The 144,179-nt window shown below is 43.1% G+C and overlaps 3 protein-coding genes across 5 annotated transcripts in view; all 3 read right to left on the bottom strand.

The window, feature by feature from the left end:
• The window catches only part of LOC120945761 (dimethylaniline monooxygenase [N-oxide-forming] 2-like), a 34,797-nt gene extending 29,546 nt beyond the window's left edge, over window positions 1-5,251 (bottom strand). Inside the window, exon 1 of the mRNA XM_040360141.1 lies at window positions 5,157-5,251. The gene's annotated coding sequence lies outside the window, so the exon portion shown is untranslated. The remainder of the gene's footprint in view (window positions 1-5,156) is intronic.
• Window positions 5,252-14,662: 9,411 nt separating this feature from the next.
• Window positions 14,663-41,074, bottom strand: LOC120945760 (dimethylaniline monooxygenase [N-oxide-forming] 2-like). 2 transcript variants are annotated; one of them, XM_040360139.1, is made up of 9 exons: window positions 40,981-41,074; window positions 37,447-37,583; window positions 35,253-35,441; window positions 28,971-29,145; window positions 24,911-25,053; window positions 22,897-23,096; window positions 19,787-20,133; window positions 17,462-17,534; window positions 14,663-15,632 (listed from the first exon to the last, which is right to left on the bottom strand). In XM_040360139.1, the coding sequence occupies exons 2-9, from the start codon at window positions 37,576-37,578 to the stop codon at window positions 15,200-15,202; spliced, it is 1,692 nt and encodes a 563-aa protein (XP_040216073.1). In that variant the 5' UTR covers window positions 37,579-37,583; window positions 40,981-41,074; the 3' UTR covers window positions 14,663-15,199. The 2 variants fall into 2 exon arrangements, with proteins under 2 accessions (XP_040216073.1, XP_040216074.1); XM_040360140.1 differs by lacking the exon at window positions 37,447-37,583 and having other exon boundaries at window positions 40,981-41,067.
• A 27,413-nt stretch (window positions 41,075-68,487) lies between these two features.
• Window positions 68,488-131,599, bottom strand: LOC120945759 (dimethylaniline monooxygenase [N-oxide-forming] 2-like). 2 transcript variants are annotated; one of them, XM_040360137.1, is made up of 10 exons: window positions 131,486-131,594; window positions 131,198-131,376; window positions 114,190-114,329; window positions 113,919-114,107; window positions 94,625-94,787; window positions 92,066-92,208; window positions 78,704-78,900; window positions 77,433-77,788; window positions 76,263-76,335; window positions 68,488-69,367 (listed from the first exon to the last, which is right to left on the bottom strand). In XM_040360137.1, the coding sequence occupies exons 3-10, from the start codon at window positions 114,319-114,321 to the stop codon at window positions 69,022-69,024; spliced, it is 1,599 nt and encodes a 532-aa protein (XP_040216071.1). In that variant the 5' UTR covers window positions 114,322-114,329; window positions 131,198-131,376; window positions 131,486-131,594; the 3' UTR covers window positions 68,488-69,021. The 2 variants fall into 2 exon arrangements, with proteins under 2 accessions (XP_040216071.1, XP_040216072.1); XM_040360138.1 differs by lacking the exons at window positions 68,488-69,367; window positions 76,263-76,335 and having other exon boundaries at window positions 77,566-77,672; window positions 131,486-131,599.
• Window positions 131,600-144,179: the final 12,580 nt, after the last annotated feature.

The following is a 144,179-nucleotide window of genomic DNA, read 5'->3' as shown; positions in this document are numbered from 1 at the left end:
AGACCAAAAGTTTGGACACACCTTCTCATTCAAAGAGTTTTCTTTATTTTCATGACTATGAACATTGTAGATTCACACTGAAGGCATCAAAACTATGAATTAACACATGTGGAATTATACATAACAAAAAAGTGTGAAACAACTGAAAATATATTTCATATTCTAGGTTCTTCAAAGTAGCCACCTTTTGCTTTGATTACTGCTTGGCACACTCTTGGCACACTCTTGATGAGCTTCAAGAGGTAGTCACCTGGTGCAGCACCCCATCACTCTCCTTCTTGGTCAAATAGCCCTTACACAGCCTGGAGGTGTGTTTGGGGTCATTGTCCTGTTGAAAAATAAATGATGGTCCAACTAAACGCAAACCGGATGGAATAGCATGCCGCTGCAAGATGCTGTGGTAGCCATGCTGGTTCAGTATGCCTTCAATTTTGATTAAATCCCCAACAGTGTCACCATCAAAGCACCCCCACACCATCACACCTCCTCCTCCATGCTTCACGGTGGGAACCAGGCATGTAGAGTCCATCCGTTCACCTTTTCTGCGTCACACAAAGACACGAGGGTTGGAACCAAAGATCTCAAGTTTGGACTCATCAGACCAAAGCACAGATTTCCACTGGTCTAATGTCCATTCCTTGTGTTCTTTAGCCCAAACAAGTCTCTTCTGCTTGTTGCCTTTCTTTAGCAGTGGTTTCCTAGCAGATATTCTACCATGAAGGCCTGATTCACACAGTCTCCTCTTAACAGTTCTAGAGATGTGTCTGCTGCAAAAGGTGGCTACTTTGAAGAACCTAGAATCTGAAATATATTTCCAGTTGTTTCACACTTTTTTGTTACGTATAATTCCACATGTGTTAATTCATAGTTTTGATGCCTTCAGTGTGAATCTACAATTTTCATAGTCATGAAAATAAAGAAAACTCTTTGAATGAGAAGGTGTGTCCAAACTTTTGGTTTGTACTGTGTATATATATATATATATATATATATATATATATATATATAGATAGATAGATAGATAGATAGATAGATAGATAGATAGATAGATAGATAGATAGATAGATGTATATGTATGTTAAACGACTTGTGTTGAACCAATTCAATATAGCAATATTTGTTAAGTGCTATAGCATAATACAAACTTAAGTGCCATATTCTCAGGGGCCAGGATGCTGAGGATATCGCAATTGCGAGTTCACACTCACGGTCTATGACAAGTCTGGAGGTGAATGGCTATACATAGCTGAGCATGCCCCCGATGATTTGATCTTCCATGAAACGCGTAGGGTGGAGTCCATGCTTGTGACGTTACCATACCCACGGACTCCATGCGGCTATCAGCTTGAATCCTGGGACAGATATACATTGCATATATGCTTGTTTTTAACTGCCTCTATGTATGTAGTTGGTATCTTTTACCTTTAATAAATTTTATACGGTTTCACACTATGGGAGTTTCTTTGATTCATCCTACATGCACGATTTGCTGGCGAACCATTGATTATTCCCTAAGCAAATGTTTCCATTGGACACCAAAGAAAAGCTACAGAGGTCTCCCCTTTTGCTGCAAAGGAAAGTGGGCTGATGACTCTTGTCTTAAAGCGGGAGTTCACCCATTTATTTATTTTTTGCCCTTTTCCCCTTAGATTCCTGCTTGTTTTGTCTAGGGGAATCGGCTAGTTGTTTTAAAACATGTGCAGTACTTACCCGTTTTCGAGATGCATCCTCTCCGTCGCTTCCATGGGTATGGGTCTTCAGGAGCGGGCGTTCCTTCTTGATTGACAGTCTTCCGAGAGGCTTCCGACGGTCGCATCCATCGCGTCACTAGTAGCCGAAAGAAGCCGAACGTCGGTGCGGCTCTATACTGCGCCTGCGCACCGACGTTCGGCTTCTTTCGGAAAATTGTGACACGATGGATGCGACCGTCGGAAGCCTCTCGGAAGACTGTCAATCAAGAAGGAACGCCCAGTCCCGCAGCCCATATCCGGAAGCGGCGGAGAAGATGCATCTCGTAAACGGTAAGTACGGATCATATTTTAAAACAACTAGCCGATTCCCCTAGACAAAACGAGCATTAATCTAAGGGGAAAATGTGTTCTCTATGGGTGAACCTCCGCTTTAAGGATATTCTATCATACTGCTCTCATGACTCTTATAATCTAGAGTCCATTTCCTCTGGAATGATCTCATATTACCGTATATACTCGAGTATAAGCCGAGTTTTTCAGCCCATTTTTTAGGCCGAAAAACTCCCCCTCGGCTTATACTCGAGAGAGCCGTAAAAACAGTGTGTGTCTGTTCAGCCGTCCATTGTAAGAAAGCCCCGCCTCCTCCTCATCTGTGATAGGCGGAACATTGATAGTTTCCCAGCATTGTATCAGTGTTCCTCTATCACGGACGGGCGAGGAGGAGGTGGGGCTTTGTTTCAATGGATGGCCGAACAGACTTCATTTCACAGTGGGAGACACGCGCTGTGGCCGCCCGGGAGACAGTACACTGGTCATTTATGGGAGTCTCTGCCCGCACTCGCGGGAACACTGCAGCCCCCGCCCGCTCCGCCCATCCTCTCTGCTCGTTCCGCCCATCCTCTCCTCCCGCACTTATGGGCACAGACCGCGCATGCTCTGCCTATCCTCTCTGTGCGCTATGACCAACCTTTGCCGTCCGCACTCACGGGGCACAGTCCCCGCCCGCTCCACCCATCTTCTACTACTCCGCCTGTACTACTCATAGGCCCTGCCAATTCTCTCTGCTCGCCCAAGCAAAACTTGGCAAGAAGGAGGAACCAAGTGATCTGCAAGTAAGTGGCACCCATCCCTCAATATCAGGGCCGTTTGAAGGAATTTGGGGGCCCCAAGCAAAATGTCTGCTTTATAAATTTTTGCAAAAAGCTTTAATACATATTACCTGATTCAAAAATGAAGCAATAAGATGGAAATGGGATGGTAAAGAAAGAAAATGGAAAGAAAGTTATGGTAATTGTTTATGATACATATCATCCAGCCAGGTAGGGTTATGGTCAGCAAGCTACCATATTTTTCAGACAAAATGGGTGATGACTGCCTCCCCCCTTACCCCCCATGTTCTTTTTACCCCCCCTCTCTACCGTGTACCGTGCGGCATGAGACTCAGTTTGTGGTTCCCGGCCGCGGACTGAAAGGAAGTGAGCACTCAGTGTGTGCACTTCCTGTCAGTCCACCTGGGAACAGGAAACTGAATCTCCTGTACTGCGCGGTACCCGGCCAGACTGCAGGAGGAGGGATTCAGGAAGAGGAGATCGGCCACGCTACAGGCTGCAGCATTTATAGGAAGCGGCGGCGCGGCAAGGGCCCAGTGAGAGAATACAAATGGGCACAGTGAGAGACTACAAATGGGCACACTGAGAGACTACAAATGGGCACAGTGAGAGACTGCATATGGGCACAGCGAGAGACTGCATATGGGCACAGTGAGAGACTGCATATGGGCACAGTAAGAGACTGCATATGGGCTCAGTGAGGCTGCAGATGGGCATTGTTTACCCAGTAGCTGCTGCATTTTCCTACCCTAGGCTTATACTCGAGTCAATATGTTTTCCCAATTTTTTGTGGTAAAATTAGGTGCCTTGGCTTATATTCGGGTCGGCTTATACTCGAGTATATACGATATATGGTGACGGTACACCTAGGTGTTTCACCTTTTTATACAATATTCACTTTCAAGGTGTTTCGTGATTTTACTGTATCACTTCTATATGGACTGTAATATTCATGGGACATTATTTCTTTGTCATTTTAGCACGACAATTCTCTGTTTTGTATATGCTGTTTACAATCTTATCCATGTTGTTTTTGCCAGTGGCTTTCTAATTTGGGTTTATCTGCGCAATAATTTTGAAATGTTACTACATTTTTATATTAAAGTGGAGGTTCACTCAAAAACTTAATTTTTAACATTAGATTGAGGCTCATTTTGTCAAGGGGAATCGGGTGTTTTTTTTTTTAAATCGAAGCAGGACTTACCGTTTTAGAGATAGATCTTCTCCGCCGCTTCCGGGTATGGTCTGCGGGACTGGGCGTTCCTATTTGATTGACAGGCTTCCAACAGGCTTCCGACGGTCGCATACATGGCGTCACGATTTTTCGAAAGTAGCCGAACGTCGGTGCGACGTTCGGCTTCTTTCGGCTACTCGTGACGCGATGTATGCGACCGTCGGAAGCCTGTCAGAAGCCTGTCAATCAAATAGGAACGCCCAGTCCCGAAGACCATACCCAGAGGCGGCGGAGAAGATCTATCTCTAAAACGATAAGTACTGCTTCGATTTAAAAAAAAACATCCGATTGCCCTTGACAAAATGAGCCTCAATCTAATGTTAAAAATGTTTTTTCGGGTGAACTCCCGCTTTAACAAGCGTGTAAGAAGGGAGAAGACACAAGGCTCAGTGACACAGCCATACAGCAAGAGGTGAGCAGCAACCACTGTCTGTGATAATCCCATTGGGCCCAATTGATTTTTTATGTATCCAAACAATATGCAATCGAATCTGCAAAAAATTGAATAGGCGATCAACTAGGGTGGAAGATTATTGATTGTTTTGCATCAATCGGCATCAATCGGCGGCACAGAGATATTTTGTTTGTGAAATAGAGATGTGATCCATGCTTTACAATTGTTAGTTATGATCTCATCTTACTGATAGAAATAAATTTCCTTGTGTGTTGCACATCGCTCGAATGGGTTGTCGACTATAGATTGATTATTCCAATCACAAGAAATTGTTTAGAAAAAAAGTTGTTCATTTATCGAAGTGTGTATGGCTACCATTATACCATACATTTTTGTTACATAACTACATATTGTACATTGTGTTCACTAATAAACTCATTTAAATGTTTTTAACATATTGTTGGCTGCTACTACAGAAGTCTTGTATCAGATTTAGCATAGACAATCGGTTCACAGGATCTTGTTTGCTTCTAGTAATTGTGCTGTTTGTTACTATGATCTGCCAGCACTGAATGAAGGCTATAGTCTAGCAAAAATCACAGCAAAAGTTATAATCCTTTTTAAAACACACTCCATAAAAGGCTGAACATTGTACTAATGGATAAATCACTAATTAGAAACGGAATGATTGTAAAACAAACAATATTTTTGGTAAGACAATAGCTTACCTCTGTTTCCACCTTGTTTGAGCTGTGCTGATCACACAATGACCTCCTTTTACCTTGAGCAAAGTAACACTTTCATTGTTAATTGGGGGCTCTCTTGCACCATCTATGGCACAAAGTGTGAAATTCAACTTAGATTGTTGAACATTACTCCAGCTCAATTGCAAAAAAATAAATCACAAATGACACTAAAAGTGATATTAAAGTTTTGTTTTTTTTAGTTAAAAATAACAAACACTTATCTGCTCTGTGCAGTGGATTTTCACAGAGCAGCCCAGATCCTCCTCCTCGGGTCGCCTGCCTCTCCCTCCTGCTGAGTGCCCCCACAGCAAGCAGCTTGCTATGGGGGCACCTGAGCGAGCCACAGCTCCGTGTGTCCATTCAGATACGAAGCCGCATCCCGGCCCTGCCCCTTTTCTGCCCTCATTGGCTGACTGACTTTGGTTGATAGCAGCCGAGCCAATGGCACTGTGCTGCTGTCTCGGCCAATGACGAGGGAGTGCTGGGCAGCCAATACACTGCTGCAACATCGCTGGATCTAGATGGGGCTCAGGATAGTATTAGGGGCTGAAGGAGGCTGCTGCCCACAGAAGGTTTTTTATCTCACTGCATAGAATTCAGTAAGATAAAAACTCTTCTGCTTTTAAAACCCCTTTCCTTGCTGTGGCGGCACCTGGCAGAAGGGAGGGGCCAGAAGTGCCGGCGAGAGACCCAAGAAGAGGAGGATCTGGGCTGCTCTGTGCAAAACCACTGTACAGAGCAGATAAGTATATAAAAAAGGGCTTTAGTTTATTTTTAATAACTACTGCTAAGCGTTGTGCTTTGTGATGTCTCTATTTGTTTGGTACTGCACAAATATAGAGGCTGCCATTGCTGACCTCTCCAAAAAATTATAGTTGCCTGGCTGTCATGTCAATTCATTTGCTTCAGCACTTCTGAGTCAATGCCCTTGGAACAAGTGGAGAAATTGGTAGTTTTGTTTAAAAACCCAATTTAACCCTTACATAATGAAAAATGCAGTCCTCTCTGCAAAAATACATAGGGACCTTTTAACCTTTATGTTTTCTGCTTTTTCTAGGTCTGTGCCCCAAAGTGTTAAAGCCAGACACACCCAGGAAACTGGTATTTTTAGAAGGAAGCCAGCAGTGGCCGTCTAATTTTTCTTTTATGACAGATATACTTTACCAAGCTGTGAATGTTGGGCATACCACACACACACGCGTGTGGCATCATCTTTCATTTTCCCCTACTGGCACCCCCTGTATTTGCCAGGCAATTATTGTATAATAAAAACCTTCTGTTACTAGATACTTTTCAGACTCAACTAAGAGATGCAAGCAATTGTACTTTTGTATTTGCTCTGTTCCATTCAACTTCAGATCAAAGGAATGCCCTTTAATTTGCGTATGATGTCCATTAAACCAACCTGACAAATAAACACAAATATTTCGTTTAGGGCTGGTTTCACACTGCTGTGCAGAGCAGATCATAGCAGGGGTCCGGTGCGTTCCTTTTCTCTGTTTCAGGGACGAATCAGGCTCAAATTTGTGTCTGGATTCGGACCTGAAACGGACCAGAAGATGCACAGGACTCTTCTGCAAACCGCTCCGTAGCCGCCCCAGAGCTGTGTAAACTGGCTTCATTGAGAGCCGGTCACAGGTCTGCTAACATGCAAATTCGATGCGGCGAAATCCACATTCAATTCGCACTAGTGTGAACCCAGCCTCAAAAATGTTCCTATAACCCCTTATTAACCGCTAATTTATGCTAAAAATTAACTCCTTCTTACCCTTCTGCCCTTACCTTTTCCTGATATTTTTTAAATGTATTCCTATTTTTTTGCCCATTAATATTTAAAGGTTTGTTTTTATTTATTTATTTTCTGTTTATTGATAGTGTGGCATTGCTGACCCCATCCAGGTCAGGTTTCACAAAAACATTTTGGAAATTAAATTGAATTATTTGCAGAATTGAATCCCATTCCTTAGGATGTGATGGGGTTTTGGAGAAATAGAGTAGGCATATTTCACCCAGAAATACTAAGCAAAACTTTATTTTCCACAGACAATATATACTGTAAGCATTGTACACATCTGAGGCACATAATATCACCCTGTTTAATAGATGGGGGCAAAGAGTATGCATTTATCAGGCAAAAATATGAAATGAAAATGTAATTCCTCAAATATATAAAAATTGCACATACGATGCACAGACGCGTCTTTTTAGTCCAAGGAAATCAAAAGAAGAGAGAAGTCATATTTTTGGCAGAAATAAGCAATGTTATTTTATTTATTTTTTTCAAAGACACTATTGTATATTAAAATTGTACTGATGTGCTACACAGAATCTCTTTTTTTTATTGAAATATTTCTAATACAGCTCTCTGACTGTGTGGAGAGAAAATGTGTACATGTTAGCTGCCAAAATGTAAAGTATATATTTTTTGGCCACAAAATTCAGAGTTAGGAAATGAGAACATATGGTTTCACTGTTAGTCCATGCTACTTTAAAGAGTGTGGGCCAGATTCAGATACAATGGCGTATCTTTTGGCCGGCGTAGCGCATCCCATTTGCACTACGCCGACAAAACATAGTGAGGCAAGTACAGTATTCACAAAGCACTTGCTCCGTAAGTTACGTCGGCGTAGCGCAAATGGGCCGGTTTAACCCTGCCTAATTCAAAGTAGGCATGTAGTGGGCGGGCTACATTTAAATAAACCGTGACCCCCATGTCATCAGAATCACGCCGCAAATACTCCCACGTAACAACGTCGGCTCAATGCTTTCGACATGAACGTAACCTACGCCCAGTCCCATTCACGTACGCTTACGCAAACAACGTAAAATACGACGGCTGTTCCGTCGTCCATACCTTGCATGGGCTGCGCCATTTTTTTGGTGGTTTATCTTTATGCCGGCATATGTCTTACGTAAACGGCATATCTTACTGCGACGGGCGTACGTACGTTCGTGAATCGGCGTATCTTGCTCATTTAGATATTTGACGCGTAAATCCACGTACACACCCCTAGTGGCCAGCGTAAATATGCACATAAGATACGACGGCGTAGGAGACTTACGCCGGTCGTATCTTGGCCAAATTTAAGCGTATCTGGTTTCCAGAATGCGCTTAAATATACAACGGCGCTCATTCGGACTTACGACGGCGTATCTACTGATACGCCGTCGTAAGTCTCTCTGAATCCGGCCCTGTGTGTCCCAAATCATTTTAAACTGTGACAGTATACTCAAGTAGGGTCAAAAGATCAGCACAAACAGCAAAATTAGCCTGCATAATACAAACTTTAATATGCAACACAATAGGTACCCAGACAAAAAATATTTTAAAACATTTATCTGTAGGTGCCAGCACACCCTAAAGAAACATAAATACTCTTGAAGTGCAAAGGATGTTGCCTTTCCAAAAATGAAAATTATTTGCCATGGTAAAAAAAAATGGGTTAGTGGAGCAAAACAACCATAACCCTAAATTAATATTTGTGCATAGAGCAGGATATTATATATACAGTATAGTAAGATGGTAATGGTAGAACAGCATTGACAGTAGATTTAAACAGTGCCAGGGTAATTATATTGTATTGATTTTTTACCGTATGTTCATTTGTTTTATATTTAAAATATTGATTTATTGATTATTATACACAGTTGGATAACCACCTTGTAGATTTTCTCTAAGCTTCATTTCTTTCATTGTAATGTTTGTAGTGTCTTATTCTGTTGACATAGCAGACGTCTATTTTCTTTTACGTTGTTGATCACTTACTTACCTGCAGTATATACAGACGTTCTGTCTAATCATCATATATACATGGTTATTGACTCTACAGGGAAGTTTTATAATTTCTGTGTCATTTATAAAGTATAGCACTGCCATTAGCAGGTGTTTCAATACATGTTCTTGATTTTATGTAACATTTGTTTCTGTCAACCAATATATATATACAATCTCACAAAGTGAGTACACCCCTCACATTTTTGTAAATATTTAATTATATCTTTTCATGTGACAACACTGAAGAAATTACACTTTGCTACAATGTAAAGTAGTGAGAGTACAGCTTGTATAACAGTGTAAATTTGCTGTCCCCTCAACATAACTTAACACATATCCATTAATGTCTAAACAGTTGGCAACAAAAGTGAGTACACCCCTAAGTGAAAATGTCCAAATTGGGTCCAAAGTGTTAATATTTTGTGTGGTCACTATTTTTTTCCAGCACTGCCTTAACCCTCTTAGGCCCCGTACACACGACCAAACATGTATGCTGAAACTGGTCCGCGGACCAGTTTCAGCATACATGTTCGGTCGTGTGTAGGCGCGAGCGGGCCGAATTCCAGCAAACATTTGCCCGTCGGGCCTTTTCCCAGCAGACAAATATTCCTGGACGTGTTTTAAAACCGTCCGCTGGAATCCTGCCCGCTCGGACATGTACGGTCGTCAGTACAGACCTACCGTACATGTCCGAGCGCCCGCCGTCCCTCGCATGCGTCGAATGACTTCGACGCATGCGTGGAAGCCTTTAAATGGCAGGCCCGCCCACGTCGCCGCGTCATCGTTGCGGCGACGACGCGGACACGCCCCGCGTATTGTTTACGCGCGGACTTCTGTACGATGGTTAGTACAGCCATCGTACAGAAGCCCTCTGGCAGACATGTACGGTGAAAACGGTCCGACGGACTGGTTTCATCGTACATGTTTGCCCGTGTGTACCGGGCCTTAGACATGGAGTTCACCAGAGCTTCACAGGTTTCCACTGGAGTCCTCTTCCATTCCTCCATGATGACATCACGGAGCTGGTGGATGTTAGAAACCTTGCGCTCCTCCACCTTCCATTTGAGGATTCCCCACACATGCTCAATTGGGTTTAGGTCTGGAGACATGCAGCTGCTTCTACTGGGGCTCTGGCGTTGCTCTGTGGAAGAGGAAGTAATGCCGCGTACACATGATCATTTTTCGGCATGTAAAAAACATTGGGCCAGATTCAGGTACCTGCGCCGCGGCGTAACGTATCCCGTTTACGTTACACCGCCGCAAGTTTTCAGCATAAGTGCCTGATTCACAAAGCACTTACCTGTAAACTTGCGGCGGTGTATCGTAAAGACGTCCGGCGCAAGCCCGCCTAATTCAAATGGGGCGTGTACCATTTAAATTAGGCGCGCTCCCGCGCCGAACGTTCTGCGCATGCTCCGTTCGCAATTGTCCCGACGTGCTTTGCGCGAAATTACGGCGCCCCGACGTGTTTGTGAATGGCGACGTGCGGAACGTACTTACGCCGTACTTACGCCGAAAAAAAAAAATTGAAGCGGGAACGACGGCCATACTTTAACATGGCTGGTGTAAAGTTAAGCAATGAAAAAGATTGCTTAACTTTGCGACGGGAAATAACGACGTTACGCACGCGAGTAGGTTCGTGGATCGCCGTAAATGCTAATTTGCATACCCGACGCTGGAAAACGACGCAGACTCCACCCAGCAGTGGCCGAAGTATTGCAGCCTAAGATCTGAAGGCGTACGAAGCCGTAAGCCTGTCGGATCTTAGCCAAAAGCCGTCGTATCTTGTTTGTGAATCACAAATTAAGATACGAGGCGGCAAATTTGAAAATACGCTGGAGTATCAGTAGATACTCCGGCGTATTTTTTCTGTGAATCTGGCCCAAAGTTTTTAAATAATGTCATTTAAAATGATCGTGTGTGGGCTTCACATATTCCAGCTGCAGCGAAGGCCATCCTCACCACCAGAGGCTCTGGTAAACACCAAGCTGGGTCTTATGCCGCGTACACACGGTCATTTTTCGGCATGAAAAAAAACAAAGTTTTTCAGCATGTCCAAACAACAAAGTTTTTCCAACTTCATCATTAAAAACGATGTTTCCCACACACTATCGTTTTAAAAAAATGATGAACAAAGCGCGGTGACGTACAACACGTACGACGGCACTCTGAAGGAGAAGTTCTATCGCCTTTGGGCTGCTTTTAGCTGATTCCCTGTTCGTAAAAGACGATTTGCGCTTTTTTGTCTGTTACAGCGTGATGAATGTGCTTACTCCATTATGAATGGTAGTTTTACCAGAACGAGCGCTCCTGTCTCATAACTCACTTCTGGGCGATCATTTTTTACAACCCGAAAAACGACATTTAAAAAAACGACGTTAAAAAATGCAGCATGTTCGACAGTGTGTACTGCCTTTGTCCTCTGCAGTTTGCACCTAAAGCTACTTGGTGGGTACTGCCCATGTCCTCTGTAGTTTGCACCTAAAGATACGTAGTGTGTGTACTGCCTTTGTCCTCTGCAGTTTGCACCTAAACCTAAAGCTATGAGGTGTGTGTACTGCCTTTGTCCTCTGCAGGCCATTAGTATGTCTGGAAGGACAACAAGGAGAGGCTCTGCGTCTAGAGGCAACAGTGCTGGTCGTGGACATGGTGCATCCTCATCAGCACGTGGCCGCTGGACACGCTCGTCCTTGTTTTCGGCAGCTGGCCATGTTGAGCCGCAACATGCCGAAGACTTGGTAGAGTGGATGACCAAGCCGTCTTTATCCTCCTCATCCTCTCTCACCCAGGCTCAGGGTACTTTTTCTGGCAAAGCAGCTGCCAAGGCGTCCTCTTCCCTCTGCTTAATGGCATCAGTCACTCCTTCCCTAGCCCCACCATGTCCTCCTGGGGAGTCCCCCGAACTGTTTGACCACAGTGTTGGGTACATGCTGCATGAGGATGCGCAGCATTTTGAAGGCTCCGATGATGGTACACAGCTGGAGGAAGGCAGTAACGTAAACCCAGAGAGAGGGGGTGCCCAAGAAGGACAGCAATCTGGTAGTCATGTTCCCCCAGCTGCAGTATACTGCCAGGTTTTCTACAGTGATGAGGAGTAAGGGGATGATGAGGTCACTGACTCTACATGGGTGCCTGATAGGAGAGAGGAGGAGGAGGCACAGGCACATCTCCAAAGAGGCAGGATGCCCTCCAGGGGCCAGCTTAAGGGCAGCACACCGACTGCATCACAACACAGAGCTACGCATGTGCAGCATTATTCCAAAAGTTCTTTGGTGTGGGCCTATTTTGAGACGAGTGCATCAGATCGCACCGCTGCTATTTGCAACATATGTCTCAAGCGTATCTCGTTTGGCCAAAACATCACCCGCTTGGGCACTACATGCTTGACCAGACATATGTTGACCTGCCATGCAGTTCGTTGGCAAACGTACCTCAAAGACCTACACCAAAGAACAAAGCGGACACCTCCTTGCCTCTCATCAGCTGGGATCTCCAACCCCACTATACCCTCAGTCCTCTCTGAAGCCTGCACTGATAGGACTGAAGGTGTAGAATTAGGTGTGTCACAGCCTAGTACATGCGGGCAATCTACTATCGGTACACCGATGGCAGATTGGACCAGGCAAATTTCCCTGCCCCCAGCTGCTGCAGTGCCGAAAGAAGTTCTCTGCCAGCCATCCACATGCCCAGCGGTTGAATGCTAGCTTAGCTAAATTGCTAGCACTTCAACTGCTGCCTTTTCAGTTGGTAGATTCTGCCCCTTTCCGTGGGTTTGTGGAATGTGCGTTACCTCAGTGGCAAGTTCCCAAACGCCACTTTTTCTCATGGAAGGCGATTCCGGCTCTCTACCGCCATGTGGAAGGCAATGTCCATGCCCCGCTGTTAAAGGATCACTAAAGGATTTTTTTTTTTTTAGCTAAATAGCTTCCTTTACCTTACTGCAGTACTGGTTATTGTTTGTTTTTGCTTTGAAGTAGCTGTAATTCTGCTGTGATCTCCACACTTCCTGCTTGTCTGGCTCCTTATAACCACAGTACTGGGAGCTTTTCACGGTGGTCTAAGCTGTCATTACCAGATTCATTTTAAAAACAAAACACTGCCCTGGATTTGTTTGTTTTTGTTCTGTGTGTCTCTTTACTTCACAGAAACATGAAACCAGTTTAAAACCGAAAGTGAAACTAGAGGCACATTATATGATTGAATTTAATACATTTTTAATCATTTTTAAAAGGAATCAGTTAACTTTTATGTCTCTATACCCTGTAAACAGACATTTCAGCAAAAATTTTTTTTTCCTTTAGTGACCCTTTAATCTGGAGAGATCCAGGTGCTGAATCCTGTGCTACGATGATTTTGGACCGAAAGTGTCTCCATCTGTGGGAAGGTCTGTGGCAGAGACTGTACCATATTCCGTGCGCCTTTCTGGCTGCTAGGTTAGTGAGAAAAACCTATCCGGGTGCGCAATACCCTGGATAGAGTGGCGACGAGTGGCGATGAAAGCTGTGTTGCTGGAAGCAGGAGTGTTTCCCAATTGGAATATTGCACCTGAACCTATTACCTGTTACCCTTCCACCTCTTCAATCACTTATTTTATTTCTTTACCAAGTTTAGCAAATAAACCTTAGAAAAGGAAGTGTAAAGTGTGGACATTGAACATATGAACTTTTTGAACTCTCATCCATTACCCTGGACGGCGAGGAAATAGAGGTAACATGCCGCCCGAAAATATCCAGCACCTCCTTCGGGGGTAGTGCTACAGATAGATCAATATTTAGCCAGTTCAGCAGGAGCCAAGGACCAGCCAAATGTTGTTCCATGAGTATCAATTCCCGCTTGACAGAAGTTAATCTAACAATCGACTTTTGATGGAAAAAATGTCTTGATCAGCAGCTGCAGCCACAGAACAGTGTACACCTTGCTTGTGTGGATGGAGGAATCCATTCATTTTTTGAGCCTGTTGGTTGATAAAAAACAAGTGATCTACGGCCAGCTTAAATGCAAGTGACAAAGACAATTATGGAAATTCATAAAGAGTGTCTTAGACACTCTTTAGAATTCTGACGACTTCCGCAAAAACAAATGTTGATGCGAGTGAAAGATTCATGCTCTTGTAGACAGTAGAATTTGGGGCACGTACCATGTTTGGAGGCGCACTAAGACCGGACTGTCACACAGACAGCTCAGTGGTAGTGAGTTTTGTAGCTGGGCAGGCAGAGCTCGATGAGAAATTACAGACACTAGTTCCCTATCAGGTCCACTCCCTTTTTGATTGACAGCAGGAAGTGGGCAGGTCCTTAGTCAATGAGATAGATTCCAACCACTGCCTGCTGTCAATTATAGGGAAATAGCAGGTCTGATGGGGAACTAGTGTCTCAGCTTCTCCATCAGGCATCACCCACTGGTTGTTACCTACCTAGCCTACAACATCCTTAACGAGTGACAGGTGGAAAGATGAGTAGTGGCAGCAAACATACTGCTCTGCTACGCAACATACAGATACAGGCACTCTGCCTGTCCCTGTATGTCAACTTACATTCGGTCTTAATTTCCTCCAGTTTCAATATATATATGAACTGGATGTGATTAATTTTATCAAGATTTTGAATTTTAAAGGGCCATAGCGCCAGAGAAGTTTTGTTAGGGATTTATTGAATTTCTCCAATTATAGCCCTCTATTATGTAACATTTGGAAAAGAAAGCTAAAGCTGTTTGGTCACGTAGACAATTTATATTTACTTATTAGACGCTCATCTTATCAAGACAAACCATTACACATAAACTTTATTACCAAATGCCAGCCTTGAGTTCAACACAATTAAACTTTCCTATAAACACATGGTTAACCATTACATTTTTATAGGTTAGAAAATTTTGCAGAATATGCTATAAGTGTGTTAAAATATTCTTTATCAGATACAACCAGCATATACCATATAAAGAACAAACATACAGTATCTGTGCTTATTCACCCATATAAAATGATAAACAGATAACATTTAAAGAAACATTAACCATAATTATAAGGACTGTTTACAGTACATTAAACTGACCACATTCACTTACAACACTAAAAAAACTTTGAAAAAAACTTGGCTTTGGGTACAGAATGTTGCAAACATTCACTATTTACTTGATACCATCGAACAGAATCCTATGAAACATCACTTTATAATATTTTTAATTAAAGATGTTCATATTTTGTCATATTGCACAATTTTATTTTTGATGGTTTATTGTGTATGAGCAATGTTCACTTAATCCAGGAGCAATTTCTAGTCCACAAGTTATCCCTGAAATCATGTAACCATGTAAAATTCCTGCTTTGTTCGCTTTGTGAAAAAGCCTTTGTTCCAAACCACAGGGCTGTCACTACAGCACAGATCATTAACATTCTGTTAAATCTTGTCCAGGATTGTGGTTCTTTATTCAAAATACGGGTCTTAGTTGGTTGAAATGTTCTTTTCCACTGGTTAAGGATTGCATTTCTTGCTCCAGACCACTTTCCAGGCCCAGTGAGCCTCATCTGGTAAGGTGTGCATGGTCCAAAGAATACTTGCCATGCCAGTTTTGGGTCTGTGAGAAAAAGATATAGCATATTGGGGTGGACCCCAATCTCCTTAGAGATTGCATCAATATAATCAATATAGTGTATCTGCAGAACTTGTGTTCTTCCTCCACCAAACCTACAAAACAATACATATGGTTACCGCTAAAGAAAACCTAAAGTGCTCAATAAATTATTTACTTCACTTTTGAGTTAAGGGTCAGTGTAAAAAGCAGCGACTGTGGCTTCCACCAAATAGTCACTGCAGGTGAATCCATGTGATTTAACAATGTGCAAGGAGGATTCAACTGCAGTGAATGGTTTGTAAATACCCTCTTAGGTTTGTTTTGGTATTGGTTTTCTTTGGAGCTGTTCTTTTTTTTTTTTTTACTTCTATTTAATGTCCTGCTTTTAAACCTGCAATTTGAAGAATCTTTTTTTTTATGCTTCTCCTTTTATGAGCAACTGGTAGCTTTTGTATGTGTAGCACACTCTAGTGTGTGCTACTAGAATTGAAAGTAGTTAAAATATAGTCTGGCCCAGGGATAAACCTGAGTCAATGAATCTGGGTCAAGGTTATTAGAAGCCAGGGCTGGATGACTTATCCTGGCAGCTCTCTGGTACCTCCCCCATTTCTATAATGTTGGAGAACGTTCTAGAAGATAGTGGGCAGAAGCTAGGAGGGGTTGCCTTGAATATTTAGGGCCCCTGGCCAATCCCAGGGTTAGGGCCTGGCAGAGAACTAAGGAGCCCTTAAATAGACATGAGCCATGCCAGTAGGAGAGTTGGGTGGAAGATGGAGAAGCAGTGCTGGCCTTGAAGAGTCTCACCACAGGAGGCATTTGGAGGGACCCTAACCGGAGAGCCAGCAGAGATAGCAAGGGGAGACAGTGAGTAGATCAGCACTGTGCAGGAACAGACAAGGGGAGAGACTGCCAGCTGTAACAGTGCTCTTTTGAAGACAGTGGTGTGTCAAGTCTTCATCCAACCTTGTCCTGGGGAGTCTCCACATGTGTGTCAGTCACGAGGACCGGGAAGCAGCCAGGTGGGCTAGCATTTCTGCAGTAGAACTGGGATCAGTGTCTACGAAGAGGCAGAAGATTTATGTGAGCTATGGGACAGCAAGTTCCTAACCTGTAATAGGCTGTTCCTGAACTAAAGACTGTTAGTTCCCTAGGAGTGAACCAGCAGGAGAAGTGCAAGGGAGCCAAGCCAAGTTTGTGCAGGTGGAAGGAAGAAGAGAAATCTGTAAATAGGGAAGAAGTTGTCCCTGGTTTTGTTTGACCCTGACATCAGCAACTCCTACGGGGGGTAGTGCTACATGTGTATAAACATATAATACTAACAAATACATGTAAATGAATGTATCCTATTTAAAGCCCAGTGCAAACCAAGATTGTGTAACTAGTTTTTAAGTGGGGGAGGGTTAACTCTTCTCTCTGACTTTGCCCTGGTTCACACTGATGCTACTTTGAAATTGTGCTACTTTACTTGAAGTAGCAAGATTTCAAAGTAGCAAGGTCAGCGCGATTTCAGGTGCTACTTGATAGACATTTGTGTGGCTTCATATACAGATGTCTATAGAAATCACACCTGAAATCGGCAAAAGTAGTGCAGGAACTACTTTTGCAAATCGGTGCGGCGCCACAAAATCGGTGTCGCACCGATTGAAACAATGCCATTGCCGCCAATAGGCTGCGACTTGTCATGCGATTTGATCTCTCAAATCGCATGACAAATCGCTCCAATGTGAACCTAGGCCTTGTTGCTGTCTATGAAATTGGGCAATGTCTTCTCACTTCTGTCACTGTCTCTGTTCACATAATTTTCTATCCACTGATCCCCTGGCAAGCACACATAGAAAAAATTAATAAAAATAACAGTGGTTCTAACTATTACTTAGTGAAAGGCAAAAGGGGGTTTTGGCTGTAATTTTAAGGTAAGACTAATCTTAAATGAATCTATTACCATTTAGTCTTTTTGTCCTTCCATTTAAAATCACAATTTTCCATCATTCTCGCCGTTGGCAGAAGGACAGCCCCTGTTTAAAAAAAATAAAAAAATTGAGTGGAAAGATACAATAAAGACAGCAAGAAGCTGAAGAAAACTATGTACAACTTCAGTTCAGTACAATATATATTCTTAGTATGTGCAATCATTAAACAGTGAACATGAAACTAGGACAGCATACTTTGAACAATGACCTTCTATAATATGACATTTTTTTTTCCCAACAGCAACTTAGCGATAAAGCAAACTGCAAAATCCCATAGCAAAATCTAGTGATGTCTGCTAGAACTACAAAGGGTGGGTGGTAACAAGAGAAAGAGCAATGGCTGGTTACTAGATTATGCTGCTCTTCGGGACCATGTAGCACAGGTTAACCCACTTCAGGCCTTACACTTTATACCCTCTATGGACAACAGTTTTAACGTTTCCACTATAAGGCCCCGTACACACGACCAGTTTCCTCGGCAGAATTCAGCTTCCGACCGAGTTTCTGGCTGAATTCTGCCGAGAAACCCGGCCGTGTGTACAATTTCGCCGAGGAAGCCGACGAGGACCTCGGCGAGGAAATAGAGAACATGTTCTCTATTTCCTCGTTGTTCTATGGGAGCTCTCGGCCCGCCGAGCTCCTCGGCGGCTTCAGGGCTGAACTGGCCGAGGAACTCGATGTGTTTGGCACGTCGAGTTCCTCGGCCGTGTGTACGGGGCCTCAGCCTGTATCTATATACAAAACATATTTTTTTTATTTATATGGAATGTGGAAAGTTTAGAACCACTGTCAGGTTTCACAGTTATCTAGGACCAGTGGCGGCCCGTCCACAAGGGGCACAAGGGCGTCACACCCCAACCCCAGTCCGCACCATCTGTGTGGTCGTGCACTGGGCACCGGATCAACAGGTCTCTACCAGGTCTGTCACCCCCTCACAAGCACGTGACCACATCCCGAGGCCCCAATTGGCCACTTTCAGATTGTCCTTGGGGCGCAGAGCATTGCGCCATGAACCCTCCTACCTTGCGATACCAGCAAATCGGCATCAGCTTCTGGCTTCCTTGCCAAACAGGACAGGAAGACCCAGAACCCTAAAGGAAGACTGGGCCAAGATCTGTGTTCCCCCAGTCAGTCCATCCCCCACACAGTTAGCAAGCACCTCTTAGGGACACACTTAACCCTTTGATCGCCCCTGATGTTAACCCCTTCCCAGCCAGTGTGATTAGTACAGTAACAGTGCATATTTTTAGCACTGATCACTGTAATAATGTCACTGATCCCCAAAAAAGTGTCCAAAGTGTCAAAGTGTCAGTTAACCCTCGTCAGTTAAGCCTCATCGGATGTCCTTCCATCCGATGAAAACGATCTGAAGGACAGTTGTCCTAGGTTAACCGATAAAGCTGACTGATGGTCCGTCGCGCCTACACACCATCGGTTAAATAACCAATCGTGTCAGAACGCGGTGACGTAAAACACAACAACGTGCTGAAAAAAACGAAGTTCAATGCCGCCCAAGCATGCACCGACTTGATTCTGAGCATGCGCAGGTTTTTAACCAATGGTTTTGCATACTAACGATCGGTTTTGACCTATCGGTTAGCAATCCATCGGTTAAATTTTAAAGCAAGTTTGCTTTTTTTTAACCGAAGGTTAAATAACCTATGGCGCCCACACACGATCAGTTTGGACCGTGAACTTGGTATGCATACACAAGGCAGGACTTTTTCAGCCAACATTCACCAAATCACGTGTTTTTTCAGTTCTTTACCACCACCCTTTGGGCAACTTCTGCTATTGTTGGCTGATCTTTAGCATTGGTTCTGAGCATGTGTGCTTGTACTTTGGACTTATGTCCGATGCACTTGTGTACACACGATCGGATTATCCTCCATCGGACATTTGTTGCTGGAACGTTTGTCTGTTTTCACAGCGAACATTTGTCCGATGAAAAAGCGAAAACATTTGTCCGATGGAGCGTACACACGGTCAGGTTGTCCAATCAAACAGGTCCGTCGGACATTTGTTGTCAAAAAGTGCGATCGTGTGTATGGGCCTATAGCTATACCGTGACCTGGATTCATGAAAACCTTCACAGTCATGCCAAATACATATCTTTTGCTCTTAATATTTATTTAAAAAATAGTTTATGCAGGCACCGGCAAAACAGCTTTAATACAATTTACTGCTAATCCTGTTTTTTTTTAATCTGACTGAATCTCATTTGAGGTAGACAAAGACATGTAGTATGTTCTTTTATATGCCATGCTGTAAATCCCCACAGTATCTTGAACACATACCTTTAAACACTCTGGCCACCCATCGAGCCTGTAGTTCAACTGTCGGCATAATTGGTCCAAGGGGTTGTACTAATCCTAAGAAAGCAATGGTTTGTTTTTCCAAATGAATTGGGAAAACATATTTATACAAGGATACATCATTGTCATTAAGTTTGATGAGTTTTATATCAAGAAAGGGAAATTTAGAGCTATATCCTGTAGCAAAAATAACTTCATCCACTTCAGCCTTGGTGCCATCTTCAAAGGTGACAGATGTTTCAGAGAATGATGTAATGCCGGGTTTTACCTTGATTGATCCTTGCAAAATTTGACTTGGGAGATAATCATTCACCACTGGATGTTTTAACCTTTTCAGAAAAAAAAAAACACATTGTGAACTAGAGGAAAGGCAACATCCTAAAGTTTGCCAATTTGAAAATCAGTGATTTTCTTGATCTGCTAACTTAACCCCTTCACGCCAACAGTACACGAATATGCAGCCCCATTGGACTGGGCTTTTTTTCATGGGGCCGCCTATTTGCGGATCTCCTTTTGTGCTGGGAGCAGTTTATGTGGAGTAAGGAACTTGCTTTTCAAAATGTAGTGCAGACTGTCCTAGTAAACTGGTAAATGGTCCAAAGGTGTTACATAAGTGCATTAATTTGTCCATGAAGTGCAAGAAGATAATTATTATACAGGATTTGTATAGTGCCAATAGTTTGCGCAGTCCTTTAGATACCACCATTGGTATACTTTGAAAGTGTGACCCTTTGCGAAGAATCTTCTCTTTATAAGATTCTGGACTGCAAACTTAGTCAGTTCAGGCCAATGGTCAACTTTTTATACACAGCAAACAGGTAAATGGTCCAAAGGAGCCAAAAAGAAAAAAAATCTGCAGTTTACAGATGAGTGGTGACACACACACTCTCGATAGACAATGGAAGTGACGTCACAACGGCTCAACCCCTTTTTTCTTTTTTGATGTAAGCAGATTTTTAAAAAAACTTGTTAAACTTTTACTGGCAATACTGCACTATGGATGTCTTTGTTCTCTTTGAGTGACGGCAATATAAGAAGCAACTTTACTGGAGTAAGCCTGCTTAGATCAGTGGGAAGATCCATTGGTGAGCGCATGATGTTCTGATCCCAGGACCATATCTGGAGTCACGTCTTGGCTTGGTACTGGAGTGTGTCTTTGCAGAGGCATCAGTATGATTCCCCATCTGTGATGCCGCATACACACGATAATTTTTCGGCATGAAAAAAATCGTTTTACAAAAATGCTCTAGCAAAGCGCGGTGACGTACAACACTTACGACGGCACTATAAAGGGGAAATTCCATGCAAATGACGCCACCATTGGGGCTGCTTTAGCTGATTTTGTGTTAGTAAAAGACGATTCGCGCTTTTCTGTCTGTTACAGCGTGATGAATGTGCTTACTCCATTACGAACGGTAGTTTTACCAGAACGAGCGCTCCCGTTTTATAACTTGCTTCTGAGCATGCGCAGGTTTTTAACGTCATTTTAGCCCACACACGATCATTTTTTACAACCTGAAAAACGACATAGTTTAAAACGTCGTTAAAAAATGCAGCATGTTCGGGAATTTTTTTTTTCGTTTTTCAGAACCCGAAAAATAATGTAAAGCCCACACACGATCATTTTAAATGACATTTTTTAAAAACAACGCTTTTTTAATGCCGAAAAATGATTGTGTGTACGCGGCATTACTTGTTGAGCCCTGTTTGACCTTTTGGTCATTCCGTGAGGTGAGCAGCCAATCTATAACTATTTTCCTTGGATTGATGTTTGGTCTTCTTCGATCAAGTTATAGACTTATCAGTCACTTTGTTTACAAACTGCAATTTATTTTTATTTAAGTTTTCACTTCGACTATTTTTTTGCACCTTGTTTTGTTAGCATTTGCATTTGGTCTTTAGAAGTAGTATATTCACTTTGAACAAGCATACCATTATTTTCTGTTTTTCTACTTGCATATCTAGAGTTTTGAGTACACTTTAGGTGGTTGCAGCTGTTCATAATCAGCATTGTTCTGAGTCACTTCACTAAGACCCCATACAGATGATTAGATTTTCTGCAGATTTTTTGTCTTCAGATTTACCAAAACCATGTAGTGCAAAGGCCTGTCTGATTGCATACCAATTGAAACTCTAAGGCCGGGTACTAACGAGCAAACATGTACGATGAAACCGGTCCGTCGGACCGTTTTCACCGTACATGTCTGCCAGAGGGCTTCTGTACGATGGATGTACTAACCATCGTACAGAAGTCCGCGCGTAAACAATACGCGCGGCGTGTCCGCGTCGTCGCCGCGACGATGACGCGGCGACGTGGGCGGGCCTGCCATTTAAAGGCTTCCACGCATGCGTCGAAGTCATTCGACGCATGCGAGGGACGGCGGGAGCGCTCGGACATGTACGGTAGGCCTGTACTGACGACCGTACATGTCCGAGCGGGCAGGATTCCAGAGGACGGTTTTAAAACACGTCCAGGAATATTTGTCTGCTGGGAAAAGGCCCGGCGGGCAAATGTTTGCTGGAATTCGGCCTGCTCGCGCTTACACACGACCAAACATGTATGCTGAAACTGGTCCGCGGACCAGTTTCAGCATACATGTTTGGTCGTGTGTACGGGGCCTTAAGGTTTGACCTCATATTATATGGTTGGGTAAATCTGAAGACAATCTAATAGTGTGTATGGAGTCTAACACTCCCTTTTATTGATGGTTTGTTGATGTTTAATGTTTAGCTTTTTACATAGCAACACGCAAGTTTTTCCCATATACATACCCCCCGTATGGACTGCTGATAAACTTGGATCCCCCACTCCTGCACAGCCAGGCACACCAAATTTTCACAGGCACTCCAGGGAACAGTCAGGGAACAGTCCATGACTTTGTTTTTTGTTATTTATTAGGGGTTATGTACTTACCGTAAATGGAGAAGTCTAACTTTTTATTATATTATTGAACACATGTAGTATATACTGTATGATGTGACTCATGAAAATCAATGAAGTGCACAATGTAATTGTAATCTTATACTGAAGATAAAATAATTCAGCTACTGCATTTCTTGCCTTATACATGGGAATGTATTCTTAAATCTACCTGAATTTAGGTTCCAGGCCCAAGTTTGAATGGTCAAACCACCCACTCATAATTTTCTCACTTATCTTGGCAGCAAGTATATTTGGCAGTATGTTTTTGATCCACATAGTGCAGCGTCTTGACATTGTCATGTCAATGGGAAAACCACCACGAGAAATACGGCTGACCACCCAGGATCCATGTCTGGTACTTAGATAAACCTAAGGAATATAATATTAAATAGGCCATTTCGGATCATCATTTATAAATAAAAATTTTACTGCTTTTTGCATTAGAATTTTCATTAGAGGACCAGTACCAACAAACCTAAAATTCACAAATGGGTAAATCATATGTAATAGAAATAGACTACAATTAGGGATGAGATCTAATTTCAATCAGAACACAGGGTGGGGTCGCGGGACAAATGGCCCTAGTATAATTCAGGAGGGGAGACACATGAAAGCCCCCCTTCCCTGGCCTTCCGGGCTGCATGCTTAGATAAGGGTCTGATATAGGTTTGGGGGGGGGGGGGGGGCTCACACTATTTATTCTTGTTTATTTTAAGGTTCATCCTTAAAACTGACCCAAATGATGTGGTATGGAATTTAGGGGACCCTACATCATTTTTTTTGTGTGTACGGCAGTCCCATTTTAAATCCATGTCAGATCATTATCATGAACATAAGGTTTTGGTATAAAAGAAGGGAAGCCAGTTCTGCTTTATTTACAAACAAAGATAAGTGGCAGAAGCTGCCATTTACCAGCAATTTAAACTGCATTTTGTTCTTTGTAAATATCAGTAGTTGAAGGTTGTATACATCGTACAGATACACTGCATCACAGCCAAGTTAAGGACATCCTCCAGGCATGACATTTAACCTCTTCAATACAGGGCACTTAAACCCCCTTCCTGTCCAAGCCATTTTTCAGCTTTCGGCGCTGTCGCACTTTGAACGACCATTGTGCGGTCATTCAACACTGTACCCAAATTATTTTTTTCCCCCACAAATAGAGCTTTCTTTTGGTGGTATTTGATCACCTCTGCGGTTTTTTATTTTTTGCGCTATAAACAAAAGAAAAGTGACAAGTTTGAAAAAAAAAACAATATTTTTAACTTTTTGCTATAATAAATATCCAATTATTTAAAAAAAAAATCCTCAGTTTAGGCCGATATGTATTCTTCTACATATTTTTGGTAAAAAAAATGCAACAAGCGTATATTGATTGGTTTGCGCAAAAGTTATAGCATCTACAAAATAGGGGATAGAATTATGGCATTTTTATTATTTTTAAGTTTGGCGTCGATCTGCGATTTTTATCATGACTGCGATATTGCGGTGGACCTATCGGACACTTTTGACTTTAGATTTTTGGGACCATTCACACTTATACAGTGATCAGTGCTATAAAATGCACTGATTACTGTGTAAATGTGACTGGCAGGGAAGGGATTAACACTAGGGGGCGGTCAAGGGGTTAAATGTGTGTCCTAGGGAGTGATTCTAACTGTAGGGGGAGGCTCACAAGGGGAGTAGACCGATCGGTATTCCTCTGTACATGGAACACACCATTGGTCTCCTCTCCTTTGACAGGACGTGGATCTGTGTGGCTGTGTCACCGGCGGACATCGCAGCTGCCAGGCACGAGTGACGCTGGCGGGTGCACGTGCCCTCTAGAGGCCGAGTAGCCGAGGACGTCATATGACGCCCGGCCAGAACAAGAGCCGCACTGCCCAGCCGTCATTTGACAGCCGGCGGTCGGCAAGTGGTTAAAGGAATTTGGCTTTCATTGACTTCAATTAGGTTCAGATTTTGTAACCAAATGCAATATAAGAGCATGTATTCCTGTAAACTTTGAATGCAGGTAATAAGCTACAATAAAAAAAACAATGTCTAGCTGATCCTTGCACCATCATAAGCACGGATCTGTAGTGTCATGGTAACTTAAAATCCAATATTTGCCTAAAGGTAGGCCGTAAAACATATTACCATAAAACCTGTTTAAGATGAGTAGGGTAAGCAAAATGGATAACCTGTTTTGCAGAGTAACTAAGCTCCACTGATATATCTCCAGCTGAATTTCCAGTGCCTACAACTAAAACTGTCTTCCCATGATATTTATCACTTGTTTTATAGAAACGACTGTGAATGTAGTTGCCTTTGAAATGTTCTATACCTGCAGAGAAAGGAAAAAACATGTGCTGACAATAGAATGGCTTGTTAATACACAACTCTAGCCAAAAGCTTTTTTGTCCTAAATAAAGCATTTTTTTTTTTTTGCTGTGTGTATATATTATTTTTAGAACAAGCTGGGCTAGAATGACAAATAACAGCTAAAATGTGCTCTTTAAAAAAACTTTATAGCTTCCCTTTAAATTAAAATTACATTTTTTACTTCCCTTATCAGTACCGACTAATACTACGGTTCATTAATGTCAGGACCTCTTCTCTTATATGACTCCTTTGACACAACTATGCTCTAATTGTAACTTATTGTCACTGGGGTAGATTCAGGTAGATTTGCCCATTTATTACACATGCGCAGCGCAGCTCAATTGCTCTGCGCCGGCGCAATTGGGCGAGATTGCCACCTGATTCAGGAAGCCTTTTGTGTGTAAATTTGCGCCTGCCTAAGCTAAAATTGAGGGCGCAAGCCTGCGCAAGTGAAAGTGGGTGTGCCCCTATGCAAATGAAGGTCTGTCCGTTCAGCAGTGGCTTGCGCCCGGCGCATCTTCGACGGAGCATGCTCAGATCGAGCGCTCCCATGTGCGCATGCGTGCAACTGCGTCTGTCCTACTTCCTGGGCTACGCCGGCCCACCAGCTTGCACTGAGCAAATAAATAGGGGCAGACCTGCGCAGGTCCTGTGCAAAATTACATCCTGCTTTTTCCACCCCCCCCTGAGCAAGGTAATTTTGCCCTTTATTTGCGATGGCACCTCCTCAGAGGGTAAAAAAAAGGAAAAATAATTTAAATTCCTCTGAGATGGAGATTATGCTGGCGGCACTCACTCGACATACTGCTGCCCTGTATGGTGCCCAGCGCAAAAACACCACCATTGCCCAAAGGAGGGCTATCTATGATGCCATCACTTTGGACGTCAATGCGCTGGGCAATGAGGAGAGGACCTGGGACGAGATCCAAAAAAAGTTAAATGATATGCGGCGTAGGGTCCGGGATAAACTGGTGATAATCCGGAAACATACCAGGGGCACGGGAGGAGGACCAGCCTGCCCATTACGTTTAAATGCGGAGGAGGAGGTGATCGCCCAAAGTTTCTCGCTGGAGCAGATGGAGGGAGTCCCAGGATATGATTCCACTGTTGGGAACTTGGGGACAGGTAAGTGTGTTTTATCTCATATTTGCTGTGTATCATGGGAGGGGGTAGAAGGGAACATGTGCCAAGTGTGTGGGTCCAGCAACATGTGTTTTTTTGTGTCATCCACAGATGTTGAGGATGAAGCTGGGCCGTCGTCGGCTGCAGGGCGACCCACGCCATCCCCACATCATCATGGGGTCCAGTCAACCCCCATGCAAGTACTGGGCATGTTGGTGGAGGAGGAGAGCACCCATAGGCCATCTATGGAGGAGGAAGTGGTGGAGGAGTCTATTGACCTCCACCAGGAGGACTCTATCTACCTCCAGGAGGATCCCACCATCCCTGACCTCCCCACTACCCCCCGACCATAACGTCATTCCCCTCCAGTGTCCCTCCCACCATTGTCCCTCCCACCATTGTCGCCCCCTCCAGTGTCCCTCCCTCCTGTGTGGCCCCCTCCAGTGTCCCTCCCTCCTGTGTGGCCCCCTCCAGTGTCCCTCCCACCAGTGTCGCCCCCTCCAGTGTCCCTCCCACCAGTGTTGCCCCCTCCAGGCCAGCCCCCTCCCCTTCTTCTCCCTCAGTCCGTGCCCCAGCCTCTCCTCCCAGTAAGGCTCTCTACAAAACGAGGGGTGCACCCTCCGGCCTCCGAGAAGGGCTGCAGGAGGAACAGGGCCGGCAGACCCGCCATATAGGGGCCCTGGTGGGTGATTTGAGGCGGGTGGCGGACAGCCTGGCCTCCTCCTCCTCCTCAGTGCAGCAGGCCCTCACCCTGCATGCTGACCTGGGGAAAAGAGACACCGAGAGCCTGGAGGAAGTCAGCGCGAACTGTCTAGCCATGGTCACCTGCATGGTAGAGCAGCAGGGCGCCACCGCTTTGCTGACAGCGGAGGTGAGCACGCGTGCATTCTACTTGTGACATGATTAATGTGTGTGTTTAACGTTCAAAGATACGTTCCACGAGACCACTCCTGACTGCTCTTCCCTCAGTAGACCGGGTAGAGTTTCTTGGGGGGGGATTGTGTGGTTGGGGGGTCAGGTCATCACGTAGGTCAATCTGCAGGCCCTTTCTCTCGGCAAAGTTGTGCAGAATGCAACATGCCCCGATGATCTGGCACACAAAGTCAGGGTGCCCCCAGACTTATCCAGGCATCGGAAACGTGACTTCAGGGGGCCAAAGGTGCGTTCCACCACTGCACGGGTACGTGCGTGTGCTTCGTTGTATCTTTGCTCTCCTGGGGTTTGGGGGTTCCGGAATGGGGTCATAAGATGGGGTCCCAGTGCATATGCCGCGTCACCTGGAAGGGAAAAGACAGGAGGATGTTAGTCATGCATGTGCCCCTTGTGATGTCTGCATCATGGGGGGGACAGTCATACCTGACACCCATGTCACTCACCAACCAGCCAGCTGTCCCCATACATGTTCTGTTCAAATTCTGTTGGGATGCTGCTCTGACGGAATATGAAGCTGTCATGGCAGGACCCGGGGTGTTTGGCACGGACGAGCCATATGAGGCCATGGGCATCCACTATCACCTGGACATTGATTGAATGCCAATGCTTCCGATTGCAGTATATGTGCTCGGTCTCACGGGGGGGCTGTAGTGCCACATGGGTGCAATCAATGGCCCCCACGGTGCGTGGGAATCTGGCAATTTGATAGAAATCTGTCACTGCCCTCTGCCGCTGGACCTCCTGGGTGGGTTTGATGAATTGATTGGCCATGCGTCTCAGGATTGCAGGAATAACCTGGTGCACACATCTGCTCATGGAGGATTGTGACATCCCAGCCACAATTCCACCTGTGCGCTGAAAAGATCCACTTGCCAGGAAATGCAGTGTTGCCACTACTGTACCTTGACCAGTGGCTCCACTGCATGTCCACAATGTGTCTGGCTGGTGATGTCATCATGCAGGATTGTGGCTAATTCCAGGATGACTTCAGGGCTGAATCTAAACATGCGAAACACCTCCGAATCCCCCATGTCAAAGATGTTCCTGCGCACTCGGTATATCCTCTCCCGTGCCCTCCTACGAGACGGTTCACTCAGTAGTATTGCTAGAACCATGGCTGCCCCTGGCATGTTGGCACACAGATGTGAGGTCAAGAAAGTGTGGGTGCTCTGCTTGCTCAGCTCGTCCGTAACGGTGCTGCTGTAGTTGCTCTCCAGCTGACCTGTGGACGTCTGTTGCCAAGTTGCTCCTGCTTTTATGAGGAGCAATTTTGCCCGGGCCGAACAGCTTGCGCGCTTTGTGCGCAAACTGCGCCTCACACGCGCAGGTTTTTGAATCAGCGTTAGTTCCTCACTTGCATATTAACTGAGGGAAAACAATGAGAGCGCAAGTTGCACCCAGCGCAAAAATGCACATTAAATGCGCCGGGGCAGAGAAACTGCGTCCGTAGAAAAATGCCTAATTTCAGGCTTAGCTTTTTTTCTGGGTCATCCGCATATTTGCCTGGGCGCAAATCCGTACTTGCGCGGCGCATATCGAGATTGCGCACGCGCAAGTCGTACCTGAATCCGGGCCAGTGTATACTTCTACATGTGAAAGTATATTTGGAAACTGCCTTTTTTTACTTTCTTAAATAAAAACAATTCAATTGCATTCTTGTTCGCTTTGGTGTCAATGCCATTCATTGACAAGTAGTAAAATACATCAGTTCTTACAAAACCCAAGTTTCACCTTGTTTTTGCAATGCTTTTCTGATAATGCAGTTTTCAGATTACTCTATACCTTGTGTAATTCATAATTTTATGTGTATTTTTAAAAACTCACCGGGAAAGCCGTTTAGTGGCATGTAGGGGTCATTATAATGTCCATTGCAGACAATTACAGCATTAAAAATCATTACTTTCCTTTCCACATTTTCTTTGTCATGCGTTTCAATTTCAACATTCCATTGTCCGCTAGTGGTAAAATCCTCAGTTTGCTTCACACTACAAACTTCAGTCTGCATGGAATCGGGAAACATAAAGAAATATAATTAACTCACTGATGCTGGTTAAAGTAGTGCACCCCCTAGAGAGCCACTGGTAGTTTGGGCCTATTTCCTCCTCTAAGCGCACACACAGCCAAGGCACATAGTATTTTCTATCATTTTTTCTGGCTCAAGAATCAGTCTAGGAGTTTTTTTGTGTTTTTTCATTGGCGAACAATGAACTTGGATAGGGAGCATGGGATACCCCCAGAATTGAGGACTACTAATTTTCTGGCTGCACTTGTCCGGCTCTTGATAAAAGTCTTAAAAACCTTCTGGGAACACCTTCCCAGGAGTTGGTGGAAGCAGTGGCGTATCTAGGGTGTGGCAGCCATGGCAAGTGCCATAGGCGCCATGGGGGAGGGGTGGCAAAAAGCCCCCCCCCTGCACGAAAAACTCCCACCCATCCTACTGCGGCTGCCTCCCGCATTAAAATAGCCCCCGGCGCCGCAGCTGGCCTACTGGAGTGCGGCGCTGACACAGCAATTGCTAATATTGCTACTTGGCCTGGGGAGAGGATTGACAGGCGCCCCCATGATAGCCGATGACTGGCCAGACCGGGTACACATAGGGTAGGGTAACAGTGGCAGAGGCGGGGCCAAAGGTTCTGCCTACCCTTCTCTGCGTGGCATCATCTTCTCCCCGGAGCTGGGAATGTGACATGAGGTGAGGAGGAGAAGAGAGGATGGGAAAAGGAATGGATGGCGACCCGACGGGGAACCCCCAGCAGCAGTGCCCCCCCTCCTTGCATCCCCCTGTGTCCCCTGTCTGCACTGCATCCCTCTCTGTGCTCATAACACTGCGTCTCTCTGTCTGTCCTTAGCGTCCCTCTCTGTCCTTGTCACACTGTGTCCCTCCCTGTCCCTGTCTTCCCTCTCTGTCCCCAGTGTCCCTCCCTGTCCCTCTCTTCCCTCTCTGTCCCCAGTTATCCTCCCTGTCCCTGGCTTCCCTCTCTGTCCCCAGTGTCCCTCCCTGTCCCTGTCTTCCCTTTCTGCCCCCAGTGTCCCTCCCTGTCCCTGGCTTCCCTCTCTGTCCCCAGTGTCCCTCCCTGTCCCTGGCTTCCCTCTCTGTCCCCAGTGTCCCTCCCTGTCCCTGGTTATCTGAAAGATGGGTTTCAAATGTTTTGACAGGGGCACAGTTTGAGTGCTTGCCATAGGCACCATTTTCACTAGATACGCCTCTGGGTGGAAGTCCCAAAAATATTCAGACAGCAGCCTCTGCTATATTCCCGAAATTTCTAGAATATAGGGGGAAGTAGAAGAGCAGAAGCCTGTGATACCCTGATTGGCCCTAACCAATCAACCCCTACTCTGCCGGTTACAGTGCAACCAAACTAAGTTTACTTTACAGCCTTTCCTAAAACCAGGAGGGTGCTACATTTAAAAAACTGCCATTTTTTTATATTTTCAGCCAAGCATGTCTCCAGACCTAAAACCTATTGAGCATCTGTGGGGCATCTTCAAACGGAAGGTGGAAGGTCTCTAACATCCACCAGCTCCGCGATGTCATCATGGAGGAGGGGAAGAGGACTCCAGTGGCAACCTGTGAAGCTCTGGTGAACGCCATGCCCAAGAGGGTTATGGCAGTGCTGGAAAATAATGGTGGCTACACAAATAAAATTGCTACTTTGGGCCCAATTTGGACATTTTCGCTTAGGGGTGTACTCACTTTTGTTGCCAGTGGTTTAGACATTAATGGCTGTGTTTTGAGTTATTTGGAGGGGGTAGAAAATGTACACTGTTATACAAGCTGTACACTCGCTACTTTACATTGTAGCAAAGTGTCATTTCTTCAGTGTTGTCACATGAAAAGATATAATAAAATATTTACAAAAATATCAGGAGTGTACTCACTTTTGTGAGATACTGTATACTTGATTGTGGCCCCCTGTGACATCATGCCTTGCTACTCATTCCATATAAATCCTCCTGGGCTGAGACAGTCTGAGTGACCAGGGTAAAGACTGGGTATGGTGCAAAAACACAAAGCAGGGTTTCTTTGTATTTGTAAATTCTGCTGTAAGCACTGTGTGTGATCTGCATATCTGCAGATGAATGCCACCATGTTCATGCTCCCTCTGTTTGTGACCTATACATTAACCCCTTTACCTCCTGATCCTTCTGTTTATAACCTATACATTTATTGTCTAGTGCAGCCTTTTTCAACCAGGGTGCCCAGGCATCTTGGGGTGCCTTGAGGTTTCTTCAGGGGTGCCTTAGCAAAATGACTAAAAATGTATAAAAAAATTGTATACAAGCCAGCATTTGGATCAAACTTGCCTTTTAGTTACACTAAGCCTTTCTAGACACTGGCATCCTAACAACAAATGACATCAGTTGAAGGGGTTGTAAAGGTAAATGTTCTTTCACCTTAATGCATCCTATGCATTAAGGTGAAAAAACATCCGATGGTACCGCCCCCCCCCCCCCCCTGAACCCCAGTTTTAACTACCTGACCCCTCGAAAGTCCCGCGTGCATCCACGTGATCCTCTCCGGTTCCCAGCCTGGCCGTTGATTGGCAAGGCTGGACGGATTGATAGCAGCGCAGCCATTGGCTGGAGCTGCTGTCAATCACAGCGGATGACGTGGTGCGCTGGGGGGCGGGGCCGAGCGATACAGTCGGCGGCTATGCCCGCCGCTGTATCACGGGAGCGCTTTTGCAAAAGCTTTCCACCATGTGAGCTTGCATGAAGGTGGAAAGCTTTTGCGAGGAGGAGCCTAGACAGCCGCCGAGGGACCCCAGAAGACAGGGTTAGGGGACACTCTGTGCAAAACGAGCTGCACAGTGGAGGTAAGTATAACATGTTTGTTATTTAAAAAAAAAAAAACTTAGCCTTTAGTGTTCCTTTAATAAGGACAATGTCTGTTGCCTCCACAGCATCCTTGTTTGACCCTCCCCTGCCCCTCTCGCTCGGCACTGGAGTGACATTAGCTGACTGATGGAGAGAAACTGAGAGGGAAGAGAAACATAGGCATACTAGTCAGTACCAGTGTGCAAAAGTATATTTGCTTTGGAAAAAATAACTTCTAATGTTGGGTGTCCTACGTGTATTGATGTTGCTGCATTATGTGTATCTATTAGAATCGTTTTTTTACATTTTAGAATGGGGTGCCTTAAGACTGTCCATAATTTTATAGGGTGCCTTAAGATTGTCAATCATTTTAAAGGGTGCCTCGACTAAAAAAAGGTTTAATACGTTCTGTGTTTAACCACTTCCATACCAGGCACTTACGCAGCTTCCCGCCCAAGCCAATTTTCAGCTTTCAGCACTGTCGCACTTTGAATGGCAATTGCGCGGTCATGCTACACTGTACCCAAACAAAATTGGCGTCCTTTTTTCCCCACAAATAGAGCTTTCTTTTGGTGGTATTTGATCACCTCTGCGTTTTTTTTTTTTTTTTGCGCAACAACTAAAAAAAGGCTGAACATTTGGAAAAAAAATTACGTTTTTATTTTTTTCTGTTAATTTTTTTGTAAATAAGTTTTCTCTTTCAATTACGGGCACTGATATGGCGGCACTAATGGGCACCGATGAGATGGCACTGATGGACATCGATGAGGTAGTACTGACGGGCACAGATGAGGTGGCACTGATTGGCGGCGCTGGTATGCGACACTGATGGGCACTCATAGGCGGCACTGATGGGCACACATAGGTGGAACTGATGGGCACACATAGGCAGCACTGATGGGCACACATAGGCGGCACTGATGGGCACTCATGGGCGGCACTGGGCACTCATAGGCGGCACAGATGGGCACTCATGGGCGGCACTTATGGGTGGCACTGATGGATACTTATGGGTGGCACAGATGGGCACTGATAGGTGGGCACTGGGCATGGATGGGCACTGTGGTGGCACTGATGGACACTGTGGGGTGGCACTGATGGACACTGTGGGGTGGCACTGATGGACACTGTGGTGCAGCACTGATTTTGCCAGGTTGCCAGTCAGTGCCCATTTGTGGGCACTGATTGGCATCTTTTTTCGAATGCTTTTTTTTTTTTTTTAGACTTTTTTTTTTTTTTTTTGCAGGCTTTTTTTTTTTTTTTGCCCACCCTGGTGGTCCAGGTTGGGCATCCCTGGTGGTCCAGTGTGGCGATCCGAGGGGGGGCTGCGCTGATAAACAATCAGTGCGAATCCCCCCTGTCAGGAGAGCCGCTGATCGGCTCTCCTCTACTCGCGTCTGTCAGACGCGAGTGAGGAAGAGCCATCAACGGCTCTTCCTGTTTACATCGTGATCAGCCGTGATTGGACACGGCTGATCATGTGGTAAAGAGTCTCCGCCGGAGGCTCTTTACCGAGATCGGAGATGCAGGGTGTCAGACTGACACCCCGCATCACCGATCGCCGGGATGCGCGCCCCCACGGGCGCGCGGCATGAAATCCTGCAGGACGTTCTGGAACGTCCTGTCAGGATTTCATAACCACTTCCCGGACGTAAATCGGCTATAGGCCGGGCGGGAAGTGGTTAATCGTCTAAAAAAAAAACACACAAATCACTTTAAGGTTATTTCACTGGTTTTCATACTGTCCTGCCATTTTTATTTGATATGTTTCAAAACAGAAACTGTTTTTATTTTTTGAAAGATAAAGAAAGAAAGGGCCCTTTCACACGTACGGATCCCGTGAGGATCCGTACCTTTAACACCCGCTTGCTCAGTGGAGATCGCTCCATTGATCCCTGCTGAGCCGGCAGATGACAGGGCGGTCCCCGCACACTGTGCAGGCACTGCCCTGTCAGATCTCCGCTCTCCTCTATGGGGGGATCGGATGAACACGGACCGTCTGTCTGTGTGTTAATCTGATCCGCAGATGGAGGAAAAAATAGGATTATCCTCCGTCTGCAGAATCGGAGCATAGCAGACACCGATGAGATGTCAGTAGACATGTGCACAACAAAAATTTTCGTATTTTTTTGTTCCGTTTTGTCTCGTTCCGTAGATTCGTAAAGATTCGTAATTTTGTAAGACTCAAGTTTTCCTATTCGGACCCGGTCGTATTTCGTAAGACGCAAGTTTTCCTATTTGGACCCATTCGTATTTTCATAACAGTTTTATTTTCGTTTATTTTCGTTTATACTGAATGATTCGTAATTCCGTCTAATTTATTTTCGTTGATTCGAAATTCGTAATTTTGTTAGATAATAATTTTCATTTAATGGATTCGTAATTTTGTACTTACGTAAATACATAGCAACACGCAGATAATCCATATTAATATATACTTTCTCTTAAGCCCCGTACACACGATCTGACTTTTTGCCAACAAACGTCAAAATTAGCGTTTTCCAAAAAATCCGACCGTGTGTACGCTCTATCGGACAAACTTTTTCGGTTTCAAAAGTCCGGCCAACTCCCTTCAGACAAAAATCCACGGAAAAGTTTGTTTGAAGTCCGATCGTGTGTACGAGGCTTTAAACTGTCCAATGTGACTCACCACAAAAGAGATAAGCTGATTGGCTAAGATATTTAGTAATCACTCACTAACTACACTGCCCAGTGCCCATTCGAAAGAACGATACAAGTACACAAATTTACGAACAGATAAAGAAACGGATTTACAAAACACACAAATGAAAATACGAACATACGAATGAAAATACGAACAGACAAAGGATTTAAAATACGGAATGCAAATCGTTCGTTATAGATGTCGTTTTCGTTATTTTGATTTTTCGGTGTTTCGTATTTTAGTAAGATTGTCCAATCGTAACTTTCGTATTTTCGCTTGTTCGTTATTTTGCTTATTCGTAATTCCGTAATTTTCGTATTTTGGTTCTTTCAGCTTTTCGGATGTTCGAATTGATACAAATGTACGAAAACTAACACATTTGTACGAAATCCATTCGTTACGAACTGGAACGCACATGTCTAGATGTCAGCGGATGTTCATCCGCTGACATCCGCAATCCAATATCGATTCATGTATGTCCGTTTTTCATCCGAAAGCGGATGGATGAAAAATGGACATACGATCCGCAGGTGTGAAAGGGACCAAAGAAAGAAAGAAAGAAAAATAATTTTATTTGTGGAAACATTACAATCATAATGCATTTTATGTAATGATAAACTTACCTGCAACTGAATATATTTCAGTAGATTAAAGTGTTCTGCATACAAGTGAAGGTATTCTAAGATCTTTGAATGATGAAGATATACAGGGAAGTCCTCTGGCATTGGAAAATCACTGTAGCACATCATCTCTTTGGAGGTATTCGTAAACACAGACTGGTAGATACTGGCTCTTCCTTCTTCTACTGTTTCCTATTAAGCATATAGAATTGTATAAATCAGAATATCATTAATAGCAACTGCCTGCATTACCCCATGACCACCAACCAGATTCACTATGCAGGATTGGAAATGTTATTTTACTGAAATGGTTTAATTTGATTGGTTGGTTGCAACATGAACATTTCTTATTTTAAAGTGATTTTAATAGTTCTGTTTTGTTTTAATTTTTTATAACAAATATGCCATACTTCCCTTCTCTGTGCAATGGTTTTGCACAGAGCAACCCTAACCTCCTTTTCTGGGGTCCCCCGTTGGCTCTTCTGGCGCCTCCTATTCTATGCGTGCCCCCATAGAAAGTCGTTTCCATGGGGGCACTTGTGTGGGCTTGCTCCCAAGCCAGGCTATGTGGTCCATTGACACGCAATGCCACTCGACCCACCCCTGCTTCCTCCTTGTAGAATTTGAATGACAGCAGCATGCCCCTATGTCCAGTATGGAGAGAGTGTTTAAAGGCACAGCGCTGGATCAATTTCAGGCTCAGGTAAGTATTTAGGGGGGCTGGGGGGAAACTGATCACAAAAGGTTTTTTATCTTAACCTTTTGAGTACCGGCTCACGCAGATATAATTCTGCAGAATGGCATGGCTGGGCACAAGGGCGTACATGTAGGTCCCCCTTAAAGAGCCCAGCCGTGGGTTGCGCAGCGCGTCGCTGGCGGCGCGCTCGCGACCCGGTCCTCAGCTCCGTGACCGTCCCAGCGGGATAGGCAAACCCGATCGCCGCCGGTGTCCCGCAATCGGGTCACAGAGAGGAAGAACGGGGAGAGGTAAGTGCAAACAAACCACTCCAGTGCTTCCTAGTAGGCCTGTGACTGATCGTCTGTTCCCTGTCATAGGGAACGACGATCAGTGACGTCACACGCGCAGCCACGCCCCCCCACAGTAAGGATCACTCCCTTAGGGCACACTTAACCCTACTGCGCCCCCTCCTGGTTAACCCCTTCACTGCCATTGTCATTTTTACAGTAACCAGTGCATTTTTATAGCACTGTTCGCTGTTAAAATGACAATGGTCCCAAAATAGTATCAAAAGTGTCCGATGTGTCCGCCATAATGTCGCAGTCACGATAAAAATCGCTGATCGACGCTATTTCTATTTGGTAGATACTATAAATTTTGCGCAAACCAATCAATAAACGCTTATTGCGATTTTTTTTTATCAAACATATGTAGAAGAATACGTATCGGCCTAAACTGAGGGAAAAAGTTTTTTTTATATATATTTTGGGGATATTTATTATAGCAAAAGTAAAAAATATTGAATTGTTTTCAAAATTGTCGCTCAATTTTTGTTTATAGCGCAACAAATAAAAACCGCAGAGGTAATCAAATACCACCAAAAGAAAGCTCTATTTATGGGAAAAAAAGGACGCCAATTTTGTTTGGGAGCCACGTCGCACGACCGCGCAATTGTCAGTTAAAGCGACGCAGTTCATCCACCGAATACCAAAGATGAGACACTATTTACTCCCACTGATGCCAGCAACATATTCCCGCTGGCCACTGTCTGGCCCCCCTAAAGCATGAAGGACAGCTTCTGCTCTCACTATTTACAAATGCAAAAAAGTGACAGTACAATACACCTGTGTTCAAAAAAATATTTGCATACAAACCATGAGCACTTCATTTAATATGGCAATCAAAGACTGGGCCTCACAAGCTGCCAAATAATACAAATTACTCACCAATTAGTTGCTGCAAGTTGCTCAAAACTAACATGTCTGTAGTATGCAACTAATGAACATTTGACACGTAGAAACATGTCAATGTTGTAAATATTAACAAATAATAATAAAGAATAAATTATTATTATCGCTTTTGTTGAAACAAGAGTGCGCAGGTGTAGAAAGTAACCTAGCAATGATCTAAAAAAACATACTTGATTTAATTAGAACATTCCAAAACAGATTAATACAAGTGAGATAGTCATTAGACACATGTTGCCTTATAATCATACAGAATATTATAATAACTTACAGAGTATTTCCAGAGTCCTCCAATATCATCACTTTTTTCAAAACATATAGGATCCAGGCCTTCTTCCAGACAACATTTGATGGCTGCAAGTCCGCTGCAACCTGCACCAATTATAGCCACTTTCACAGCCATTGTTACTGAAACATCAAAAATCACAGTTGTTATATTCAGTACATATTATAGCTAGTCAGAATATGAAATCTTTTAGCGCCTCTTCATACCTATACAATCTATTGCAATGTTCTATTTTTTATTTTATTTTTTTGGGCAGTATTGTGTTGCATTAAAGGGGTTGTAAAGGTACAAGTGAGGCCTCGTACATACGACCGGTTTCCTCGGCAGAATCCATCTGGGGTGCTGGAAAGAGGGAAGGAGCAAGATTCATCTCTCTTCTTGGATCGTTCTTTAACCACTTGACCACTGGGCACGTAAACCCCCTTAATAACCAGACCAATTTTCAGCTTTCGGTGCTCTCACAATTTGAATGACAATTACTCAGTCATACAACATTGTACCCAAATGAAATTTTCGTCCTTTTTTTCACACAAATAGAGCTTTCTTTTGGTGGTATTTAATCACCGTTGTTTTTTTTTATTTTTTGCGCTATAAGAGAAAAAAGACTGAAAATTCTGTAAATAAAATGAATTTTTCTTTGTTTCTGTTATAAAATTTAGAAAATTTAGTATTTTTTCTTCATTCTTTTGCATAAATGTGAAAGATGAAGTTACGCCGAGTAAATAGATACCCAACATGTCACCCTTCAAAATTGCACACGCTCGTGGAATGGCGCCAAACTTCGCTACTTAAAGATCCCCATAGGTGACGTTGCAGAGTATTTTGGGGTATTGCAGAGTATTTTGGGGTATTGCAGAGTATGGGGGGTATTGCAGAGTATGGTGTTATTGCAGAGTATGGAGGGTATTGCAGAGTATTGGTGTTATTGCAGAGTATTGGTGGGATGGATGGCTGGATCTGTGACTGCATTTGTCACAGATCCAGCCCACAGCAGCTGCTGCTGCTTCCGCTCTCCCCCTCTCACACTGTACCGTTCGGTACAGAGAGGGGAGGGAAGAACCGGCATCATCACATGATGCCGGTTTGTTTACAAGTGATCGCTCCGTCATTGGACGGAGCGATCACGTGGTAAACCGCCGCTATCACGGACATTCCTGTGTGCGCGCCCCAGAGGGCGCGCGGGAGCGCGATTCTGGGAGGACGTCCATGGACGTCCTCCCAGAGTTAAGCAACCGCCTTGTAGACGTATTTCGTCTATAGGGCGGTTGTTAACTGGTTAAACATAACTACTCACAAAAGTGTGTCCATTAACTCAGCTAATCTCTGTTACATTGATAGTCAGGGAGAAGAATGGCCTTTTCGTTGGTAGTCAGTGGCGTGCCTACTTCCATTAGTGGGAGAAGACCCCTCCTAGGGCTTGTGTAGACTAGGGCTTTGTCTCTCTTTTGAGTTGTTTTAGTTGGCTTTTCATTTGTTCAGTGATTTGCTTCAAGCTGTTTTTGAGTTGCATCAAACTTCTTTGTAGTTGCAAGGCACTGCTTATTTTTTTGATTTTGCAGTCACATCAACTTGTATGTGGAAAAAACATTTCTCAAACAAAAGCAATGTATACATGTATACATGAGCCCTTATGTTGGTGGTCAGTAAGAGAATGCCCCCCTTACATGGATAGAGAGAAGAACGGCCTTTACATTGGTAGTCAGAGGAAGAATGGTCCTAACATTGGTAGTCAGTGGGGAGAATGACCTATAAAATGATGGTTAGTGAGAAGAATTCCACCTTTCAATAATTATTGGTGTCAGTGGTTACTGACTGTTACTGACTAAGAAGGGGTGGTACAGTGAATCCCCTTTGGCTCTGATAGGTCACAAAAAATGATCAATTATCATGAGCTGTTGAAGTACCTCTGGAGATCTCTCTCAGGGTGAGAAAGCCATATACTTGCAAACCATTATAGTAATCCCTCCAAATTTACAAAGGTTTTCACCCCCATAATTCTCAACTCTATTATTAGTTCAATACACACTAGGCAGCTAGAGTCTGGTGTTGTGGATTTTGTGATATTCTAGTATGACTGCTGATGAGAGTGTATGTGCTAATTGAGGGGTCCCCAAACCCTGATCCGTGGACCAGTGCCAGTCTGTGGCCTGTTGATGACGAGGCCGCACAGCAGGAAATGAGCAGTGACCACAGTCCGCACAGAGCTATCACAGACAGCGGTTGACACTTACCTTCTGCTGTAAAACCATGCCTGTGTTTCCTCTCCCAGCTCCACTGCCCACACGACCGACTATGCCATCCAATCAGCAGGGAAGGGGGCAGGAGGAGCTGCAGATTGGAATGGAGAGCACCTACCACCACCTGCCCTGCTGATAGAATGACATCGTTGGGCGGGGGGGGGGGGGGAGCCGGGAGAGAATACACAGACTGGTGACAGCATCTGCCCTGCCAAAAGTAGGAGACCTGTGCAGGGGAGGCAGAGATTAGAATAAGGAAGAGTGGTGTTAGAAGAGGGGGGGGGGGGCAGACTGCAGGGGCACTGTGCTAATTCATATAAAGAACATGCTTATGTTAGTGCAATATGTGTAAAATGTTTGCTACCGTCTTGCCAGGTGACACTGGGGGTTATTTACGAAAGCCATATCCACTTTGCACTACAAGCGCAAACTACAATTGCAAAGGGCACTTGAAGGTGTACTGAAAGTGTACTTGGAAGTGCAGTCGCTGTAGATCTGAGGGGGACATGCAAGGAAAATAAAAAACAGCATTTTAGCTTTCACATGATTGGATAATAAAATCAGCAGAGCTTCCCCTCATTTTAGATCTACCCCTCAGATTTACAGCGACTGCACTTCCAAGTGCACTTTCAAGTACACTTTGCACTTGTAGTTTGCACTTGTAGTGCAAAGTGGATTTGCCTTTCGTAAATAACCCCCATTGTGTATGATTAAAGTAATTTTGGCATAATTGTAAAATTCTCACAGAATACTGAGTACTTAGGTTTAGAACACAAAAAAACAAGGAACAATCTGTCAAACATTTCAAGTCTCAACACTTTACATGTGAGGAAATATTAGCTGCTCGGTTTCTTTACTGCCATTGTGATTGAATGGAATGTTCTTAAGAATAGAGAAACAAAAAAATATTCAATAGACCACATTTCTCTGTGTATGCCCAGAAAAGGATTACAGGTCCCTTAAGAAGTAAAGTTTTGGCGACTTCTTGCGTGTTATACCTATAAAATAATTTTCAAATATCGGTATTGATATATCAGGGCAAGTATAACGTGTATATCATTTTAACTAAAATGTCTGCTTTATTCTTATGTGTGAAAATAATACAAGCATGCTTTTAATTGACTTGAAACAGTGGAATTCTTAAAGAATGTCGTCATTGTTTTGCATTTGCAGACATACATCACACTCAGTAAATGATAGCGTGTTCTTAAACAATGAAATGTACAAAAGCTTGCACAGATGGTGTATGAGTGTAAACCTGGTCTTAAGAGTCTTATCATACCTTTCTATTGCTTGGTAGAGTATGTCAAAGTTTTCTCCAAAGAATGTAATGTAGTATGACAGAGAACAAAACATGAAGTGCTATAAAATGATCTTTGAACTCTGCCCTGTAGGAGGATCCGGGTGTGTCAAACATTTGACTGAATCACTTTAGACTTAAAGCTAAAGAGCTAAACACACCATTGCAATACAAATATGTAAATTGTCTCCACTGTGCCGCTGTCTCCTGTCCATTCATTTTTAATGCTGACACTGCTAAGAAAGGGACAGGCGAATCTCAGTTCTCAGTCCCTTTCTCTGTCTTAACCACTTAAAGCGGGGGTTCACCCAAAAAAAATTTTTTTAACATTAGATTGAGGCTAATTACAGGAAGCAGAATCGGGTGTTTTTTTTTAAATCAATGCAGTACTTACCGTTTTATAGATAGATGTTCTCCGTGGCTTCCGGGTATGGGCTGCGGGACTGGGCGTTCCTATTTGATTGACCGCCTTCCGACTGTCGCATACAGCGCGTTACGAGTTTCCGAAAGTAGCCGAACATCGGTGCGCAGGCGTCGTATAGAGCCGCACCGACGTTCGGCAACTCGTGACACGCTGTATGCGACCGTCGGAAGGCTGTCAATCAAATAGGAACACCCAGTCCCGAAGACCATACCCGGAATCGGCGGAGAACATCTATCTCTAAAACGGTAAGTACTGCATTGATTAAAAAAAAAAACACCCGATTCTGCTTCCCGTAATTAGCCTCAATCTAATGTTAAAACATTTTTTTCGGGTGAACCCCCGCTTTAAGACCCGGACCATTATGCAGGTTAAAGACCTTGCCCCTTTTTGCGATTCAGCACTGCGTCGCTTTAACTGACAATTGCGCGGTAGTGCGATGTGGCTCCCAAACAAAATTTCCATCCTTTTTTTTCCCACAAATAGAGCTTTCTTTTGGTGGTATTTGATCACCTCCGCGGTTATTATTTTTTGCGATATAAACAAAAATAGAGCGACAATTTTAAAAAAAATGCAATATTTTTTACTTTTTGCTATAATACATATCCCCCTAAAAATATATAAAAAAACGTTAGTTTAGGCCGATACGTATTCTTCTACCTATTTTTGTTAAAAAAAATCTCAATAAGCGTTTATCGATTGGTTTGCTCCAAATTTATAGCGTTTACAAAATAGGGGGTAGTTTTATTGCATTTTTATTAATATTTTTTTTTTTTACTACTAATGGCAATTTTTTTCGTGACTGCGACATTATGGCAGACACATCGGACAATTTTACACATTTTTGGGACCATTGTCATTTTCACAGCAAAAAGTGTTATAAAAATGCGTTGTTTACTGTGAAAATGACAATTGCAGTTTAGGAGTTAACCACTAGGGGACGCTGTAGGGGTTAAGTGTGACCTCATATGTGTTTCTAACTGTAGGGGGCGGGGCTGGACATGTGACATCATTGATCGTCTTTCCCTATATCAGGGAACAGATGATCAATGACACTGCCACAACGAAGAACAGGGAAGGTGTGTTTACACACACCCAGGGCTTTTTTTCAGGGGGAACTTGGGGGAACTGAGTTCCACCACCTCTGGCTCAGACCCTTTGGTGTCTGCTCATCACCTTAACTTGTAAACACAGAAGTCTGGTTTCTGTGTTTACAAGTGACAGCTCTACACTCTGTGTGTAACCCCCTGAACTCTGCACTCTGTATGTAATGCAATCCTGGTATTTAATGCCCCTTTAAGACCCCTTTATCGTTTTTTAAATCTGAACGGGGTCGTGGTTGAGTTCCTGCACCTATTTTCTGAGAACAAAAGCTCTGCACACACCTCTCCCCGTTCTTCAGCTCCGGTGACCGATCATGGGACACCGGCTGCGATCGGGTCCGCGGGTCCCGCGGGCGCGGTCACGGAGCTTCGGACCAGGTCGCAAAGCGCGCCGCGACCCCATGGCTGGGCTTAAAGAGACACGTACAGGTACGTGATTGTGCCCAGCCGTGCCATTCTGCCGACGTATATCGGCGTGAAGGGGTCCTTAAGCGGTTAAAGGGGAGACGTCAGGGGCCTGTTTAGACCCCTAATATCTCACCAAAGCCCCCCCCCCCCTGTTCTAGCCCTAACAACACTGTCCACTGCCCCAACCGTATGCCTTTTGTTGCCTGAGTATTACAGTGGTTGCCTGTTTTTTCTTCTGTGTGAAACAATTGACAGCTTGTATCCCGTTTATTGTATATGATTATCCATTTGTGGCTCATGTACTGTCAGGATTGCCATTTTTCCACATACCTCTGTGTGGAAGATTCTATAAATATGATTTCATCCCTGCAAGTCTGTCACTTTTTAAACAATGTTGCTATTATGCCATAAAAACAAAGGGAGATATGCTCATGGGACTTTTAATTTGTCTCAATCTGGATAAATACATATACCCTTATATACCCTGTATATGTTTATTTTCATTTTTCCCACCTCTTATCTATTTACCGGTAGTGTTATTTTTCACTCCCTATGCACTTTTATTTGTACATTTCAGCAGGCATGCTTTCTGCAGGCCTTCTCATCTTCCATTCTTCTAATGGTTTATCATCTTTATTTTTATTTTATCTTTTGAGTCCTATCATTCCCTTTTTTAGGGGTACTATGGTTTTGGCCCCTCTTGTATGTTCTGCCCCCAGGTCCATTCATCACCATCCGCTGCTGTGCAATGCACACAATTGAGACACGGTAGTATGGCAATTAGAGGTGACACTGCCTGGTGATCTTTGACTTCTCTCATGTTGTTCAGGTAGATCTCCACCTCTTTAAGGTTGGCTACCCCTGCTTTAGTGATTCTTTATAAAAGTGATATGCAACCCCCTTGATCCTGTATTCTCCTATGTATGCATCCTGTGCAACCTCTACAACAATCCTTTCCTACTCTCTGATCAGCATCTTATTCATTTCGCTCTCTCCCTGTCTTCCACCTTCTTTCCCTCCAACCTCTTAACGGTTACCCATAGAAACCTTCGCCAGCTCAACTTTTCTCTTTTCTACTATGCTACTGACCATCTCTATGACTAAATCTCTCCCCTGTCCTGCTCCATCTTAGCCATTTTTGTCAACAACAGCTCACTGTCATCCTCCCTAGACACAGGGATGGACTGGCCATTGGGACTACAGGGAGTTTCCCGGTGGGCTGATGGCTCAGTGGGCCGGCTTCAGTGACATCGGACTGCAGCCCCCCTCCGCTCCTCTGTCTCTCCCTCCCCGCAGCGATCACCTGGGGGGAACAAAGGAGCAGGGGGAGGACCAGAGGAGCAGGGGGGACGACAGAGGAGCATGGGGGGAGGGGACAGACAGCTGACTCAACAGCTATGACCTGGGAGTTTCTCACTTCTGCCTAATCTTGTCCCATAAGGGGGCACCAAACTGATTCTTTGCCCCGGGTGAAATAATGTCTAGCTTCCCCACTGGTACTGCCTATAAGAGTACCAGTACCAGCCATTCTACTTTAATAAAGTAGAATGGCTAGTGGCTAGTGAAGGGGGAAAGGGGGCTTGGGTGGCCGGGGGGGTGCGGGAGTTGTCCGGCCGTCATGGGAGAGACCTGTCAAAGTGGGCCAGTCTGGATGAAGTCCAGGGCCAAATTTCTGTCCCAGGCCAGCCCTGCCTAGACAAGCTTGCCTCTCCTCACTACACACAGAATCAGACCATGATCCCTACAACCTTGGCAAACAGATGACATCAGAAGTCTCAAAAAACACTCTTGAGAGCATGTGACATAAAACTAAGTCCCTGAAAGACTTCAACCAATATTAATCTGCCCTCCCAAAATACTATTCCTGTCTCTTCACTGCCAAGCAGACCTATTTTATCACTCTTGTTATCTAACACCTTCTCATCCAGTCCCCATCAACTCTTCATTACTTTTAAGTCTCGACTCCATTCTCCACTGCCTCCACTCACTAACTCACTTACTGCCAAGCAGATCGCCAATCACTTCAAAAATAAGATTGAAACGATTCGTAAGAAAATCTCCAATGCACAGATACCTTCTCCACTCCAATACACAAGGTTTCTAAATGTTTTTCTAATGCCCACCTAGCCACCTGCAAATGCTACAATCACCCCGTGGCCATATTCTACACTTTATAACTCACATCTTCAATCTTTCCCTCTCTTCTGCCATTTTCCCCAACTCTCTAAAACATGCACTAGTCACCTACATCCATAAAAAGCTCTTACTGGACACCAGCAATCAACCTACGCCCCATCTCCTTACTCCCCTTTTTCTCCAAACTCCTTCATTGTCTCATCTACCACTGACTGAGTGACCATCTGACTGAGAAAAAACTTCTTCAACCCCTTTAGTGTGTTTTTTGCCCTCAAAAACAGCTTTCCTTAAACTCGCAAACAACCTCCTAAAGGCTAAAACCAACAGACACTATTCTGTACTACTCCTTGACCTCTCTGCTGCCTTTGACACAGTGACACCCATCCTCCTCAAAAACTACACTCCTTTGGTCTCCATGACTGGTTCCCATCCTACTTATCCCAGCGGACCTTCAGTGTCACTTACAATTCGACTTCCTTCTCTCCTCTTGCTTTCTCCGTTGGGGTCCCCCAAGGTTTTATCCCTGGATCTCTCCTATTCTCAATCTACACCTCCTCCCTGAGCCAGTTGATTGCCTCCCATGGCTTTCAATACCATGTCTTGCTGATGACAGACAAATCTATCTCTCTACCCCTCAGCTCACTCCATCAGTCTCCTCACGCATCATCAATTTACTAACAGATATTTCAGCCTGGATGTCACACCACTTCCAAAACTGAGCTCATAATATTTCCTCCCCCACATGCCTTTTGCCCTGCAACATCTCCAAGATACACAAGATACACCCCTTCCCAATCAATGACACCACAAAGCTTCTAATTCACTTCCTGGTCATCGCTTACCTCCAGTGCTGGGACAAGGCCATTTGGTGCCCAGAGCGAAGATGGCAAACTGCGCCCCCCCCCCCCCCCCCGTTTTTAAGAAAGAATCAATGATGGCTCAAAATAACACAAACACAGTCTGTAACCATCAATTGTTGCCAGTTTGCCCCATCAATTGCCACCAGTGTGCTGCCAGTATGCCCATTAAACGCAGCCACTGTGCCCATCAAACGCAGCCACTGTGCCATCAAACACAGCCACTCAGTGGCTGCGTTTGATGGGTACAGTGGCTGCGTGTGATGGGCACAGTGGCTGCGTGTGATGGGCACAGTGGCTGCGTGTGATGGGCACAGTGGCTGCTTTGATTGCAATTGATGGGCACACTGGCGGCAATTGATGGGCACACTGGCGGCAATTGATGGGCACACTGGCGGCAATTGATGGTGTATTGGCACAGTGGCTGCGTGTGTTAGCACAGTGGCTGCGTGTGATGGGCAGAGTGGCTGCGTGTGATGGGCACAGTGGCTGCATGTGATGGGCACAGTGGCGACAATTGATGGCACAGTGGCTGAGTGTATTGGCACAGTGGCTGCGTGTGTTGGAACAGTGGCTGTGTGTGATGGGCACAGTGGCTGCATGTGATGGGCACAGTGGCTGAGTGTATTGGCACAGTGGCTGCGTGTGTTGGAACAGTGGCTGTGTGTGATGGGCACAGTGGCTGCGTGTGATTGGCACAGTGGCAACAATTGATGGCACAGTGGCTGCGTGTGTTGGTACAGTGGCTGTGTGTGATGGGCACAGTGGCTGCGTGTGATTGGCACAGTGGCAACAATTGATGGCACAGTGGCTGCGTGTGTTGGTACAGTGGCTGTGTGTGATGGGCACAGTGGCTGCGTGTGATTGGCACAGTGGCTGCGTGTGATGGTACAGTGGCTGCGTGTGATGGGCACAGTGGCTGCGTGTGATGGGCACAGTGGCTGCGTGTGATGGGCACAGTGGCTGAGTGTATTGGCACAGTGGCTGCGTGTGTTGGAACAGTGGCTGTGTGTGATGGGAACAGTGGCTGCATGTGATGGGCACAGTGGCTAAGTGTATTGGCACAGTGGCTGCGTGTGTTGGAACAGTGGCTGTGTGTGATGGGCACAGTGGGTGCGTGTGATTGGCACAGTGGCAACAATTGATGGCACAGTGGCTGCGTGTGTTGGTACAGTGGCTGTGTGTGATGGGCACAGTGGCTGCGTGTGATTGGCACAGTGGCTGCGTGTGATGGTACAGTGGCTGTGTGTGATGGGCACAGTGGCTGCGTGTGATGGGCACAGTGGCGACAATTGATGGCACAGTGGCTGCGTGTGTTGGTACAGTGGCTGCGTGTGTTGGTACAGTGGCTGCGTGTGTTGGAACAGTGGCTGTGTGTGATGGGCACAGTAGGTGCGTGTGATTGGCACAGTGGCAACAATTGATGGCACAGTGGCTGCGTGTGTTGGTACAGCGGCTGTGTGTGATGGGCACAGTGGCTGCGTGTGATTGGCACAGTGGCTGCGTGTGATGGTACAGTGGCTGTGTGTGATGGGCACAGTGGCTGCGTGTGATGGGCACAGTGGCGACAATTGATGGCACAGTGGCTGCGTGTGTTGGTACAGTGGCTGCGTGTGTTGGTACAGTGGCTGCGTGTGTTGGTACAGTGGCTGCGTTTGGTGGCATAGTGAGGCTGCAATTGATTATTATTTTTTTGCTAGTCAGAGAAGGCATGGCTCAAAATAACATAAAGTGCTGATCACCCCAGTCAGCTTACCCCCCCCCCCCCCAATACAGCCATTTAATTACTTGCTTTAACAGGTTCTGTTCTGTTCTGCTTACTTTTTAGTAGTCAGTAGTCTTCTTTGCAGTACTGACTGTAGCGTAGCACACTGCTGCTAGGTTCCTAGGCACGCTCGGGCTCCTCGTGACTAGTCCTTGCCAGCCAGCTCAGCAGACACAGCTCCCTGCGCAGTGCTGCTCCGAGTCCTCCCTCTCTCAGCCCGCCTCCGGCCGTGACGTCACGCGGCTCTCGGCGCTGGAATGGACCAACTGACTCCATAGGGGGAGTTAGTAAACAAAGAGGAAAGGGAGCCAGGAGGTGAGGAGCGCACTCGGCAGCCGCTGCCCGCGCTTACTACTAGTACTAGACAGTGACACACAAGTGTACTGGTCTGGCGGGCGGCGGTCGTGGCTGCCTGTTTGTCAGAACTGCGCCCCCCTCCTATACGGAATGGTAGCGCCCAGGGCACTCTCCCGGCCCGCCCCTGCCTTGTACCGGCCCTGCTTACCTCAACTACTGCAATTCCCTGCTTGTTTGGATTACCTTCACATAGGCTACCCCCACTTCAGTCCATCGTGAATGCTGTTGCCAGGCTCATCCATTTTACAAACCACTCAGTGTGTGCTACCCGTCTCTGACAACCCCCCTACTGGCTTCCGCTCACCCAACAAATTAAGTTCAAGATACTAACAATAACTTACAAAGTCATCCCTAACTCTGTCCCCAGCTACATCACTAGCCTAGTCTCAAAATACCAACCAAAATGTTCTCTTCATTCCTCCCAAGACCTCCTGCTCTCTAGCTCCCTTGTCACCTCATCCCATGCTTGCCTCTAAGACTTCCCCAGAGCCTCTCCCATCCTCTGGAACTCTCTACCCCTGTCAGCCTATCTCCTACTCTGTCAACTTTTAGACGATCCCTGAAAATGTATCTCTTTAGAGAAGCCTATCCCCCACCTAACAACTGTACATTTATTTTCTCCATTAGCCCATCCCCCACAGTTATTAAATTTTTTTATCTCTTGACCCTCCATCTTAGATTGTAAGCTCTAACGAGCAGGGTTCTCTGATTCCTACTGTATTAAATTGAATTGTAATTGTACTGTCTGCCCTTATGTCGTATAGCGCTACGTAAACAGTCATTGCTATATAAATCCTGAATAATAATAATTTAGGTCAAAATATCCCGAAAACTCAGAATTTTGTGGATATCAATATGATTTTTTTTTTTTTAATCTTTACAAATGGCCTCTTTATTAGCCTAATTAATACATCTGGCTATTGCAGGATGCAGCCTATTATTTGAGTAATAACTCTCTGGACCTCATATGTGGGCACACTTCTTTAGTATTACATAATTTTAGGTCAATGACTTCCATGTGCTGAGACTAAATTATTAGATGTGTACTGTGGAGCACCTGGTACAAAAGGTAATCTCACTTGAAGGACAGTTTGGAACATCTAATAGCTAAAAGCATCACATACAGTCAACGCGTTTCGTGCCAGAAAGCCCTCTTCTTCAGGGCTTGAGCAATCGATGTTATAAGAATCACAGCAGAATGTACTAAGGAACCTATGTTAAGGCTTGATGAAGACAAACATCTCTTGTCAGCACTAAAGGCAGCCAGCTGATGAAGAATAACATACCCCGTAAGCACTAAGGGCAGTCAGCTGCCTTATGCTGACAGAAAACATTAGCCTTCATCAAGGCTTAACACAGGTCCCTTAGTGCCTTCTGCCATGATTCTATTAACATCGGCTATTCAGGTTCTGGAGTAGGAGGCTTGTCACCCCAAATGCCTTGGCTGCATTTGTTTCTTTAAACCAGAGGCCTCCAGCTATTGCGAAACTACAAGTCCCATCATGCCTCTGCCTGTGGGAGTCATGCTTGTAACTGTCAGCCTTGCAATGCCTCATGGAACTTGTAGTTTTGTAACAGCTGGAGGGCTGCCAGTTTGAGACCCCTGCTTTAAACCATTAAATGTTTCAAAAACTCCTTGAAGTCATATGAACCTTGTACCAGGTGCTTCACAGTAAACGTCTAAGAATTTACCATCTGGCAAGTGCTTCCCTTGTCGCTATCAGAGGTAGCAGACTAGAACCATAACAGGGATGGAAAAATCACTAAAGGTAGATCCATCTAAACCAACTTTCACTTCTAAGCGCTATCACACCTCAGGCATGTGGTTATGAGGTAATGTAAGATATTTGAGATTTTTGTATTTTTCAGGTATACTTACAAGTCATGGGGTGGTCCTACAGATTTGGATACATATGTAGCGATTACCACACGGGGTTGCTATGTGTTACAGCATCCACACATTTCACCCTACCGCCAGACATCCATGAGACACACTTCTTAGTCAATGAACAGTCTCTTGCTTGTTTTTGTTGTTTTTATTAGGGGATTAAACTTGGTTGGGGAAAAGGGACATGGGATGCCCATAGGATAAATTAGTACTTTGCAGAATAAAGTAACTGCATCACACTTCTCGACAGAACAAGATGGCTGACCCTAAACATGACAGCCTTTTACCTCAGAACACTTCTTCCTCAGCACACTTCCTCCAGCACACTACTTCACTGTCCAATTTTAGCAATCCTGTCACACCATCAGAACATGACTAGGCCTCACTCTGAATAAGACCCAGTGTCTTTACTTGATAGCCCTTTGTAGGCCAGGGCCTGCAGTACCCCTTTGTGGCAGCAACCAATTTACTTTAGAAGAATAAATGGTGACGGACTACTGATCCCAGCAAGTCCGACTTGCAAATCCTGCCCGCCCTCATGGCTGTATCGATTTGACATAAAACTGTCTTTTCCAAATCTATCGGCTGTGCTTTCCACTCACCGACATCTGTCTTGGATTCTTCCTGAATGACTTTACTCAAGACGTGCGGACCAACTGTCTCCTCCAGTTCCTGTTCCAGGACACCTCTCCATGACCATATAAGGAGAGGCTCCCTCCCAGCTCCCGAGCTCCCTGCCTGAGGTAATCTCCCCCTAGAAAGGGTTTCCTTCAGGCACAACAGTCTAATACTCCATCATGCAGTTCACCCAGCCGGCCACTCCTCCCCCAGCAGGCTGATCATGGGTATATGTAGGAGGCCTGCCCCCTGCCAATCTTAGTTGGGGATTGGTCAGAGCTCCTCGCATGCACCCCATGTCACTGCAGCTCTCTTCCCTGTCCCTCTTCCAGAACATTCTCACTGGAAACAGAGGAGGCACCCAAGAGTACATGTCAGTCATCTACTGCTACACTAAACCACTCCCCTGCCCCCTAACTCACAGCTTAAATTTACCTGCGCTGGCAGCTTACACAAAAAACCTACACTAGCACCCACCTATCTAAGGTAGCGTGTGCTACACATAGGTCATACTTTTTCGCAGAGAACAATACATTTTTGAGGTTGTGATATTGTTTATTTCCCTAAAGGTTGTCCTTCAATATAAAATAATCTCTTCTCGTTAAGTAATCCTTAGTTCTTTGAACCAGTGGAGTAACAATAGCTTTTAGCAGCAATGGGGCCTGGAATAGTAGGGGGTTCCATTAGACCGGCCATAGATGGTACGAATTTCTTTTCTGCAACAACAGGTTGCAGGAAGGAAATTTACACGATTCCCCCATTAACACAGACAGTGCTGACAGGGGAATCAGCAATTGTCCTCTCCGGGCGGGGAAAGCCATTTTCCCTGGAGGAATACAGTGATTATCGCTGGCGGCTATAGCAGCTGCTTGTGATATTTGGATGCAAAGATTCAAACAGTGTATGGCTGGCCTAAGGGAGACTGTTACGAAAAACTAAACTATGAAGATTCCAGTATAGAAGGGCTGAAGACAGATCTCAGGATCAACAGTGATCATAGATCCCCCTCTGTGCAGTAAGAAGAATTTGCTTAGCTGTCTTAAAGTGTAGATTTATTGCCACCTGAACTTCTGTTACAGCCTGAAATAAACCTTATATTTCTGTAGCGCTCACCCCGAAGGAGCCGCTGGATAGAATAGGGATGGCGTGTTACCTCTGTGAGCGTCTAGGGGTAGATGATGACGAGAGCAGCAATGATGGAATGTCCAAACAGCAGGTGTTTTTCTTGTGCTTTTATTTCTGCCCAACACGGCAAACAGTAAACTTGAGGTAGACAGATCAAAGATGGGTGAGGAGAAGGATTAGCAGATTTAGGCCCAACCGAACGGAAGCAATCCTGCCTCCAATGACACTTCACTTTCGTCGCCACTCCAGCAGGAATGGGTATAGTGTACCTGGACAGGCCTCTCACACCGACCTGGCAGCCAGGGTATCACTCGGAACTTTGAGAGGGACAGGTCTCTGCAACAGACCCTCCCTAGGACTTAGAACGTAGATCTTGGGCTTGAATTTACCTCAGGTAGGTTTCTCCTTAGGTTGACGACTGACAGGTTGCCGACATCCAACCTTTCAGTGTCCCCGATGGATTGTCTAGGCCCTGTTGGATAGCCAGCCTCTCATGGCTCTCCTCAGGCGGGCTTCCCCCCTGAACAGCTATCTCGCTTGGGATCTTCTCAGAATTGGGGACCCAGCCGAATCACTGGGGCCCCGCCACAGCTTTAGATGTTCCCGGGCCAACATGATCCCGGAACCACCCCGGCCTGGTAGGCCATATCGCCAGGGAGCCGTGATGTGTGGTCACCCTGAAGGTGGGTGCCACACACGGAACAAGACTCCCGCCTAATGGCGTCTACTCTAGAAGCACCCTCCCCCAGCATGCCCCGCGAGGGAAAACCCCTCCTGATTGGCTGCTGGCAAGAGGCACCCCAGACTGGACTCCACTGCTGCCACCTGCCGCCCCGGGGTGGAAAAGTACCTCAGGAACACAGAATGAACCGACAGTACAGCCCAGCTAAAACAGAGGCCCAATTTAGCCAAATCAAATGGATGAGAGCTAAATACTTCTCTCATCCCCCTAAATTTAAAATAGCACCTGTACGGAAAGTACACAGGCACTACATTTCTAATACAGCCAAAAATACCAGTGTTTCTTCTCAGCCAAAACCTTATAGGACAGCACAGGTAAGGTTTGTGGTTTTGTAGAAGAGTGCCCATTTATTCACCATGCTCAGATACAGGCTGCCATGGTCTAGCCTGCAGATTTATGTTTGTGAAATTCTTACCTCCTTACTGTAGGGTTCTTCTAGATCTGTGACTTAATTTCACATTTCACTATTACTTCCTGGGTCATCTCCCTGTTTGGTTCCCTATATATACATGTGCTCAGTGCAGCTCTCCTTGCCTGAACAACTTTACAGTTCTCTGAATGCCTGTTTGTTACTACCCTTATAGCCTGTGTCTGACTACCAGTGTACTGATCCCAGCTTTGTCTACTGTTTTGCTTGTCTGCCACCTGCCCTGACCTTGCCTTGTTTCCTGGCTTTTCCTTCAGTTTCCTGTTGTTGTACTCTACACTTTCTAAGTAGTGTCCACATTCTCAGCTGGGCATAACTGGGGGCCGCGACCTGGTTCCAGCTTACTGCAGGGCCACCCCCACCATTAGAGGCCATGATGAAGAAGCAGGCTGAGGCTTAGACTCCGTGCCCTGGGGAACTCTGAGTTGGTGAACTACAGGGGCTCACTTTCATAGACTCATAACAAAGGCACCGGCCCCTTTAACTCTATTTCCCACACCTCCCTCGATTCCTTGACACACACAGGATGATAACTTTTTTTGCTTCCATCCCTCAGCAGCTCAGAGAGGCCACACCTGATGAGGCAAAAAAAGTGATATGCAGCTAGGAAAGAGACCCTCCATTTTCAAAACTGCCATGTGGGCAGCCAGGCTGGACACTAATAGCACACAGCTTCTCCAAATGCCCCAGAAGAGCCACTTACTGATTGCTACCAGAGTACTCCCAATACAATGGACTGGCACTTTATCCTCTGGCCTTGGTTCCCTCTAGCCATTTTCCTGTGCTATCAGAGGTACCCTGGACTTTATTGTGAGGGATGCTGTCTATGAGGATAATCATAGGTAGATGTGTCCTGTATTGTGTTATTGAAGTAGTGCTTCTCAGCTTCTCAGCTTAAATTTAAATTTATTTTACCATGATTGAGATATTGCTTTAAAGAGTCCATGTTTGAGCAGCTTTCATTATTCTGCTGTGTATGCATGTTTTTGCCATCCTGAACTTGCATTTTTGCTTCTAACGTTACACCTGTTTAGTAAACTACAAGTTAGTTACTCCCTGTCTGATCACTCAGCCAAATACCCATCTTGTTAAACTTGTACAAAACGTTTAAAGAAGCTAGAATTCTGTATAAGAGTATATTATTGCTGCTACAACTATAACTTTCATCCAAAGCATTGGTCCCTTGTAATGTATAGATTATTGCTGAGAGCTCCCAGGCTGCCTGTCCTTAACCCCCCTGGTGGTATTCCCGAGTCTGACTCGGGGTTACATTTCTGTGCTGCGATCGGTAACCACGAGTCAGACTCGGGCTCGCCTCGCTGAATCCACAGGCATGGTTTACTTACCTTGTCCCTGGATCCAGCGATGCCACCGCGCTGTGTGAGCGAGCGGGTGCTCGCTCGATTCACACAGTGCCTCTGTGTGCCGCCGATCTCTGTTCCCTGCGACGTTACGACACACGGGGGCTGAGAACGTGCCAAATTCAAAAAAGTAAATAAACACATTACATACAGTATACTGTAATCTTATAGATTACAGTACTGTATGTAAAAAATACACACCCCCCTTGTCTCTAGTGGTCTGCCCAGTGTCCTACATGTACTTTTATATAATAAAAACTGTTCTTTCTGCCTGCAAACTGTAGATTGTCCATAGCAACCAAAAGTGTCCCTTTATGTCAAAAATGGTTTTAGAGCAGCTAGAAAACAGCGATAATAAATTATAATCACTTGCAGAATTGTGCGATAGCGATTTGTGGGGAAATTCGGCATAAAAAAATAAAAGTAATGACAGCGACAATTCTGCAACTGAGCAAATTTCAGTGATTTTAAGTTGATTACATTATTAAATAATTTTTATTAAAATTATATTATTATTTGTTATAATTATTTATTATATTATAATTTATAATTTGGTTTTTAAAAAAATTTCATACCCGGGATGCCTACTAGACTCTTGTTTGGTCAGATTTAAGTGAGTTATTCCTAAAAATTACAGGCCTACAGTATAAAACGCCAAATTTCCTTGCAAATAATGGTACCGCTTTCAGCACCTAAAATCTGAAATAATCATACTGCCAGGGAGGTTAATTTAGTCATACTTTATGTTAATGACACAGAAGCGGGAAATTTACTAAAACTGGAGTACTCAGAATCCGGTGCAGCTGTGCATGGTAGCTAATCCGCTTCTAAAATCAGCTAATTTTTAACATTAGATTCAGGCTAGTTGTTAGAAGCACAATCGGGTGTTTTTTTTTTAAATCATTGCAGTACATACCGTTTTAGGCCTCGTACTCACGACCAAACATGTCTGCTGAAACTGGTCCGCGGACCAGTTTCAGCGGACATGTTCGTTCGTGTGTAGGCAGTAACGTACAGAATTCCAGCAAACAATCGTCGGCCAGACCGTTTTCCAACGAACAACTGTTTCCTGGTCTTGCTTTAAAACAGTCTGCTGGAATCGTGTCCGTCAGACATGTTCGGTCGTCTGTACACAAAAGCAGCGTACAAAAACCCCGCGCATGCTCAGTCCAAATGAGGAGACGGGAGCGCTCGTTCAGGTAAAACTCGCGTTTCTTTGGGATATGGCACATTCGTCATTAGAAACCTTTTATTCTAGCAAGAGAACAATGTCTTAAAAAGGCGCACTAAACCACATTTTAAAGCCTCGTTTTCTTAATTCTTCTCTTGCTAGAATAACCCCGTTCTCTTGCTGATGCAATTTCAATAGAGTTGTCCCATACTGAAATGTCACATTTCTTGCTTGTGATGTAATCCTTTAATAATGTTTTCTATGCCAGACGTGTGTTTTGGTTGGTGGTCCTCCATAATTTAGAGTAGTCATTTTTGTAAAGGAATGTTCATTTTTTAATTTTTTTTTTTTGTTTCTAGTTATGTCACCATTTAAACTATTTTTTTTTTACATGTTTTTTAATTTTTTTTTTTTTTTTTTGGTGTTTCATTAGAGAATATTAAACCATGTTGGCACACCAAATGTACCCACCCCCCAAGGAGTGTGTCCTTTGTAAATTACCCATTGTATATTTATTAAAGGTTTGCTGCCTAATAATCCCCACAGTATATCAAACAATAGACATGTTTTCAAATGAAAGCAAAAGGCCTTTTATTCAGGCAAATGTCATCACAAAAAATAAAAAGAACGGCAGCACTAGAATAGATAGCAAACTATATGCAAACTTGCATTTCCAACATGGTGAAGGATAAACTTCCAAGCCTCAGGAGCCAAACACAAAAATATGAAGCAGCAGCACACAAACAAAGGAACCCAAACTGTGGTAGTACAAACAAGATGTCCTTTATGTGGAAGGAAATGGAAGGCAGAAAATCAACGTTTCCTCCTCTTTCCAGCCTTCCCTCCAGGCAGCCTTCCAGCGGATCGAACACGGGGTCTTGCAGGTGGGGTTGATGTGGCAGCAGGAGGATGGTGTTCCGCAAGCCGGGCCGGGTCACATAGCCCAGTGTCTGGGGTCAGCAGGCCCCTCTGCATCCACCAAAGGACCTGGTTCATCAGGGCCTTTGCCAGTCTTCTCTGGTCCTCCTCCCCTTCATTTAAATCATGGGCCAATGAGGCACTGAAGGCCTCTGTGGGGTTGAGGGGGGCCCTCATGATGGCGCTTGCCTCCTGGATCATGCGGAGGCTTGCCTCCTCCACAGGCCTCAACTGCCTCCTTCGGCCTGATGGCCTCACCTGGGGGGGAGAAGACTGGCTGGTGGTGGTTCTCCTGGCCGGGTGGACCTGCTGCAGGCCACTGGGCCCAGCCTCCTCCTGGCTGCCACTGACCCCGGCCTCCTCCTGGCTGCCACTGACCCCGGCCTCCTCCTGGCTGACACTGACCCCGGCCTCCTCCTGGCTGCCACTGACCCCGGCCTCCTCCTGGCTGACAGACACCTGAGGATCTGCCACCTCCTGGCTGATCTCTTCTTCCTGTGTGGAAAAAAAAAGAATTTTTTTACAATTTCGCTAAATAAAACCACACTCATTTTCATGTTTTTCGTTCAGTATTTTCTGTTCATTATTACTTGAATACACTCTACTTCTGACCCCTGCAGTTGTCATCCCTGACACCTATTTGTCTGTACACCTTTTTGTTTGCTTTTTTCCAGCTTGGTTTTTTTTTTACAATATCTAATCATTAATCCACCAAGAATTATTTACGCCATAAATATAGAGGAAACTACTATACCTCCTCATCGAAGGGTGGCAGATCTGCATCTCTGTCAGCCAGGCCCTCTTCCTCCGACTCTGCAGGGCTGTGGTCATCTGGGGAAGGTCCGCTGGAAGGTAGCATGGAGGAAAGGTTGGAAGAAAGACTGGACATCGTTTTCCTGCCTTCCATTTCGTCCCGCAAAAAAGCCATCTGTTTATAATACCACAGTTTGGGTTCCTTTGCTTGTCTTGCTGCTGCTCCAGATTTTTTGATTTTATTAGCTTTGTATGCTCTCCTGTATGTGCTTCTGAGGTTGGCAAGTTTATCCTTCACCATGTTGGCAGTGCATCCTGGCACCCAAGTTTGCATATAATTTGCTAGCTCTTCTAGTGCTGCCGCTCGTACCTCTTTATTGCAATATAACGAGTGTTTTGAATTCCACAGGATGGGCGTGTCCTGGTATTTTTGAAGTAAGGCCTCTATAGATTCCTTGCTTTGTAGGAGGTCCATTGCAATTTTAGCAAAATTATATTTCTTTTTGAGTCTAGATTACAAAAACATAAACCACAGAAACATATATATTCCAAAGGATCAGCGTTGACCTTGATCTAATATGTGTCTTCAAATTTATTACCTATATCTAATTCCAAACACAGTCTCTCTTGTTTAAACAATGATTGGCAGCTCGGCCGCATTGCTTGTACCAAACATTGATTTGCTAGATGCAGAGCCATTGTTCACATTGCAGTAAATATTTTTAATATATTAAATTAAACAATGCTTACAAATGACAGTTTTCATCTAGGCACTCTTTCATGTGTAAATCTCATGCCCCTGACAATGGATGACATAAAAGACACTTCCTAATGACCTCTGTACAACCAACACTTGAACAATACTTTGCCTGATCTGAATACACCATTCAAAAACTTGTCAATGAGGTACAGCATTGTTCACATCTCTATTTTGTGAGGTGTCCAAAAGCATTTGGATACCAAAATAACATTGTGGTACCCCATAGACAGAATAGCTTAAAAAGGGTGCAACCAACAGCCCAAACCCCCATCCCATGTGTCTACATTTTCAAGGCCTCTGCTGATCACATTTTTAATTTCCTTACCTTCCTGTCTCTCGCTCCTCGTTTCTCACGCTCGCCTAATTACCGCGTAAGATGCGTAATCACGGCGTAAACCTTTTAAACACTCCGCGTATTTATGAAACCCCGCCCTCGTCACCTTTGCGAGGCCCCTAATCAATGAGTTTAGGAAATATGGCGTTAACTGTGTATGTTCTGGATGCGCTCGAAGATTCTCCGCGTAACGGACGTAAACACGTTGTTTGCATTCTCTACACTCCGCGTATGTATTAAACGCCGCCCTCTTCTCCGCCCATGGCGTAAGAATTCATCTTTTCCACGCCCATAATCTCTGTGGGAAAGGAAAGATGGCGATGTCACACGAGCGGGCACGATGCTCTCATGCCACAAGTGAAGGGACAGAGGCAGGGACGTCCCGATCAAGGAAAAGAAGATATAAAGCCACTAATATGCGGTTCCAGGAAATGGTGGAGTTAGTTTACATCATGCGAAAAAAGGACTATGATGGTGAATTAGGGCCATACAAGACCCCTAACCGCCGAAAGGCACATATTATGGACAAGGTGGCGAGGAGAATGCAGAGGATGTTTGGGATCACCAGGTCCAAGGAACAGCTGAGGAAACGCTGGTCAGACTTAAAATTGAGGGAGCCACATCAGATGAAGAAAATACTTAAAATTCTGCGTAAAAGTAAGTAAATATATATTGGGGTTGGGGGGGGGGGGTGGTGATTGTCTGCAATAATGTGTTGCCATGTATATTTCACCATCTGCCTCCTTGGCCAGCTTGTAATTTTAAAGACATGTTGTTATTTATTTTTTAGAACATAACTAACTACATATTTACAAACAGTGTTCTTAGTAAACAACGTAACATCACATAGTTTATCAGAAAGCCTCGGTTATTCCAGGAACAACACACCTGGACATGGCTCACTGGCCAAAAACTTTGTTTGTAAACATTGTGTAAAAGCTAGTTCTAGAAAAAAAAAGTATGAGAATGGGAAAGGCAAACAGGATTCATTCTAAAAATAGTGGTAAGAAAGCAGATGTTTTCACATCTGCAATGCAGAGCACCTGTGTCTCCCCAAATCAAAAATGGGTTTTGGTAGGGTCTCCCAGAAATACAGTTTAGGGGGGACATCCATGTGTGTCACTTTGCTAAAAAGGGGCAGGATCAGAGCTTGCCATATAGAAGTAATAGCAAAATGTAGGTTTGGTGAAACATAAAAGTAACTAAATGAAAGCATCTTCTAAGCAATGTGTGCGATTTATGCTCTCCAATATCTGTGTGCTGATGAGTCTACATTTTTTTGGGTTTATTTCAGGGGAAAGAAGTCGCCAGCATTTGGAGGAGGCAGAGAGGGCCAGACAAGGCCAAAATCTGCCATCTCAACATGTGGAGGAGGAGGAGGATGTGGAAGGAGAAGAGGATGTGGAAGGAGAGGAGAATGTGGAAGGAGAGGAGGATGTGGAAGGAGAGGAGGATGTGGAAGGAGAGGAGGATGTGGAAGGAGAGGAGGAAGGAAGAAAGGAGGAAGGAAGAGAGGAGGAAGAAGTAATTTTGGACTTAGAAGTCATAGCAGATGAAGGGCAAGTGGCGGAAGAACAATTTGGCGAATTGAAAGAAGGTGGATTGATGGATGAAGGAGGAGTCCAAGATGATGGGGAAGTGGTGGAAGAAGGAGGAGTGATTGAAGATGATGGGGAGGTGGTGGAAGAAGGAGGAGTGATAGAAGATGTCGAAGAGGTGGAAAGGAGAAGCCCATCAGGTCAGTGTCACCCTAGCTTGATTGAAAAAAACATATGTAGATAGGCCTCATAGAAAAATAATATTGTAAATGCCTTTTTTTTTTTTTTGTTTTAGGGGAGGAGGATGGTGTGCCAATATTTTCACGTGCAAGTGCTGCTATAATTATTCAGCAGGTAATGGAGTGCAGCACTGAAATGCACAATATGCGTGAAAGGATGTTTCTCATGGAACAGAATGTAACAAATGTCCTTTTGGAATGCAGCACGGAAATGGACAATATGCGGCAAAGAATGATGGTGATCGAATCTAATTTTAAGAACATTATTGACATGATGGGCCGTGTCAAAGACTGAAACACCCCCCGCCCATCCCCCGCCCCCACAAACATTTTTACAGTTTGAATAATGAATACGCCAAAATTTGAAGATACACACACAGTGTGCCAACATGTGCTATCTGCCATCACAGAATATCTAATGTCTGTGCTTTGTGGGTCCAACCCCCTCCTCCATCCTCAAGTAGTTGAGAGGAAGGGTTTGCTCCCACAAAACACAGACATTGATCACCCATGATGTCAGATAGCACATGTGGCCATTTGTCTGTTGAACCAATGACATTTGGCGAGTTTGCACTGAATGTGTGTATCTTCCAATTTTGGCGTGTTCCAGTGTGAAAGCACACCATGACTGACTGCTGTTGTGAGTTTTTATATATTTGGAATTTGATTTTGTTACTTTTTGACCATGTTGAACATTTTGGGATACTATAAAGTTTAGACCATAAAGAATAAACAACGCCAAAAATTTTTAAAAATATATATATAGAATTATAAATCTCTCTAATCACTGAATTTAGTGAAGTAGAGATTTGACTCCAAATTCTCACCTAAAAAATTTCTTTTAGAAAAAAACACCAAAAAAAAAAAAAAAGGTTAAAAAATTATTGTTTTTTGTGCCTAAAAAATATGGGCCCAAAAAAATTTAAGGCGGTAAACACCCCACCAAATATAATCTATATATATATATATATGTAAACAATAAATCTAACTATATTTGAGGAAAAAAAAAGTGAACTTGTTAATAAATGTATAATCTGCAAAATATTTTTGGTTGAATTACCTGAAAAAAAAAAAAATAATTTTAAAAAATTTTGACGACTCCTAAGTACAAAAGCAGGGAGTAATGAAAAAAATATAAAATTATTTTTGGGGTCATGAACAAGCAAAAATTAAAAAAAATTGACCTCAACATTTACAAATGGAGTTGCTTCTTATTTCTAGACTCAATACCCTGTTTGTAGATGAGTGAATACTGTGCAAAATGTGGTTAGTTACTAAAAGTGGAGAAATCAATTATGCATTACAATTGAAGAAGTTAGTTAGAGAACCAGGAAGACAGAAAAAGAGAAAAAGCATTAATGACAAACAACTGTATAAAGTCCAATGGTCTAATTATTTATTATTTTTTAGAATATTCCTTTCTTTGGGGGCCGAATTAGAAAGAAATATGATCTGGCATAGCAATGGCCCCCCGACCCATGAAGTACTCAACATATTTGTCGCGTACCTCACGAGCTGATTGGGGGGCCAAGCCAGCGCGACCAGTGTCCAGCCCGGGAAGGGGATCTGAGGGTAGTCTTGCCTCAGAACCGATGTCGGGTAGGTACGTCTGGGAGTGCCTGCGTAAAAAGTTGTGCAAAATGCAGCAGGCAAATACAACGGTGTCCAATTTATATTCCGCCAGATGTATCGATGTCCTGAACAGGCGGAACCGGTTGGTGAGTATCCCAAAGGCATTCTCGACTACCCTCCGAGCCCTGGCCAACCGAAAATTAAACACACTCCTCTCTGAGGTGAGGGTCCTCTGGGGAAAAGGCCGCATGAGGTGAGGACCAAGCCCGAAAGCCTCGTCCGCTAGGAACACAAACGGAAGTCCTTCCACATTATCTTCATCTGGTGGCAATGCCAGACCACCAGCTTGGAGACGATCATAGAAATCAGTCCGTGCGAACACTCCCCCATCAGACATCCGGCCATTCTTCCCCACGTCCACATATAGAAACTCATACTGTGCCGACACCACCGCCATCAACACAATACTATGATAACCCTTGTAATTATAATAGTACGACCCCGAGCGGGGTGGGGGCACAATGCGGACGTGTTTCCCATCTATTGCTCCACCGCAGTTTGGAAAATCACACCGCTGGGCAAATTGGGAAGCCACAGACTGCCATTCCTGTGGTGTGGAGGGTAGCTGTGGGGACAAACAAAATTAGAGATTTAGTACTTTGTAACAAATACATCCTACAAGCATCCTTGTGACAGTTCACAGTATTAAAATTGCATTAGAAAAATGTGCATGGAGAATTTGGGAAATGAAATATATAGGGCCACTTCATTAAGAGACTCCACAGCCCTCTGATGGGGACAATAAAAGTTTGAAGGGGGGGGGGCACAAAAACCAAAAAGTCCTGTTAGAAAAATTGGCAAGGTGGGTTTGTCCCTAGGATAGCATGCTGGACAGGTTAATATTGGGTAATGGACAAATATGCAGGTAGGCCAAGAATAAAACATGTAAAGCTGATATCAACATGCATAGGGAGAAAAGGTAACGTTAGTTAAACACACAGCATATCTGGGAAATTAAAAATAAAGTTAGTTGGACACATTATTAGAGCCAGGAAACTTACCTTAATATACTCCTCATGCATAACTTTGATGATGGCAGCACACGTGTCCGGTATGATGACCCCAAGCGCCTGCGGAGAGATGCCTGTCGAGAACTTGAGGTCCTGCAGGCTCCTCCCAGTCGCCAGGTACCGCAACGTGGCAATAAGCCTCTGCTCGGCCGTGATGGCTTGGCGCATCACAGTGTCCTGCCTCGTGATATAGGGGGACAGAAGATCCAGCAGACGGTTGAATACAGGGTCCGTCATGCGGAGAAAATTCCTAAAGTCATTAGGATTATTCTCCTGGAGTTCCCTAAGCAGAGGCATATGTGAGAACTGGTCACGCTGGCGCAACCAATTCTTGGTCCAGAAACGCCTCCGCCCCCTGTTTCTGGCCAAAGTACTGGACAAATGAACATATCCAGCAGCCATCCCATAAACAGCACCAACTCGCGAAAATTGACGCTGCTGCTCCATCATGGCTTCAAACCGGCCGGCTGGTCAGTCAAGAACACACTGAAACAGAAAGCACTCGCAAATCCAGCACTACCTGCGACAAACGCGTGACAAACAGATACGAGCGCACAGGATGCAACTGCTAAAGCAGAAACAACCTGCTTGCCTATAGCCGAATGACAACTACGTTACCGCAAGCACACGCACTGAACCCGTGAATACACGCTGTCAAAGCCTGGAGACCGAGAAGCGCGAATCAGCTCTAACCAAACCTTCACTAACACGAGCAAACACGTAACTAGCAAAAGAGGAACAGAGGGCGGCGCCATTAACTTTGGTCTTCCCCTTTATAGTGACGTCGTACGTAGTTTACGTGCACGCGTTCCGGTACGACGGGAATTTGGTCCGCTGGTGTGTACACGCCAGCGGAACAAAACACAAATCAGCCTTGTACGCCGGAAACTGTCGGGCAGACAGTTTCCAGCGCACAGATCCGGTCGTGAGTACAAGGCCTTAGAGATAGATGTTCTCCGCGGCTTCCTGGTATAATCTGCAGGACTGGGCGCTTCTAATTGATTGACAGGCTTCCAACCGTCGCATACAGCGCGTCACGAGTTGCCGAAAGAAGTCACAAGTCGGCTCTATAAGGTGCCTGCGCACCAACGTTCGGCTTCTTTCGGCAACTCGTGACGCGCTGTATGCGACGGTCGGAAGCCTGTCAATCAATTAGGAACGCCCAGTCCCGCAGATTATACCCGGAAGACGCGAAGAACATCTATCTCTAAAACAATATGTACTGCAATGATTTTAAAAAAAAATACCCGATTGTGCTTCTAACAACTCGCCTGAATCTAATATTACATTTTTTTCTCCGGGTGAACCCCCGCTTTAAGCTTTGACAATAAAACCTGGAAGCTGATTGTTTTTTTTTTTGCAGAACGTCACCAGATTTTTCACTCTCCAGTTTTAGTGAATAACCCCTATATTGTCATAGTTGACACTGCCAGCTGTTACATAGTCAGTTATTTGGAGGTTTGTTTTTTGGGGAGGGCTATCAGAAAATGTTGCAATGGGGCCCCATGAATCATAGTTATGCCCCTGGTTTGAGGATCTGTTATTCAGCACAATATTATCCATGTTACCTCCTGAGTAAGTTGATTGGACGGACTTTAAAATGTAATCTGTCTTTCTATCTTGGCTTTTGGATGTTTAAAGAATATATTAACACAACATTTCATATGTGTTGTGCCTGCTGTACCATGTATTTCTATGAAAACGTATTCTCTTCTCTTTGTATTACTTCCTTCGTGTGAAATACCTGGTGTTCCTGCCAGTCCCTCTGCTATCCTATTAAAAAATGACCACATGTCATGAGAGCACAGTTTTCTGGCTGTGCTGGGAACTCAGCCTGCTCTCCTCCAATGATCAGACTTGTACTGACAACCCCCACCCCCGCACAGCCATTCACTGGGAAATCCAGTGTACTGCTATTTCCCCACTCTCAGCTCTCTAAGCTCCCCATGCTGCTGCGAACAGAGGGTATGTGATCACTTAGAAAAAAAAGTTGAAAAGGGTATTCATCATGTTTGTACTTTATATGTATACACAAATGTTTTGCCTTTCATTTCCATTTTAATCTGAAAGGGTTTATATATACTTTAGACCTATTTTTACCTCCTGAAATTTGTTTTGCTGAAATGCTTGTCTCTTTGATGCTGACGATCTATATACTATGTATGAAGTCCCAATAAATGTCAGGTATTTGCTAACTCCAGAATAGTGGCAAATAATGGTAAATCTGATCTGCTTAAACGTACACTAAACTTGGGGGGAGGGGGGGGGGGGGTTATGCTGTCACTCTTTTATGTTTCTAAGATTTAGTCCCTTTTTTTATATATTGCTAAGCTCTACATCCTGGTATTTAACGCTCCAGAACTTGAGTAGCAGAGCCTATAACCTTTGAAATTTGAAAAATTGAAAGAGAGGGTGCAAGGCTTGGCACCAAGGAAGGGGTTGGAACATAATCTCAACAGAATTGAATGTGCCTGTACCTAGGATTCCAAGGGTTCCATACAGAAACACGGGTTGTTTTAAAGACTAAAAGGCTATTTGCAGGCACCACAAGGCTGAATAATCCACTTTATATTTATATTACTTGTGTAGCTTACGCTTTAATATGTGCTTAATCTTACTAGCTATGTCCATATGCATGGGAATAGAAGTATGATTATTCATGAAGAATGTTCTAAATAAATAACTTGATATGCATTGAGTATAATGGTGGGGAATACAGGGATAGCAAATGTTAAAAAATAAATACATATTTAATATTTTAATTTATAATAATATAATTTTATTGATTTAAAGCAATACAAATATATACATATGATTTCCATTCGCTGATCATTATTGAGCACTTTCACAATATATGGGTGAAAAAATAACTCCTTAAATATAGACTAGGCTTGCTAGTATAGTCTTGCAAAAATAAAACAAGACTTAAAATTATACTAAACAGAGAAGTGTTAATTGCCATAATGCATTCATATAAATCATATATATCACAAGTCTGTATTTTGTTTTTGTTTTTTAAAATCCTCAAAATACTCTATTCCTGCAATGCTGGATGACCTTTCACATGATATTTCCCTGTTCTTTTGGCATCTGCAGGGAAAGATCTTTGTGAGGGGCTTCCATTATTTTTCTAAAAGTATGCTCTCTACAGTTTGAGTCTGTGTCTGTACAGCCCTGATTGGTGCTGTGCCAGGCACATGACTAAAAAAAAAAAAAACTGTTTCAAAAGAGCAATTCAAATTGGATTACAGTAATGCCACGTACACACGATCGCTTCAACCGATGAAAACGGTCTGATGGATTTTTTCATCAGATTTCCGATGAAGCTGACTTTCATCAGTCTTGCCTACACACCATGAGTTAAAAATCCGATCGTGTCCAACGCAGTGACGCAAAACACAACAACGTGCAGAGAAAAATTAAGTTCAATGCTTCCGAGCATGCGTCGACTTGATTCTGAGCATGCGTGTATTTTTGACCGATGGATTTCCCCACAGACGATCGTTTTTTTCTATCGGCTTTTGAACCATCAGAAAATTTTAAAACAGGTTCTATTTTTTTTCACCGATGGGAAAAAACCCGATGGGGCCCACATACGATCGGTTCATCCGATGAAAACGGACCGTTTTCATCAGACGAACCGATCGTGTGTACAGGGCATAAGACCTAGGATTGCGAGCATAATTTGTTCCAGAAACATGCTTGAAATCCAAAGCACTTGTATATCAAAGCAAATTTCCCTATAAAAAATAATGGAAACTCAAATGATTCGTTCCACAACCATTTATTTATAGGTTATTCAGTATATACAGCTGTAGTCGATATAAAAAGATTATAGCAATGTTACCAGATTGTGTAACCATGAAATGTCCATCCAGAAATGGAAGCCTCCACAAGGGGATTATAAGCAAAATCCAGCAGGAGCTACAGAGTATAAAAGAGAAGAGAGGCATCTCTAAGGCCCCTTTCACACTGGGGCGGTTTGCAGGCGCTATTGCTCTACAAATAGCGCCTGCAAACCGACCCTAAACAGCGGATGCTGTTTTACACTGGATCAGTGCACTAGCAGGACCGCTCCAAAAGTCCTGCTAGAAGCATCTTTGATGCGGTGTGAGGAGCGGTGTGAAAAACGCTCCTCCACCGCTCATTCCCATTGAAATCAATTGGAAACCGCGGCAATACCGCCGGCAATGTGCCTCTGCAAAGGCGCATTGCTGGCGGTAATAATCCTTTTTCGGACGCTAGTAGGCGAATATCGCCGCAATTCCAACGGTATAGAGGCGCTATACCAACACCACACCTCCAGCCCCAGTGTGAAAGGGGCCTAAGTGTAGCAATATGTTGCTAAATGTTGTACGAACAACTCACTTGTTGTTCGTGACTCTCCATGGGATTAATCCTTGGGATCTGAGCGTTCGTGCGGTCATCAATTTACCTGGCTCCGAGCACTGTAAACTGTTATACAGCCTTGCTGGGACTACTTTCCTCTGACTGTGAACAGCTGATTACCCTCCGAAGCTTGTCAACATCAGAGCTGTACATACGCCTTCCACAACGCTCACATCCCATCTGCCCCATTTAAGTGCTGCTATCAGCATTGAGAACAAACCTTTGCTCTCCCCCTTGTTCGTCTTGGGGGGTTTTACTCGGCGAGCTCCATGGTGGTCCTTGGCCCTCTGGTGATTACCTCCTGAAGAAGTGGTCTCTCCCGGTAGAGGGCTCCCTTCATTTTACCTCACAACAACAGATACTATATGGATTTCCGTTAATAATATACTGCTGTAACCAGTGTGTGGTTGATTGTCATGGTTTTGTTTTTAAACTGTATATCATTTCATGTACAATAAATGAATTCTTTACTGTATTTATCTGTGTCATCAGTACCGAGAAAGTCCATATATAATCCTTTTCTGGGCGATGGTTATTTTGGGTTTGCAGTACTAGCAGCCGCTACCATTCTATCCTCCGGTCCCTCTCTCTCTACCAGAAAAGGTAGTTCTAGAACTGGTGGCTACTTCAAATGCCAGTGACACAATGCCACACAGTTTCACATGGCCATCTACCTGTCATTTTGCCCCCAGCTGGAGCAATGACAGTGTATTGCACTCAAACTTATTTTTGGAATCTTTTCAGCTGAATCTTTGAGCTATACAAATGTATTCATGATTATGAGTAAGTATAGCTATTTTATGTTGTATCTCTGTCACTATTGGACTATGGTTTGAGTTATTTATACACGAGGTGAGCACTGAGTGAAACATTGGTATTGCTTTTTAAACCAGAGGACTGGCTTAATTCAGTTAAAGTGGTTGTAAAATCTAATAAACACACTCCCATTATCCATTCTCATATGTGGCAATATTAATAGGAGTCTGTTTTTTAAATCTTCTTTAAAGCGGTGGTTCCCCCTTAAAAACAACTTTTTTTTATTCCACTGCCCCCCCACATTACAATCGAATTAAGGCTCTTATTATTTTTTTGCTGCTGTACATACCTTGATACAGCATATTCACCCGTGCATCCGGGTTGCGAGTCTCGCGGGAGTGGGCGTTCCTCACATGCTGTTGATTGACGTTTTGCCCAAAAACGAGCTCTCCCCTGTCGCGTAAGCCGCGTCACGGTTGGCGAAAGGAGCCGAACGGCGAGTCGGCGCTATACTGCGCATGCGCATCGCCGTTCGGCTCCTTTCGCCAATCGTGACGCAGCTTACGCGACGGGGGGAGAGCTCGTTTTTGGGCAAAACGTCAATCAACAGCATGTGAGGAACGCCCACTCCCGCGGGACTCGCAACCCGGATGCACGGGTGAATATGCTGTATCAAGGTATGTACAGCAGCAAAAAAATAATAAGAGCCTTAATTCGATTGTAATGTGGGGGGGCAGTGGAATAAAAAAAAGTTGTTTTTAAGGGGGAACCACCGCTTTAAGTACCATTAGATAGGAGCTCTTCTGTGCAGTCACATGGTTCAGTCTGCTCACTCCAGAGCAGAGGGATTTCAGTGGTATGGGCAGTTATTCCTCTCTCACTCTGCCAGGAAATAGTATTATTTAATGAAGGTAGGGGGAGAGGGGCGGGGAGAAGATCTGCTAAACAGACTATGGAAATTATAGGGACAGAGGGAGGGGGAGATGCAGAGACACAAAGGAAAGAGAAAGATGACAGAGGCACGTAATCGGACCACGCTATCATGGACAGCAGCCATGATGAACGTGGTCAGTTTAAACAGGGGTAAACAAGAACAGGCAGGATCAACCAGGTATTGTACAACATAGAAAGGGGCAACTGACATGGCAAAAGCACTATGCTATATCTCATTCTTTAAAGGGACAAGATAATATTTTTTAGGGTCACAACCACTTTAAGTTTTTGCCAGAATCAGTGTACCTAATCAATATGTGTTTCCTTAAATTAAAATTGAGCTAAAACCATGAGTGCACATGCTTCCTGAGGACACTGCATTTCAGTGTTTTAGCCAAACAGCTGCAAACAGAGTCACAAAGCAGAAAAACAATAGCATAAATGAAGTCAGGGGTGATTTGGAATTCCTCTTTGGCACTCGTGTTCTTAGTGGCTTTTCAATTCGGTCCCACTGGGTAAGAATGGCTTCTCGAGCTCCATCCCACTTCGCTGGGCCACTTAGACGAAAATGATAAGAATTGAGAGCGCCAAAGACAAGCTTAACAGCCAAAACTGGATCTGTTAGGAACAGCTTCAATATATCTGGCTTTACACCAATATCTGAAGCAATATCTTCAATGTACGTCATATAATCTGTTCTTCGAAAATTATTTTTAGATGTTGCAAACCTTAATGGATAAAAAATAGTTATTTTATTGGCGTTATTTATTTAAATGTTTTTTTATTACTGACATAGACTATATTTTGTGATGTATGCCATTATATCACTTATAATGCCTGTTTAGATCTGATAAAGCATATGATCATCGACAGTCTTTGTTCAAAGAACATGGGAGATAGAGTTTAATTATTTAGGCAATATTTATAACCCAACTTAAGGCTGCCTTTTTTAAATGCTACCCCAGAAGGTTACAAAATAATTTTAGATAAACGCCTTGGCGGCATTACTCACCTCTTTTATAGCACTGTCCCTCCCAATTCTTTTGGCCACTAGCTGTCCCCAGTTTTCCGAGTTGGATGATGCCTTGGGAGTGCAGAACATCATGGGGATATTACCACAGGGCCTTGCACTCACATGCAATGATGCTAATGCCCCGTACACACCATCACTTTATGTGATGAAAAAAAACGACGTTTTTAAAAACGTCACTTTAATTGACCGTGTGTGGGGGAAAACGTAATTTTATGTCTTGTAAAAAACGACCAAAAAAAATTGAAGCATGCTTCAATTTTATGTGTCGTTTTTCAAAACGTCATTTTTTACTTCACAGAAATTGACCCTGTGTAGCAAAAAACGTTGTTTAAAACAACGTTTTTTCACCCGCGCATGCCCAGAAGCTACTTATGAAGCAAGCTTCAATGGAAAAAGTGGTGAGAACGTAACCTCGCTTTGCTAGAACATTGTGAGAAAAACGATGGTGTGTAGGCAACTTCGTCTTTGAAAATTGAAGTTTCAAAAACGTCATTTTTTACTTCACAGAAAATGACGTTTTTTTTCATCACATAAAGTGATGGTGTGTATGCGGCATAAGAGTCGCAATAACTTTTTCAAGTCTGTACTACTCTGTAAAATTGAGGCCTGCCCAACACCAGAGAGGAAGTGAATAGAAAAAGGATCCTGTGTGTCATGTGACTTGCCTGAAGACTTCTAAAAAATGTAAGTATACAATAAATAGATGTAAAAAAACACGGGAGTCTCAACAGGGGAAGGAGAAGTACTCAGAACTGGGAGAATTAAATATTGCATTTTATTTTTAAATCTCAAACCCGCAGGTAGATCTCTAAACTCCTTTTAACATACTTAGCAAGCTACCTTTATAGCCCAACTCCAATGAAAAAGTTTTATTTTATTTTGCAATTTGTAGATGTGCTCTGTCAGGACAGGAAGTGAAGGAAAATCTCTGCAGACGAGACACAAGCTTATTTTTATTTTTTTGAAGAGTGAGGAAGGTTAAAAATGTCTGCAATTTGAACCCCAGGTGTTTCACCCAATTATCCTATTAAATGATGACGTGAAACTTTTAGGGAAAATCCTGTGCTCCCGCATTAACAAATACTTGTTTTCCTTGGTTCATAGAGACTAGGTTGGCTTTGTACCTGGCCGTCAGGTGGGGGACAATGTCCGGAAAGTTGTCCACTTGATCACCTTACTGCAGCAATGCAAAATCCCTGACTTTTTCCTTTTGCTTGATATATATAAAGCCTTCGATACCCTCTTGTGAGACTATCTGCGATACGTACTACAACGTTGGGGTTTTGGAGACTCCATCCTGTCATGGTTGACGGCCCTTTACTCAACCCCCTCTGCCTCAGTCCACTATGCTGGTTGCCTCTCTCCCTCCTTTGTCATCTCCAGCAGAACAAGGCAAGGATGCCCTCTGTCCCGGTCCTTTTTATTCTTGCCCTCGAACCGCTGGCTATTTCCCTTAGGGCAGATCCTAACATGAAGGGCATCCCCTACGCGGTTGACAGCTATAAATTGAACATGTTTGCTGACAATTCCCTCCTGACCCTCACCAACCCTATTGTCACCCTACCAAACCTCCAGACCCTTCTAACCCGCTTTGCAACTATTTCAGGCCTCCAAATCAACCCACACAAAACATCTGCCCTGAACAATACTCTCCCAGGTTCCCTAGCCTTACATCTCCAATCTTCCTTCCACTACCGTTGGGCAAGCTCCTCACTGGACTACTTGGGCATCAAGTTGACCCCCTCTTATGCTTCCCTTTTCTCTGCCAACTACTACCCACTCTTGCGCACTATCACGGCTCTCATGGCGTCTTGACGATTCCCCACTTTATCCTGGTTCGGCCGTATTTACGTGGTCAAGATGACCATCCTCCCAAAGATTCTTTATTTTTTTCAGACTCTTCCTGTCTGGGTCCCTGCTTTCTATCTGTGGCTACTCCAGAACAGACTTCTCACCTTTTTCTGGTCACATAAACACCCCAGGGTTTCCCGCTCTACTCTCTATGCTCATAGGTTATGGCACAGGCTGGGCATTTCGGACATTGCAAAATATTATCAGACAGCTCAAATTTCCCACCTCTTAATGCTCCATGCAACATCTGACATCCCCCTATGGGTTCTTCTGGAGGTGCCTAACTGCGTGCCGGTCCCTATCTCTGCCTTACTGTGGCTACCCCCCTAAAATGCGACTTCCTTCTGCCAGCCCCCTCATGATACACAGTCTGAAATTATGGGACTCGATACGGTACTCGGGCAAACTTATGTCCCCATTCCTGCCGCTACTTCCTGTTAGAGAAATTAGATGCTTATGTTATAATCATTTATGCTTAGAAGTAAAATTATTTCATAATATAAAGAAAGTCTTCTGTAAGTGTTGAACTTTAGATGACCTTGAAAGTGTATCAGGATAGTTCATTTTAAGTTCAACTAATTAGACAAGGAACATTTTGACAACGATTAAAATGCATATAAATCTCAGAGATAAGAAAGTCTTCAAGGACAAGCGATAAAACTCCTTATAACAGGTGGTTTGGGAAAGTTATGTACAGTACATTAATTAAGTCTGACAAGGTCAAACTGAGGTCTACTTGTGCCTAATTAAAACTGTTAAAGTACATTGAATAAGAAAACACTCATGTGTATGTATGTATATATTAATAATTAGACATTATTGAATAAAGAAAATAGGCTTTTATATATATATATATATATATATATATATATATATATATATATATATACACACACATATATATATATATATATATATATATATATATATATATATATATATATACTGTATATAATATGAATAATATAAATAATACAGTATGGAACCAATATATATATATATATATATACAGTACAGACCAAAAGTTTGACTATGAAAATTGTAGATTCACACTGAAGGCATCAAAACTATGAATTAACACATGTGGAAATTATACATAACAAAAAAGTGTGAAACAACTGAAAATATATTTCATATTCTAGGTTCTTCAAAGTAGCCACCTTTTGCTTTGATTACTGCTTTGCACACTCTTGGCATTCTCTTGATGAGCTTCAAGAGGTAGTCACCTGGCACAGCACCCCATCACTCTCCTTCTTTGTCAAATAGCCCTTACACAGCCTGGAGGTGTGTTTGGGGTCATTGTCCTGTTGAAAAATAAATGATGGTCCAACTAAACGCAAACCGGATGGAATAGCATGCCGCTGCAAGATGCTGTGGTAGCCATGCTGGTTCAGTATGCCTTCAATTTTGAATAAATCCCCAACAGTGTCACCAGCAAAGCACCCCCACACCATCACACCTCCTCCTCCATGCTTCACGGTGGGAACCAGGCATGTAGAGTCCATCCGTTCACCTTTTCTGCGTCGCACAAAGACACGGGGGTTGGAACCAAAGATCTCAAGTTTGGACTCATCAGACCAAAGCACAGATTTCCACTGGTCTAATGTCCATTCCTTGTGTTCTTTAGCCCAAACAAGTCTCTTCTGCTTGTTGCCTTTCTTTAGCAGTGGTTTCCTAGCAGATATTCTACCATGAAGGCCTGATTCACGCAGTCTCCTCTTAACAGGTCTAGAGATGTGTCTGCTGCAAAAGGTGGCTACTTTGAAGAACCTAGAATATGAAATATATTTTCAGTTGTTTCACACTTTTTTGTTATGTATAATATAATTATAAAGTAAGAGACAGCAGATAAGGTGGGGTTATTGAAAGTTCATTTTTCCAAGGTCATAAATCTGTTGTCCTTGAAGTTGGTGGCTAACACAGCTGGGTGCCAGACTGTCTCTACACAGGTGTTTTTAATTGGACAAAACCAGTTATAAATCACTTTAATGAACATATACTGCAGGAATTTTAGAAATAATTTAGTTTGTCTGGTTGTAGGACAGGTGTTACATTGACGTAGATCTTAGCAACCAATCATATCTAAGAGAGATGGCTGAGATAAGGCTTGTGAGGGTATATAAATGCAAGTTTTACGATTGTTAGTCAGACAAGTCAGATAGGAGCTCATAAGGCTAAACTCTATGTATGCTGCCCTATTTCATGGGTCATAGAGGTCAGAACCAGTGGGCAATTATCTGTTCAGATAGGCGTCTAACAGGCTGACTGTTTGTCTATGCAGCCCTATTGCACGGGTGGCAAGCGGTCAGAACCAGTAGGCAAATATCTGTGATTTTGTTGTACGAGTCAATAAAGAAAACTTCTCAACTTGATCCAGAGTGTGGTGAATTTCTCTCACACTTTCCCTCTGGAATAACCCTATGTTCCCACCTTGCTCGGAACAACCCTACATTTGGGGTGGCCTGCCCCAAATGTAAACACAGAGCTCCACGTCCTGTCAGGGAGAGAGGAGACCGATGCTGTGTCCGTTGTACATAAGGACACAGCATCGGTCACCTCCCCCAGTCAGTCCCCCTCCACACACAGTTAGAACACACCCAGGGAATACATTCACCCCCCTTCCTCACCCCCTAGTGTTAACCCCTTCCCTGCCAGTCACATTTATACAGTAATTAGTGCATTTTTATAGCACTGATCACTGTATAAATGTGAATGGTACCAAAATCGTGTCAAAAGTGTCCGATATGTCCGCCGCAATATCGCAGATCGCTGCCATTACTAATAAAAAATAAATCATAAATCTATCCCCTATTTTGTAGGCGCTGTAACTTTTGCGCAAACCAATCTATATACGCTTATTGCGATTTTTTTTAACAAAAATATGTAGAAGAATACGTATCGGCCTAAACCAAGGAAAAAAAAAAATGTTTAAAAAAAATTGGGATATTATTATAACAAAAAGTAAAAAATATTGTGTTTTCTTTTTCAAAATTTTCTGTCTTTTTTTTCTTATAGCGCAAAAAAAAAATCGCAGAGATGATCAAATACCACCAAAAGAAAGCTCTATTTGTGGGAAAAAATGCTGAAAGCTGAAAATTGGTCTGGGCAGGAAGGGGCCAGTAATGAAGTGGTTAAAGTACCAGTAATTCACTAATAACCCAAATATTTAGAAATTATTTTTAATAAAATTGTATCACAGTATTCGTGTATTTTTTGCCTTCAAAAAGTATTCATACCCCTTGAAATTTTCACATCCTCTTGATACTGCACCCTGTTTTGTAAGAATCTTACCAGGAACCCCATGTATTTTTTAATCTGCAAACTGGAACAGTTTGCTGTGTAACTACTTTTCTTATCTAACCTTCAGTGTTCTTTCCAAAAGAGCACAACATCTAATCCTTTCACACCGGCGGACCGTATGTCCGTTTTTTCATCCATCTGTTTACGGTTGAAAAAGGGACATACATGTATCCCTATGAGATAGCGGGTGTATCAGCGGATGAACATCCGCTGACACCCCATCTCATTGGTGTCCGCTATGCTGCAGACGGAGGAAAATCCTATTTTTCCATCCGTCTGCAGAGCGGATCAGGTGAACACGGACATACGGGCCGTGTTCATTAGATCCCCCCCATAGGGGAGAGTGGAAATCTGTGCAGAGACCGTCCTGTCATCTGCCGGCTCAGCGGGGATCAACGGAGCAATCCCTGCTGAGCAAGCGGATAAGAACAGTATGGATCCTCACGGGATCCGTACGTGGGAAAGGGCCCTAACAGGAACTGTCACCATCAAATAGACACAATTGTTGACAGCTGTTGATGAAAGACTTCATCAAACTTAATCACAATGAATCAGGCCCAGATAAGTAAACTATTTTAGTCACCTCTTTCTGATACTAATACTAATGCCTTGTACACACCGTCGGACTAAACTCCAAAGGTTTTTCGGATGGAGTTCAGACCGTCAAGAACCCAGTGACGTAAAACACTACGACGAGCAGAGAAAATGAAGTTCTATGCTTCAGAGCATGCGTCGAATTGTGTCTGAAAAGCATACAGGCTTTCGGAATTTCCACTCAAATTTTTTTCCAATGGAAAAATTGAGAACATGTTCTCTATCTAATTTCGTCTGAAAAAGTCTGATGGGGCATACACACGGACGAAATATCTGATGAAAAGCTCCTGTCTGACTTTTTCTGGAAAAGGCATAACAAATACATCCAATAATATTAATGCCACCACCACTGCCACTGACTAGTACTTTCCAGGGTGATATGTTAACAGTTTAGTCATTCCACCACAGGGGTCACTGTGGCTGAATTGTCATGCTGTAGACCGGGGATCTCCAAACTACGGCCCTCCAGCTGTTGTGGAACTACATGTCCCATGAGGCATTTTAAAACTCTGACATTCACAGACATGACTAGGCATGATGGGAGTTGTAGTTCCTGAACAACTGGAGGGCCATAGTTTGGAGACCCCTGCTGTAGACTTGCAGAGCTCTTGCTGTAGACTCACCAATGTAACTTTGCTCTTGCTAGAGACTTGCCATGCTAATTTGCTACAAATTGGAAAAGTGTCAACAAGTGCTTAAAGTGCTCTGCAAGTGAACAACTTGCCAGTGAAAATTTACAGTTAACAGGCTAACAATTCAACACTGCCACAAATTGATGGCAAGTTATTCTTGCTGTCTGGGTAGTGTATCACAACATATGTTTACCAATGTGCTATGCATCTTACCATTTCTTTCGTAGTTTTTCATCCTTCAGCATGTCTTCCTTCATCCCATTTACATCTGGAAGTTTATGTAAGCCTAAAAAATAATTTTGCAGCAACCACAGTATCAGTTCAATGCCATTTTTATTGAGCTACAATATGACACACAGGTGGGGAAGTACTAAACCTGGTGAACACAGAATCTGGCACAGCTGTGCATAGTAACCAATCAGCTTCTTACTTCAGCTTATTCAATTAAGCTTTGACAATAAAATCTAGAAGCTGATTGGTTAATATCCACAGCTGCACCAGATTCTGTGTGCACCAGTTTTAGTAAATTCGTCCAGGGCTGCCATCAGGGGGGCAGCCCATACACATGTAGGGGGCCCAGGCATTCTGAGGGGCCCGGCACCCAGGCCCAGACCCACAAGACTACGAGTTGTTGCTGCTGTAGTAACTAGCAATTGCTAAAGCAGGGCAGCTGCCGACTCACCCGATGCAGCTCACTTAGTTCCAGCTGTAGGGGGAAGTGCTATCATCTTATCATCTATCTGCCCCCTGCCTCTCCCTGCAAACCAGATGCTGGTTTAGGCTCCAGTTGTGTGGAAGAGCTGTGCTGTGTGTAGCCTACAGGACAGCTCAGTGCTCATTGTGAACTGATCTGGAGACAAATTGTTAAAAATTACAATGGTAAATTGATTTACAATGTTGCTGGATGTGGGCCTGTGCTGTGACTGTCTCTTTGTTGGACTGGGCTATCGCTTTGTTGGATGGGGATGTCTCTTTGCTGGATTGAGCTGTCTCTAATATATGAGGATGTTTCTTTTCTGAATATATGGGGATGTCTCTTTGCTAGTGTGAAACCATCTCTTTGCTGGATTGGGATGTCTCTTTGTTGGACTGGCCTGTCTCTTTGCTGAATATATGAGGATGTTTCTTTTCTGAATATATGGGGATGTCTCTTTGCTGAATTGATGGTGCTGTCTATTTGCTGGATTGGGATGTCTCTTTGCACTGAAGGACTCGTGGGATGGGCAATAGTTGCATTTGGCGGGACGGCCAGTGGGTAGGCCCTGGGAAATGTTGGTGCTCAGGCCTGTGGAATTCCAGGCCTAAAGCTATATAAGGGGCCCCATAATTTCTGATGGCTGCCCTGGCAGTTTTAACCTAAATTTGTCCTTTTTTTGCACTTACCTTTAAATACTCTGGTGGCCCATCGGGACTGAAGCTCTGCAGCTACCATGGTTGGTCCAATTGGTAGGAGAAATGCAATAAATGCAATTGTTGGTTTTTCAATACCCACAGGAATTATCTTTTTATATAAATTTCCTTTATTTTCATCTTTCTTAGAAACAGACTCATCCAAAAAAGGGAAACTGTAGCCAAATCCAGTGCACAGAATGACAACATCAAGGTCATGCACTATAGACCCATCTGAAAAATGTGCATCTGTTTCAGTAAATTTTACCACTCCTGGCTTGATAATAATTGAGCCTGACAGAACACGGCTTGCAATCTCATCATTTACCAAAGGCTCCTTCCAAATGATTCTATGAATAAATATAAATTTATTTCACTAACACAGTATTGGTATATGGCATTTCTTATATATATATTGTTTTTTAGGGGCTCCAATGCGGCCTGGACATTCTGGTTGCAGGTGTATGGATTATGTGCTACAGACATTTTCAGGTGTAACTTTGTAAATTACCCTTAGTATACTCACCCACCCCGGTGGAGTTCCCAGCGGCTTTTTGCCATAATCCTCCTCCCCCAGGCTATATATCTGGTTGTTTGCAGCAATCTAGGTTAGTTTACCTTGGTAGTATCTATTTTGTTTGCTTTTCCCACTAAACCTCTCCTTTCCCCTTTCCCCCCCCCCCATGGTTGTCCCTCCTACCTTTCCTCTTTTTCCCTACGGCCTCACCCCTCCCACATTTTTCTGCTTCTGGGCATGCGCGGGTTTAAAACGTTGTTTTTGCCCACACACGATCATTTTTAACAACACGAAAAACGACATTTTAAAAAAATGACGTGAAAAAATGCAGCATGTTCGAATTTTTTTTTTGTCGTTTTTCAGAAGCAGAAAAACGATGTGAAGCCCACACACGATTATTTTAAATTACTTTTTAAAAACGTCATTTTTTTAATGCCGAAAAACGATCGTGTGTACGCGGCATAAGACTGGGATGCCATTAAAGTTCATGTGCATGTAAAGGCAGGTGTCCCAATACTTTTGTTATTATAGTATATTTTTTATGTCAAAGAAGTAAAAAGAATACTGTTTTAAATGTACACATAAACTAGGTTAGATCACCTTTTAGAAAGCAGGCTTGATGTGGCAGTGTATCTTCACATACATTATTGGTTTACATGACTTCCTGAAAGTTCTTCTATCCACAAATATATATGCACAAGTACATTATTCTATTAGGAGCATTGTAAAAAAGTATATGTGTCTTTACCCCTCAGGTTGTATATTGTACAGTTCATGGTTAAATCGATTGTTCAAGTATAGTTTCAACATCCATCTGGAAACTGATCGTGGTACTAAGTTTTCTATCCAACTGTTAATTCGACGTAGCAGAAACACATCATAAGGGTAGCCATGCTTCCCAAGACGAGGTATCACCCATACTCCTTCTCTAGTTGTAAGGTATACCTAAAAAAAACTCAATAGATTATTTGAAATCCAAGGATACAAATGAAATACAATCTGATCAGCAATTGGCTAAACATATGTGAATTTTTTTTTTCCTCATATGTACTGTAAATACAGTTTATCAACAGGTGGTACTTCCTTTTTCCCTTACTTTGCAATTGAGTTAACACAGCTTCACCAAGTCAGCCAATGCCCAATTAGATTAAAGAAAATTAAAATGAATAAACAGGAATTTATCATAGCAAAAGAAGAATTAGAAATGTGCTGGTTCATAGATTTATAGATCAAAATCAGTGAAACTGTGCTTTTCAGACTGTCATTCTCATAGCTGTTCTTGGGTGTGTCTAGGAATACTACTATTTAGTGGACCTCCTCAGTAAACAGGATGGTGTTGCATCCTCATCTTGTAGCTCCTCGTTTCCACACAGTCCCACCAGATAGCAGGTACACAGAGAAGAAGAAACACAGAGGAACTGGAGCAGTTACTGCCATTACCACCAGAGGAGTCACAACATCTAGGGTCAGGTGGGTCATCTCCAACACTGTATTCTGGCCTAGGCCAACAAGGCCCATGCCTAGGGCAGTGCTTTGCAGGGGGGCAGAGGCAGATTAGTCTAGCACCCCCATAAAGCGGCCACACTGCTTCTGGGACGTAATGGTGGCCACACACAATATTGAAACTTTGGGCCCAATTTGGACATTTTCACTTAGCAGTGTACTCACTTTTGTTGCACGCGGTTTACACATTAATGGTTGTGTGTTGAGTTATTTTGAGGGGACAGCAAATTTACACTGTTATACAAGCTGTACACTCACTACTTTACATTGTAGAAAAGTGTAATTTCTTTGGCGTTGTCACATGAAAAGATATAATAAAAAGGTTACAAAAATGAGAGATACCGTATTTAATGGCACTGACCTCATCCTATAGGTAGGTATACCTGATATTGTCATTTACATACTTTTTATGATTTACAATAAAGGTTACGTTTTAGTTAAGTGGCATTTTGGTGCATAGGGAAGCGCACCCTCATCTAGTTTGAGTCTACATCTTGGTATTACCTACCAGTTGCCAATTTATTGGTTTTAATAAATTGCAATTTTTTAATTCTACACTTAGTCTAGTGCCCTTGCGTCTGCACAGTTGAATGTGATCTAAAGTATTTGGCCGAAATGTGTTGGACCCTCCCCTACCCTCCGACCTAAAAAAAATAATCCAAACCATGGCCCCCTTAGGAATAATAAATATCTGAAAACATTTTATGACCGTATATTATTTGACATCCAGGAAATCAACTGGGAAATTAAGGACTATGATAATTTGACCCCAGGTAAAAGAAATGCCCTTCAGGGATTTAAATATGTACACGACATTATCATAAATTCAAGTGTTAAGGGGGAAATGTTTTACTCGATAAGATATACAGTAGACAACTAAATGATAGAAGATGTGCAACAAAGCCCTTTTCCCAATTTGGGTAATAATCTCAACCCTGTAGTATGCTTCTAACTAGGAATGGATTTACATTTTTTAAAGTGGTTTGATATATATATATTTTTTATGTTCTACCAAAAATACATTAAATTAGAGAGGGACCCCCAGGGAGGCTGATAGTGTCAGGAATGGTAGTTCCTTGGGGCATGTTGTGAAGTATATTGACTAAAGAATTTGATATCTTGTGGCGGGTCTTACATCATTCACATTAGACATACATGATGTGCTCCACAGGCTGGAAAATGTGTTGATTGTAAAGGAATACTTCCTTGTATTGATGGTGTGTCTCTGTACACCTCAATTCCCCACAGGTGAGGTTACAGGTGGTAGCTCAGTGGTTGGAAATTATTTTTTGACCGAACTTCTTGAAATAGTACTGAATAACAACAGTTTTTTCATTTAAACAAGCAATATTTTAAAGAAAAGAGAGGTGTTGTGGTGGGTGTTGCATGTGTTCCTGCTTTTGCGTGTCTCTGTTTTACATTAGAAATTGAACAAACCATAAAGTCATTGCCTAGTCACAAATTCCCAGGGGCAGATGGACTCTCTAATGAGTGCTATCATCTATACCAATAAACATTGGTCCCCTATCTAGCTATACTTTTTAACCATGTAATTTTCCCAAATGCAATGTTCCATTACAGCCACTATCCCAAAACCAGAAAAAACACCCACATTGCTAGGCAACTATAGACCACCTACTTCATTTTTTTATTTGAATATTAATAATTTATCATTTATGCCAAAATGCTATCAGAGAGACTACTGACCATTCTTACTACCCTTATCAGACCAGGTAGGTTATGTGAAGGGAAGATTAGCTCCAGGGTTATGCATCCCAAGTGTAAATTTTATTAGACTGATAATCTCATTCAGCACACTTTGGATTGGTTAGCTCATTGTTTATTATTTCATTCTTGCTGTTTTCTTACTGTGCATTATTCTGCTTTTAAATGCATACCACACCAGTATTGTGTTTTGTAGATGGAATATAACATTAGGATGCAATAGGATCGCCACATATCAAAACAACTTTTGCCTCGTAATAAGTTGTCCTCGCTGGAACATTTTTTCATCGGATATTCCGACCGTGTGTATGCCCCGGACTTTTTCGAAAGTGAAAACTTGTTAGAAAGAGAACATGTTCTCTTTTTTTCCGACAGAAAAAATTCCATTCGTCTGTATGGAATTCCGATGGAGAAAAAAACATGCATGCTCGGAAACAATTCGACGCATGCTCTGAAGCATTGAACTTAATTTTTCTAGGCTAGTCGTAGTGTTGTACGCCACAATGTTTTTGATGGTTGGAATTTGGTATGTCCGTGTTTATGCAAGACAGCTTGAGCGGAATTCTGTCGGAAAAAAAACCCATCAGAGTTTATTCCGACGGAAAAAACAATCGTGTGTACAGGGCATTAGATGTTTTCTTCTAAAAATGTCATGATGGATTGAGATGCATGATGTATTTATACTGTACACTTTCTGATAAGCTGACACCAACTGCCAGTAAAATTGCAACTTTTGTATCGTTTAGTTTTATCTGATAAAACAAATAGCAACACAAAATAGCAAGATAGGGGAAATGTTCCAGCGAGGACATTTCCCCTCACTTTGTAGTGATCTCCTTTCCTGTTATGTATACAGGATAAAAAGTAATGAAAAATCTACCAGATTAAATACAGATGGCAGAAAATTGGTGGGGTTTAACCACCCTCTACTATACAGTATCAGGCTTTGGATATACTTTAATGTTTATGACATTTTTTATAAGCATGGGGTGTGTAGCACTAACCCCCGAAGGAGCTGCTGGTTTAATTTGGGCCTGCACTCTACCAATAAACCCCACTAACTTGGCTCAATCCCCTTGGCACAGCTGTGATGCAATGCAATACAATACAATGTAAGACAATACAAAATACCTGTATTATAACCCCAGGATCCACTGACTGCACTTGGAGTGAAAGAAACAGTATGCCACAACAACTGGATACTTAACCAGAGATATATTTTACTGTGAAATATGCAAATAAGTGATTACAGTAATTGTGCTGTCATCCCAACGTAAGACGACAGCACAATTGATTTAAACATATGCTATTTGAAAACAGTATACATAAACATTTTATACCTGGGAGCTCCCCCTACTTTATTAGCTATGCATGAGATCTCACTTAAAGTACTTGGTCTTGGATCTTCTTTTCTTCGCTAGCTAAAGTGATTTGTAATCCACGGTTTTGAAGAGTCAAATTGAGGTGAAAATGCTCCTGGTGTAACTGCAACAACTATTTTAAAAATCGCTTGAAACGTCAAATTAGATAGGCCTCAAGCCTTCTCCAGTGTCAGTTTGTCTGCTCCTCTGTTTAACTATCAATCCCAGTGAGGCCTGTATATGAGTCTAACTGCGTGTAAACTTAGCAAACTGTGGGTCATGACCCGCTCACCCACTCGATCGGAGCTCCGGGTAGTAACTTTTGTTCAGGGTCCTATGACTGCAACTTGTTTCTCCGTCAGCTCCTTTCAGCTCCGCTGGATGGATCCGGTTCTCCGATGCTCGGATGAGTGTCTCTCGGTCTCTGCAATCCGGCCACTGTCCTCTAGCTCTCTGAGCTCAGCCTTGGCTCCCTAGCAGCTCGGCATCAGCATCCAGCAGCCTTTGTTTACACTCCTGTCTCCCCTCATCTCCAAGGCAACCAAAATCCTCAACCAAACATCTCTCTGCATTACCAGTATTTGGGTCTCTCCTTGTCTCCAAGGCAACCAAAATACTAAACAAAACATCTCTCTGCATTACCAGTATTTGGTCACTAGATGGCTCCAAATACTTAAACATAGCAATGTCCATAGACGTTGTATTAAAGTATGCAAACATCAATATACAAGAATGTCAGCGCTACACACTCCCCCTACTTTATCTCTTTGGTCCTCCAAAGAGGTTCAAATTGCTAACTCTATTCTGCATTTTAGCCTCTATACGGTCATACAATACAGACAGAGGAGCTTCCCACCAATTGTCATATGATGGGGAGCTGTCCTGTGCACTCACAGCTGATACTACTGTGTCTGGTACAGATGTGCCAAGGGGTGAGGTGGGGTTGTCCCTTACTGAATCAAAAGTAGAGGGACCAGACAGTTCAAGGTTTCTTTTGCTGACAAACTGAGATGCTTCAGAGCATTCGCCCAATGTATCATAAGTCAGTCTGCGTGGTGGACGAATGTCTCTCTTTGCTCTTTGCACTTTCGGGGTATCCATTCCTTTTTGACAAATGTCGTCATCCCTCCTCTCAGTGACTAAAAATGGAGAGTAAATAAGAGTACTGGGCTCTTCTGCAAGATGAGTTGCCGGCACAAATTCTGGGGCCTCTGCCCTGAGAGTTCCGTTATTATCCTCCTCTACTTCTGAAGAGATATCAGCATCTGTTTCTGAAGTTTCCGGAGGCCACAGCCAACTTATCTCCACTTCCTCTTCTTCATCTGTAGAGGGTGCAAGCTGAGATCTGGTTATTGGCCTACACACATCGGTGGATGTGGATGGGAATTCCTCCTCTGTGCTTATCCTGACTGCCTCAGTGAGAGGTAAAAGGTGATTTCGATGCCAGGTTTTTATTGGCCCAGTGTTTCCTTCTGGCTTGATTTCATACACTGGGAGCCCTGGAAGCTTCCTACACACAACATAAGGCTGTGATCTCCAACGATCAGCCAACTTATGCTTGCCTGAGATGCCTAGATTCCTCAGCAAAACCCGGTCACCTGGTTGAAGATCCTGAACTCTTACTTTCAGGTCAAAGTTTCTCTTGTTCCTGTTGACTCTGGAGTTCGAGGTGGCTTGAGCCTGTTCGTAAGCTATCTTCAGGCTCCTCCGCAGCCTGTCCACATACCCTCTATGGGAGGTCTCTGATGTGTGATCCAAGGAGGAACCAAAAGCCAGGTCCACTGGTAATCGGGCTTCACGGCCGAACATCAATCTGTAAGGTGAATACCCAGTGGCGTCACTTTTGGTACTGTTGTAGGCATGAACCAGTGCAGTAATGTGTTTACTCCAATGGGGTTTCTGTTCTGCAGTCAACGTCCCCAACATATTCAGGAGAGTCCTGTTGAACATTTCCGGTTGAGGGTCCCCTTGTGGGTGATAAGGAGTAGTCCTGGACTTTTGTATGCCTAGTAGATCCAACAGTCTTTTTATTAATTTGCTCTCAAAGTCCCTTCCTTGGTCCGAATGTATCCGTTGAGGTAAGCCATAATGGACGAAGAACTTTTCCACGAGAGTCTTTGCTACTGTGGTTGCTTGCTGGTCTCTAGTAGGAAATGCTTGGGCATAACGGGTAAAGTGATCTGTTACCACCAAGATGTCCCCCTGCCCACTCAGATCGGATTCCAAACAAAGAAAGTCTATGCAGACCAGGTCCATTGGTCCCTGGCTCTCCAAATGGCCCATTGGGGCAGCCCTCTGGGGCAATGTCTTTCGTTGTATACACCTGAGGCAGGAATGACAGTAACTCTCCACTTCTTTCCTCATGTGAGGCCAGTAGAACCTGTCCCTTACTAGTTGGAAAGTCCTCTCGGCTCCCAAATGACCATGATGATCGTGTAAAGCAATCAGTACCCTCTCTCTGTACTTTTCCGGCAGGAGCAGCTGCCACTTTGCTTCTGGATCATCAGAGGGGCCCCTTCGGTAGACCACCCCTTGTTGCAACTGCAACCGATCCCATTCTTTCAGTATCAGCCGGGCTTCCTTCTTGGGGCTCTTCTGCAGCACATCAGACTGTTGATGTTCCAATGCCTTCAGCACCAGCCCACACAGTGGATCTTCCTCCTGATCTCTCCTGAGATCCTATTCAGTATCCTCTTTAGCTGGTTCAAGGTCAATCCACACTTCCTCTCCAACATGCCCCTAACACTTGAACCTGGGCTGATGGCATGGATTACAGCCTCTCTAATTTCCGATTCCAGATATCCTTTCTGTAGCCCCAACTCTATTTGGTGTAGGAGGCTGGTGTAGGACAGTTTGTCCTTCTGCCCTCTTTCTCCTATCTGGCCGTCAATGTGGAAATCCTTCCGGATGGTTACTTCCTGCAAGCGGCCCTGGGTGCGTTTCTTCAGTACCTTCCCAGTGTTGGACGTTATCTGGCCATCTTTCTGGTCCTCCAAAACGACACGTAACCCATTAATGCGTTCAGCTATCATACTGGAGGTCTCCTGAAACCTCTCCTGTATGTTACAGTACTGTCGCTTCAGATCAGCCAGCTGTCGTTCTGCCAGTGATTTAACAGCAGCCTCTGCTTTCCTGTCTAAAGGTTCTAACTGCTTTTGACTGGGAGAGCGCCCTTCATGTTTGCTGGGGTGTGTCAGGTGGAAATCTGCCTTTTCGGACAATTTTATACTGGCACCGTGGAAGTTTTCAGGGACATCCCGTCCCCACTCTATCAGTGCATAGGTGCAGTCGGTCCCAGGATCAGGTTTCACTGCGACCACATAAGCCTTTCTGTCCGGGGACAATGCTTGTACCACCTCTTTAATTTGTTTCTTTCCCCAGTCGCTCCCTGGAAGTTCAATGGCCACGCTCGCTTCTGAGCGTGTCCCTTCTGCTTCGCACCATTGGACTACTTTGATGGGGTCCATGGTAGCGTGAAGGGGCGGGCTTGCTTGTAGAGTGACAGGAATCCTGGACGAGCCCCCACGTGTAGCACTAACCCCCGAAGGAGCTGCTGGTTTAATTTGGGCCTGCACTCTACCAATAAACCCCACTAACTTGGCTCAATCCCCTTGGCACAGCTGTGATGCAATGCAATACAATACAATGTAAGACAATACAAAATACCTGTATTATAACCCCAGGATCCACTGACTGCACTTGGAGTGAAAGAAACAGTATGCCACAACAACTGGATACTTAACCAGAGATATATTTTACTGTGAAATATGCAAATAAGTGATTACAGTAATTGTGCTGTCATCCCAACGTAAGACGACAGCACAATTGATTTAAACATATGCTATTTGAAAACAGTATACATAAACATTTTATACCTGGGAGCTCCCCCTACTTTATTAGCTATGCGTGAGATCTCACTTAAAGTACTTGGTCTTGGATCTTCTTTTCTTCGCTAGCTAAAGTGATTTGTAATCCACGGTTTTGAAGAGTCAAATTGAGGTGAAAATGCTCCTGGTGTAACTGCAACAACTATTTTAAAAATCGCTTGAAACGTCAAATTAGATAGGCCTCAAACCTTCTCCAGTGTCAGTTTGTCTGCTCCTCTGTTTAACTATCAATCCCAGTGAGGCCTGTATATGAGTCTAACTGCGTGTAAACTTAGCAAACTGTGGGTCATGACCCGCTCACCCACTCGATCGGAGCTCCGGGTAGTAACTTTTGTTCAGGGTCCTATGACTGCAACTTGTTTCTCCGTCAGCTCCTTTCAGCTCCGCTGGATGGATCCGGTTCTCCGATGCTCGGATGAGTGTCTCTCGGTCTCTGCAATCCGGCCACTGTCCTCTAGCTCTCTGAGCTCAGCCTTGGCTCCCTAGCAGCTCGGCATCAGCATCCAGCAGCCTTTGTTTACACTCCTGTCTCCCCTCATCTCCAAGGCAACCAAAATCCTCAACCAAACATCTCTCTGCATTACCAGTATTTGGGTCTCTCCTTGTCTCCAAGGCAACCAAAATACTAAACAAAACATCTCTCTGCATTACCAGTATTTGGTCACTAGATGGCTCCAAATACTTAAACATAGCAATGTCCATAGACGTTGTATTAAAGTATGCAAACATCAATATACAAGAATGTCAGCGCTACAGGTGTTTTCTTGAATGGAGAGACTGGTAATAAAACTTGTGCTCTGTATGTAAGGCACCCTGAAATCAGTTTTATATGCAAAAAAAAACAGTTTTATAAACTATTTGCAAATTTACTACAGCTGTAAAGAATAGTAGGGATCCAGAGAAGATAAAAACTGATTCAAGACATCCAGGTTTTATCACCCAGAAACGCTAAATTAGATGCAGATTAGAATCTGAACAAAAAGCTTTACGCATATTAAAGAGAGGAAAACATTCAGGAGTTGTAAGGTCCAAACAAAAGCTGCCTGTTTTCTCAAACCAGCTCCATTTTTATGTTTTACTTGCAATTTACAGTTTACTTGTCCAACAAATCTAAACAATGTTACGTGAAAAAGCTTGATCTGCTATAACTATTAAACAATAAATGCCATTGACAAGCAAATCTCTTCATTTAACCACTTCAGCTCCAGAAGGTTTACCCCCCTTTATGACTAGGTCATTTTTTGTGATACGACACTGGATTGACAATTGCGACGCTGTACCCAAATAAAATTGACGTCCTTTTTCCCCCACAAATAGAGCTTTCTTTTGGTGGTATTTGATCACCTCTGCGGTTTTTATTTTTTGCACTATAAACAATAAAAGACAATTTTGAAAAAAATATATATTTTTTTACATTTTGCTATAAAACACACCTGACATGGACATTTTATAGATAAGCAACTCCGATCCTCTTATTGATTAGTGGTTCCAAATTAAGAATAACTACTGCAGTAGGGAACAGACACAAAAGATACACTCGGCATCTTTCCAAATAACCGTTCTCCTTTATTATGACGCAATTGTAGGTTTTTATACACATGAATACGTAGGTATCACATTAATATTACAATTGTACTTTTATGGTAACAAAGGGCGTAACATAGGCAGACTAATTCTAAACAGCAATCGAAAGAATGCAAACGTACTGAAAACAGTGAGGGCAGTGTGGGCAGTGTGCAAAACATACAGTATAGAATACAATTACTGTATTAATTGGCATATAACACACACTTTTTTTCCCTGAAAATAGGGGGGAAATTGCGGGTACGTGTTATACGCCGATAGTGTACCTTGGAAGGTAAGGAGGGGGATGAACACAGCCGTAATTCACGAGCCGTCATCTCCTGTTCGGCTCTCACTCGGCTCTCACGTCACACACACAGTCCCGCCTCCGCAACTGGCATTGGACCAGTGTTCTGTCTATCACAGGAGCTGGTCCAATGCCGATGGCGGAGGCGGGACTGTGTGTGTGTGACTGCCGGGTGAGAGCCGAACAGCTGGAATTCACGAGCCGTCATCTCCTGTTCGGCTCTCACATCACACACACACACAGTCCCGCCTCCGCCACTGGCATTGGACCAGTGTTCTGTCTATCACAGGAGCTGGTCCAATGCCGATGGCGGAGGAGGGACTGTGTGTCTGCCGAGTAAAAGCCGAGTGAGAGGCCCCATACACACCATAGAATCTATCCGCAGATAAATCCCATCAAATGGGTTTCTGCGGATAGATCCTATGGTGTGTACACTCCGGCGGATATCTATCCGCAGATAAATCTCCCCTGGGATGGATTTCCAGCAGATGGATATTTGCTGACATGCTCAACAAATCCATCTGCTGGAATCCATTCCAACGGATGGATCCGCTCGTCTGTACAGACTTACCGGATCCATCCGTCCAAAGGGATTCCCCGCACGCGTCGTAATGATTTGACGCATGCGTGGAATTCCTTATATGACAGCGTCGCGCCCGTCGCCGCGTCATAATAGCGGCGACGGCGCGACACGTCATCGGCAGAGGATTTCAGCGGGGATTTCAATGCGATGGTGTGTACACGCCATCGCATAGAAATCTTCTGAAATCCTCGAGAGGATTTATCCGCGGATACGGTTCCGCTGGACCGTATCTGCGGATAAATCCTCTCGTGTGTATGGGGCCAGAGAGCCGAACAGGAGATGACGGCTCTGTGATTTCATGCACTGTCCAGGCTGCATTAATGGTGAGGTTGCATTCAGGCTAAAGAGGGACATTGATAAAGCTGCATTATGAGATGGGCATTGATAAGGCTGCATTATGAGATGGGCATTGATAAGGCTGCATGATGAGATGGGCATTGGTAAGGCTGCATGATGAGATGGACATTGATAAGGCTGCATGATGAGATGGGCATTGGTAAGGCTGCATGATGGGATGGGCATTGATCATGCCACATTTATCAGGCTGCATTGGTAAGATGTGCTGCAGATTGGCAATGATCAGGTTTGCAGATGCGCACTAAACAGACTGCAATGATGAGCACTGCCCCTTATTTTAATTCAAAGTTGTTTAGTTAAAAACGTTTTTTTTCTGAAATTTCCCTCTTAAAATGAAAGTGCGTGTTATACGCCAGTGCGTGTTATACGCCGATAAATGCGGTATATACAGAACTTACAAATTTCCTTAACAGTTTCCTCTTTTTTGATCAATATTTTCATCACTAACCATACCTGTTATCACCTGTAACCTGGAACCTTCACACGCATAGGTGGAGGTAGTCCTGGCCAAAGAGGTAAAGCTCCATTGTGGAGAATATAATAGCTGAGAAGCTTTTTTCATTACAAAATTACTTTTCATTGTGAAAAACAAATGATTGATAAGACTTATTCACAGAGTACTGTCTGTACACTTCTGTGGCCAGAATGGCCTCCTAGCTTAAATGTTGGTATGCTGACTTGATCAGCATATGTAACAGACAATTCTACATAAAATGGAAGACATACAAAAGACAAATATGACTTCAACATGGCTAAACTACTTTCAACTCACATTATATATATATATATATATATATATATATATATATATATATATATATATCCCTTACAATTAAAGTATTTGAATAAATGGTACCCTAGACTATGATTCCAAGAGGAAAACAAATCAAGCAAAGAGATTTCTTTAATTTAGAAAAAAATAAAATGATTGTATTGCGCAAAAGTAATAGGGCCAGATTCACAAAAGAGATATGACGGCGTATCTCCTGATACGCCGTCGTAGCTCTGTGATCCGCCCGTCCTAACTATGCGACTGATTCATAGAATCAGTTACGCATAGATAGCCCTAAGATCCGACAGGTGTAATTGACTTACACCGTTGGATCTTAGGATGCAATTCTAGGCCGGCCGCTAGGTGGCGATTCCATTGCGGTCGGCGTAGAATATGCAAATGACTAGTTACGGCGATCCACGAAGATACGCGCGTTCGTCGCAATCTCTTACGTTGTCGCTAGTCGGTTTTTCCCGTCGCAAAGTTAGGCCTGCTTTATCATGGCTTATCTTTAGAACAGCCATGTTAAAGTATGGAAAAACAAAAGATTTTCTGGCGTGAATCCTAGAGGTGGGACTTCACCCAGAAAAAAGGGGGCTACTGTTAGTGGAGATGGACAACATACATAACCTGGAGTCAATGAAAAAATATAATTTATTTGACTTGTGTTGTTACATATAGTAAAAAAGCAGCAAGGTGCTAATGCTGGTATACCAAGGTTCTTGGTTATAGTATACAGACAGTAGGCACCAGTAAATAAATACTAGGTGCAGAAACAAAAACACAAAAAACGATTACAAACATAGAACAAATAAACAAAAACAGACGCCTTGAAACCACATGTGTTACTGTTCCCAATGGCTAATCCATGTGAATACAAATATTGCAAAAGATTGCTGGATAATGAGTGGGAACAAAATAACAGAAAAGTTATATTTAAAGTATGGCCGTCGTTCCCGCGTCGAATTTCATTTTTTTTTTTTGCGTAAGACGTCCGGGAATACGAAACGACGTAACGCACGTCGCCGTTCAAAAAAAACGTTGGGGCGCCGTTATTTTTGCGCAAAGCACGTCGGGAAATTTCCTAACGGAGCATGCGCAGAACGTTCGGCGCGGGAACGCGCCTAATTTAAATGGTGCCCGTCCCATTTGAATTAGGCGGGCTTGCGCCGAGCGGATTTACGTTACACCGCCGCAAGTTTACAGGTAAGATCTTTGTGAATCAGGCACTTACGCTGTAAACCTGCGGCGGTGTAACGTAAATGGGATACGTTACGCCGCCGCGTAACGTATTCTACCTGAATCTGGCCCCTAGTGCCTAATGTCTTTTTATGGAATTTTTTAACCAGTAATGGCGCCAATCAGCGAATTATAGTGGGACTGTGACATTGTGGTGGACAAATCGGACACTAAGTGACAATTTTTTGGGGACCAGTGACACCAATACAGTGATCAGTGCTAAAAAATATGCACTGTCACTGTACTAATGACACTGACAGGGAAGGGGTTAACATCAGGGGCAATCAAAGGATTAAATGTGTCCCTAGGGAGTGCTTTCTAACTGTGGGGGGCTTTAACTGTGGGAAGACAGAGATCTGTGTTCCTGCTTAGCAAAAACACAGGATCTCTGTCTCCCTACTAGCAGAACAGCGACCTGCCTTGTGTACATAGGCAGACCGTCGATCGACTGGTCCTGGTGGAAATCAATCAGGACCCACTGATTGGTTCCCGCTGTGTCCAATCACAGCGGGAACTGTACACCGGCGGCGCCCGGCGCAAACCTGGAAGAGGCAATCACATACAGGTACGTGGTTTCGCCTGTAGGAGCTCCTACCTCGCAGTATATGTATGTGGGGCATTTGGCAAGCGGTTAAAAGATAAGTACACATGATTTACTATGAAGTTGGTATTGTTATAAAGTTGTAGTTAAAATGCTTTGTTATCCCATAATTGAATAGCGTACAGCACATCATCAATATGAATAAAGTTAATTCATAATTGCTTTGCTATGGTTAATTGAAATCAACAAAATAAAATGTAATTGATGTATACCTGTGAGGCAAGCGTGCATAGTTCAGTTGAGATGTCGACTCCAGTGTTACCCATTCCAACAATTAACACTCTTTTACCATCAAATCCAACTGGCCTTTTGTAATCTCTGGAATGTAAGACTTTTCCCTTGAAATTTTGAATACCTTACGGAAAAGCAGGAAATAATTCCAGAATAGAGGCTGAGGTTACTAATATAAACACCAAACAGATTATTTATCCTAAACTGTACTTCTCTCTCTAGGTTTCTTACATGCCTAAAATGTTGACATGTGCAATTAGTTTAATTCTGAATTCGTTATTTAACTAATTTTGACAAATTAGTTCATTCCGAAATTTCTGATTTTCAATTTTTTTTCATTTCCGAACTTTTCGGTGCAAATTTTTGAATTTACGAAGTTTACGAATCACCAAATTTCTGAAATTGTAAAATGTAAGATTTTGGAAATTCGGAAACTGGAAAATTAGAAATTAGACAATTCAGAATTCGAAAAAAGATGGTGGAAAGCTTACTGAGGAGAAACAGGAAGTGAACAATTCAAACAAAGAAAAAAAACATTTTGAAGGGAAATGGAATGAAAAGGTAAGTGAACCAACAATGCACTAGCTTAAAAGGAACCAATTTAGAAAATAAAAGATGAACCTTTACAACCCCTTTAAGGCAGAAGGTTTTTATCTTCATGCATTCTATGCATGAAGATAAAAATCAGGGAATAATTGGCCAAAATGTACTAGAGGAAAATAATAATAATATAATAATAGGCAGGTGTTATGCAACAAGAATTAGGAGGCCACAGATTATACAACAATATAGAATTAGCCAGCAGCAGAACCATTTAAAATAGGGTAAGTCCAGGGGCAGCCCATCCATTAGGGGTGCTGAGGGGGGCTGCTGCACACAGAAGGCTTTTTATCTTCATGCATAGAATGCATGAAGATAAAAACCTTCTGCCTTAACGCCTTTAATTAGTATCAGTTAAAAAGATAAAATTGTAGTTAATATTCACTTTTAGTTTTTTTTTTTCGGAAATTCGTAAATTTGGAAATTTGGGAATTCGGAAATTGGAAAATTCAGGAATTTGGAAATTCAAACATTTTCTAATTCTGAATTTTTTAATTTTTTAATTTTCGAATTCAGAATTTTTTAATTTCCGATTTTCGAATTCTGAATTTTCAAATTTCTAATTTTCCAATTTCCGAATTTCGAATTTCCGTAATCTCGACTTTAAAAATTTCTGAAATGCCTAGGAGGAGGGGAGGAGATGCACATCAGAAGCGAGGAGGAGAAGCGCCGCGCGGTCCTTGCCAATGCCTGGCTGCCCGGTCCCTGCTGCCACTGCATGGATGGCCGGTCCCCGACCGCCTAGATGGGGTAAGTGCCGGCGGACAGCGGGTCGGTCACTAGTGTACGTGTGTTTATCTTGTCCGGTAAGCCTGCCAACCTTACTTTCCTTTCTGTTTGCACTTCATGACCAAGTATTTTTCAAGGTTCATCACTTCATTGATTCATCATTTATGGACTTTTTTTCACACAAATATAATTTATACTGTCTATTCAAGATGAACCAATATGATATATTTGATTTATTTTATTTAGATCATTTCACTTTAATGCTTTTATTGTTTGCAATATAATGTTCACATTAACTTATCCTTGAGCACTACACTATTTGTTCTTTTATCTTGTTTGCACTTTGTGTCTAGTGAAGTGTTGGCAGCTCACCCGGTTTTCTCTCTGTGCAATTCCCTCTTAGGCTCCATGTACATGGGACGCTTTTACAACTGCTCCTAAATTATTGAATTTGACAGACAGTAACCCACGTTTAAAACATCAGTTTTGCAGCATTTACATGCCGCATTTAGCCGCGTTTGCGTTTAGAAGCGTTTCAATAAAAAAAAAAAAAAAAAAAAGTTTTTTTCTTTTAAATGGGCAAAGATGAAAAACGCCTATAAACGAAACGCTGCTAAACGCAGGTTACCGTGTTTAGCCGCGTTTAGTCGCGCTTGGTGTGTGAAACTTGGAAATCTGCTTCTGAACCCATTTTTTTTGCTTTCGAAGAAACGCTGTTAAACGCAACTGCCTAAAAATGGCAATAAATGAGACTGTGTACATGGTCACATAGGATAACATTGAATGAGTTGAAAAAAGCGTCCTACTGCCTCTAAACGTACATTTAGCAGTGTCCCGTGTACATGGGGCCTTATATACAATCAGATTTAAAGTACAGTTTCCAAGCTGACACAATTCTCACCCTAAGTAGTTTATCAGCTTTCACCATCCTTTCCCTGCAGCAGCTTAAAACACACTTACACTGTGACTGCCATGTGCCCCCCGACTCCATCCTTTTATAAGCCATACAGTGAATTATGATTTGAAAAACATTTCTCCTTGGCCAATTTATACATTAATTTGCCAGAACCACAAATCTCAAGTCCACAGAATCGCCTTTAACCCCTGGTAGTGACAAATGAAAACCTTATCCCTAATTTGATGCTGCTCAGGATATGTACATTAAATTCATTACATTGACATGTAAAGATGTATGGTGTAATAAACATTACCTGGGAAATTGTCTAATGGTATCTGTGCATCTACATGTTGACCAGTGCAGACTAAAACTGCATCAAAGATAGCAGTCTTTTTTTCACCATCACTTTCTGTAGTAATATTCCACTGACCATTTACAGGAAAGTCAGGATGTTTCTCAACTCGGCACACCTTTGTCTACATACAAAACAGAAAAATATATGTCTTTCATATCCAGTAGATGTTAAACATGATTATTAGCTGGTTCAGATGAAGCACAGCAAGCAAGATTTATAATTAGCAAAAATGTAGAACTGAAAAAGTATGTGTTCAAATTAGGGTTGCACCGATAACACTTTTTTAAGACCGAGTACAAGTATCGATACTTTTTTCAAGTGCTCGTCAATACCGATTATGTCATGTGACAGAAGCACTGATGGGCACTGCTAGTTGGAACTGATGAGGTGTAGACTATGTCAGTAGTTTATTTTTTACAATTTACATATTTTTTGTTATTTTTACAATTCCATTTTTTCCCTTTTTTTTTATCAAGGGGGGGGGGGGGGTTGTCTGGTGAGATATCAGATATCTGACATCTCCCCCTTTGAGACAGGAAAGGTACAGAGGACACAGATTCCCCAGTCCCTTTCTCTGTAGCCTCAGCTTCACTAAAGATGAATGGACAGGAAACAAAGGCTCCATTCCATTCATAAATTGAAGCATTTACTCTGCTCAGTTATGAATGGACACAGTCAGTGATCACTGTGCATTCAGAAAAGGAGGAGCCGGTAAATTACATATTTACTGGCTCCTTCCCCCACTCTCCATCCTGACAGATCTGGGGCAGGGGACACCAGAGGAGGACATGAAGGGGGAACGGGGAAGCAGTGGAGGTGCACACAGAGGGGGAGCGGAGGAGCAGAGGAGGACATGGACAGGGAGTGGAGAAGGAGCAGTGGAGGACATGGAGGGGGAGCAGAGAAGGGCACAGAGGGGGAGCGGAGGAGGACATGGCGGGGGACCTTAGGAGCACGGAGAAGGAAATGGAAGAGGACACAGGGGACAGTCAGGGATGATCAGTGCGACGGTGGGGGCCGTTACAAGCACTGCTCTCCCTGTATAGATTTCAATAAAGCAGCTGAAAGCCGCAGGAGAGAGAGGAGGAGAAGCAGCTGTCAGCTGCTTTACTGAAATCTATACAGGAAGATCGGTTCTTGTAACGGCCCCCACCCCTGCACCGATCACCCCTGACTGCCCAGGTATCAGATTAGGCATCCAAGCATTTGCACTTGTGCAAATTCTCAGTATCGGCACCCATACTAATACTAGTATCGTTATCGGTGCAACCCTAGTTCAAATCCAAATACAGTAAAACCTTGGATTGCGAGCTTAATTCGTTCAAGAAGCATGCTTGTAATCCAAAGCACTTGTATATCAAAGCAAAATTTCCCCATAAGAAATAATAGAAACTCAAATGATTTGTTCCACAAATAATTAATCAATAAGTACCGTATATACTCGAGTATAAGCCAAGTTTTTCAGTACATTTTTTTGTGCTGAAAATGCCCCCCTCGGCTTATACTCGAGTCACCTTTTTGCGCCTAATCTCCCGGACTTTGCTGACCCGGTACCAGCCGGCCGGCCCACTCTTCCTCTACAAGTGTGCAAAGTTTGTTGTCTGGGAAACCTACGACTGGGGAGCACTGATTTTTCAAAGTCGGGCTCCCCTTCCGTAGACTCCCATGTTAAACGTCAGTCTAGTCATGGGCACAGTGAGGCATGAACACAATGAGGCATGAACATGGACACAGTGAGGCATGGGCACAGTGAGGCATAGACACAATGAGGCATGAACATGAACACAGTGAGGCATGGACACAGTGAGGCATGGACACAGTGAGGCATGGACACAGTGAGGCATGGACATGGACACAGTGAGGCAAAGTGAGGCACAGTGAGGCATGCAGATGGACACCCTAGGCTTATACTTAAGTCAATAGGTTTTCACAGTTTTTTGTGGTAAAATTAGGTGCCTTGGCTTATATTCGGGTCGGCTTATACTTGAGTATATACTGTACTTCAGTTTATAGTCCATATATAAAGATTATAGCAATGTGATAGGTTGTGTAACCATAAAATGTTCATCCACAAATGGAAGCCTCCACAAGGGGATTAGAAGCAAAATCCAGAAGGAGCTACAGAGTATAAAAGAGAAGAGAGACATCTCTAAGTGTAGCAATATGGTTACATTTAATGAAGGTACAACATTTAGCAACTCACATGGTTGATGATTAAAAGAGGCACATCTAAGTATGCAGGCACCTGGGGTAAAGCTGTCCACATGGACCTTCCTCCACACCGCCGGGTCTCACCGCTGTCAGTCTGCAATCATGACCGGGAAGACTACCCTGCAGTAGAGCAATCTGAAAGCAAGGTTTAAAGCGCAGTGTGGAAACGATGACGTTGATGAGGATGATCTATGTGGTCAGCTTTACCCTGGATGCCTGCATACTTAGATGTGCCCCCCGATGAAGACTGTCTTAAATCTGGGAAACCTGTTGAGCTGAAAAAAATACCTGTCACAATCACTAGAGGAGTGTATAAGTGTTGTAATTGAGGGGATTTCATCCCCATGGATTGTGTTTATGTGCTCCAGTAAAGTGGGTGTCACTGCTTTTTAGATTTTGTACAAATAAAGTCAATTTTTTTTTCATGAAAATAGAATTTTAGTTCTTGTGGTACCTCAAAAGTCTTGATTCATATACATTTTGTCTATAGTAAAATCATTATTAATAGGGATGTGATGCGCTTGAAGGAGCCCTTTCAATAAATATTTAGGTCTCTCTGGCATATGAATTGGATCCCTTATGGACCTTTGGTAAGTTGAACAGTACCAGGGCAATCGAATGTAGAACATATGCATACTCTTTTAGCTCTTTAGATCTTTTGATTTTTAGCTCTTTTGATCTTTTTGTGTATGTACTGAAAACCAGATTTCCTGACAATTGTTTAAAGGTGTCAGCAAATTGTTTCAATAAATTTTTCACATTGTTCAGAATCTAATATCACAGCCGAACCACACTTATCAGCTAGTTTAATCGTGATATCCACTCATTTGGCTTGACTCCACAATGGATGCAAGACAGACAAGGAGAACATCTTTGTTTACTAGGACTATACAAAATTAAAGGTGACTCTTTCTTTTTGTAAACATCACTATTCTGTCTAATTATTTTCTATTTAAAATGTATTTTAAAAAAAAGCTATTTTTTTTTTTAAAGAACCTTGGTACATTTGTAGATAACTTTGAAATGCTTTGTACTAAAATCATCATATTAGTGTCATTTTAAACAAGACTGATTTTATACTTTGTATCTAAAGTAACAGTGCTCGTTTAAAACCAGCACTGGTCGGAATATAAAAAAAAAATGTGCGTTTTAGCTTTGTGAACTTTTTTTGTATATGGCTTGCATAAAAGGTTCAATAATTCTTAAAAGACACTATTACCCACTTTAATGCCGCGTACACACGATCATTTTTCGGCATGAAAGAAAACGTTGTTTTTCATCATGTCCAAAAAACAAAGTTTTTCCAACTTCATCATTAAAAACGATGTTGCCCACACACCATTGTTTTATGATGAACAAAGCGCAGTGACGTACAACACGTACAACGGCACTCTAAATGGGAAGTTCTATTCGCCTTTGGGCTGCTTTAGCTGATTCCATGTTAGTAAAAGACGATTCGTGCTTTTTTGTCTGTTACAGCGTGATGAATGCGCTTACTCCATTATGAACGGTAGTTTTACCAGAACGAGCGCTCCCGTCTCATAACTTGCTTCTGAGCATGCGCGGGTTTAAAACATAGTTTTAGCCCACACACGATCATTTTTTACAACCCGAAAAACGTCATTTTTTAAAACGACGTTAAAAAATGCAGCATGTTCAAATTTTTTTTGTCGTTTTTCAGAAACTGAAAAACGATGTGCAGCCCACACACGATCATTTTAACCACTTGACACTCGCCCGCTGTCAAATGACGGCGGGCGAAATGCTCTATTGTTCTGACAGGACGTCATATGACGTCCTGTCATTTAAAGCCTCTAGGGTGCGCGCGCGCACCCGTCGCATCACTGGGAACACAGTGCGCATGCCCGGCAGCCGCGATGGCCGCCGGGCACCCGCGATTGCCCAGTAACTGAGCAGGGACATGGAGCTCTGTGTGTCAGCAGGGACGTGGAACTCTGTCAGGGAGCGAGGACACAAATCTGTCACCTCCCCCAGTCACCCCCCTCCACACACAGTTAGAACACACCCAGGATACACATTTAACCCCTTCCCCGCCCCAAGTGGTTAACCCCTTCCCTGCCAGTCACATTTATAGAGTAATCAATGCATATTTATAGCACTGTTCACTGTATAAATGTGAATGGTTCCAAAAATGTGTCAAAAGTGTCCGATGTGTCCGCTATAATGTCGCAGTCCTGAAAAAAACCGCAGATCGCCGCCATTCCTAGTAAAAAAAAAATCGTGCCGAAAAATGATCGTGTGTACGCGGAATTAGACAAGGCCTTTTCTAGCACTTTTTGTTTATATTTAAAAAATCTGTATTTTTTTGCTAGAAAATTACTAAGAAGCCCCAACCATTATATATATATATACATACACATACATATATTTAAAGCAGAGATCCCAGAGAATAAAAAGGTGCATTTTGCAATTTTTTCAAACCCCAATTTTTTGTGTAAAAATATACTTTTTTGAATTTTAATGCACAAAAACACAATATAATGATACATTTTTGGTAAAATATAAAAAATAATGTTACATTGAGTAAAACGATACCAAATATGTCATGCTTTCAAATTGCCCACGCAATGGCGACAAATGGTGTCAATTTTACTATTCATAGGCTACAATTTAAAAGACTTTACAGGCTACCACTTTAGATGTACACAGATGATCTGGTGAATTACTGCCCACAATCTGACGTTCACGGTTATACATGAATATAGGTTGAAAATTCAGTCCTTGTGTATCTATGAAGATATATATAAATGAGTTCATCAAGTGTTGAATATAAGTTCATAGGGTGAAAGCATATATGATGACCAACACCACTACAATAAGTAAAAAAGGATGGAGGCTTACCAGATGGCAAGCAATAAAAACTTGCGGCTGCAAACCCCAGCCAGGGCCTTTTGATGATCCTCGCAGGGGGATAAGAGGAGATGGATGCTGAGACTTCCCAAAACGAATCCGCAGGATTGCAGCGTGTCACAAGAAAAACTCAATGGTGAAGTACGACAGGACCAGCACATATAAGAATTAAATGTGACTCAAGGGACCACCACCACCAAACACCCTATAGATGGGAGGCTTACCAGAGCATAGTGCAGTACAAGCATGCGGCTAAACCCCTAGCCAGGGCCTTTGGGATCCTGAGCAGTAGTGATATATCCTAAGATCCTCCGGTACACTCGAACGCCCGTCCACTCGGAACGAAAAACGTCTTGCGTCAGCACGCTACCTTCCCGACGCACGTTTCGTCATAAATTGACGTCATCTCGTGCCCCAGATGACGTCAATTTATGACGAAACGTGCGTCGGGAAGGTAGCGTGCTGACGCAAGACGTTTTTCGTTCCGAGTGGACGGGCGTTCGATTGAGCCGGCCGGCTTCTATCTGTTTTTATCTTCGTTCTGTAAGTGCAACTTTTTATTATTAAAGCAACCATGTCAACGTACTTCACCATGTGGGCAATATCATTCTTTTTATGTATCTACTGACCACACTGTACCGGAGGATCTTAGGATATATCACTACTGCTCAGGATCCCAAAGGCCCTGGCTAGGGGTTTAGCCGCATTCTTGTACTGCACTATGCTCTGGTAAGCCTCCCATCTATAGGGTGTTTGGTGGTGGTGGTCCCTTGAGTCACATTTAATTCTTATATGTGCTGTTCCTGTCGTACTTCACCTTTGAGTTTTTCTTGTGACACGCTGCAATCCTGCGGATTCGTTATGGGAAGTCTCAGCATCCATCTCCTCTTATCCCCCTGCGAGGATCATCAAAAGGCCCTGGCTGGGGTTTGCAGCCGCAAGTTTTTATTGCTTGCCATCTGGTAAGCCTCCATCCTTTTTTACTTATTGTAGTGGTGTTGGTCATCATATATGCTTTCACCCTATGAACTTATATTCAACACTTGATGAACTCATTTATATATATCTTCATAGATACACAAGGACTGAATTTTCAACCTATATTCATGTGTCCTATCTCCTTTTGAATTTTGGGGCTTTTTCAATTTTATATACCATTCTTCTTTGTATCAATTGATTGTTTAGCTTAATTTAATTTAATAGCGTAACTTCTCTTTCTCCCTACTTGTATTGTGTTTGTATGACACTGTGTTGTTGCAGCTTAGTTAGAAATTTTTCTAGTGTCTTAGCGCGGTATTTCTTTTTCTGTTCACGGTTATACCTCACATGTGTGGGACGATTGCTGTCTGTGCGCGTGTGTGACGCGTGCGCTCACCTTTGCGCAGGAGCACGGGGAAACTACTCACAGACCGCCCACCGTTGTTATACGTCGGTTCTTTGAAGTGGGGTAGCGTCGTTATGGCAGCAGCTAGCTGCGATAACCCCGGTATCCACTTCTTCAGCGGGCGGTCCACTTTAAGATAGTGCTCTTCAGGCAGTTCCTTTGACCTCATGGTTCTCATTTGCTCTGACATGCACTGTGAGCTGTAAGGTCTTATATAGACAGGTGTGTGGCTTTCCTAATCAAGTCCAATCAGTATAATCAAACACAGCTGGACTCAGATGAAGGTGTAGAACCATCTCAAGGATGATCAGAAGAAATGGACAGCACCTGAGTTAAATATGTGAGTGTCACAGCAAAGGGTCTGAATACTTAGAACCATGTGATATTTAATTTTTTCATTCTTAACCGCTTCCATACTGCGTCATAGGGAAATGACGGCGGCAGGAACCCCTCGCCGATCCGGGTGGACGTCATATGACGTCCTGTGTTCCCGGCGATCTAGGGCGTGCCCGCGGCAGCGCTCGTGACCCGGCGCGGGTGCCCGGCAGCCGCGATTGCCGCCGGGTGCCCATGATTGCCGGTAATCACGGCAGGAGTGTGGATCTGTGTGTGTAAACACACAGATCCACCTCCTGTCAGTGGTGAGGAGACCAATGTGTGTTCCCAGTACAGAGGAACACACATCGGTCTCCTCCCCTTGAGAGTCCCCTCCCCCCTACAGTTAGAACACACCTTAGGGAACATATTAACCCCTTCAACGCCCCCTAGTGGTTAACTCCTTCCCTGCCAGTTACATTTACACAGTAATCAATGCATATTTATAGCATTAATCGCTGTATAAATGTGAATGGTCCCAAAAACGTGTCAAAAGTGTCCGATGTGATATCATGTAAAAGCAAGCTTTTCATAAAAGCACAGAGAAAATACAGATTTGTATTTAAAACATATAACAATGTGCATTAAAAACATGCATAAATTTGCAACACATGATAATAAATTACCTCATATGCTCGCTTGGGAGAGGGAACTTCATGATGAATTGGACTTGAAAGATTGGTGTGGAAACTTTATTAGATCTATTAAAGGCTTTATGAGTGTGCCTCTTATAGAGGCAAATGTGAAAATATTTACCAGGTGGTATCTTGTTCCTCTAAAATTGGCATCTATTTATCCCTCCTCCTCACCTCTGTGCTTTAGAGGATGCCATGGGGTGGGCTCTATGATACACACATGGTGGGAATGTCCAAGGATACGTGGATACTGGAACAAGGTATTCCATATTATTAGACGGGTCACGGGTTGTAATTTACATCAGTCCCCGGCGATTGCTTTGATGAAAAGATTCATACCTCAGGTTCAAAAGGTTACCAGAAAACTGATATTATTAATCCTGACGGCTGCTAGAATTACTATAGCAGCTGCCTGGAAGAAACCATCGGTTTTCTATACTAAGTATGAAAAGAAAAGTCACATGGATAATGGAACAAGAAAAAAGAATTGGGTCCATGATGGATAAACTTACCCAGTTCAATGAAATATGGGAGCCTTGGTTGAAATTTATGGGAATCTCATATACCTTGCGGATTTAGTATTAGCTTTCGCTTTGGACTGATGTGCACTCTTGGCAGGTAGGCTCTTTGTCCTTCTTTTATCTCTTCTCCAACTCCTTTCTCTTTCTCTATCTTTCTTTCTTTCATTATGCTGTCTTTTTTTTCTCTATCATTATTTCTCTTTCTCTCTTATTATTTTGTTTATGTTGTTTCTTTTTTTTTATTATATGAATAAGGACCAAGTTTTGCATACATATATTGTTCTTTTCCTTTATTTTGACAAGAATAATATATATTCTTTATTATTCTTCCCATATGTTACATTTTATTTTAAAATGGTTTGATTGAACCTAATTATAATGCCGCGTACACACCATCGCTTTCTGCGATGGAAAAAAACGTCATTTTCAAAAACGTCAATTTAATTGACCGTGTGTGGGCAAAAACGTCGTTTTATGTCTTCTAAAAAACGACAGAAAAAAATTGAAGCATGCTTCAATTTTATGTGTCGTTTTTGGCCGACGTCGTTTTCTGTGTTCTAAACATTGACCGTGTGTACGTAAAAACGTCGATTTAAGCCCGCGCATGCTCAGAAGCAAGTTAGGAGACGGCAGCGCTCATTCATGTAAAACGACTGTTCAGAATGGAATCAGCACATTCGTTAAGGTGTTTTTCAGCTTATAGACAAGAAAATAAAGCGCTTCTTTAACCCCTGCTTTTAACTGCTACCCAGAAATGGACGTTTGTTGCGGCTGATCTTGTTGCATAGTTATGACAAGCTTTTAATTAGTTTCTTTCTTGTTTGATAATGTTTATGTTTGTGTTCTGTTATTTAGTTGTATCTTCCATCTTAAACATTTTAAATATATATATTGGTCCACCTTTTTTTTTTTTTTTGAATTTTTGTCACCAATTTGATTAGTAATCTCTATTTTGTTTTTATTTAGGAGTGTGTGAAGTGTCTGCAACAACCTAATTTTTTAGTTAACTCACCCACAAGCATGTTTTTTTACCTTGTTAATGTTTGCATTATTTCTTTTGTAATGGGTCTGCCCACTCAATACTGATCTCTCAAATCTACAATAAAGAAACATGTTGAAATTTGGCTGAAAAATTAATTTTTATTTTAGTCTTCATAAAAATTTCAAAAAAAAAAAGTGGCAACCCAAAAACACAACATAATAAAAACAAAGATGCCAAGGTAGGCAGCACTTTAGAGCATGCTTGTTTTTTTCTGAAAACAAGGGTCCCCGAAGCCACAAATACAGCCTGTGAGTCCACATTAAAATTCCATCAGGGGCACCGTATTATTTCTTTGCCCTTTTCTTCCCAGCAGCCTTCCCTGCAGTCTTCCCTGCAGCCTTCCCGGTAGCCCGAGTCCTTGGGGGCTGGGTTCCTGGAGGAGATGAGGTGGCAGGAGCCAGAGCAGCCTCATGAGGTGGAGGAGCAGGAGCAGGTGCAGGAGCAGGAGCAGGAGCAGGAGCAGGAGCAGGAGGAGCAGCAAGGACAGGAGGAGCAATCCGCACAATGTGGGTGTCGTCATCGAGCTGCCCCAGGGATGCCATGGTTATGGCTTGGAAGATGAGGAGTTCGCAGCGCACACGCTGGCTCTGCTCCAGATTGTACATCTTGGCTGCAATGAGCGCTGCGAACCCCTCAACTTCACTGGGTGGCTCTCGGATGGCTGCAGTAGCTTGGCGAAGCAGGCCCTGGGTCTCCTCCTCCATTTGTCGCATACTCCTGAGCCGTTTATTGGGATTGCGGAATGGAGGGATCCGGGAGATGGTATCCCGCCGGCGTGCCTCCTGGGTCCCACTGGGGCCTGCCACCTCCTGGCTCCCAGTGGGCTCTGCCACCTCCTGCCTTGCAGTTGGCCCTGGCTCCTCCTGGCTCCCTGTGGGCCCTGTCTCTTCCTGGCTCCCTGTGGGCCCTGGCTCTTCCTGGCTCCCTGTGGGCCCTGGCTCTTCCTGGCTTGGGTCTGCCTGTGTATCAAAAAAAGGAACATATGTTATTTGTGTTTGTCATTAATCACACACATTTTTAGAATCATGAGTGATGCAAATTGAATGTCAATATATATTACACACAGGGTCGCCATCCTTAATTATGTGGCCCCTTAAACACCTTCAGACATGGTCCCCCTGGAATTATGTGGGTTGTTGCATGCCTAATTTAGTAAATAAGTGGCCTTTTCCCCAAAAATTTATTTAATCAATTTAGTGTCAACTAGATAGTACTCAAAAAGGGTGTCTTCCATCTGGGACCCCTTGCAGGTGTATTGCGTTACTCCCCCCTACTGGCCTATCTGAAAATGCCACCCACTCCTTCATAAACATTATTAATTTGCCCATTTTGACCCCATCATGTTTTCCCACTACTGACTATTGATCCTATCCCTAAACTTACGAGATTCACATAGAATTTAGAACAATAGTAACATACATTTACCATTATTACTATACTTGTCATATACTAACTAAATTCAAACAAAAAACACATACCATTCTCCATGGCTCACAATTGGGGTCCTCCAGGAACTCTTCCTCTTCCTCCGAGCTTGTCTGCTCTTGTCTGCAGGGAACACTGGAGGATTGGCTGCTGGGAAGCTGGGAGCTACCTCTTGGGGGAAGGGTAGACATGGATGTCCTGGTCTCAATGTGGTCGTCCAGGAACTGCAGCTGACTATAGTACCACAGGGTTGGTTTGTATATGGAGTCAGCTGCAGCCCCAGACCTCATTGAGGCCAGGACTTGGACCCGTTGGGCCCTGTAGGTGCCCCTGATGGAATTGATTTTATTTTTCACAGTGGCTGTTGTGGCGTTGGGGACCCTTGTTTTCACAAAAACAAGCATGCTCTGTCTAGCTTTCTCCCTGGCATCTTTGTTTTTATTTATTGTGCTTTTGGTTTGCCACAGAACTGGATGTTCCTTCCATTTTTGGATGAATTCTGTCAGGAAGTCCGCATCCTTGAAGGCATCCATTCTTTCTGCACATGAAACAGAAGCCAAAACATAATGTAATTAAAGGCACTAGCTTACTTCCCCTAACTAGCCCACAAACTCATTCCCTATTCACTATAATAAAGTCGGAATAAAAAACGTACGTCTCGTCGTTAGGAAAGATCGGGATTTACGCCTTCTTCCACAGACTATGCACGCCGTTTACAAACACGTCCCATCCCTTTTACACTACGCACGCGTGACGCTCCGCACGACACCCCGCCCCTGACGTTCGGTATCGTCCTTTCCACGCCCCTTCTCTGTCGTTTGGTGAGTGAGAAAAGATGGACAACATGGAGGTGTATTCTAGCTCTAGCCAGGAGGCAGGCCAGGCCCAACCACGCCGCAGATTCCGCTGCAGAGCCTCCAACATGAGCTTTAATGAAATGGTGGAGATGGTCACCATATTGAGGAGGGAGGACTATGATGCCAAGCATGGCCCCTACATGCATCCCAATAAAGTAAAAGCCCAAATTATGGAGAAGGTCATCCGTAGGCTCCAGCGGAAGTTTGGGAAAACCAGGAGCAGAGAGCACCTGCGCAAAAGGTGGTCGGATTTAAAAAAAAGGGAACCCCACCAACTTTACAGAATTAATAGGGTGATTCGAAGAAGAAGTAAGTTTTTTCCATGTGTATTTAATTATTTTGGTGTGTTCTTTGTGCCATTTTTTTTTTTGGGCCAGGTTGACCATAAAATGAATATTATGAATGTGGACGCATGATGCAGTCGTCGTAGTCGTCGTTCATTCGGTGACTTTCAATAATCCAAGACCATATTAATGAGAAATGGCATCATGCCTAGTTTGCATGTGCAAAGGGGAGTTGAAGCACTGTATCTGAACAAAAATCGTAAATTTATGAATTGTGGGCGAATGAACGACGACTCCTATGACCAATTAGTCGACACAAATATGAAAGTTGTGACATTTTTGGGGCTTAAAAAAAAGGTGTATTCAATTCTGGAATAGATGGAAATGTGTTTCAGCTTATTTTAGAAGAAACGTAAATACCTTGAGATTCACAAAAAGGAGCGTTTGCTACTCCTTTTTTTATTGAACATGTGTACTCAGTAGCACAATTGTTTGTCACAATCACAACCTATGTTGGGTCACACACAGGGGTGAGCAGATCCAGGGGAGACTTGTTTAGCTTACATATCTAAACTGAAAAATTGGGTTAACTGATTTGACATTACTTTGTGAATGGATTAAATATTGGTCTATTTTATTGATAATTGTTTAAAAATCAACAATAGTGACCTTTTGTTTATCATTTCTTATTTTTTGGGTGTCATTTCATGCCGCTCGTAATGGTTGAACCTCATGTTTTCCCTTTCTTCAATCTTGTAGGGCACAATGAAGCAGAAAGGCAGGAGGCACAAGCCAATCAAGCCACACCCCCGAGGGATGTAGAGGAAGAGGAACCTGCCTCAACATCCGGTAAAGTAACATCTACCACATTTTCTGTGAATATAGATATAGGCATACAATCTTTTAACACATGTTTTGGTTCCACATTTCAGGAGGAAATCGGGCTGGTCAGGGACTGGACACGTATAGTGCCCAGCTCCTCATCGGCGAGGTTCTCACCTGCAGGGCCCAAGTCGAGGACATACGTCTGGCCTGCCGTGAAATACGCCACAAAGCAAAGACGCTGGAACGGCAGCTTAAAAATTTTATTAATGTTTTGGGGAGGGTTTAATTTTTGGTGTATTTTCTTTTTTCCTTGAATTTGAAAAAAAAAAAAAAAACTAAATTATATTTTGTACTAATCAAAAAAGACCAAAAAAACAAAAAATATATATTATATTTTGTACTAATCAAAAAAGACCAAAAAAAAAAAAAATTATATTATATTTTGTAATAATCAAAAAAGACCAAAAAAACAAAAAAAATATATTATATTTTGTACTAATCAAAAAAGACCAAAAAAAAAATACAAAAAGATTTGTTGTACTAATCGAAAATAAAAAAGTAACAAATAAATAACATTTTGGACTCCAAACAATTTGTGTGTAGTTATTGGTATCAATGCAGACTCATTCAATTACTCAGGCATATTTGTAGAGTTATTAAGATTTAACACTCATGGGAATTTATTACATCCCAAACACATGGCTGGATGAGAACCTAGGAAAAAGAAACATTACCCCCCAAAACTTACAAATAACTAAAATCAAACAAATAAACACTGTTTCATCAAACAAAAAGTAAATTTAATTATTTAATCAAGATCAGGCATTGCAATGGCCCCCCTCCCCATAAAATAGTCCACATAGGATTGACGCACTGCACGTGCGGTTTGGGGGGCCAAGCCTCTATGGCTAGCCTGATGTCCCGGCTCCGGAGCCACAAGATCAGCCTCATCAGGCAATACCGTCAGGTAAGTTTGAGAATTTCTTCTCAAAAAATTGTGCAAAATGCAACAAGATAGTATGATGTAATTCCACTTGTATTCCGCCAGGTTTATTGCTGTTAAAAACAATCTGAATCGGCTGGCCATGATTCCAAAGGCATTCTCTACCACACGTCTTGCTCTGGCCAGCCGATAATTAAAAACCCTCCTCTCATGGGTGAGGGTGCGTACGGGAAATGGCCTCATGAGGTGGGGACCCAAACCAAAAGCCTCATCTGCTACAAACACGAAGGGCAGACCCTCTTCGTTCTCCTCCGCAGGTGGCAATCCTAGGTCCTCCAACCGAAGCCGTTGTGCGAACTCCGTCTCCGCAAAGACACCGCCGTCCGACATCCGGCCATTTTTCCCAACATCCACGTACAAGAACTCGTAATTTGCAGAGACCACTGCCATCAAAACAACGCTGTGGAACCCCTTGTAATTGAAGAAATGGGATCCACTATGGGGTGGGGGCACAATGCGGATGTGCTTGCCATCAATGGCTCCTCCGCAGTTCGGAAAGTTCCAACGCTGGGAGAAGTCCGCTGCCACAGTCTGCCATTCCTGTGGCGTGGTGGGGAACTGGATAGAAAGAAAAAATAAAAAACATTAGAACAAAGATTTTGAACAGAATATAGCTAAAATTACAAGGGATCCCACCAACAATTCCACAAAAAAGGTTAGTATTAAAAAATAACATGTGAACAATTAAGCATATTAATCACCCCCCTCTGATGTTGAAAAAATATATTTAGGGGGAGTGGGGCTCAAGATGAGATGAGAAACAACCCCCCAAAAAATATCTAACTAAGAAAAATAATTATTAGTATGTAGTTCAAAAATCTAGGGGGGGGGGGGTTTGGACAATGGAGGCCACAAATAAACGGGGATATAGGGACACAAAATGCAGCACTACAATGGAGGCCACAAATAAACGGGGATATAGGGACACACAAAATGCAGCACTACAATGGAGGCCACAAATAAACGGGGATATAGGGACACACAAAATGCAGCACTACAATGGAGGCCACAAATAAACGGGGATATAGGGACTATGCTAGGTGGGTTTGGCCACAACATAGAATGATGGACAGGTTGGCTAAATTAAATAAACATGTAGGGCTTTACTAATTGTGTAGAACAGCATACATAGAGACAAAGTGAGCATTCTGAGCATATTAGAACATTTTTTTTTTTTTTTTTTTTTTGGGACATAGTTTGACCATTGAAAGAACACCACTTACCTTAACATAGTCCTCCTGAAGAACCTGAATGATGGCCGAACAGGTCTCAGGGATTATGAGGCCCAGAGCCTGGGGGGAGATGCCCGTCGAGAACTTCAAGTCCTGCAGACTTCTCCCTGTTGCAAGGTAGCGCAACGTAGCAACTAGCCTCTGCTCAGCAGTGATGGCTTCCCGCATAACGGTGTCCTGCCTGGTGATATATGGCGACACCAAAGCCAAAAGCTGCTGAAATACGGGGTCAGACATCCTAAGAAAATTCCTGAAATCATCAGGGTTATTTTCTCGGATCTCCCGCAGCAGAGGCATATGAGAGAACTGGTCCCTGCGTAGCAACCAGTTCTTGGTCCACAACCTCCTCCTCACCCTGTTCATGGACCGTCGCTGGGATGCAGCACACATCCTAACAACAAGCACAGCACGATCTCGGTGACGAGTTCGTCCCCGCAACATGGCTAGAAAACGGTCGTCAAATCAGATCAGACTAAAAATTACGCCCTGAAGTAAAGAATGGCCTTTGAAGAACGACCTGCTAAACAGCACCGTGCACACAAAACGTAATGCCTAAACAAATACGTCCTTAGTACAAGCACTGTATCACAGATCCGACAACAAATAGACAAACTGTACGACAGAAAACGAAATTTAAAGCACAGTCACTGAAAATCACGAATCGTATCTCACCAAACTTTTACTAACACGCAGCAACACGATATCAGCAAAAGAGGCCGTCTTCCGCATGGAAACGACCCTTTATAGTGACGTCGTGCGTGATTGACGGAACTGCGCTGTGCTAGAGCGTTGTGAAAAAGCGATGGTGTGTATGCTACGTCGTTGTTCAAATTGAAGTTTGAAAAATGACGTTTTTTTAAAGCACATAAAGCGTCGCATTTTTCCATCGCAGAAAGCGATGGTGTGTACGCGGCATAAGGTTTCTTAAACCCTCTTAGGTTGGTTATATAGAGGATGGTTTTGAAGTTGTCCTCTTGTTATCGGGTTATTCTTACTATCTATTAAAGGGGAGGGGGGATGATAGGGGTTATTCTGCCTCTTAGGGCACAGAGTGATCCCATTAGGGGTGTCAGGGGGGGTGGAGTTTACCCTAGGCATCTATCCTCCTTATAGATCTAAACAAACAATCCATTATATTTATTAAAATTTCATGGGTCTGGATTGGATTATACGGATTATAGTATCTCTGGAGGTGGGGGAGGACAATTGGGTTGGATTTTGTTTTCTTCAATATATTTATTCTTTTTTGTTATTCACAATTTATTTTACGTTTTAATGGTACTTTGTTTCAATGTGGAATGGAAGGGCAGGAAATGAACTAAATGTACCATATTGTTTTTGACTGTATGCCACACTGTAATAATTTTCATTGATGTGCGTTACATGGTACTGATTTTTTTTTTCTTAAATTAAACTTAAACTTGAATGAAAGAAAAATTGATGGGAAGATGGATGGAGCCAAATACAGGACCATTCTGGAAGAAAACCCGATGGAGTCTGCAAAAGACCTGAGACTGGGACGGAGATTTGTCTTCCAACAAGACAATGATCCAAAACATAAAGCAAAATCTACAATGGAATGGTTCACAAATAAACATATCCAGGTGTTAGAATGGCCAAGTCAAAGTCCAGACCTGAATCCAATGGAGAATCTGTGGAAAGAACTGAAAACTGCTCTCCATCCAACCTCACTGAGCTCGAGCTGTTTTGCTAGGAGGAATGGGCAAAAATTTCAATCTTTCGATGTGCAAAACTGATGGAGACATACCCCAAGCGACTTACAGCTGTAATCGCAGCAAAAGGTGGCGCTACAAAGTATTAACTTAAGGGGGCTGAATAATTTTGCACGCCCAATTTTTCAGTTTTTTATTTGTTAAAAAAGTTTGAAATATCCAATAAATTTCGTTCTACTTCATGATTGTGTCACACTTGTTGTTGATTCTGCAAAAAAAATTACAGTTTTATATCTTTATGTTTGAAGCCTGAAATGTGGCAAAGGGTCGCAAAGTTCAAGGGGGCAGAATACTTTCGCAAGGCACTGTGTATACTGTATATATATATATATATATATATACATATATATATATATATATATATATATATATATATATATATATATATATATATATATATATATCCAACAGGTGTGGTGAACAGCTTCATTGGATTTCCTAATACATTGCAATCAGGCTTTCCCACAGCTATGTTGTATAGAAGAAATGGTCCAGAATTGCCACCTTATAAAAATGTATTCAAATCAGTGAAAAGAACACAACAAAAAAATGCAGAACAAGTTCCAAAACTGCTACAGGTGCGGGCTAAACATACTAACGCCCATCCTCAGGCTGGCTGGAACAAGTACTAAACTCATTATAAGAAAACTCTTAATATATAGGACTATACACAAAAGGATCCAATTAAAACATGTAAGACATAATTATGTAATCCAAATTAGCACAATCAAATCTTGAGAGAGAGTTAACAAGTTCTATTCCTTTCCCATCATGGATGGGGAGGGGGATGCGCAGTTTGTTGGCATCTTTGCCCTGGGCACTGGGTGAGCTTGTCACAGCACAGCTTGTACCACTTTATGGATATATGAAATGTTTTCCTTTCTTCATGGAATTATATTGTGTATAATTCAAACAGGGATATGACCCATTTTTCCTTGGTCCCAAAAAGGTGACAGGAGGTACAGTAGGACAAAATTGCTCAGATTTAACCAAATGACTATAGAAAGACCTTCCTTTCCTATATGCCAGCAAGGGTGGTATATTCAATTCCCGGAATTTGAAGATAATTATCACTTAGTATTGGGGATGGGCCCGATGTTCGAGTCGAATGTAAGTTTGACTCGGATATCCAGTGTTCGCCCGTTCGCCAGATAGAAAACTTTATGGGGCGTTCACTGCAAATTCAAGCACCACAGAACACCCCAAAATGCACTGCGAGATTGCAGTGCATTGATGTCTGACCTACATGCTTTGGCTAATCACAACGCGCTCTGTTGTGAGAGCCATGATTGACCAAAGCAAATCATGGCTCGGGGGCTAAGTCCATGCCCCACACTATATAAGGCTTCTTACACAGTGGGCGTATATGGTGTTATGATTGAAAGAACGTTAGCTAGAGGCAGGTTAGAGATAGATAGATAGATACCGTAGATAGATAGATAGATAGATAGATAGATAGATAGATAGATAGATAGATAGATAGATAGATAGACATATATATATATATATATATATATATATATATATATATATATATACAGATATAGTGCCATCGGTGTACAGTATATAATACAGTGTATTGAAGTGGTTAGGGTGGCAGTAAAGAGCTGAAAAAACATGTGATTTGGTGAGTTGGCTGAAAATGTTCTGCAGTGTGTATGCAGAACTAGTACACGGCCAATGCCCCTTCGGACAAAAATACACGGAAAAGTCCGATGGAAGTCCAATAGTGTGTAGGAGGATTAACTCAACTTACAGCCATTAATGTCTAAACCGCTGGCAACAAAAGTGAGTACACCCCTAAGTGAAAATGTCCAAATTGGTCCCAAAGTGTAATTATTTTGTGTGGCCACCATTATTTTCCAGCACTGACTTAACCCTCTTGGGCATGGCGTTCACCAGAGCTTCACAGGTTACATTTGGTGTCTTCTTCCACTCCTTCATGACAACATCACAGAGCTGGTGGATGTTAGAGACCTTGTGCTCCTCCACCTTCTGTTTGAGGATGCCCCACAAATGCTTAATAGGGTTTAGGTCTGGAGACATGCTTGGCCAGTCACCTTTACCCTCAGCTTCTTCAGCAAGGCAGTGTTCATCCTGGAGGTGTGTTTGGGGTCGTTATCATGTTGGAATATTGCCCTGCGGCCCAGTCACCAAAGGGAGGGGATCGTGCTTCAGCTTCTGCTTCAGTATGTCACAGTACATGTTGGTATTCATGGTTCCCTCAATGAACTGTAGCTCCCCAGTGCCAGCAGCACTCATGCAGCCCCAGACCATGACAGTCCCACCACCATGCTTAACTTGTAGGCAAGACACACTTGTCTTTGTACTCCTCATCTGATTGCCAGCACACATGCTTGACACCATCTGAACCAAATAAGTTTATTTTAGTCTCATCAGACCACAGGACATGGTTCCAGTAATCCATGTCCTTAGTCTGCTTGTCTTTAGCAATCTGTTTGTGGGCTTTCTTGTGCATCATCTTTAAAAGAGGCTTCTTTCTGGGACAACAGCTATGCAGACCAATTTGATGCAGTGTGCGGCGTATGGTCTGAGCACTAACAGGCTGGCCCCCCACCCCTTCAACCTCTGCAGAATTGAAGGCAGCACTCATATGTCTATTTCCCAAAGACAACCTCTGGATATGACGCTGAGCACATGCACTCAACTTCTTTGGTCGACCATGGCATGACCTGTTCTGAGTGGAACCTGTCCTGTTAAACTGCTGTGTGGTCTTGGCCACCGTGCTGCAGCTCAGTTTCAGGGTCTTGGCAATCTTCTTATAGCCTAAGCCATCTTTATGTAGAGCAACAATTCTTTTTTTTTTCTCCTTTTTTTTGTATGTATCTCTTACCTTAAATTGAATGTATTTTGTCAAATGAAAATTTTCAGCATATAACTTGATGTATTCAAAGTATTTCCGATTAGGTAGAAAATTAGGAAAATCTGCCGGCATTGGAAAGTCACTGAAACACATGGTTTCTTTGGAAACATTGGTAACCAAAGAGCTATAGATGCTGGCCCTCTTATCCTCCACTTCATCCTGGAATACAGAATACAGATGATTAGCATACCATCTATATAAAACATGCAAAAATATGAAATAAAAATGGGAGTGAACTTACTGTAAACCTCCAAAGACCTCCAATATCACAACTTTTTTCAAAACAAGTGGGTTCCAATCCTTCTTCCAAGCATGCTTTTATAGCAGCCAAACCGCTAACCCCCGATCCAATTACTGCTACTTTCCTAACCATTATGTTACCTATAGAATAGAATAAAGGAAATGTCACTAGTAGTAAAATTTAGGGATAAAGAAACATTTTGTAAATATTTTGAATTTCAGAATAATATTTGTTTACTGTAGATATGCATTTGCTCCCCAAATCACTACCCATGAAGCCTGTTTCTGTGTGTAACAAGTCTTCTTACTCTAGGGTGGATATATGGACAGAAAGGTTTTCAGATACAATTTAAAAGGAAAACCCATTGAAATATTGGGCTGTAAGGCCCCATACACACGGGAGGATTTATCTGCGGATACGGTCCAGCGGACCGTTTCCGCGGATAAATCCTCTCGAGGATTTCAGCAGATTTTAATGCGATGGAGTGTACTCACCATCGCATTGAAATCCGCGCCGAAATCCTCTGGCGATGACGTGTCACGCCGTCACCGCGATTATGACGCTGCGACATGCGCGACGCTGTCATATAAGGAATTCCACGCATGCGTCGAATCATTACGACGCATGCGGGGGATCCCTTCGGATGGATGGATCCGGTGAGTCTATACAGACCAGCGGATCCATCCGTTGGGATGGATTCCAGCAGATGGATTTGTTTGGCATGTCAGCAAATATTCGATCTGCTGGAATCCATCCCAGGGGAGAAATATCCGCGGAAACAGATCTGCTGGAGTGTACACACCATAGGATCTATCCGCTGAAACCCATTTGCTGGGATTTTTCAGCGGATGGATTCTATCGTGTGTACGGGGCCTAAGGGTCAATCCCATTGGATCTGCTCTGATGTGCAGTTCTAAACTAGGATTGCTAGAATATTTAGGGGCACTTGACCTTATAGTAAAGCTTATAAAGCTTATGAAGCTTCTGCTTTATAACCCCTACATACAATACAGTATACATGCTTTAGGTAACCTGATTATGTGAATTTGTTTGCTGAATAAATGTAAGCAATCCTGTTCTTTGACCATGCAAGTTCTTTTTTTCCCCTCATTCTAGCAGCATATATTTTTCTTCCAATCTCTTTACACCACTTAATGCGCATTCAGTTCCAATACTTTAACCACTTAAGCCCCGGACCATATTGCTGGTCAAAGACCAGAGCACTTTTTGCGATTCGGCACTGCGTCGCTTTAACTGACAATTGCGCGGTCGCGCGACGTGGCTCCCAAACAAAATTGGCGTCCTTTTTTTCACACAAATAGAGCTTTCTTTTGGTGGCATTTGATCACCTCTGCTGTTTTTAGTTTTTGCGCTATAAACAAAAATAGAGCGACAACTTTTTACCATAATAAATATCCCCCAAAAATATATAAAAAAACTTTTTTTTTCCTCAGTTAAGGCCAATACGTATTCTTCTACATATTTTTCGTAAAAAAAAACGTAATAAGCGTTTATTGATTGGTTTGCGCAAAAGTTATAGCGTTTACAAAATAGGGGGTAGTTTTATGGCATTTTGATTAATATATTTTTTTTACTAGTAATGGCGGCGATCAGCGTTTTTTTTCGGTACTGCGACATTATGGCGGACACTTCGGACACTTTTGACACATTTTTGGGACCATTGGCATTTTTATAGCGATCAGTGCTATAAAATTGCATTGATTACTATAAAAATGCCACTGGCAGGGAAGGGGCTAACACTAGGGGGCAGGGAAGGGGTTAAGTATGTTCCTTGGGTGTGTTCTAACTGTAGGAGGGGGTGGACTCACTAGGTGAAATGACTGATCGCTGTTCATACATTGTATGAACAGACGGTCAGGCATTTCTCCCCTGACAGGACCGGGAGCTGTGTGTTTACACACACAGCTCCCGGTCCCCGCTCTGTAACGAGCGATCGCGGGTGCCCGGCGGTGATCGCGACTGCCGGGGCACACGCGCGGGAGTCAGGAGCGAGCCAGGGGGCCCTAGTGGCCGCTTTGAGAGCCGACTTTATACTACGTGCTCTCGCGCAGGAGAGCCGACCTGCCGCCGTAGAACTGCGGCGGCTGGTCGGCATGTAGTTAATAAAGGTGCCCCCTGCATTTTTTAAGGCCAAACTATAGTTATTTTCATTGTTGTTTAAAATACATAAGTGAAACTATTAGTGAAACATGCTCATTTAAAAAAATACAGTTTTTATGATATTTTTCTGTTTTTTAGGAATCAATATGGTTTATTTAAGACAAATTTAGTAAATCTACAACAAGTGAACCTTATTGATTACTAAAGCAGCGCTAGTTGTCACTATTCAAAACGTGACCCCTCTTTCCTATGATAGTCTATAAGAGAAATAGTTCTGGAGGAAAGGGAATGTGTCAGAGTCCAGTGAAAAGTGCTTATGGGATATGGTGTGCTCTCCACTGCAGGTGACTTCCACCGTGTACACTCCACTTGCAAAATACTTCTCCCGTGTGTCACTCTCCCCTTATGGGTATCTACTCACCAGAAGGGCTCATTTTAACAGGCACTGCAAATCTGCATAAAAAAAAGGGGGCAAAAAATACCTAAGGTGAAAACATGGAGAGAAAGTCTTTTAACCTGAGACTATTAGGAGAGCATCCTGTGCATCAATCATGGTTTGGAGGTGGAGGGAGATCTAATGATGCAAATTTGCAGTGAGTGTTAATCTCAGCCTTCTGGTGAGTAGATACCAATAAGGGGAGAGTGACACACGGGAGAAGTATTTTGCAAGTGGAGTGTACACGGTGGAAGTCACCTGCAGTGGAGAGCACACCATGGGCCAAATCCACAGACATGCAGCCTAACTTAACTTTTCAGAGTTAAGTTACACTGCCGCAATTTTCCGAAGTTAAGTACCGATCCTCAAAGCACTTACCCGGAAAATTGCGGCAGCGCAACTTAACTCCGTCCATCGTAAGGCGTTCCTAGTTTAAATGGGCGATTCCCATTTAAATTAGGCGCGCTCCCACGCCGGACGTACTGCGCATGCGTGTGACGTCATTTTTCCCGACGTGCAGCGCGCGAACGTAATTTACGCCGGGCTTTGTGGATTGCGACGGGACAATAAAGTTGCGACGGGTGAAAAAAAATTTACGCGCCGGGAAAAAAAATTCAAATTTAAAAAAAAATCGCGGCGATCGAAAAAAAGGTCTGGTTTTACATGGTGTACTAACTTTACACATTGTAAAACCAGCCCTAATTTTACACGTGCAAATCGTAACTTACGCAGAAAACACAAAGCTTAAAAGCTTTGTGGATCTGCTTAAGTACTCATTTGCATACGCTAGGCGGCATTTCGACTCGAAATGCCCCCAGCGGCGGATGCGGTACTGCATCTTAAGATCTGACAGTGTAAGTGTCTTACAGATGTCAGATCTTCTGCCTAACTTTGGAAAAATCCTTTTGAGGATCGTTTCCAAAGTTAGGCACAGAGATACGCAGGCTGAACAGCAGTTCCGCCTGCGTATCTCTTTTGTGGATTTGGCCCCATATCCCATAAGCACTTTTCACTGGACTCTGACACATTCCCTTTCCTCCAGAACTATTTCTCTTATGGACTATCATAGGAAAGAGGGGTCACATTTTGAATAGTGACAACTAGCGCTGCTTTAGTAATCAATAAGGTTCACTTGTTGTAGAATATGGTTTATTTATTTAGTTATGTATTTATCTTGGATGCAGGTTTCTTGAGCAGGCTGAGTATATGATAAAGAATACAGTACATACCTTATATAACACATTACATGGTTACATCAATCTATACAGTAGGACTGGTGACAATCATCTTATGTTTTATCTAACTTTTCTCAATAAGTATATACAGCTTCAGTATAACTCCACTGCTGCCTCATCCTTTGGGAAATGATAACTGCCTGGTTGTCATACTGATCCAATGCCTTCCATGTGTTCTACATCCCTGACTTGGAACTAGCAAGAGATTCTGACTTCATTCTGATTCACTTATGACATGCTCATTTCAGTTTAGTGACTCTGAACATATTAAAGTCAGGAATAGCTGGGCAGCTAGCACTTTCCTTAACAGATCAGCATTGGCAGTCCATATATTTCTCTAAGTACAGATTTCCTTTAAAAAATTCCATAGGTTGAGAGATCTTTGTTTGCCTTTATAAACATTCTCTAGTACAAACACAGTGGAACTGTTATACTAAATGCATACATTGTTTTTCACTTAGTTCAGTGAGCCTGAAATAAAGCTTCACCTCAACCAACCGGTCATGTAAAAAAGGAATTTCTATTTGTTGTTCTATTTTGTCTGTACATGACAAGGTCACAGTGTTTATAGTGAACATAGGATCACAAGGTTAAATAAAAAAAAATTCTCCTTTTGTAAATAAGCTCTAGTGTATTTGCCCTTTTTTTATGAACAGAGAATACTGTAATGGGATTAATAATATTATTATATACAATTGTTGCGCTAGTGAGATTGAACTAATATATAGTAACCTATATATCAATATAAGCACATACAAATGTATGCGAAAATGTAAAAAAAATATTAAATAGTAAACAGTCTAAATAAAGAAAAATGATTCCATGTATAAATAAGAATGTATAAAGTGAACCAGTGACATATAGCTTAAACGTATAGTCCCAAAATGAATATGTGATCAAGATTATAATCTCCAAGTGAAAGAAATCCACTGCATCCAGAAACGTGATGATAGAAAAGCACCTCCACCTTAGTAAACACTGCCTCTTACCAGCTAGAAATTATCTCTTATTACAGGAGATCAAAATCGCATGTAAAGCTGGAAGTCTCCACACGAATCTCCACCAGGGAACACGTTAATAGACGATAGCCTCATTCAGTAAAGCATTGCAAGATGTGCCATAAAAAAGAAAAGGCTGCATAGCATAAAATTCAAGGTACATTTATTAATCTTATAAAAATGCGCACTTGCAACAAGTTCCAGTGCTGTGAGCATAAAAATATCGAGCCGGCCGGCTCCTCGATCTACCTGCCCGTATCTTGCGGGCTCAGCTAGTGACGCGGTGAACGTCGCTTATCCAACGTTTCGTCTCAATGGGGGACGTGGTCACGGGATACGGGCGGCGTCCTGATCCACCGCTTACATACAATATTCAGTGTCCTAACTTTGCTGTGAGTCCCAGAAAGGCCACACCAGCACCATTTTGGATAATGGAACACGAAAGGGAAAAAGACTGTAACATCTAGAGGCTTTAATAGGACAAGATGAACCACCCAAATTGCCAAAGTAATCCTATTCAGGCAATATACAGTACCATCCACTTTATCAAAAGTGAGCAATATACAATCTATTAAATAAAAATAGGTAATACCCAGGCTATAATACATAGAAAAGTAAAAAAAATACAAAAAACTCAAGGCAATGTAACTACATCACCACCTGGTTGAAAGTACTATAATATGTATCCGGCCACTTGGGACTCACATCAAGTTCACATACTCTCGCATATCAACCCATATAGCCATTCTCCAAATATTGTGGGAAATAAAAGGAGCAAAGGTAGAAATACATACTTATATTCATGATCGAAGCACCAATAGGTCCAAACAACACAAAAAGAATAAAAAAAAAAACTAAAAGTTAACAAGGCAATTTATGCATAACAAAAGAACTACGAATTATCAATAAAACAGTTGATGTCAACATCGATGTTTAGGCCAAAGGGGGTGTAACATTTGAGTTTGTGTACCCATGCCATCTCTAACTTTGATATACTCCTGACCAAGTCGCTAGCCCTCCAGTGGGGGTTGAACTTGTCAATACCTAGAAAAATGGTGTTAGTTGGATCTCTCTTGTGTACAGCTAAATAGTGTTTAGACACTGAGTGTTTGGTATAGCCCCTCCTGATGTTATTAATATGCTCGTTCAAGCGTACCTGCAGTGGGCGCTTGGTCCTACCCACATATTGCAGGCTGCATGGGCACTGTAACATGTACACAACTCCAACGGTGGAGCAAGTAATACACGGCTCTATTGTATAACTCTTAGATGTATACCCAGAGCTAAAACTCATGGTCCTTCTGGCTCTACACCTATTTAAGGAGAAAACCTGGCATCTCCTACATTGGTAATAGCTAGTTAAACCTGAAAGGAACATAGAGCTAACAGCAGGGGGATTGTGAATATTTGGGGCTAATTTGTCTTTCAAAGAGGGAATCCCTCTAAAAACCACTTGAGGTTTCTCTGGCAGAATATTGGAAAGTACGTTCCTCAAAATGTGCCAGTGCTTGCTCACTATATTTTTAACACTGGCGTGTTGGCATGAGTAATTAGTGATAAAGGGACTCCGAAAAGAATTCTCCCCCCCCCCCCTCCATCAGTCTTCTCTTTTAACAAATCTGCTCTGTCCATATTGTTAACCAAGTCTAAAGTATTAGACAAAGAGTGGGTGGAGTAGCCCTTTTCAACAAATCTTTGCGTGAGGACCTGGGCTTGCTCTAAAAAGGTCGCTTGTTCAGTGTAGTTACGCCTTAGTCACAAATACAGTATTGGCTTTTTGGTACCGACTTCAGCCATGAGGCGTGATGGCAAATGGCACTAGGTATAGATGAATTTCTGTCAGTAGTTGTAAAAAATGTGGATGTAATGAATCCTTCATTACCGACAGAAATAGTCAGATCCAGAAAATTAATTTTTTCCTGGCTGGCTTCGTAATTCAAATGAATACCCCTATCATTAGTATTGAGGAAGTCTGCTGGCAGAACAAACTGGTGTGGGTAATTCGGGTATGGATACTACTCCACAGACTATGAGCCAAAGTGCTGGTGGACCGTCAGGTGCAGTGATCAATTGAATGAATGAATGAATGAATGAATGAATGACTTGTATAGCGCAACGCATGCGAACTGAATCGCCTCTGGGTGCTTTTTCCAGCCAGTATCTGCTTGGCTGGTGTGGTCATTTTTACCCCGTAGGATCATGACACGCTGGGGACACACAGTCATACACACATATATACTGGGCCAATTTGGACGAGATCCAATTTACCTACCAGCATGTCTTTGGAGTGTGGAAGGAAACCGGAGTACCCGGATAAAACCCACGCAGACACAGGGAGAACATGCAAACTCCAGGCAGATGGTGTCGTGGTTGGGATTCGAACCAGCGAACCTTTTGCTGCTAGGCGAAAGTGCTACTCACTGCACCACTGCACCAATTATGCCTTACCTGGTGGTACACAGGGACGCTCCCGGCTAGAGGAGCGCAGGCTGCCCCACAGAAAAGTATGAAGCGCCCGTTTTCCCCTAACTATGGCAATATGAGTAGGGGTGGTGGTAACCATCATGGTGCCCCCCCTTCATTCCACCCTCAAGGACGGGGCCAATACCAACAGGTCAATTCTGACTTGGTTAGATCACGTGGACGTGGGTGGCAACAAGGCCCACCACCATCTCAGGGTCAAGGGTATGCCATGGATACTAACAACCAATTTTGTGATAACCGTGTTTTTTTTATACCTAGGGGTCAGAATTATAATCAATCCCAGACTTATAGAGAAAATGAAGTAACTCACTATGATGGGGATTACGAATTGGATTATAATGTCTCTACTCAGAATAGTTTTCTCCCCTTGAGGTGTACATCCGGTCAGGATGAAGATGCCTATCAGATGCCACCTGGAGCCAGTGGGGCTGAAGGCTCAAGGGGAGGCTACTATGGTTTCAACTATGGTAACACCAATGAGAGTAATTTAAAGGACCAATATGGGCAACCACATTGGGGTTTTCGCAGGATAGGCCAAGGAGTAAAAAGGGTGGTAGAGTTAAGAGAGGAACTAGAGGGGGGAGGCGCGCTCAGTCCAAATAGACCAAGGATGTAGTGGGTACTGGCATCTTCAACCTGAGTACTCATCCCGTGATGGATTCTGAGTTAGCGGTACTTGATAGGGGACTGAAATATGCTCCACCCAAAAAGTTAAATAAATTCAGTACGTATATGGACATTCACAAATATGTCCGAAAGTTGAATGTGCAACGCTATATGGCTTCTAATCCCTTCAATTCATCAAGGACTGCCTCTTTTGGCTACACACATTCTGGTTTATCCAATGCTTCAACCTTTAACCCTCCGGATCATCTTCCCCCCCCCCACTAAGGCCCCATACACACCATAGAATCTATCCGCAGATAAATCCCATCAAATGGGTTTCTGCGGATAGATCCTATGGTGTGTACACTCCGTCGGATATTTTTCCGCGGATAAATCTCCCCTGGGATGGATTTCCAGCAGATGGATATTTGCTGACATGCTCAACAAATCCATCTGCTGGAATCCATTCCAACGGATGGATCCGCTCGTCTGTACAGACTTACCGGATCCATCCGTCCAAAGGGATTCCCCGCACGCGTCGTAATGATTTGACGCATGCGTGGAATTCCTTATATGACAGCGTCGCGCCCGTCGCCGCGTCATAATAGCGGCGACGGCGCGACACGTCATCGGCAGAGGATTTCAGCGCGGATTTCAATGCGATGGTGTGTACACGCCATCGCATTGAAATCTTCTGAAATCCTCGAGAGGATTTATCCGCGGATACGGTCCGCTGGACCGTATCTGCGGATAAATCCTCTCGTGTGTATGGGGCCTAAGGGTTTTTAGAGATTTAGCCATTAAGGATTTGGATGAGCTACAAATTAAATGGATTAAGAACAAAAGGGATATCGAAATAGATATTGAATCCCTATGTTCTAATAAAAACGTAGTTATTCCCCCTGCAGACAAAGGGGGCAGTATAGCCGTCCTTAATAAGGACGTCTATATGCAGGAAATGTATCGTATTCTCTCTGATACAGCCACTTATACTCCCTTATACTCCACTGGCAATATAAGAGGATTCTGGAGAAAATTGTTTCCAGAGGTTTTGATCTCAATATTCTTAATAAAATAGAGAGAGCTTTTTTGATCCCCAGATCCCCCAGTATTCCCATCATTTACTATCTACCAAAAGTACACAAAAGTCTAACTTGCCCCCCAGGACGGCCCATAGTGAGTGGGATTGATTCTATCACTTCCCGGGTGGGCAAGTATATTGACTATTTTCTGCAACCTTTGGTACGAGAGATGCCATCTTATACAAAAGACACTAGGCATGTCATCAACTTTTAATCTTCCCTTAAGCCGTCTACAGATTTATGGATGGTGACCGCAGATGTCACCTCTCTATATACGGTTATATCTCATCAGTTGGGCATTGAGGCATCATTCCACTTTGCCTAGTAGACAGAGGGACTATATTATGGAATTGCTGGAATTTGCAGCAACCCATAATTTTTTCTGGTTCGATGGCCGTTTCTACAGGCAAGACAGGGGTGTCGCCATGGGGGCTAAATATGCCCCCAGTTTGGCAAACCTGTTCATGGCCAAATGGGAGGAGGATGTCGTCCGTGTCCAAACTAGACCTCAAGTGGTCCTTTGGGCCTGGTACATAGAGGACATCCTCCTCCTATGGAAGGGCAGTGAGGATGAGCTTGTGGAGTTTATGGACTTCCTCAATACTAATGATAGGGGTATTCATTTGAATTACGAAGCCAGCCAGGAAAAACATTTTTTTCTGGATCTGACTATTTCTGTCGGTAATGAAAGATTCATTACATCCACATTTTTTAAAACTACTGACAGAAATTAGTTTATACCTAGTGACAGTTGCCATCACGCCTCATGGCTGAAGTCGGTACCAAAAAGCCAAGCCAAGCGACCTTTTTAGAGCAAGCCCAGGTCCTCACGCAAAGATTCGTTGAAAAGGGCTACTCCACCCACTTTTTGTCTAATACTTTAGACTTGGTTAACAATATGGACAGGGCAGATTTGTTAAAAGAGAAGACTGATGGAGGGGGGGAGAATTCTTTTCGGAGTCCCTTTATCACTAATTACTCATGCCAACACGCCAGTGTTAAAAATATAGTGAGCAAGCACTGACACATTTTGAGGAATGACAAAGTTCTTGCCAATATTCTGCCAGAGAAACCTCAAGTGGTTTTTAGAGGGGTTCCCTCTTTGAAAGACAAATTAGCCCCTAATATTCACAATCCCCCTGCTGTTAGCTCTATGTTCCTTTCAGGTTTAACTGGCTATTACCAATGTAGGAGATGCCAGATTTGCTCCTTAAATGGGTGTAGAGCCAGAAGGACCATGAGTTTTAGCTCTGGGTGTACATCTAAGAGTTATACAATAGAGCTGTGTATTACTTGCTCCACCGTTGGAGTTGTGTACATGTTACAGTGCCCATGCAGCCTGCAATATGTGGGCAGGACCAAGCGCCCACTGCAGGTACGCTTGAACGAGCATATTAATAACATCAGGAGGGGCTATACCAAACACTCAGTGTCTAAACACTATTTAGCTGTACACAAGAGAGATCCAACTAACACCATTTTTCTAGGTATTGACAAGTTCAACCCAACTGGAGGGGTAGCGACTTGGTCAGGAGTATATCAAAGTTAGAGATGGCATGGGTACACAAACTCAAATGTTACACCCCCTTTGGCCTAAACATTGATGTTGACATCAACTGTTTTATTGATAATTCGTAGTTCTTTTGTTATGCATAAATTGCCTTGTTAACTTTTAGGGGTTTTTTTTATTCTTTTTGTGTTGTTTGGACCTATTGGTGCTTCGATCATGAATATAAGTATGTATTCCTACCTTTGCTCCTTTTATTTCCCACAACAAGGTGGTGATGTATTTACATTGCCTTGAGTTTTTAGTATTTTTTACTTTTTTATGTATTTTAGCCTGGGTATTACCTATTTTTATTTAATGGAAGTATATTGCTCACGTTTGATAAAGTGGATGGTATATTGCCTGAATAGGATTACTTTGGCAATTTGGGTGGTTCAGCTTGCCCTATTAAAACCTCTAGATTTTACAGTCTTTTCTCTTTCGTGTTCCATTATCCAAAATGGCGCTGGCGCGGCCTTTCTGGGACTCACAGCGAGGTTAGGACACTAAATATTGTATTCAAGTGGTGGATTAGGACTCCGCCCGTATCCCGTGACCACGTCCCCATTGAGACGAAACGTTGGGTAAGCGACGTTCTGACGTCACCGCGTCACAAGTTATGCTCACAGCGCTGGAACTTGTTGTAAATGCGCATTTTTTTCCGTCTATTAACGTGTTCCCTGCTGGAGATTCGTGTGGAGACTTCCAGCTTTACATGCGATTTTGATCTCCTGTAATAAGAGATCATTTTTAGCTGGTAAGAGGCAGTGTTTACTAAGGTGGAGGTGCTTTTCTATCATCAGGTTTCTGGATGCCGTGGATTTCTTCCACTTGGAGATTATAATCTTGATCATATATTCATTTTTGGACTATACGTTTAAGCTATATGTCACTGGTTCACTTTATACATTCTTATTTATACATGGAATCATTTTTCTTTATTTAGACTGTTTACGATTTAATTTTCTTTTAACATTATCGCATACATTTGTATGCGCTTATATTGATATATAGGTAACTATATATTAGTTCAATCTCACTAGAGCAGCTTTCTTTTTATTATTTATCTTGTCTTATGTTGTATAACATTTATAGTTGCCTGCTTGACACCCAGTAAATGAGCGCAGTATTTTTTCCACCATATACAATTGTTGTCTGATTAAGATTTACAGTATCATTGCAAAGTCAGAAAACTATCATTTTTACTAAAGGCATTTACGTTATGGTTTAAATAAGTGGTAATGAGGCAAAAGCTGCAGCAGGCAAAGCATAAAAATATGATAGCTTCCCAAACTTAGGCTGGCTTCTTTCTTAGAGGACCCTAGGTTCCTTCCAGCTTTTTATTCTCCTCGAAACTTCTCCAAGTGGTCTGAGTATGACATTGTCACCTTGGAGTTTCTGACATGAGAACCCCCATTTTGCTCTTTCTCCACCTTTCAGCTGAGCTATGCTCTCCCTCGAATGGAATTCTATAAATATTTGCAGGTCAGACATCTTTTTTCCACCCACTTCTTCCTGTAGGCGACAGGCACAGATTCCACCTTTCAACGTATGTGCGTATCCTCCTCCAGGGATAAGGGTATAATCTCTAGTATGTATAAATTACCTTATTGAGAGAGGAGTCTCCCTAAAAAATCTTCAGCGATGCTCAGTTGGAAGGAGGAATTGGGCAAAGAAAATCCCCCTGAAGATTGGTTGGATATGCTTTCCAATATGCACAGATGCACAAAGTCTATGGCGGTTAAGGAAACAGTTGTTAAGCTCCATACTAGGTGTTTTTTCACACCTTCTAAACTATACAGGTTTTATCCCTCAGTCCCAGAAATGTGTTTCAGAGGCTGCCCAGATAGAGGCACACACCTCCATATCTCTTGGAGCTGTAGGGAAAATAAACCAGAATGGCAGTCTGCTAAGGTTGCTTTAATCACAGGGATGCAATTGACCCTGACCCACCAAATGTGCTTATTTTTTGCTTTGCTACAAGATGTCTCCCCTCCCAACCAAAAGTTGTCCCATACCTTATTCAGCGCAGTTCACTGGGCAATTGCACCACACTGGCACACCCCTAAGGTCCCATGGGATCAGGTTCTGAGTCTTATGGAGGCCCTTCAGCTTATGAAGAGGGTGCACCATAATATTATTGATACTATGCCTTTATATAATAGAAAATGGGAGTCTTGGTCTGCCTGTGTATTTGTGGGTGCATAAACACATAGATATCAACATGCCTGCAATATTAAGCCGAGATTCTTGTTACCCTTTTATTTTTCCTTTCGCTTTCTTTCTTTTTTTTTTTTTTTGTTGTCTGGAGTTTTTTTTTTCCAACTGTGTTCCTCCTATTTAATACAGGTTTAAATGTAATTGTTACCATGGCAAACTTGTTTAAATGATACCTGATTGACTCAGTTTGCTAAATCCCAAAAGGGTCAATGGCTGCCATTGTATGTTTTTTCACATCTAAGCAATATTGGTTCAAGACTGATGCTTGATATATGCAATCTTCTGTATGTGTTTTACTTGTTTGTTTTATTTTTTAGTTTTTTAAGATACAATAAAAAATGTTGGTAAACAAAAAAGAAAAATTGATATCTTGACTTTCATTCAGGAAAATCAAGGAAATACAAATTTCTACATTTACTTATTCAATATTATTTAACAAAAATTGTTTTAAGGTGAAAGGAAAACAGACATGTAGGGCCAGATTCACAGTCGAAATATTTTCAAATTTGCCACGTCGTATCTTTAGCTTGAATTCTCAAACCAAGATACGACGGCTTCTGGCTTCGATCTGACAGGCGTACGGCTTCGTACGCCTTCGGATCGTAGGTGTAATACTTTGGCGCCCGCTGGGTAGAGTTTGCATCGTTTTCCGCGTCGGGTATGCTAATTAGCTGTTTACGGCGATCCACGAAGCTACGCACGCTCGTCGCATTCTCTTACGTCGTCGCTAGTCGGCTTTTCCCGTCGTAAAGTTACGGCTGCTATTTCATGGCTTATATTTAGACCAGCCATGTTAAAGTATGATCGGCGTTCTCGCGTCAAATTTTTATTTTTTTTTGCGTATGTCGTCCGGGAATAGGAAAGGAAGTAAAGCACGTCGCCGTTCAAAAAATTACGCCGGTGCGACGTCATTTCGCGCAAAGCACGGCGGGAAATTACAAAACGGAGCATGCGCAGTACGTTCGGCGCGGGAACGCGCCTAATTTAAATGATACACGCCCCATTTGATTTAGGTGGGCTTGCGTCGGACGGATTTACGCTATGCCGCCACAAGTTTACAGGCAAGTGCTTTGTGAATCAAGCACTTGCGCTGAAAACTTGCGGCGGTGTAACGTAAATGGGATACGATACGCCGCGGGAATTGTACATGAATCTGACCCGTAATGTCTAAATTTAGGCAAAATTATATAAAAAAAAAAAAAAAAGATTATAAAAATATAATAAGAAATAGAATCAAGATACACCTTTATGACTAGAATTATAGGGTTATTTAAAAAAAAAAAAAGCATAAAATATATTTTATCCCAAATAGATTTTTTCCCTTACTGATCTGTGTTAAAAAGAGTTAAAACAAAAAAGTTCAACCCCTTTTAAATGAGAAGATGAGATTCATTCAAATGAAAAATGGGCCAGACTTTCAGTAATGTGGTTATCAAAAGCTTTTACAAGGCTTGCCAATGAGATTTTGAAACCTTGTTTTGCAACACCTATAGATCAAAGCTGTTTACAAAAAAATCTCCACCTTACTAAACTTTGTTGTCAAGCCAGCCAATCATATTAAAAACAAACAATGCAAAAATAAAATGTTCCTATTGTGACCAAATATACAATATAAGCACAGCCTTGCAAATATCTAGAAAAATGTTAATAAACCATTAATAAACTAAATGAAAACTTTGCAATACCTGGGTTACTGTAGATACTGATAAATTATTACTCAAATTTTTTTTAAAAACAAGAAATATTGAGAACATAAAGAAATAGAGGTTGAAAAGCTCTTTAGAGATGTATTCCATCTGATTTATCTTTGAAATTTCCAGTACTGTAGGCTGCTGTTAAGTATAACGGTGGTGTTTTTCTGGGTGGTGGTGTAAGTATGGGTGGAATTTAAACCATAAAAAAACTTTAATTAGCTCCTGACGCACAACCGTTTTTGACCTTGTCATGCTCCAAGCTACACAATTTGTAGTTACCAGGGCCGCCATCAGGAATTTTGGGGGCCCTTACACAGCTTCAGTCATGGGCCCCATGGGCAACTTAAAAGGAAATCACTGGAATCATGCCTTAACACAGATCATCCAACTAAATCCTGTGTCATCCCAAATAGCACCTCAAATTCTGGTAAAGGATTTGACCCCCAAAACACATTGGCTTTTTGGGGGGGGGGAGGGTTATGTTTAAATAAAAAACTCTGGATTTTGAAACCAGTGTTGTGGCACTCCTGTCTTTAACTTTCCGACTGACTTTTTCCATCGGAAATTCCGACCGTGTGTATGCCCCATCGGAGAAATCCCATCGGAATTTCGATGAATTCCATTGGAGTTTAACCTCTTCCTTACCGGGCCATTGTAAAATGACGCCGGCAGGAACCCTCCCTCGATCCGGGTGGACGTCATATGACGTCTAGGGCGCGCCCGCATCACCGCCCGTGACCCGGGGCACGTGCCCGGCGGCCGCAATGTCCGCCAGGCACCCGCGATTGCCGGTGTAAACACACAGATACACCTCCTGTCAGAGGTGAGGAGACCTATGCTGTGTTCCCAGTACAGAGGAACACACATCGGTCTCCTCTCCTTGTGAGTCCCCTCCCCCCTACAGTTAGAACACACTTTAGGGAACATATTAACCCCTTCAGCGCCCCCTAGTGTTAACCCCTTCCCTGCCAGTCACATTTACACAGTAATCAGTGCAGTTTTATAGCACTAATCGCTGTATAAATGTAAATGGTCACAAAAACGTGTCAAAAGTGTCCGATGTGTCCGCCGCAATGTCACGGTCACAATAAAAATCGCAGATCGCCGCCATTACTAGTAAAAAAAAAAAAAAAAAAAATGCCAGAAATGTATCCCATATTTTGTAGACGCTGTAACTTTTGCGCAAACCAATCAATATACGCTTATTGTGATTTTTTTTACCAAAAATATGTAGAAGAATATGTATCGGTCTAAACTGAGGGAATTTTTTTTTTTAAATTGTGGTATTTATTAAATCAAAAATAAAAAAATATCGTGTTTTTTTTTTTTAATTGTCGCTCTTCTTCTGTTTACAGCGCAAAAAATAAAAACCGCAGAGATGATCAAATACCACCAAACAAAAGCTCTATTTGTGGGGGGGGGGGGGGGACATAAAGATTTCATTTGGGTACAGTGTTGCATGACCGCGCAATTGTCATTCAAAGTGCAACAGCGCTGAAAACTAAAAATTGGTTTGGGCAGGAAGGGGGTGAAAATGCCCTGTATGGAAGGGGTTAAATATAGAACATGTTCTATTTTACTCCGATGGAATTCCGTCGGAATTCTGATGTGCTTTTGGTCGAGGAAAAGCCAGATCGTGTGTACGCGGCATTAGATGACATTTACTAATATGTATGGAGCAAAACTGTGGGTTGATTTATGAAAACTGGAGAGTGCAAAATCTGGTGCAGCTCTGCATAGAAACCAATCAGCTTCAATATTTTCTTTTTGTCAAAGCTTAATTGGACAAGCTGAAGTTAGAAGCTGATTGGCTACACCAGATTTTGCACTTTACGGTATTAGTAGATCAACCCCTGTGTTACCAGTAGCAGGTGTGTAGAGTACGGCGAAGCTCACATTAAAGCGGAGGTTCACCCACACATGACACTTTTTCCCCTTAGATGGATGCTCGTTTTGTCTAGGGGAATCGGCTAGTTGTTTTAAAATATGAGCTGTACTTACTGTTTACGAGATGCATCTTCTCCGCCGCTTCCAGGTATGGGCTGCGGGACTGGGCGTTCCTATTTTGATTGACAGTCTTCCGAGAGGCTTCCGACGGTCGCATCCATCGCGTCACGATTTTCCGAAAGAAGCCGAACGTCGGTGCGCAGGCGCAGTATAGAGCCGCACCGACGTTCGGCTTCTTTCGGCTACTAGTGACGTGACGTCGGAAGCCTCTCGGAAGACTGTCAATCAAGAAGGAACGCCCGCTCCCGAAGACCCATACCCGGAAGCGACGGAGAAGATGCATCTCGAAAACGGTAAGTACTAGCCAATTCCCCTAGACAAAACGAGCATCCATCTAAGGGGAAAAGAGAAAAAAAAACATAATTGGGTGAACTCCCGCTTTAAATAAAACACATATACTATAGAGCAAACTATGCCCCCCCCCCACCTCGAATTCAACAGTTTATACCAAGTATCAATTATTTCCCACAAGCATGGTAATGTTAATACTATAGTATTATAAACCCAATAACAATATTGTACTGTATTAAAAAGATCTAGTTGTAGCGCCTGAGAGAAACAGAAGAAAAGATTACTCACAGACTGCTGTCAGTTTATCTTATGCTAACAATCCTCTTATGCAGGTAAAGATGTTATCTCTTTCTACTGAAGGATAATGTGTTCTCTTCTCCGCTGCAAACTGCTGTAAAATAAATTGGATCCACCACTCTCTCGCTGCGGGCTTACACCATGCAATCCTAGGATTGTGCATCCATGCCCTGTATGGAGATGAAAGGGATCTAGTTGGAACTCAATGCAATGAATCAAAAAAATCAACAAATAGTGCAGACCCAAGGTTATAGAAATAAAAAGTTTTAATATACTCACATTCAAATTATGATTAAAAGCATCACATCTATGTTCCAATCCAGGTTTTTTCACAAAAGGCTTTTACAGGTGACACACACATACAGTTGTACACTGCTTATATACACATGCCTTACAACCTATCCCTCCCCTAAAAATATTTAACCCCATAGACATCACACTATTGTGTAATATGCATAGAACACAATGCCAGCAACATAAATCATATTACATTACACATACCGTATAACAATTTTACTATTTCCCCATAACAAGATTTGTGAAGTTAAAAAACAAATATAAACTCTTGTCATATCACATACCATCTCTTAATCTCTAATGAAGCAATTTAAATTTAGAGAGCTCATTTTAAAAATCCATCCTTTGATTTTATTCTTTTTTTATTATTCTTTTTTTTTTTTTTTTACAGTTCTGATGATGTTACATCTCTTGAGCCACTTGCTTTTGAATTCAAGGTTGACAATCTCCACTACTTTACAGCTACACTAAAAAAAGTACACCAAGCAAAGTAAACCAAGGATTTCACATTCTGATTCATCACTTCCAGTTTTCAGTAGTCCATTGGCAGTGGTTCCAAACCCGAAGCAACCATTTTTTTCGTATTTTGCCATTTCAACAATGGCTTTCTAATCAACACTCCATGTGTCAAACCTGCAACTTATATAGCTGGATTCAGATACACGTGCCTAACGTTAGGCAGGCGTAGCGTATCTCATATACGCTATGCCGCCGTAAGTTAGAGAGGCAAGTGCTGTATTCACAAAGCACTTGCGTCCTAAGTTGCGGCGGCGTAGCAAAAATGGGCCGGTGTAAGCGTGCCTAATTCAAATTGTGAAGAGGTGGGTGTGTTTTATGTAAAGTTTAGGCCGATACGTATTCTTCTACCTATTTTTGGTTAAAAAAAAAATGCAATAATCGTTTATCGGTTGGTTTGCGCAAAATTTATAGCGTTTACAAAATAGGGGATAGTTTTTTTGCATTTTTTTTTTTTTTTTTTTTTTACTACTAATGGCGGCGATCAGCGATTTTTTTCATGACTGCGACATTATGGCGGACACTTCGGACAATTTTGACACATTTTTGGGACCATTGTCATTTTCACAGCAAAAAATGCATTTAAATTGCATTCTTTATTGTGAAAATGACAGTTGCAGTTTGGGAGTTAAACACAGGGGGCGCTGTAACATTTAGGGATCACTGTGTGTGTGTTTACTAGTGTAGGGGGGTGTGGCTGTAGGAATGACATCATCGATCGGATCTCCCCTATAAAGGGGATCACCCGATCGATGCGCCGCCACAGTGAAGCACGGGGAAGCCGTGTTTACACACGGCTCTCCCCGTTCTTCAGCTCCGGGGAGCGATCGCGACGGAGCGGCGAAAAACAAATAGCCGCGCCGTCGTCCCGGATCGCTCCCCGAGCGGACCCGACCTCCGCATGTACCGGGGGGGTCCCGATCGGACCCCCCACCCACGTCTAGCATAGGACGTACAGGTACGTACATGTGCCTGTCCGTGCCATTCTGCTGACGTATATGTACATGAGGAGGTCGGGAAGTGGTTAACATTGGCTGCGCCATCTTTTTGGTGGAATATCTTTAGGCCTGAAAACGCCTTACGTAAACGGCGTATCTTTACTGCGACGGGCAAGCGTACGTTCGTGAATAGGCGTATCTCGCTGATTTACGCATTCTAGGCGTAAATCAGTGTACACGCCCCTAGCGGCCAGCGTAAATAGACAGCTAAGATATGGTCGTATCTTAGCTAGATTTAAGTGTTTCTCAATTTGAGAATACACTTAAATATATGACGGCGCAGATTCAGAGTTACGATGGCGTATCTACTGATACGCCGGCGTAACTCTACCTGAATCTGGCTAATAGTCTTCTATTTATATTTGAAAGTGAGACTTGCTTAAATTGAACAGCTCTTGTCCTATAAGGTGCAAATTCACTTTTAGAAACTTGCCAGATGATTTTGTTATGGCTTTAGGTTTCCAAATATCTTAAGGAGGAGCTACAGTCTCCTTCTCCAAAATGCAATAAAAAGATTCCCATGACCCTTAAAAAAAGTGTATTTTATTTGGATATTGTCAGTATTGTAAATAAATTGCTTACTTGCCAAATGTCCAGACTAGTTGCCCCTGATGAAATGCTAGTGGCGGCCATCTTAGGTGTGGGCATCTGAAGCCGTTGCCATTGAGTTTGCGCACTAGTGACAGTGTCCAGCACACAGGTTGCTATAAAATTGGTGGTCAAATACAGCGAGATTACACTATTAAGCTTCTAGAAGACTCCTGGAATAGATGACGCCAATATCCCAGGAGTCCAAGAGAATCATCTAATGACCTAATTACCTAGGTGGCCGGGACCAGAAGTGCCGCCAAATTACATTAAAAAAGGTATTTATAAACAATAATAAAAAGATTGACAATATCCATTTAGCAATGCACTGTGAATGGGCATTGTGATCCGAGGAAGATGTAAAAATGGATGAAGCTCTGCTTTAAGATGGTTTTGGAAGCTGTACTCGCTGATGCCCCAAATTTATTTCCAATTTTCTCAGGAAATATACTATTTTCTTTAGTGCAATATTGTCTAAATAATGCTTCAAAGGGAGTACTAACAGTTTGTTTTCTAATACTGATTTCATAAAGAGAATTTATAAGTAATCAGCAATAATTTGGACACTTGGTAATTGTTTGCGTCATTTACAGGGCCTAATGTACTTTAATTTTCGGCACAAAAGCTGGAAGATGTAACCCATAATTTGTGCTTGTAAAAGGGCCCTTTTGTGCAACCCTGAAATTTGACATTATTTTTCAGGTTTTGGAAACCTAAAGTTTTTTTATACCCTACGTTGGTTTGACACTTAAAGCGAGGGTTCACCCTTAGAGGGCACTTTTCCCCCTTAGATTCCTGCTCGTTTTTACTAGGGGAATCGGCTATTTATTTTAAAATATGTGCAGTACTTACCCGTTTACGAGATGCATCCTCTCCGTCGCTTCCGGGTATGGGCTTCGGGACTGGGCGTTCCTTCTTGATTGACAGGCTTCCGAGAGGCTTCCGACGGTCGCATCCATCGCGTCACGATTTTCCGAAAGAAGCCGAACGTCGGTGCGCAGGCGCAGTATAGAGCCGCACCGACGTTCGGCTTCTTTCGGCTACGAGTGACGCGATGGATGCGACCGTCGGAAGCCTCTCGGAAGGCTGTCAATCAAGAAGGAACGCCCGCTCCCGAAGACCCATACCCGGAAGCGACGGAAGAAGATGCAGCTCGAAAACGGGTAAGTACGGATCATATTTTAATACAAATAGCCGATTCCCCTAGACCTAACGAGCAGGAAGCTAAGGGGAGAAAATTTTTTTTTTTACAAATGGGTGAACTCGCGCTTTAAGCCCCGTACACACGATCCGAAAATCGTACGAAAAATGCCGCTTTCGAAACAATCGTACAATATTTGGATCATTAGTACAGAGCTTTCGAGAGCCGATCAGGACAGTTCATCCGATTTTATTCTATCGGACATGCACGGAAATGTTTTTCGTACAATGCCAGATCGTACGATTTTCGTTTAATCAGTACAGCTGTCATTCGAAAATGCAATACAAATGCATTACAACACATGACATCACTTCCGATTTTTTATTCTGCCGTACGAGAATTTTCGTGACTTTAGTAAACTCATCAGATTCGATGTGAGATTAGCATACAAAAAAAAAAACGGACGATCATTCGTCCGATAATCGGATCATGTGTACCGGCATTACTATTGTGTCACCTAGACGTCCTTTACATTGTGTAATGCGTTATAGCCCAATTGAACCCTCCAGGAAAAAGACTTGAAATACATTTAGACCACGTTAATAAACAAATAATGTGCTGTCTTACATCTTTTTTGTGTCTTGGTTCTACTTCCTCACCTGCCAAATTCCCAATTCATCATGTGCCCTGGTAAAATGGGACTGCAGAACTGCCTGTGAGACCAGTGGTCCAGCAAAAGTAGTCCCACATGTCCCCTTGTCTACTTCATGCCTCCTGCCTGCATCAGCTCCTACACAGGGCTCTGCATCAAATGACAGGTGGGGTCTCTACCTGACCATCACTCACTCTAGAGAGGAACACCACTCATGTCAGCTTCTAGTGTGAAGGATTAAGCCACACCTGCATTGAGGATATAGGTTACCATCAGGGCTCAAGTCCTGCGGGAACGCGTGGGAACGGAGTCCCTGCACTTTTTTCACAGCAGGAACACAGTTCCCTTTGCAGGACTAGAGCAGCCGAGCCGCCCGAGCCAATCCTTCACTAATCGGCGATGCCCAGCTCGAGTTACTGTCAGGCGAACCTTAGTAATCCTTTATGTTACTGGCCGCTTCCGGTTACTGTATATGGATTCATCGGGTAGTGTGCGGGTATTCCGTCACTTCCTCGATGCCGCAATGTCTCCTGAGAGCTTTCGTCATTGTTCCCAGGAGACATTGCGGAGGTCTGCCGCGAGTTATCGCTGGATTTAGAAAGAATTGCTTGCTCCTGGGAACAATGACAAAAACTCCCAGGAGACATTGCGGCATCGAGAAAGTGACGGAATACCCTCACACTACCGGATGAATCCATATACAGGAAGCGGCCAGTAACATAAAGGATTACTAAGGTACAGTGGATCGAAAGAAAAAAAAACGCACGGTTTAGTAATTATGCATATGAGCGTATAATTTTTTATTTATTTTTTGGTGGGGGAGTGCATCTTGGGTGGGAGTTCCCACACTTTTTCCCCCAGAACTTGACCCCTGGTTACCATATGTTAAAATGGTAGTACACACCACTTGCTCACTTGTACCTACAGGTAAGCTTATAATAAAGCTTACCTGTAGGTACAAGAAATATCTCCTAAGCATGCACCGTTTAGGAGATATTCACTACTTCTGCAGCCTGTGATGTCACCAGTGTATGAGCACTGCGTTATGAAGGGATGGCATGCCATCGTTTCAGGGCGTTGTGCCCCCTTTGTGGCTCCTGTGCACATGCACGGGAGTGACATCATTTTGGATCAGCCATTCAAACGGCCGGAGCCCACAAACCCAGGAAGGACCAGGTGATGATGAAAGCCCTGTCAGCAGTTAAGGTAAGTCTCTCATGATGTGCTGGTATATGGTGCATACTAGCACATTATGCCATTAGCTTGCACAGGGATAGTTTTTGCTGTTTTTAAACTTTACCAATATGCACTGTAATAAAGTGTTTGTTCCTGAATGATATGTGCCTGCTGTACCATGTACTTGTATGATAAAGTATCCTGTTCTCTTTCTATTGCTTCCTTTTATGCAAAATCCCTGGTGTCCCTGCCAGTCCCCTTACTTTCCTGTTAAAAACTGACCACACTAAGCAGGAGAGCACATCATGATCAGTTCTCTAGCTATGCTGGGAACTCAGTATGCTCTACTCCAATGATCAGACTTGTCCTGACACGCTGCTTTTAAACTGAGTGTTTTTTTTTTGCAAGGTGATTGTTAACATTTCGTATGTTCTTTTTTTTTTTTTCATTCAGCAATTTAATGGTACTGCCATTCACTGCTCTGGGTTCAGTTCTGCCGGGGTTAAACCTGCCCATTTTTGGATCTAATAGGCAAGGGGGTAAAAATAGGATACACAAGGAGGTGGGGTCTCTTGGTAATGTCATTGACCATATATGGACATGATCATATACTGTCAATTACATCACTGGGATCCTGTCCCTTTGTTACATGGCTGGGGATTCTCAGTCATGAAAATGAATAGGGCTGGTGATGTCACTGGTTGTTAAGGACTCACTCGTTCCTGCACCTGCTGGCATCCTCGAAAAACATTGGCAGCAAGAAGCTGTTATGTATAAAAGCTGTAGTAATAATACCTCAATTATACATGATGTTCAGCTCCTGCCGAGTGGGTGACTGTTCGGGGGTTCTTCCAAATACAACGGCCACAGTTCAGCTCAGACTTGTGTTCAGACCAAACCGTGAGCTCAGCATGTTGCAGTAACTTGTGCATTTTACCACCGGTTAGTCCCATGCAAAGATACAAAAGTCTGCTTAAGGTTATTCACTGGACTTGTATTTCTTACATTTTATTAAAAGCTGGAAAAACTGTGTTGTTCATTCGGCCTGTCCATTAGGGGTGCAAGGGCGCCGCCCCCCTAATCCATGTGCCCGGCCCCTATCTACATGCAGGACACGCATGAATAAAGCCTAATCCCGCGTACACACGATAATTTTTCGGCTTGTAAAAAACAAAGTTTTTCATCATCTAGAAAAAACTTTGTTTTTTCAAACTTCAGAATTAAAACGACGTTGCCCACACACGATCGTTTAAAAAAAATGCTCTAGCAAAGCGCGGTGACGTAGAAAACGTACGACGGCACTATAAAGGGGAAGTTACATGTGGATGGTGCCACCCTTTGGGCTGCTTTAGCTGATTTTGTGTTAGTAAAAGACGATTCGTGATTTTCTGTCTGTTACAGCGTGATGAATGTGCTTACTCCATTACGAACGGTAGTTTTACCAGAACGAGCGATCCCGTCTCATAACTTGCTTCTGAGCATGCGTGGGTTTTTCACGTCGTTTTAGCCCACACACGATCATTTTTTACAGCCCGAAAAACAACATAGTTTAAAACGTCGTTAAAAAATGCAGCATGTTCAAATTTTTTTTTTTTGTCGTTTTTCAGAAGCCGAACAATTATGTGAAGCCCACACACGATCATTTTAAATGAAATTTTTAAGAAACATCATTTTTTTACAAGCCGGAAAATGATCGTGTGTACGCGGCATGAGGCTCTAATTGGCTTTGAAAAAGGGTGGGCTCGGGGCGCAGAGCCCACCCAGTTGTGTGATAATAGCAAATTAATATTCGCTATTGTCTTCCTGATTCTCCTCCCAGCCAATCAGGAAGTGGGTCCTAAGACCCTATTAACCAGGGAGTCTTAGAACCCAATTCCTGTTCGGCTGGGAGGAGAAGCAAAGGCACCGGAGCTTGGAAGAGTCAAGGAGCAGCTCAGCCAGTGGTCCTCTCCAGCCACATCCAGCACTCCCTGGCTCAGATAGTGGAGGGAGGAGAAGGGGAGATCAGAGTGTCCTCTCTCGTCATCTGCCTTCTAAGGTAAGGAGGCCTCTGATCGTTGCATCACTGGGGGGGGGGGGTATGCCGTCTTCCTTCTGTCTCCATGGGGGGTTGGTGTTGGTTTGTCGCCCCCCAAAGTATTGAGAACCAGCCACCACTGCTGGTAGCAGATATGGCTGGGGAGGAAACTAAAAGCAAATGTGCCGGGGCAGGTACACAAGGTAATTTTTAGTGCCATCCAGAAGATTGTCACATGGCATGCCTGCAGGCCTGAACTGGCCCACCGGTGAACTGAAGGATCCTCCAGTGCATCCCTGCTTCCTACAAATACCGCAAGCTGAGATAGGCTGTAATTGACAGCTAATTTGGCCCCTACTTCCTACAAATACATCACTACTGCCATAGGCTGTAAGTGACAGCTAATTAGGCCCTTGCTAACTACAAATGTAGTGCCGCTGCTATAAGCTGTAAATGATAGGTGACTAAGCTGTCAATTACATAACCTGGCCTACCCCTCTGTATGCCAGCCCACCAACCTCCAGGAGTTAGGGCTGATTTGAAGTCTACGGTATTCTATTGCTCACTGGCCCACTGGTTGTCTAATGCAGGGATCTTCAAACAACGGCCCTCCAGCTGTTGCGGAACTACAAGTCCCATGAGGCATTGTAAAACTCTGACATTCACAGATATGACTAGGCATGATGGGAATTGTAGTTCTTGAACAACTGGAGGGCCATAGTTTGAAGACCCTTGGTCTAATGCATGATAATTGACATTAAAGCCCCATACACACTATTAGATTTCCTTCAGATTTTTGTCTTCAGATTTACCAAAACCATGTAGTGCAAGGGCCTGCCTGATTGCATACAATCTTAAGGTTTAACCTCATGTTATATGGTTTTGGTAAATCTGAAGACAAAAATCTGAAGAAAATCCAATAGTGTGTATGGGGTCTCAAAGTGGTGTTCTGGCCATGAAAAAAAAAAAAAAAAGCCAGCAGCTACAAATATTGCAGCTGCTGGCTTTTAAAAAATTGACACTTACCTGTCCTGGAGTCCAGCGATGTCAGCACCCGCAGCTGATGTTTCATCAGCTGTCAGGTGCTCCACCACCATTGCGGGTACAGGAACCCGGCAGTGTAGCCTTTCAGATTCATGCCGGAAACCCTACTGCGCATGCGCTCCGCTCCTCTCTCCTATTGGCCCGACGGCCTAAGGGAGGAGAAGGGAGCCCTGTGGTGACGTCACAGCTCTGTGGCAGGTCCCCCCCCCCCCAAAAAAAGTTGCCAATTGTTGGAGGAATAAGATGTTGTCGGAAATTCCGATCGCCAAAAACGTGGTCACGTACAGCACGTATGATGGCACTATTAAAGGGAAGTTGAACACCGTTGTGTTAGTAGAAGTTTGGTGAGAGACAATTCACGCTTTTCAGCCTTGTGCTTTTCAGTCTGTTACAGCGTGACGAATGTGCTATCGCCATTACGAACGCTCGTTTTACCAGACCGAGCGCTTCCATCTCGTACGTGATTCAGAGCATGCGTGGAATTTAGTGCATCGGAATTGTCTACACACGATCAGAATTTACGAGAACGGATTTTGTTGTCGGAAAATTTGAGAACCAGCTCTCAAATTTTCGTTGTCGGAAATTCTGACAGAAAATGTCTGACGGAACCTACACACGGTCGGAATTTCCGACAACAAGCTCCCATCGAACATTTGTTGTCGGAAATTCTGAGCATGTGTATGCGGCATAAGGCTTGAAGCAGCACGGATGGAATTCCTGTAGTGATAAAGGTAGACCTCCCCCTTTCAGACGATTATCCCATTACTAGAAGTAGAAGACTTCCAGGCTGCCATCTCTGCTCCACTTCCTTCCCAGTTTCAGCTGCTCAATCAGACAGAGCAGCCACGTGTAGGAGGGAGAGTTCAGCCATTCCATTGCCCTGCTCACCACCTCCTCAGCTGAGGTAGATACTGGACAGCTGAGAGACCCCACCGCTGCAAGTCTTAGCATGCTGTGTGCGGGGCTTTTTTTTTAAAAAAAGCTTTATTTAAAACTCCACATATATACATAGTCACATTACATTACATTTCAAGAAAAAAAATATTTACAAAGATTTGTACAATGCCATTTTACATACTTTTCCATATCGTTTTTGCAAATCAAATTATAAACTGGCAAACCAACATTTCCATTTAGTATGTTTCCAGTTAAGAAGTTACCATCCAAAATTTGCTGAAATTGTATTGATACCATTCTTCCTTCTACTCGTGAAATGTTCCCTGTGCCATTGGCTGCAATACAACCCCAAAGCATGATTGATCCACCCCCATGCTTAACAGTTGGAGAGAGGTTCTTTTCATTAAATTCTGTGCCCTTTCTTCTCCAAACGTACCTTTGCTCATTCAGGCCAAAAAGTTCTATTTTAACCTCATCGGTCCATAGAACTTGTTTCCAAAATGCATCGGGCTTGTCTATATGTTCATTTGCAAAGTTCAAATGCTGATTTTTGTGGTGAGGACGTAGAAGAGGTTTTCTTCTGATGACTCTTCCATGAAGACCATATTTGTACAAGTATCTCTTTATAGTGGAATAGTGTACCACAACTCCAGTGTCTGCCCGATCTTTCTGGAGGGATCGTGCAGTCAAACGTGGGTTTTGAATTGCTTTTCTCACAATCCTGCGAGCTGTCCTGTCTGATATTTTTCTTGGTCTTCTAGATCTTGCTTTAACTTCCACTGCTCCTGATGTCTGCCATTTCTTAATTACATTCCGAACAGAGGATATTGACATCTGAAAACGCTTTTCTATCTTCTTATAGCCTTCTCCAGCTTTGTGAGCGTCAACTATTTTCAGTTTTAGTTTTCTAGACAACTGCTTAGAAGAACCCATGGTGCTGATTGTTGGGGCAAGGTCAGATGAGTCTGGGCATTTAAAACCTTTGAGATTGACATCACCTGGTCTTCCCAGACGATGATTGAGAACAATCCATGACACTGGCAGGTCTCAGCTTTGCAAAGGGGGCAAACTTTTGCAGACGCCATTTTTTTGTTTTCTGTAATTTTGAAAGTGTAAATGATGGAAATAAAATCTAACTTTTTTTGACATATTATAAGAATGTCTTATCTGTAATTTGATGCCTTTTGGAGATTTTTCCATCTTTCCTTGGCTTCGTTATGCACATTAATACAAATTTTTACCTGGGGTGCCCAAACTTTCGATCCCCACTGTAAGGTCCCACAGTTAACAGTCAGCATGTCAGAGCACAAACCAAGCCATGAAGTCCAAGAAACTGTCTGTAGACCTCCAAGACAGGATTGTATCAAGGCACAGATCTGGGGAAGGGTACAGAAACATTTCTGCAACATTGAAGGTCCCAATGAGCACAGTGGCCTCCATCATATGTACAGTAAATGGAAGAAGTTTGGAACTACCAGGACTCTTCCTAGAGGGGGCCGCCTGGCCAAACTGAGCAATCGGGGGAGAAGGGCCTTAGTCCGGAGGTGACCAAGAACCTTATTGTCACTCTGACAGAGCTCCAGTGTTTCCCTGTGGAGAAGGGAGAACCTTCCAGAAGAACAACCATCTATGCAGCACTCCATCAATCAGGCCTGTATGGTAGGGTGACCAGACAGAAGCCACTCCTCAGTAAAAGGCACATGACAGCCCACCTGAAATTTGCCAAAAGGCACCTAATGGACTCTCAAGCCTGGATCACACCTATGCATTTTTTAGTGCAATTTCGGTTTTGCAGAAACACACTACAGTCCATTTAACATGGTTTCCTATGTTTGTAGTTCACAGCTGTGCAATTTATGGTTTTTGGTTCCATAGACTTCAATGGATCAAAAATGTGTTTTGAAAAACGCAAAATGCACCTGCAATATGCAAACTGCAACCTGCATAGGTGTGAACCAGGCCATAGACTATGAGAAACAAAATTCTTTGGTCTAATGAAAGAAAGATTAAACTTTTTGGCCTGAATATTAAGCATCATGTCTGGAGGAAACCATCACCTAGCCAATATAGTGAAGCATGGTGGTGGCAGCATCATGCTTGTGGAATGTTTTTTTATCAACAGGAACTGGCAGCAAAGTACAGAGGCATCCTTGATGAAAACCTGCTCCAGAGCGCTCTGGATCACAGACTGGGGCAAAGGTTCATCTTCCAACAGAACATCGAACCTAAGTTAGGGTGACCAGACATCCCCGGTTTCAGGGGACAGTCCCTGGATTGAGGACACTGTCCCCGGACCAAGTCTGTCCCCGGTTTTGTCCCCGGTTTGGATTTGAACAGGGGCTGTCAGTGCAGAATTAATAAAAAAAATAATGAATCTGGTGAATCTGGTGAATGTGGCACCCTGCGTCCCACCTACGAGATGGCGCCATGTTATCACTACCCCGTGTCTCAGAAGTTTTCCGAACACCTGGGTACTTGTGGGATGTACTGGAATAACTCGTTAAACACAGACGCCGATAGAAACAGAGTACATGACTGTATCAACCTGCACAACACTTTATAGCCAAGTGTTATAGTACAATTCCGAGATTGGCGGTTGTAAACCTAAATACCAAGAAATATAATAACCAAAGAATGACTTCTGTAATAAAACATTTTGCTGTAAAAAAAAAAAAAAAATAATGAGTTACACACCTCCGCTCGGCCACGCCTACTAGCTTAGGGGGGTGTATTATTTTCCATTATCTGTGCCTCTTTCTGATGATCATGTGCTGGTCGGAGCGGAGGGAATATTTCTCCAGTTTCGGGTGCATGCCCATTCAGCTCCGCTCGCATGTTCTTCTGCCTTGGCTCAAGTCCCAACCAGCCGCTTGCCTGCTTATCTCCTTGCTTCCCCTGGCAAAGTGTTCTTCCTCTACTCCCCACCCAGTAGTAGCCGGGGCCCAAAGAGTAAGACTTGATAGGATGTGAGGGGGGTGGTAACGGGCAGAGAGTCGCTGATTTCCGCCATTACTAGTATAAAAAACAATATGTCCCCTGATTTCATTTAAAAAATCTGGTCACCTTACCCTAAGTACACAGCTAAGATAACAAAGGAGTGGCTACGGGATAACTCTGTGAATGTCCTTGATTGGCCCAGCCAGAGCCCAGACTTAAATCTGTTTAAACATCTCTGGAGAGATCTGAAAATGGCTGTGGACTGATGCTCCCCATCCAACCTGATGGAGCTTGAGAGGTCCTGCAAAGAAGAACTCATACTCAAAAAGACATGAGGCTGTACTTGGTGACAAAGGTGCTTCAACAAAGTACTAAGCAAAGGCTGTGAATACTTATGTACATGTGATTTTTCTGTTTTTAATAAATTTGCAAAGATTTTAAACTATCTTCTTTCACGTTGTTATTATGGGGTGGCGGCGGATCGTAAAACCCCCGGCGGAATTCAAATTCCACGGCTAGGGGGAGTGTACTATTTAAATCAGGTGCGTTCCCGCGCCGATTTAAATGCGCATGCGCCGTCTGCGAAATTTCCCGGCGTGCATTGCTCCCACTGACGTCGCTAGGACGTCAGTGGTTTAGACGCTTACGTAAACGACGTCCATCCGTATTCCAGAACGACTTACGCAAACGACGTAAAAAAATTCAAAATC

This window comes from Rana temporaria, chromosome 7 (genome assembly GCF_905171775.1).
Source record: "Rana temporaria chromosome 7, aRanTem1.1, whole genome shotgun sequence".
Classification (NCBI taxonomy): domain Eukaryota; kingdom Metazoa; phylum Chordata; class Amphibia; order Anura; family Ranidae; genus Rana; species Rana temporaria.
The sequence above is the reverse complement of the archived record's forward strand: the minus strand, read 5'-3'. Positions and strand labels throughout refer to the sequence as shown.

Coding starts and splice junctions, on each gene's coding strand:
- LOC120945760 (XM_040360139.1), bottom strand. CDS start 37,578: ATGGCTGTGAAAGTGGCTATAATTGGTGCAGGTTGCAGCGGACTTGCA. Junction 29,146..35,252: donor TGAAATATATTCAGTTGCAG/GTAAGTTTATCA, acceptor GATTCCATGCAG/ACTGAAGTTTGTAGTGTGAA. Junction 20,134..22,896: donor GGCCTGGAACCTAAATTCAG/GTAGATTTAAGA, acceptor TTTTCTGAAAAG/GTTAAAACATCCAGTGGTGA.
- LOC120945759 (XM_040360137.1), bottom strand. CDS start 114,321: ATGGTTAGGAAAGTAGCAGTAATTGGATCGGGGGTTAGCGGTTTGGCT. Junction 92,209..94,624: donor ACCATTAGACAATTTCCCAG/GTAATGTTTATT, acceptor CTTTTCCGTAAG/GTATTCAAAATTTCAAGGGA. Junction 76,336..77,432: donor GGCCACCAGAGTATTTAAAG/GTAAGTGCAAAA, acceptor ATTATTTTTTAG/GCTTACATAAACTTCCAGAT.